A 144,179-nucleotide genomic window follows, 5' to 3' on the forward strand; every position below is an offset into this window, starting at 1 on the left:
CCACCCATCGGGGACGTCCGTTCCCACTTCTAAGCCGGAGAAGTGTCCAACTTCTTCGGCTTCTCACGCTCGCAAGGGGTCCCTTGGGTCCCTCCCTTCCCAGGTTTCCGCCAGCGAGAAGGCTGACGACCGACAGTGGCGTAAGTGCCCGCAATCAGCTGGTCGTAGGGCTTCACGATCCTCCTCCGTCCCGGAGACTGAATCGGTGAAGCCCTCCCAGTCGGTGCGCCCCAAGGAACGGCGTGAGAAACCCAAGAAGAGCTCTCAGCCCAAGGAACTCGCGGTGGCCGCCATCCCACTGCAACCTTCCAGCTCTGCGTCTGAGGATGCGGTGGAGATTCTGGCGTCCGCTGAGGACCTCGATCTCGACGGTCCATCAGACGCCATGGGAAGCACTATCACAGGAGCTAAATCGGAGACAGCAGGTGACCCAGCGGCGTAATCTCCCTTCCCAGTCCCATCACGCCTTTTTCAGCCATGGACAACACCATCCTCCAGTGGAACTGCAGCGGTTTCTTCCACCATCTAGCTGAGCTCCGCCAACTTATCAGCCTTCACCCTTTCCTCTGCATTGCTCTGCAGGAAACTTGGTTTCCAGCAATGCCGACCCCCGCCCTCCGTGGCTACCGGGGTTATTATAAGAACCGGGCAGCTTATGAAAGAGTATCTGGTGGCGTCTGCATATATGTCCTGAACTCTCTTCACAGTGAGTCTGTACCTCTCGGAACACCTTTAGAGGCTGTCGCTGTTCGGGTGTGGACGCCACAGGCTGTTACCGTCTGCAGTCTTTACCTTCCACCGGTTGGTGAAGTCGCACAGCATGTCACGGCTGCTCTGATAGCCCAATTGCCGCCACCTTTCTTGTTACTGGGCGACTTTAACGCCCATTACCATCTGTGGGGTGGGTCGGTGGCAACAGGTCGAGGCGCCATCGTTGAGCATTTATTGGCGCAGCTCGATCTCTCGATATTAAAGGATGGTGCCTTCACACACTTCAGTGTGGCGCATGGCACATACTCCGCCATTGACCTTTCGATCTGTAGCCCTAGCCTCTTACCGTCTGTCCAATGGAGAGTGCATGGCGACCTTTGTGATAGTGACCACTTTCCGATCTTTCTGTCACTACCACAGCGTCAGTCTTCTGGGCGCCCTAGCAGATGGGCTCTGAATAAGGCTGACTGGGACTTGTTCTCCTACACTGCCGCTATTGAGCCTCTGTCTAACGATGACATTGATGCAGTGGTTCAATCGGTCACCACGGGCATCGTTACTGCCGCCGAATCTGCCATTGCCCGTTCTTCTGGGTCCCCTCGGCGGCGGACTGTGCCTTGGTGGTCGCCTGAGATCGCTGAAGCGATTAAAGCTCGCCGGCGGGCGCTCCAGCGTTACAAGCGACATCCCTCAATCGAACACTTTATCGCCTTCAAACGGCTGTGTGCGCGAGCCAGCCGCATTATCCGCCAACGCAAGCAGGAGTGCTGGGAGCGGTATGTGTCCACCATTGGCCTCCATGTCACTCCATCGCAGGTCTGGGCCAAGATTCACCGCCTCTATGGCTATCGGATCCCTGTCAGCGTCCCTGCGCTCTCACTGAATGGAGCAGTTTGTACTGACCCCGACGTTATTGCAAACTGCTTGGCAGAGCACTTTGCTCTGAATTCCGCTTCTGCCAACTACCCCTTGGGCTTCCGCTCCATTAAAGAGCGGATAGAACGTCGGAGTCTTTCTTTTCGCACCCACCATCCTGAATTGTACAATGTTCCATTCAGTGAGTGGGAATTCAGCTCGCCGCTTGTCCTGATACCGCTCCTGGCCCAGATAGCATCCACTCTCAGATGCTGAAACACGTTTCAGTGGACTGCCAGCGACGCCTCCTCGACCTTTACAACCGCATTTGGGTAGAGGGTGAGTTTCCGTCGCAATGGCGGGAAAGTCTTGTTGTCCCCATTCTGAAACCGGGGAAGAACCCTTTGGAGGTGGACAGCTACCGTCCCATTAGCCTCACCAACGTTCTTTGCAAGTTGCTTGAACGGATGGTGAGCCGGCGCTTGAATTGGGTACTGGAGTCTCGGGGCCTTCTGGCTCCGTCTCAGGGTGGGTTCCGTAAAGGCCGATCCGCCGCCGACAATCTAGTGAGCCTGGAGTCGGCCATCCGTACTGCCTTTGCCCGCCGTCAGCATCTGGTGGCTGTCTTTTTCTACATGCGGAAGGCGTATGATACGACATGGCGTCATCACATCCTTTCTACGCTTCATGGATGGGGCCTTCGGGGCCCTCTGCCGATCTATATCCGTATTTTTTCTGTCGTATCGTACCTTCCGCGTGCACGTCGCGGCCTCATATAGTTCCTTCCAAGTCCAGGAGAACGGTGTGCCACAGGGTTCTGTTCTAAGTACTAAGTGTCTGTCTGTTTTTAATACCCATTAACGGTCTCGCTGCGGCCTTGGGAAATTCTGTCTCCGCTTTGCTGTATGCTGACGACTTCTGCCTTTACTACAGCTCTATTGGCATTGCAGCTGCTGAACGTCAGCTACAGGGCGTAATCCGCAAGGCGCAGTCTTGGGTTGTAGCGCATGGTTCTTAGTTTTCCGCAGCCAAGACCTGCGTTATGCATTTCTGCCGGCGACGCACTGTTCACCCGGAGCCGCGGCTTTATCTTGACGGCGAGCTTCTTAAAGTGGTGGAGTCACATAGGTTTTTGGGGGTGGTTTTTGATGCCCGGTTGACTTGGCTGCCTCATATTCGGCAGCTTAAACAGGCGTGTTGGCGGCATCTAACCGCTATACGATGCCTGAGCCACACCGGGTGGGGCGCCGACCGATCTACTCTCCTACGGCTCTACCAGGCGTTGATCCAGTCCCGTCTGGACTATGGGAGTCTGGCTTATGGCTCAGCATCCCCATCTGCGTTGCGGCTGCTGGACCCAATCCTCCACAGCGGGATACGCCTTGCCACTGGTGCCTTCCGGACCAGCCCTGTGGACAGCATACTTGAGGAGGCAGGTTTCCCTCCACTGCGGTTATGACGCCAACAAATACTGGCTGCTTATTCTGCCCATGTTTTTAGCTCGCCCGCGCATCCAAATTATCGTGTCCTGTTCCCGCAGTCAGTCGTCCGTCTGCTAGAACGTCGGCCCCGGTCGGGTTCTCCGATCGCCGTACGCGTCAAACAGCTTCTCTACGGGCTTGAGTGTTTCCCTGTACCACCTCCTTTCCGGGCCTCTCTGCGTACACCCCCATGGTGTGTGCCTCGCCCTTGCCTTCGGCTCGACTTGGCACAGGGCCCGAAGGACTCAGTCCCTCCGGTGGCCTTCCGGCGCCGCTTTTATTCCATCCTGGCCACGTATCAGGGATCTGGCGTTGTCTATACCGACGGTTCGATGGTTGCTGGTCGTGTCGGTTATGCACTAACTCTAGGGGACCATTCTGAACTACGTTCGTTGCCGGCTGGCTGCAGTGTTTACAGTGCTGAGCTGGTCGCCATCTTTCGTGCCCTAGAGTATATCCGCTCCTGCTCAGGTGAGTCCTTCGTTATCTGTAGCGATTCCCTGAGCGGTTTACGAGCTCTCGACCAGTGTTTCCCTCGTTCTCGTCTGGTGATGGCTATCCAGGTGTCCCTGCATACTCTTGCCCGTTGCGGCAGATCTGTGGTCTTCGTTTGGACCCCGGGCCATGTTGGGATACCCGGAAATGAAACTGTTGACCGCCTGGCGAAAGAGGCCACTAGTACACCATCTCTGGAGAATTGCCTCCCGGCGACTCATTTGCGGGCACTATTACGCCACAAAGTTTTCGATTTATGGGACACTGATTGGCGCAACCTGCCCGTGCCAAACAAACTCCGCCGTATCAAGGAGACGACTACTGTGTGGCGGTCATCCATGCGAGCCAACCGCAGGGACTCAGTCGTCCTTTGTCGGCTCCGCATTGGCCACACCCGACTCACGGACAGTTATTTACTGTGTCGTGAGGATCCCCCTCTTTGTCGTTGTGGGGTGTCATTGACGGTGGTCCATATTCTTTTGGAGTGCGCCCTTTTAACTGTGCTCAGTCAGACTTTTGCGCTGTCTGATACGCTCTCTGCGCTTTTATCTGCCGACTCTTCCATAGCGGACATAGTTCTGCGGTTTATTCGGGCAGGGGGATTTTATCGCTTAATGTAAGTATGAGTTTTTGTGTTGATTCTGGCCTATGGCCTAAGATTTGTCAGATTTTTTTTTTCATGTGTTTCTCGGTGGTTGGCTTTTCCCTTTTTGTTTGTATGGTCGGCCAACCACCGTCACACTCTGTGTGATTTTAGTTCGTCTTGTCTGGTCTTCGTCTACGTTTCTCTTGTTCTGTGTCGTCTGTCTTATCGTCTGTTGATCGTTTTTATCCTCTGTGAGTATTTTTAGTATTTGGAAAAAGGGACCGATGACCGTAGCAGTCTGGTCCCTTTAACCCCCACAAACCAACCAACCAACCTGTTAACGGCAAAGTTATACCATTCCAGCCCGATACCGGAGCTGCAGTTTCACTGCTCAATCAAGACACTTACAAACTGCTGGGCACACCTCCGTTGCGTGCAGCAAATGTTAAATTATCTAGCTATTCCGGTCAAGATATCCCTGTGTTAGGACAGTGCAGCCTTCTTGCAACATACAAAAGACAAACAAAACTTGTGTCATTTTACGCCCTTCGTTCTTCTTCTGCAGTGAACTTGTTTGGTTTCGATTTATTTCAGTTGTTTAACTAGTCTATAGTAAATCAGGTCCTATCAGTGAATCAGACTGTGCCTTCAGACAGTGTTTCTCGTCTATGTGAAGAATTTGCAGACATTTTTGCACCGGGCCTCGGTTGCACTAAGAACTATAAAGCACACTTGGAACTGGAAGTAAACGCGCAACCGAAATTTTTCAGAGCGCGCACTGTTCCCCTCGCATTGAGTGATGAGGTCGCGAAAACATTAAACGATTTGAAATCACAAGGTGTAATGGAACGTGTGCAGGCTTCTCTCTGGGCATCACCCTTAGTAATTTTGCCAAAACTGTCCGGAAATTTGAGACTTTGTGTGGACTTCAAGGCAACAGTGAATCCCCAACTAGTGATAGGCAACTTTTCCTTTACCCCGCCCGGAAGATCATTTTGACAAACTGTGCCCGGGTAAATATTTTTCGAAGTTGGACCTGGCAGATGCGTACTTGCAAATACCAGTGAACGAAGAATCTCAGCACGTTTTGGTGGTTAACACGCATCTTGGGTGGTATCAATTCAAACGACTGCCATTCGGGTGTGCATCCGCCCCTGCATTGTTTCAGCAATATCTACAAACTGTTTGTGCGTCGGTCCCTACTGCAGCAAATTATCTGGACGACATTGTGATCTCCGGAAAGACGGAACAAGAACATTTGGCCAATCTCCGAACATTATTTCAGGTCTTGCGACAAAATGGTCTTCGCTTGAGGAAGGAAAAATGTGTGTTTTTTGCTCGGGACTTGCCATACTTGGGACATGTAATCAATGCCCAAGGCATACATCCCAGTCCCACGCACCTTCATGCCATACAAGACTTGCCTTCGCCGCAGAATTTGAAGCAGCTACAGAGTGTGCTGGGAAAAATAAATTACTACCACCGCTATATTCCGCATGCCTCTTCCATTTCAGCTCCGCTTCATCGCTTACGCCGTAAGGGTGTTCTGTTCGTCTGGACGACGGAATGCGAACGCGCCTTTCGCCAGTTGAAATCGGCGTTGCTTTCCAATACTTGCCTTACGCCATTCGATCCCCAGAAGCCCCTCTTGTTGATAGTGGTTGCATCGGATTTCGGGATCGGTGCTGTGCTTGCGCACAAACATGGATCGCACGATCGTCCTATTGCCTTTGCGTCCAAATTGCTATCGTCGGCGCAAAGAAATTATTCACAGATCGAGAAAGAGGCATTGGCTCTCGTATTTGGTGTTACAAAGTTTGATGATTTCTTGCATGGTCATCACTTTACCACAATCACAGACCACAAACCTTTGACATCGCTTTTTCGTCCGACCAAGCCTGTACCTCCACGTACAGCGCAGAAATTTATTCGCCGGTCTCTTTTCCTCTCGCAGTACCGCTACGATATCTTGTATCGGACTACAGCTAAGCACGGAAACGCCGATGCGTTGTCCCGCTTGCCTGTTGCTGAGGATAGGGCATTCGATTCCTCTGAACTTGTTTGCATGTTCATTGATGCGGAAACCGATGACGTGGTCGAATCGTTTCCGATTGATTTTCGTCGTGTAGCTACAGCCACAGCTGCCGAACCTGTCCTTGCTCCCGATCTGCGTTTTGTTGCTACGCAATGGCCTTTGTCAAAGTCACGGATCGGGGACCCGTTGGTTCGCCGATCTTTTGCTCACAAGGAAAGACTTTTTGTACGACGTGGTGTTTTGCTGTTGCGTTCTGATAACTATCAGTCCAGGGTCGTGGTACCACGTTCGTTACAGTCCTCTGTCTTACAGCTTCTCCACCAAGGACATTGGGGTGTAATTAGAACGTAACAAGTTGCTCGTCAGCACTGTACTTGGTTCGGAATCGATGCCGCGATTACGAATATGTGCTCTTCTTTCATGATGCGTGCCGAACAACAATCAGCACCACCGCGGATATTCTTTGCATGGCCAAAAGCCGCTTCCCCTTGGCAACGCTTACACATCGATTTTGCTGGTCCATTCTGGAATGCTCGATGGTTGGTTGTGGTAGATTCATTCAGTAATTTTCCTTTTGTAGTCCCGATGTCTTCCACGACGTCATCTGCCACCATCCAAGCATTACCCGCTGTCTTTTGCATTGAAGGTCTTCCACAGACTATTGTTTCCGACAATGGCCCACAATTCACGTCCGCAGAATACCAGTCATTCTGCAAGGCCAATGGTATTCAACATCTGACGTCCACGCCGTTTTCGCTGCAGTCAAACGGTGTCGCTGAACGTTTGGTCAGGACTTTCAAGTCACAGATGTTGAAGTTGAAAGAGTCGCATTTTCGGGAGGACGCGTTATTGCTCTTTTTGTCCTCGTATCGCTCTCAGCCCAGAGATGGTCGCTCGCCGGCTGAATTGCTTCACGGTGGTCATCATCGAACCTTGATGTCTTTGCTACACCCGCCGCATCAGGTTCCTGTGCAGCGGCAGACAACTGTTTTTGCTCCAGGCGACGTTGTCTACTATCGCCACTATCGAGGTTCACGGCGTTGGCTCGAAGGGCGCATTCTTCGCTGCCTCGGACGCGCTATGTATCTGGTTTTGGGGGCCTCTGGTGAGGTGCGTCGGCATCTCACCCAGCTGCGCCTCTGTCGTCGCAAGGGATCTGCCGCTCGCCGTCTGCTTTCAGCAACGGTGCCGTCTGGTCAGCGCCCTGGGGACCCATCTACTGGCTCGCCTCATCCCCATCTGTTATCGACGCTGCCCCATGGCGACGCGCCGCCCTCGCCGCCGCCTGTTCTCCCGCCGGCGACGCCCGCAGTGGACGCGTCGCTGCCACCGCCGGGCGCCTCCCTGGGTAACGCGCCGCCAATCGCTTCCCGTGTCCATTTGTCCTCCGTCATGGAACTCTGGCCCGCTCCAGACCATATGTCGTCTTCGCCCGTCGGGTGCCCCGGTCCGATGGAGGTCGACCCTTTGGCCCCTCCTGTCTCTCTATGGGCGCATATACCTCCTGTTGGCCTGCACCCTGGAGCAGGTTTTCAGGCGCTTCCTAGCTCCCCGCGGTCCGAATGGCAGGGTGCGGGTGGCACAGCCTCGCCTGTTAGGCTCCCCACCTCGTCGCATACGTCAACATGGGGTCCTCCCCGCGGCGGGCGGAAGCCTTATGCCACAACCGTACGGAAGCCTTAAGCCACAACCGTACGGGAGGAATGTGGTGTCACCGCCAGACACCACACTTGCTAGGTGGTAGCCTTTAAATCGGCCGCGGTCCGTTAGTATACGTCGGACCCGCGTGTCGCCACTATCAATGACTGCAGACCGAGCGCCGCCACACGGCAGGTCTAGAGAGACTTCTAAGCACTCGCCCCCAGTTGTACAGCCGGCTTTGCTAGCGATGGTTCACTGACTTCTACGCTCTCATTTGCCGCGACGATAGTTAGCATAGCCTTCAGCTACGTTATTTGCTATGACCTAGCAAGGCGCCAGTATCCGTACCATTGATATTGCGAATCATGTACCATAAAGAGCGACGACCTCCATTAATGGATTAAAGTTAAGTATTACACCAGCTACGTCCGTTTTTCTCAATTCTAATTCTCTTGTCATGTTCCAGACCTCAAGCCGGCCTGCGTGAGCTAAAACGCGTGCATTTCGGCCTCCTTTAGGAACACGGTTGGCTCTCCTGCCAACCACAACATTACATCCCCAACAGAGACTTCAGGGTACTGTGACACGGTTTCTCAAGGAAACCACTTTAAACTGAGCACACATTCCTTCTATGGTTGGAAACATGTTCACCTTTAAGTTTTATGCATGGATTTATTCAAGTGGGGTGAAAAGCACAACATAGATAATCTCTTCACGTGTTAATCTCTGCCAGTCAGCCTGCATCAGAGGCGCTGCAGCCTGCAACAACTCACCTGCCACACCTCCAGTGCACCAGTTCTGGAGCTGCGCTCCTACTGGTAGCACGTGGGGGAACTTTGAAGGAAATGACTGGCCTTGAAAAGATTGCTTGACCAGAAAATAAGTATTCGCTACACGTCTGGTAGAAGCAGACGAAATTGTTTAGGCCCTGTGTCCTCCAATTACGTTGATATACATCAGTATCCTACTCAAATCAAAGACAGATGTGCATTACACCAGAATTTTTAGAAGCCATTGAGGTAGCTACTACTTCTGAATAATCCTCTCCTTAACACACTGAATAACAAACTAGTGACTCCACTGAGAAATCATTCAACCAGCGAGCATTTCCACACTCATACACACACATTCCAGGATGCCAGCACAAAATATGCTGCCACATGTGACTATACTCACAATTCCAAGACATCTGAGACCGTGATAGAAACCGTTCCTTCCACAAAATTCTCTCTTACTATTAACACGACCAACCCAACCGTGGCCAGAAGCCCATCCACTACTACCGGCCACAACACAGACAATATACACAGCAACATGGTGACCATAGATCTACTCGCCAAAAACGCGATGTGAAGTATGACACAGAAGCATAATGAAAGCTATGTTCAACTGATATAGCAGCGTCTAAATCTTTAGTTATTGTCACAGTTCAAAAGAAAACGTTCGAGCGCCAATGAAAGTCATTTCCATTGTCATTGTACATGGATTTACTTTGCCGCAGACGAACTATGAATAAAGTTTGTGGCACCGCTGAGACCGAGTACCTCCATGCACGCGCTTTGCTCTCACTCAGCCAACACCCGCCACGATCTGCTTTGAGTAAGGGGACGCTACCCTCTACTTGTAAATTTTTTCTCTGCGTGCAACGTCGGATACGCCTACTTCTCAATTGTCACTTAGGCTTGTGTGACGACATGCATTCCTTATATTCTTCCACCATTCATTTTGGTCCCTGGCTCTCGTGGCTCGTTGTCCTCGTCCTACTCGACCCGTATTCCTATTGGTACGATCCATATCGTCTCAGGTCTTCCTTGTCCCCTCCTGCCTTTCGTAGCTCCTGAGCGTGCTATTCGTGGTAGTCTTTCCTCTTCCCTCTCCTGCACGTATCAATCTTCTCTTCATCCCTCGGTCACTATGAGCTTGTGAGTGTTGGTTTGCACATTGCTGGTTTTTTAATATCCTCCATTCCTGTGACTAAGAGTCCCCTTTTGGGCAAAATATTTTCCTTAATATCTTTGTCTCTAAGACCAGTAGCTTCCTTCATCTGTTTTCATAATGTAAATGTTTCAGAGCCATATAGAGCTAACAGGGGAATTAGACTCTGGTACCGTTTTAAAATCAACCGACTCGACACTGCTCTGCTTCATAGACGGCTCGTAAAACCATTGGAGTACGTATATTGTCTGCTTCGCTCATGACAATGTACTCTGTAATTGGTCGTGAGCTGCATATCCTCTTTGCTATCACTTACTGCAACCACATTGTCTGCGCATGCAAGTCGATTTGTGTTACCCAATTTCTTCCATCTTGGATTAATTTTGTGTATTCTGTGCCCATCTTTTCTAAAATTAAAGAAGTATTTCAGATTATGCGTCTCCTTGTCTACGTTCAATATTCTCCGACATTCTTGTAGTGATCCTTACTCTGCAGTAGAATTCCTCCGAACGTAGTACCAGACGTGTTAACTTTTGTGCAAACAAACTTTTTCGAGTCAGTGACTGTGCTCGTAAGCAGACTGTCATAAGCGTTACTGAAGTCAATAAAAACCACGTGAATTTATGTTCCTACGCTTCTGGGTTACCTGTCTGAGCGTAGAAAGTTTGTCTGTAACTGACTTGTTCCTTCTCAAACCACACCGAGTCCCTACCATTTCTTCTGCAATTCGGAACATTTTCCTCCGTAAACTGCGACAAAATTTTGTACGTTGAATTGTGGAGTGCAGTCCCTTCCGTAATTGTCATATACCAAAAGGTCGTTCTTATAACATTTGTAATCAGGTGTGTGGCGTGTAAAAATTATACGAGTGTGTTAAAATATGGCGGTGGTTAACCGTTTGAGTTCCAGCGGTAGTCGTCATGACTAAACTGAATGTATTTCTATGAATTAAACTTTTTATATGGTCAAGTTTTATAATTAATGGTTTAACAATGCGAGGAATAAAATAAAGTTGGTATCTTTCGGATACGGAATCCAAGTCCATGAATGATCAATCTATGCGTAAGAGTCTTCACCCATGTCGGAGTCACGAAAACTGCACTGCAAAAATCCCTTATAGTCTACGCCTGCATAATATGCTACGTCCAATTTAAATGAGAAATACTGACCTTATGAATTCAGTACTTTTGTAACAAATAATTAACTTCAGTTCAAATATTCGTTCGAAGCATGATCTGCGTTTCCTAAAGTCACTTTGATGTACAGCAACATTACTCTGCTCTTTTTCTACCATGTATAGAGTAATCTTGGAAAATCTGTTACATGCAACTGGCTGCTAAGAAATTCCGTTGTTTTTGTTATTGACATGTGTAGTGGATGTACGAAAACCATCTTCCAAGTGCTCAGAGATTAATTTTGGTTCATTTTTAATTTTTTGCAGAGATCATTCAAAAAGTTCTGCTGTAGCAGTGTCTTTCCCGCTAGCTTTATAATGTTCCATTGACTTCAATTTGTTTTATAATTGGGGGTAAATATCTAGATTAGGGATTGGTGCTGGGCTATAAAGACGGTGATTAAATGTTTTCAGTGTGACGTAAGCCAAATCATGAGCCTCGTCCCACATCTGTTACATTTACATTATAAGTACACTTACCTAACTATCTCACTTTACCTCAGAACATTTACTGGAGAAGGGCCTCTTTAGGAAACAATCGACGGGAAACACTTTCATACTCAATTGTTTTATCACCATCTAGCCTATAGAGTTTCGTCTTATATGGGTAGTAACCGTAATTAAATCGAATATTAGTTTCACGTGTATAAAGTTAACTATTAAGTATTATGCTTAAAATTTTAACACAGTGAGCAATAAGAAACGTTGTCAGTGGGAATCGAACCTGGGTCTGCAAATTATCAATCTGTACTTTATGACACTAACCCACAACGTCGTTACAATAACTATTATTTAAAAAGTCCTAATTTCTACACTTCTATAATACACTGTACTCAGCATCGAAGAGAAATACAGGACTGATGCTGTGAATAACCTAGTGCTCTTAGAAGGGATGAGGTCACAAAGTATGCTCAGTAGGAGACAGTCAGCTGCGTCACTTCTGTATGTTGGCCATTGTGCGACTGACTCATTTCAGCGCTCGACACTGGTTTCTAGTTGTCCCTGAGAGCGCGCTACAAAAAATGGTTTCGTGCGTTTTGTGTGCGCACTAACACTCATTGAATGAAAAATTGTGTAATTTTAGTGTGATTATCGCCTTACATTCTAAAAGAACTGGCTTAATATAGACCAGAGAAGTTTACACAGCTAGGTGGTGGGTTGCAAGGGCTCCGCACATGAAGAGGGCTGCCACAGTCACCACAGATGGGAGTGGCATGGCATCGCATCGCATCGCAAGGACATGTGGCCAAACTTTAGGCAACGGAAGCAATGCACGGGAAGTGGAACGGATGACTTTACTGTCTGTATAACATTACAATCACCTCGAGCTGAGTATTCCCCTGAACGACCAGATGAAATCGCCAGTATATACACGATTGTCCATAGGACCTCTCTGGACATACCATATAAAAATTAAAGCCACATCGTTCCATATTACCGCTAAGTTCATCAGCGGACTGGAGCAAAAGGTCCCTATGAAAAATTATAACCTGTGTCGTTTTGAGAACTATTGAGAAGTGATATTCACTGGGATGACTCACAGGCAGTTGCAGACATGAAGGCAGGCTGACTAGCTAGCAGAGATAGGTTTTATGTGGTGGGAACCAGATCTCATCTTGCTGAAAGTCTCTGCTTCGCCTAAATTACCGTCAATGTGTTCCTATGGAAATAAAAAAAACAGGTATGGTGGCGGCAAACGTCTACCTGTCAGACCTGGTACAGACCAAAAACTTCGGAAATGGTTCTGCCCCAAGACAATGGGTTTGCCCCTCCTTCCCGGTGGTAGCCAAGGTTGGAAAGACTGGGAAGATAGAAACAGGAACTGAGAAAGAACTATTACTAGAAAGTGACCGCAGGAGAGAGCCCAGAGATTTTAAGAAGATTCATGGCCTAATGTCCGCTGTGGTACAGTCCCCTCTGATCAGGGGCTCGTCTCATGGGCGCCATCCAGGCACAGTAACGACCACCTGGTATGAAGGTCGTTGCCAGTAGTTCTGATGCCCCAAAAAGATAGGTAACCACTCTAGGCTTTCATGAGGCGCACCAGTTCAGGCATCAGAATGTGATCTGTGTGGTGTCAGGAGCGTCAGCCAGACAGGTACTGAACAGCCCCACAGCTGGTGACCCAGCTTGGAGGTGAAAGGGCTATGGAAGAGAGAGATGGCAAGGGATAAAAGGAAAGGAGGACGAAAGGAGGAAGAGGAGGAGAGGAATACATGCCAAATACTGTAGAGAGGGAGTTGATCTCCATGTCGATAACTCTACAGTCTTCAAATTGAGAGATGGAAGTCAAACCTCTAAATGGGACCGAAAAAGAGGAGCCGAGGAGGAGGAGGAGGAGGAGGAGGAGGAGGAGGAAAATCTAACAAACCTAAATCGCAAGAAAAAACTAAGTCAGGTGGATAGCTGAGCCTACATAAGTAATAACAAGAGGGGGAAAGAAAGTGGCAAGGGCAAAGGATGAAGGATTAAGGATATTGAAGGAACAGGAAATTAAAACAACCTGGAAAAGAAAGAAAGGCTCCAATAGCTCAGGGAATCATATGGTCCACACACTTATCCACAAAAGCGCTGTGGGCCTGCTGGAGGTGCGGTGAAGGATTCACACCCAGTGGGAACAGGACAAGTAGCATCAAGTTAAGTTGCTGGAACAGTATCTGAAAGCGAGGTCAGGAAAGTGAAGGAGAAGGGTGCGCCCCATACTGGCAGTCTAGGAAATTATCGATAAAGGGTTATAAAAATGGTTCAAATGCCTCTCAGCACTATGGGACTTAACATCTGAGGTCATCAGTCCCCTAGAACTTAGAACTCCTTAAACCTAACTAACCTAAGTACATCACACACATCCATGCCCGAGGCAATATTCGAACCTGCGACCGTAGCGGTTGTGCGATTCGAGACTGAAGCGCCTAGAACCGCTCGGCCACAGCGGCCGGCACTGGCATTATTCTGGCAGTCACAATTACGATCGTGTATTTGATGATTTTATTTCATTTATCAACTTCTAAGCACAGCGCAGGATGTAGCTATGTATCAGCAATGCATGGCCAGTGCGGAGCCGACAGAACTACAGAGTCCCTGTGAGAGGCCCACGTGGAGGCCTTCCACACATTTGTAGTCTCCTTAAAGGCACGAAGTTTGTTGGGCATACTGAGATTATGCCATTCGGTTGTAATGTCTCTTGCAGCGGTCTCTCCGCGATATTTTCAGAAATTTTATAAATTATATAACTCAGTACATATCTCGAAATATCTCTTCTTATCTTAACGATTCCTAAACTTTAATATACAATGATTATCAATGCAAAGTACTTTCAAGCCCTAGTATTCCTTGGAGCGTCCATTTACTCCATGGAATAGCTTCACTGCTATCTATGTTTTCTCTTATGAAAAGAATGAAGGAGATCTTGCCGATTAGCCTTGAAAGAATGAAGATGTATACGTATGTATTGTTGAGCTAGTCACCATATTGATGAGATTCTGTATGAGAAGGAATTTAATACATGAACTAAACTAAAGTAAGTTTGTTCGTGTATTATTTAACTGATTATTATTGATAGTATCTGCATACTACACTGTGTTGCAGGGGATCAATGGGGAACGTCTGATTTACACCGGACGAACCTGTCGTTTTGTATGTTCAAGATATCCAGTTTATTACTTCCAATAAATAGGCTAACACGGTCTTACCGGCCTATCTCCGGTCTTCCCCATGTGATCACCGAAAGTTAATAATTATTACAAATGTTTTCAGGAGATCGACTGACAATTTTCGTCGCACCGAGACTTCGAAACTGTTTCAAAGCTTTATAGAATTTAAGTGAAGCTAAATTTAATCAGGATAGAACAGTATTAAACTGTGTGAATGTTATAACCCTGCTTTGTGAATGAAAAGTCCCTTAAAATACGCACTTTATTTATTTTTTTGTTATGCTGGTCAGTGAAGCTAAATCGGGCCGGTGTAAGAGAGGTTTTTTATATTTTAGATCCTACAAAAAATATTAAACGGTATCCCAAATACTCAAAACCTTGCGGCATGACACTGAAAGGAGGCCAGTTGCACAGAAGCCGACCTCAATGAGCGCTATCCGTTCAGCCTGTTTGCAGAAGGCTGTTCGGATGGCAGACTCGAGGGACACAAGGTTAACAGTGGTAGAGCGATCCTGGCGGAAGCCTCCCTGACATGGAGGTAGTAAGCCGCGTGACTCCGGGACCCGACCCAACCCAGCCACCGACACAACATACGTTGCAGCAGGTTAAAAAGAACGTTTGTGAGGCTCATGGGCCGATAGCTATCCACATCAAGCTGCCTTTTACCGTGTTTGAGCAGCGGAATGATGGCTCTCCGGCCATTGCAATGGAAATACGCCATCGCACCAGATCCATTTAAAGATGAGATGTTTAATCATCTGACTCTGGATTCGATCTGGCCCAGGAGCAGTGTCGGGGAAACAGACAAGGGCACTGAGGAGTTTCCACTTCGTAAGTGGCGCGTTATAGGATTCGCTGTGGCGTGTAGTGAACTAGAGGACTGTCCCTTCCATCCGCGGTTTGAGAGCTCGAAAGGCTCAGGGGTAACTCTCCAATTTAGAGCCTCGAGCATTGTGCTCAGCAAAGTGCTTCGCAATCGCAATTGCATCAGTAGATAACACACCATTTATGTTAACGCTGGGACACCTGTTGATGTCTGGTACCCGAAAACACGTCTGATCCTTTCCCAGACTTGAGGAGTTGACGTATGGCATTCAATGGTCGAGGCGTATCTCTCCCAACACTCCTGCTTCCGTCGTTTGCTAAGTTACCGAATGTGGGCACAGAGCTGTTGAAAAGCTATGAGGTGCTCCATGGAGTGGTGCTCTTTTGCCTCTGTAGTGCTCTCGGACGATCCTTAATTGCTTCAGCGACTTCTGGTAGCCTACAAGGTAATTTCTTTCGCCGGAGGCGCCTGAATGAGCGAGGATCGCGTTTTCTGAAGCAGAAGGAATTATTGTTTTCACCTGCTTCACCAGCACATCGATGTTCCTTTTTAGGGGAGATTCAACTGTGACAGCAGAGGTGAAAGACTCGCAGTCCGCTTTGGGCCTGACGCTGGGGCAATTACAGGAAAATGGGGAAGTGGTCATAACCACACAGGTTGTGTTGTGTTCTCCAGTGGATAGATGGCAGAAGTCCTGGGTTGCAAATTGATAAATCAACAGCCGAGTTACTACCATGAGCCACACAGGAATGTGTGGCGGCCCCAGTATTTAAAGGGCAAGAGTCGAACTGAGATACTAAGGTTCCGACATTTCTACCTCGTCCATTAAGCACGGTGCCACCCCACAAGGGGTTATGGGCATTAAGATCTCCCCAAAGTGGTATAGGTTTAGGGAGTTCATCAATCAGTGCAGCTTATAAATTCAGGGTACTGCACCATGTGGAGGAAGATGTACATTGCCGACGGTTATTTCCTGCATCGTCTTCCTGACAGCCATAGCGTCAGGAGGCGTTTGAAAGGGCACAGTTTCACTAGATACCGAGTTTAGGACATAAACGAGAACTCCACCTGACACTCGACTGTAGTCGCTACAGTTCCTGTAATAACCCTTATAGCCACGGAGGGCTGGGATCCCCATTTCCACGAACCTGGTAGCCTGCAGGACAAGGCAGAAAGTAGGTGTAAAGCTTAACAGTTGACGTAACTGAGTCAGGCAGTGCATAAAACCGCCGCAATTCCACTGGACGATATATTCATCGTGAGACTGGGAAGGTATGGAACATTCAGTGTGGAAGTTTAAGCCTCAGGAGCACCTGCCGCCATTGAATTACTGTCTGAGCAGTCTTTATGCATTGTTTGAGTGTCTGGCGAGATCTATAGGCTCAGCTGATGCAAGTATGTCCACCTCATCTACAGATGCAGAGGTTGTAAGTAGTGGTGGTGGTGTGGGTGCCATCCCAATTCCCTCGGTTGGTGATCTTTTTGGATTCGCCTCACTGCTTCTTGGGTTTCTCTGGCTGGGAAGGCTTCACTGATGCAGTCTCGCAGTCTCGGGAACTGAGGGTTTCTCGGTTCCGCTTAATAGGTCAGGAGTCCACTACGCACACGAGGCGGCTACACGCGCAGCGGCGGCTGTGTGGAAAGGACTGGGCGGTTTTTAGGTTGAGGGTCTCAGAGAACCACAGAAGGGGCGTCCGTCTAAAAGTGGCCAAGGGAAGGACCGTAAGGCAGTTGTAGAAATGACTGGTAAATTGTCGTAGCTGCATTGAAAAAAACCAGAGCTCCAAGCCCTAATAGAAAGTACTGAAGCTGAAATAGTTGTAGGAACAGAAAGATGTCTACAGCCGGAAAGAAGTTCAGCCGAAATTTTTGTAATCGATCTAACAGTGTTCAGAAAGGATAGATTAAATACAGTTCGTGGTGAAGTATTTACTGCTGTCAGAGGTAGTTGGCCTTGGATCGATATTGAAGTAGATAGTTCATGGGAAATAGTGTGGGTAGAGCTTATACCTGACAATCGGACTAAGCTATTAATTGGGTCGTTTTACCGACCCCTCACTCTGCCCCCCCCCCCCCCCCCCCCCCCAGGCTCAGAAGACATAGCTGCTGAACAGTTGAAAGAATACTCGAGTCTCATTTGAAATAAGCACCCCACTCATACAATTATAGTCGGTGGTGACTTCAATCTACCCTCGATAAGATGGAATAATTATACGTTTAATGCCGGCGGCAAGCATAAAACATTCATCTGAAATTGTACTAAGTGATTTCTCAGAATATTATTATGAACAATTAGTTCCTGAACCCACTCTATGCGTAAATGCTTGTAAAAGTATACTTGACCTTTTAGCAACAAATAATCCTGGACAAATAGTGAATGTTTTGACGAATACAGGAATTAGCGACGACAAGGCAGTTGCTGCTAAACTGAATACCGTAACACCTAAAACCATAAAAAAGAAACGCAAAGTATCTGTATTAAAAAGCTGATAAAAACGCTATTAACGCCTTTTTAAGTGACAGTCTTCACTCCTCCTGATCTAATCATGTAAGAGTAGAGAAGTTGTGGCATGTTTTCAAAGAGAGTATCGACAACAATTGAGAAATACATGTACCACATAAGTAAATGATGGTACTGATCTCGAAACCTGGCAAAAAACCGAAAGAGATTCTGGTCATACATAACGCACACCAGTGGCAAGACGTAGTCAATACCTTCACTGCGCGATAACAACGGTGAAGTCACTGATGACAGTGCCACTAAAGCAGAGTTATTAAACATGGTTTTCCGAAACTTCTTTACCAAAGAAGACGAAGTAAATATTCCTGAATTCCAGTTAACAACAATTGCCAAGATGAGAAACATAGAGGTAGATATCCTCGGAGTAACGAAGCAGCTTAAATCACTTAATAAAGCCAAGTCCTCCGGTGCAGATAGTATACCAATCAGGTTCCTCTTAGAGTATGCTGATAAAATAGCTCCATATTTAGCAATTATATAGAACCATTCGCTCACAGAAAGATCCGTACCTAAAGACTGGAAAACTGCTCAAGTCGCACCAGTACTCAAAAAGGGAAGTAGAAGTAATCCATTCAATTACAGGACTTTATATATAGTCCATTTGCAGTAGGGTTTTAGGACATATACTGTATTCGAACATTATGAAGTACCTGCAAGAAAACGATTTGACATATAGTCAGTACAGATTGTGAAAATATCTTTCTTCTGAAACGTAACTAGGTCTTCATACTCAGGAAGTAATAAGTTCTATGGACAGGGATCTCAAACTGATTCCATGTTTTTAGATCTCCAGAAGGCTTTCGACACCGTTCCTCACAAACGTCTTCTAACCAAATTGCGTGCCTACTGGTTATCGCCTCAGTTGTGCGACTGGATTCGTGACTTCCTGTCAGAAAGGTCACAGTTCGTAGTAATAGACAGAAAGTCATCGAGTAGAACAGAAGTAATACCCGGCATTCCTCAAGGAAGTGTTATAGGCCCTCTATTGTTCCTGATCTATATCAGCAACATAGGAGACAATCTAAGTAGCCGTCATAGATTGTTTTCAAACGATGCTGTCATTTGCCGTCTTAGAAAGTCATCAGATGATCTAAATGATGTAGATAAGGTACTGGTATAGTTCGAAATGTGACAATTGACCCTGAATAAAGGGAAGTGTGAAGTTATTCACAAGAGTACTAAAAGAAATCAGCTAAATTTCGATTATGCTCTAAGTCACACAAATGTGAGGGCTGTAAATTCAACTAAATAATTCTGGATTACAGTTACAAAGTACCTAAATTGGAACGATCACATAGATAATATTGTGGGTACAACAACCTAAAGACTGCGAATCATTGGCACAGCACTTATAAGGTGCAACAGGTCTACTAAAGAAACTTCTTATACCACGCTTGTCAGCCCTATTCTGCAGTATTGCTGTGCGGTGTGGGATCCGCATCAGGTGGGACTGACGGATGACATCGAAAAAGCACAAAGAAGAGCAGCTCGTTTTGTATTGTCGCGCAATAGGGGAGACAGTGTCACAGACATGATACGTGAATTGGGGTGGCAATCATTAAAACAAAGCGTTTTTCGTTTCGACGGGATCTTCTCATGAAATTTCAATCACCAGTTTTCTCCTCCGATTGCGAAAACATTCTGCTGGCACCCACCTACATAAGGAGAAAAGATCATCACGATAATATAAGAGAAATCAGAGCTCGCACAGAAAAAATTAAGTGCTCGTTTTTCCCGCGTGCCGTTAAAGATTGTAACGGTAGAGAAACTGCATGAATGTGGTTCATTAAACCCTCTGCCATGCACTTTGTGTATAGCAGAGTAATCACGTAAATGTATGGGATGATCGTGATCCCTAGGACCAGCTGATTTCGGGCTCTTCAGCACTGGCGAGTGATAGCGTTTCCACTAGCAAAAACCTGGGAAGGGAGGGACCCCAGGGAGCCCTTGTTAGCGAGAGGAGCTGAAGACTTACCCTTCTTCAGCTCCGAAGTGGAGACTGATATCCCCAATGGTTGAGAAGTTTTGCTCCCGACGTAGGTGGTGCATAATCAACAGAGAGGGAAGCTCACGCCAGTATCAAGGCGTCAGGTTTAGTCTTCTGACAGAGATGACTGGGGTTCGGGAGCTGATGGGGCTGCACCTGTTGAAGCAGTGGCATAAGACGATATACGTACAGGAAGTAGGCGATCAAATTTCCTCTTAGCCTCAGTGTAGGTTAATCGGTCCAGGGTCTTGTACTCCATGATTTTCCTTTTCTGCAGAAGCCTGCAGTCTGGCTATCAAGGAAGATTATGCTCTCCGGAATTGACACAGATGGGATGTGTGCACATGAAGTACTGGAATGTGATGGAAATCTGCAATCTCGACATGTGACTCTGGAAGTACAGTGGGAAGACATATGGCCGAACGTCCAGCATTTAAAGCACCGCATAGGGCTTTACATCACAGTGGCAGGCCATCACCTTGACCTTCTCGGGTACTGTATCACCCTTGACAGCCAAGATGAAGGCACCGACGGCAATACGATTATCTCTCCGACCCTGGTGGACACGCTGAACGACATGTACACCTCGCCGCTCCAAATTGGCTCGCAGCTCATCGTCAGACTGCAGAGGAAGGTCACTGTGAAATAAGATACCATGTATCAGATTTAAGCTCTTATGGGGCGTGATGGAAACCAACATCTCCAGCTCATAGCATGGTAGTAACCCCACGATTAGGCAGAGGATGCTGTTTTGATCAAGACTGACCCAGATCTCATTTTGGACAAGCCCTTCACCTCCCGAAACTTTTCCTCTTAATGTTGAACAAAAAATTAGGCTTCATCATGAAAGACTCCATCAGCTCACACATACAAGGTACTGTGGCGAACAACAGCCGCTGCCATCCTTACCTTGACATTCCTCCAATGGTGTGGCCAGGGAGGGAACGATTTGGCTTCATATTTCTGGGTGTTGAATTGAGCCCGTGAATGGTTGGAGACTGCTGGTGTTTGACCACCAGCAAGAGATGATGTACTACACTTCATCACGTGTCATCAACCCTGATGCCACACACTCCAACCAGGGACCCTCCGCACAGGCGCTACCCAGTCGCAGTAAATGCCACCTGGCAGGATAGCCATTGCTGGGAGTCCCAATGCGCCTGAGTCATGGGCATCTACTCCTCGGCATACACAGGGAGTCAACGGCGCGTCAGCAGAGCGATCCCTGTGTGGTCAGGGGGCCACATGCAATACGTTACATGGTGACGCTACCACCATGGACTGGCTTCTGTGCTGGATATCAGGTGCAACCAAGCGAACCACTCCATTATCATCGTCAGCGTGGAAAACGATACTGCACAGTTGATGGAGGGAGACCTCGCCCAAGAGTTGGAGAATGAGCAGAAGAGCAGACGCGATGCATCATGTAAGGCACCCTTCCCCAACTGGCTCGCTCTTCGCGAAAATTTTGAAAAATGGAAGTTAAACCTACAGGGATCATCACAAAGGTTGAAACGTGAGAGACACCTTGTAGTGGCGTCTTTAGATAGGCAACTACACCGGCGAAATCTTTTTTCCATTAGTTGTGTTAATAAAATGTGTGTTCTCGATTCCCAGTGCACTACGGCATTATTTGTTTTTTAGAAGTGTTTTCACAATTTGAGCAGTGATGCGTTTCTGACAGTTGTAAACATACCGTCTTCCCTACAGCTCTGAGGTAAGTTCCTTCCGTCTCTCTTCTTACCACTTATTTGTTTTCAGGTTCCTCAGCAGCTGTATACTTCTCTATCAGTGGAAGCCGATTATTCCAGCATCAGCAACGGGGCAATACGCCGCTAATTTGAAGTGCACATAAGTTAGGGAGGAAACGTTTGGGAGTAGAAGGGTAGGTGAAGGCGGGGAGATGAACATGGGGGAGGAGAATGTGTTGGTGGTGACAATGATGTGATATTGTCTCCTGTACCGCCATGGTGAAGTGAAGGGATGGGATGGGGGGGGGGGAGGGGTGACCACCACCCAGGATAGCGCCCATCTTTAATAAATTTGGCAACAATGGAGACTGTGCTGATTCGAATTTATTCCGCCATTTCCTTAAGCCTCTAGTGGTCACAGACACATTCAATTTGGAAGGACGTATCTTTAATGAAACCATGTTTGTGTTTTTCAATGAAGTTTTGAAAATGTGAATAGCCTCACAGAGACGATCTATCTAGAAATTCTTTTAATTCAGGCATTGACAGCTGGTCACTGTCAAGTAAAATCTGTCGATCTTACGCTTTCCTGTATGAACCTTTATTGTATTTATGCATTGTGCTGAATGCAAGTTGTGTTACTGAATTTCAAATGTGAACTGAGTGTCATTGTTTCTCGTCTCAACTGCAATTTTTAAGTTAATGAAGTTTAGGCAAATGATGCTGCCCACCTCTCAGACACCACCACTCTTTACTACCACCAGACTTTTGGATTACAAGCGCCTTAATGTTCGCATTTTTCTTCTACCCCTCTAAATTGCTGAACTAATGGTCCACTTTCAGTTTTACAAAAACTAATACCGATTTAAGTGTGTTTAAGGTACCATATCAAACAAACAGTTCGTTCTCATGCATATAACGTGTATACTAGTTCGGTAAGCCTTCCAGAACAGAGTAATATAGTTAAGATAGAATTTTTTTTCTGATTACTTATGCTTTGTATAAAGTGTGTTTTGTTTGATACGTAATCTTTGATACGATGGAAAGATATAGAAAGATGTATAACATGCTCTCTCTTTTCACCGTTTAAAGACTGCCTCATTTGGGGGATTATTAATACGTAATTTTTTGTTGAATTGCTAATACATTGATATGGAAGGACTTCGCAAAAAATACGAATATGTAACTATGTACACACTGATCCACAGTTAAGGCTTTTGGTTTATGTCTAGTTAAAACCTGGTGTACTTCCCCTCTGCAACGAAAGTCAGATGGCGCGCGCAAAACGTTGTTGGTGGTAAGGAAAAGGTGGAAACGATGGTCAGGAGAGACCAGCAACCGTACAGTTGGCAGTTAGTAACTGGAAAGTACACAGCGCATATGCCGAATGGAGCTTTCAGTACTTTGAATTATTATCGAAAAGCCTTGGGTGGATAAATGGCTCTAAGATATTGCTCCGTCTCTGGAAAAAAAACCATGAAAGATGATGATCATCGCCAAGAAGGTAAGAGCAAATTACTTAAAACAGGAAGTCCACCTATTATGTATTCACCTCCAACGTTACTCTGTCACTTCAGCAGAAAGGAAAGTCAGATCTTTGTTAAGTGTAGGGATCAGCACGTTTACTGAAGTATGTGCAAATATAAAGTAATTCATGTTAAATCTGTGTACCAACCTTGATTTGTTTCCTATCGCTACACCTCTTAGAATCTATTCCTATTAAACAGTGATTCCTGAGTACCCTGAAGAGAACTGGTGAAAAACGAATTATTTAATTACTTTTGCTTAAATCTGAGTGCTACAAAGTTTCCCAAAATTACTGTGGATTTTATTGAAGTTGAGGAAGGAAGTAAATGTTGCTTTTATGAAAGCCTCCACAGTAACTGAAGATTTAGTTCATAGTGTCACTATTAAGAGAATTAACTGATTCAATTCTGTGTGAAAATATTAATGTTTGTGCTGTTAAGTAGGCCACACGATTTTGAGGTTGGTTAAAAGTAAATGACAAAGCCATGTTTGTAAATCCTGTTTACAAGATCTTCTGCATTGACAGTCATGAAATTCATACAAGATGAAAATTGTGAAAGATCATTTCCAAAGTTTGCTTTCTTTAGTTTGTTCATGAGGAGAGTTTAGATTGTTTGACGCAGAAAGGTCAAGAGAAAGTGTCCCCCATTTTAAGTTGCTCAAAATGCCTAAATTTACTTGGATACTGTATATACCAAATGCATTTGAACTCGATGTTTAGTTTTGTGCACATTGAGTGATAGGTTGTGTAATATCAGCTGTTGAGCCCCCGTTGACTGTTTTTCTTACTGAAAGTAAAGTTACTGTGAGTGCCCTTATTCATGAAAAGTTACAACATTGCTTATCAAAGAATGTGTAAATCTTACTGCAAGTGAATTTTAATTAAATTTATGCTGTTTTGAAATTAAAAGATGAAATAGGACTAGCACCATGTCCATATTTAGTTGACCACTGATCACTTTTATTGTTAATGAAAGAACTTATGTCAGGTAAAATATTTACTGTTGATGAGTGCCTAAAGTGTCAATTGTGTTAGTGAGAACTTGCATTTCCTTTTGAAACTGGTTATATCTACCATACTACTTTTCTGCTTGTAAAAAGGTTCGTTGCAGTTCTGCGAGAAAGAAGTATAGGTTGTGTTTTTCCCTCCGAACTGCTCACTATTTGAAGAAATGTTTCACATTTCTATGCCTAATTAGGCTGGCGACCGTGTTCTATTTCAGTTGAGAAAATGTGGTTAGCTGAAACTTTTTCTGAATTGGATCAGTTACTTTCTCTGTCCTGAAGTAACATTTGTATTAAGTTTGATAAGCCAAAAATATTAGATATTACTGTGCCACTTTTCTCAAGTCCTCTCAGAAGGTAACATTTACTCTAAGTTTAGGACAGATCCAGCAAATTTACTACCGCAGTAGTGTTGTAAGTAGCTGCCTTGTGACAAAAATAAATCTTGGCAATAGGTGAACAGCATACCGGCATAACAAGCGGAGCAGTAGTGTTATGAGAGCTCTCAAGACGTCCCACTATCTTGATTTTATAATTCGGAACTTGTGTTATCAGATGCACTACATGTATGTTATCCGGTCCTCGGTTCTAGTACCATTATCCTGTATAATATTTTTCGCAATTTATCAAATAACTGGTAATGTAGCTGTAATTTACTCTTTACAGATGTTTACGTGTAGATAAGTGGGTCACGGATCTTCGCTACTACATCTACCTCGTCACCGAAATAAATCTGAACTGCAATGGACAATACTTTTATTAAGTAATACATTCTCAATATGAAGAGTCGATAGCCTCGCGACAAGAACACCCGAATACAGGGAATGGTTGAACTATAAAACATTGCTACATTAGAGAGGACAGGACACATCCAACAATATAGAGATCGTTTAACATGCATAAATAGCGTACATGCACTAATTGTAAACTAAGTACTCAGCAAATATTGACATGCGGTAGGCTAGACCAATTCGTCTTCAAATTCTCGATGATGTACTATGAAACAAACCACGTGCTTGATGGGATACGATTGTCAGTCAGTATGTGAAACTGGTTGTAAGTGGAAGTTATTAGAACTAGAGCTAAAAACTGTTGATGCACTTCAGATATGTCTTGACTCTTCCATAGACAGTTGCAAGCAGTGACCAAACCCGACACTGTGTGGATGTTGCACTTAGCAGCGTCTTCGTACACAGCAGAACAGGCTACACACTCTCCAGACGATTGAGCGCTGCTTTCTTGACTGCTGAAGGTCAGCGATAGTGGAACGTCTGATCGAGGCTGCCTCCGAAGACGGCTCGCCAGGCCACACCTCAGCGCCGAACTTCTGGAGAGCTTCGGCGTGGAACGCCATCTGGAGCACGGCATCTCGCACCTCCCCCTCCACGCCGCACACTGCGTTCATCTGGTGCGCCACCATCAGCTGCGTCAGTCTGCGCCCGAGGAGGACCTCCTGCATCCGACCGCGCTCTTTCAGCTTGGCGCGCAGGTTCTTAGTATGGAAGAGGAGCGTTCTCCGCACGGCTGCGTGCAGCCGGCACAACTTTAGCACCGTACTGTAAAGTGACGACCCGTCCGATTCTTCATCATCGACTGTGATCTGGAAATAGAAAACAGGACAGGAGTTCCCTTCAGCATTACTTGGCTGATTAGTGACCTGTTTCATTAAATGATGTGAAATCAAAGGCGCACGCACGCACGCCTCCTGAATAATTCGTTCATCTTTAAAGATACAGCAGTTTCTAGAGGCGGCAGCGTGGTCGCCCACACAGTTGATGCAACGAGGGGATGGACACTGACAATCACCCTCATGGGCATCCCTGCAACCTGTAATGCATTTGGCCGTATTGAAACGAGACTGGCTGTTATGATTAAACCAGTGACACTGATAGCAACCCACAAAGTTCGGGTTGTAAAAGCGAACTGAAATGATTTCATATTCAGCTTTAATGCTATATGGAAACTGATCTCTGTCGAACATCAAGAAGAGTGTACAGGTTGGTACCAATTCTTTTTCAACCCATTTCATTACACGATGTGAGGTCCTTATCACCTCATCAGACATGTATTTTATAATGTTCTCATTGGGTAATGGGGGCGAGTGATCATGTATAAACTACCTCACACGATGAGTTTAACGCATGGTGCACTACCACCCAGACTGGAAAGGTGTGTAGCACTGTAGTTGGAAGCCCTGTCTGTCCCTGGAGGGCATTTTTTCTAACAAGGTGCCGTTTCGTAACGAAGAAAAAGACTCGACAGGTCCTGAAACTGCGTCGACACGTTTCTGAATAAAGAAAGGGTTGAGTGGAGACGTCTTCACATTCGTCAGACCGAGAAATAACTAGGAACTTCGATGGAAGCATTGTCCGTGGCTGAGACGGATCTAACCCTCCTGTCGGCGGAGTTTAAAGTAGAGGAAACCATTGCCGAAGTATCACCATGGGTACGGGCCCCTCCGATGAAGCTCTTTCCTAGTGGGGAGCCTGCGAGGGCACTACCGCCATAGCTGACTCTACACCTCTGGTCACACCTCCCAAGAAACGGATGGAGGGACCAACTGGAACGTTTGCAAGGTACCAGCTCGGGTAATTAATCCTCCCAGGTACTGGTCTTCACCAGTGGGGTATGTGTGTGTCCTATTTGTCTACATGGGGGCAGGGAATTATGCATTACCCGGTCACCACCTACACGTTGGAAGGTGTATGTTAAAGTGCAGAGCAGGGGGGGGGGGGGGGAGGGAGAGAAGTGAAGATCAGAGGTCCCAAACGCTGCAGTGGAGAATGTTAGGAAAATAATCAAGGAAAAGAGTAGAACGAAGTGAGATGTGGTTTCTCTACTTTTCTCTCTATACTGGAAACTCTGTCCTAACAGTCATAAGCATCGAACTCTAGACATAGGCAAAAGACATACTCCTAAAGAGGGGAAGGGTGGGGAGGGGAGGAGAGGGGAGGTAAGGCATTTGGCCCAGAAGGGAAAAAGCTGCACTAGCTGAGAGTTCTGCGCTCCCCACACACATCAATGAAAGTTGTGGACCCCTGTGGTGTTGTCTGACTTATTCAAGCCTGTCTGGTTGTCAGAGGAACACTCAGATTAAGGCTGGAGGAAGTCTTCATGTGAATATTGCAATTGACCCTTCTGGTTTGCTGGTTGTGTAGCTGGTGACTTCGACCCTTGAGGCGTAAATTAGGTGGCGTTTTCCACAGTTAGAGGAAGAGACAGGGACAGTACCATGACGCTGGGAGATTTCACAACCTCAGAGCTGAATTGGAGATCGCATGTCTGCGTGTCCATGTCCTTTGTGGAGCGAAATATAGCAGGAACAGAACTGTATGTGCCACGAGGCCGAACACAGTGTTTCCTACTATCCAACAACTTGCGAGCGACTGGCTAAGGCACTTTTTCCATCACTTGGTTCTCCCTGATAATCCACACGTGGGAGATACACGGGACAATCGCCAGAGGAGGCGACATGGTCGCCATTGAGGTTGCTGCAGCAGGGAGGCGGCGGCGGATGATCAGTAATGAAAACCCCTACCACAGGTTCCACATTTAGCTTGGTGTTGGGAGAACTCGAGTATGCTCATGAGGGTGACGCTGGTACCAATTATCACCCGGTCGACAGTAATTTCATAACCTACTCTGATGTTTGATGGAAGAACCACTATGAAAAGTAATAAAGAGTGTGTGTGGGCACTGAGGAGGCATCTCATTTTTCATCACCCAATGAATGGCAATGACACCCTGATCAGAGCTATGTTTGGATTTCTGCCTCATTCCAATAATCGAGCAGCTTAGTGTAATTAACACCACAGGAAGAATTTACCTTTTTATGAGCCTCGACATGAACAGGGTTTCCAGGGAGGAGCGAAAATGCAAGCACTTGTACTTGAGGATCTGAAGTAGTCTCCAAACGCGACGTGTTACTGCGTAAACAAAGGCAGGATTTCACAGGGCCAGCAATTGCAAGCACAATGGAAGGAAGAAGATGCTGCAAAGGCTGAGGCCCCATGGTAACCAAGCACGAACCAGCCAAACAGCAGTGTGCCCCCTATGGCCCATCTGAGACGGCGTTTAGACAGACGCTGAAGGAAAGGTAGGGCGATCAGGAAACAGTGTCATCCAAATCGTCATATACTTTCCACTGAATAGAGGTAAGGAAGCCAGGGCTACCGATTGTAGATTGGCGAGAGAGCAGAGTGCCACGCTGAAGTGGGTATGGGCTCCAGTGCTGAAGAGGGCAGATGAAGCCCTATAACCAGGTCTCCAACAACGCTGGTCCACCGTCTGTGGTCGCAAAACCACCCCACAGAGTGTTGGGTGTTAAAATCCGGAAGAAGGTAAAAGGTAAAGGGGGCTGTTTAAGGAGGGCAAAAATGTCAGGTAGCTTAGGAGGGTGGTCCAGGTGGATGTGAAGACTGCATATCGTTATCATAGACTCCACAAATTCTAACGGTCATCACTTCCAGCGCAGTATGGCAAGGATGGTTGGTTGGTTGATTGGGGTTGAAGGGACCAAACAGCAAGGTCATCAGTCCCTTGTTACAAAGACGGTCAGTTCCGACAGAGGGACAGCTCAGAAGAGTCAAAAACGATAAAGGTAAAAGGTAAAAGGTAAAAGGTAAAAGGCTAAAAAAGTGCAGTTGTGTCGTCAATGATAAAAACACAAGGAGGGAAGTCAGTAAATGGGCAAACTCAAGAGAGGAAATATCCCACCTGTGAAGCAGTACAAGCAAGACCACATGCTATTTAAAAGCGTTCATCCGCCAGAGTGTAAAAGGGCGGATTGTAAAAGGGATTAAACAAACCTAAAAGGCGATAAAAACAGTAAAAGGAAAAAAGAAGGAACATGGCCAGGGAGGGGAGTCAGGAATCTCCAAGCACAGCCTACAGTGGGAGACATCCCAACCCTCACCGCCCTGCCCCTACTCCAGAGGGAGATGAAAATCCTTAAAACTGAGAATAAAAACCACTTTCACGGAGGAAACTGAGAACCAGTTCAACCATCTGGGAATCGTCTGCTAATATTAAGGGTAAAGTGCAGGGAAGTCTGTACTTAGTACGCAGAGCTAAAAGAAGGGGGCATTCCACCAAAATGTGGGCCACTGACTGGAAAGCTCCACAACCACAAAGTGGGGGTGGCTCACCACGCAAAAGAAAACCATGGGTCAGCCTGGTATGTCCGATGCGAAGACGACAGAAGGTGGTTGAGTCCTTTCGCGAGAGGCGTAAGGAAGAACGCCATGGGACAGGTGTCACCTTAATCGTACGAAGTTTATTAGACAAGGAGGTAGCCTCCCAGGATGTGGCCCATGATTGCGCAAAGTGGGATTTGAGATGAAGCCGTAAATCCGCCACAGGACGGGTGACAGGGAATGGGGGGTAAGAGACTGCTCCCCCAGCCAAACGATCAGCAAGCTCATTTCCTTGGATGCCCACATGGTCAGGGACCCAAAGGAAGTAAACAGAACAAGCAGCATGGTGGAGTTCAGCGAGATGGTCATGGATGGAGGAGACCAAGGGATGACGGGAGAAACACTGGTCAAGTGCCTGAAGGCCACTCATTGAGTCTGTACATAACAAAACACGATTGAGCTTGGACTGTTTAATAAAGGCCAGGGCCCGGGAGACCGCCATCAATTCCGCAGTGAACACCCCACATGCATTTGGCAGGAGATGATTTTCCATGCCTACAGAGGAGGTGAAGGCATAGCCCACACGATCAGCAGATTTAGAGCCATCAGTGTAAAAAACAACAGCATCCCGAAACTCAGATAAAATGCGGCGGAAAAAACAACGGAACACCATCGGGGGAACGGAATCTTTCGGACCTCGGCAGAGATCCATCCGAACTCGGGGCCGAGGAACTAACCAAGGAGGTGTGTTGGGGAGGGAACGTGGGATACAGGAAAAGGAAGGAAGCTGAAAATCACGGCGAAGAGACGCTAGGCGGAGCCCAACCGGTAAACCCGGCCGAAGGCGGGAGTCAGGTGGGCGACTTCCTTGGGCGGGGAACAGGATAGAATAGGAAGGATGAGTGGGAGAGGAACGGACAGCGATTGCATACGAAACCAGAAGCTGGGAGCGCCGAACGGAAAGGGGGGGGATCCCAGCCTCAACCAGGAGACTATCTACAGGGCTAGTCGGGAAGGCACCGATGGCCAAACGGATACCACGATGGTGGACCGGATCCAAGAGGTGCAATGTAGAAGGGGCAGCTGAACCGTAAACTTGACAACCATAGTCCAAGCGAGACAACACTAAGGCCCGATAAAGGTGGAGGAGAGTGGAACGGTCAGCACCCCAAGAGGTGTGGGCAAGGAAGCGAAGGACGTTTAGCTTACGGAAACATCCTATCTTCAGGCGTCTGATATGAGGCAGCCAAGTGAGCTTGTTGTCGAAAAGAAGGCCAAGGAAACGAAACTGTGGAACCACAGGTAATCGTTGTGCATTGAGATAGAGCTCTGGATTGGGGTGGACTGTCACACGGCGACAAAAGTGGACCACTCGCGATTTTAAAGGAGAAAACTGAAATCCGTGTGAGATGGTCCATGCAGAGGCACGCCGTATAGCACCCTGGAGCTGACGCTCTGCAGCGGCCATCGAAGAGGAACTAACCCAAATGCAGAAATCATCCACATACAGAGCAGGAGTGACCAAAGGACCGACGGAGGCCACAAGTCCATCTATAGCAATGAGGAACAGAAGTACACTCAATACGGAACCCTGAGGGATGCCATTCTCCTGGGTTCGCGGAGAACTTAAAACTGTACCAACCCTAACCCTAAACGAACGATGAAACAAGAACTGGCGGATAAAAATCGGGAGTGGGCCCCGAAGACCCCACTCATGAAGTGTAAGTAAAATATGATGGCGCCAAGCCGTATCATAGGCCTTGCGAAGGTCGAAAAATACAGCAACCAAATGGCGGCGCTGGGAAAAGGCCTGCCGAACTGCGGATTCCAAGCGAAGTAAATGATCGATCGGAGACCGTCCCTCTCGGAAGCCACACTGGTAAGGGGACAACAGACGCCGAGATTCGAGGACCCAAGTGAGCCGACGGGCTACCATCCGTTCAAGTAACTTACAAACAACGTTCGTCAGACTAATTGGCCGATAGCTGTCGACGAACAGGGGGTTCTTACCGGGCTTAATGACGGGAACCACGATGCTATCCCTCCATTGAGAAGGGAAGTCACCCTGGAGCCAAATACGGTTAAATACCCGGAGAAGATGTCGCTGTTGTGGAGCACTGAGATGTTGAAGCAGTTGGTTATGAATGAAGTCTGGGCCAGGGGCCGTATCATGAGAAGAGGAGAGTGCGGAAAGAAGTTCCCATTCAGTAAAAGCGTCGTTGTATGATTCTGACTGGCTGGGGGTAAAACATAAGGCGGAAGCTTCGGCCCGCTGTTTCTGGGGAAGGAAAGCAGCCGGATAGGAGGCTGATGCCGACGCTGTTGCAAAATGGGTCGCAAGGTGTTCCGCGAGAATCAACGGGTCCGTGCAAAGGCCATCCGGGAGGTGAAGACCCGGGAGGGTAGACTGCCGATGGCAACCTTGGAGAGAGCGAAGTGTAGCCCATACCCGCGACAGAGGGACAGCAGAACCGAGGGAAGAAACAAAGCGTTCCCAACACATCCGTTTGCTCCGTTTGATTAAGTAACGGGCCCTTGCGCGAAGACGTTTAAAGGTAATAAGATTGGCAACGGATGGATGCCTCTTAAGGTGTTGCAAAGCTCGACGGCGATCACGGATGGCAACGGCAATGTCCGAACTCCACCAAGGGACCTGCCGGCGGCGAAATGGTCCAGATGAGCGCGGGATAGCAAGGCTAGCAGCGTGAACAATCGCGTCAGACATGTCACGTATGACATCATCAATACCATCCGACAATGAGGGAGAAAAAACGACCTGTGCAGTATACAGAGGCCAATTGGCACGTTGGAAGGACCAACGAGGTGATCTGTCCATAGGGGAGCGGGAAGGGAGCGAGAGAATCAACGGGAAGTGGTCACTATCGCAAAGGTCGTCGTGCGGTGACCATTGTAGGGAAGGGAGGAGGGAGGGAGAAGAGAGAGAAAGATCAATGGCAGAAAAGCCACCATGACCGGCACTGAAATGGGTAGGGGAGCCATCGTTAATAAGGCACAAGTCGTGGTCGGCAATAAACTGGTCAATGAGATGACCCCGTCTAGATGGAAATGCACTGCCCCACAAGGGATGATGTGCATTAAAATCGCCAAGTATAAGGAAGGGAGGAGGAAGTTGCTGAAGGAGGGCACTTAAGGAGGCAGGTGTAGGAGTTCTGTCAGGAGGGAGATACAGATTGCAAATTGTGACTCCAGAGTCCACGTGGATCCTAACAGCAACTGCTTCCAATGTAGTTTGGAGAGGAATCCACGTGCTGGCAATGTCCGTTCGGACCAACGTGCAAACTCCGCCAGACGCCCGTAGGGGGCCGACCCGATTTCGACAGAAAGCACGGAAGCCACGGAGGGTTGGTGAGTGACCAACAGTAAAATGAGTTTCTTGTAGAACCACACAAGCTGCAGAGTAAAACGAAAGAAGGGATTGCAACTCCGGTAGGTGACGGTAATAGCCATTACAGTTCCATTGGATAGCCAAAGTACGATGAGTCAATTGGGGGGTGAACATGCTAATGTCAGTCATGCCGGTGGGTCACCACCCGTCACCGACAAGGAGGGGGCGACATCCATGAATAACAGGTCAGAGTTAGGTTGTGAAGATGGGGACGAGACCTCTGGCGATACCAGAGACTCCTTGTCCCGGGACTTGTGCTTCTTCTTTCTTTCTGTTTGGGATCGTGGAGGGCTGTGCAACAAAATGGAGCCAGCCACAGCAAGATCGGGAACAGAAAGAGAGCGGGCGATCTGGCGGCCCGCAGACCGTGGTTCTCGTTGTGGCCGCGTGGCAGCAGGCCTTTGGCCTGGAAGGTGCCGGGAAGGAGGATCCCGCGAGGGGCGCCCATGACCGGCAGACGCCGAAGAAGCAGGACACTTCTCCAGCCGGGGAGAGGAAGCGGTGCCCGGGGGGGATGGTGTGGGAACCGCAGGGGGAGGGGGGAGGAAAGGGGTTCGGGACTGGGGTAAGGAATGAGGAGGAGGGGGTGAAGATACTGCTGAAGCATAACTAGTTGTCAGGGTCACTGGATGAAGGCGTGTATACTTTTTACGGGCCTCGGTATAGGTGAGACGATCAAGAGTCTTATACTCCTGTATCTTTTTCTCTTTCTGATACACTGGGCAATCCAGTGACCGTGAAGAATGATTTCCACGACAATTTACGCACACAGGAGGGGGAACACAGGAACTTCCCTCATGGAACGGATGTCCACAGTCACCACAGAGGGGGGCCTGCGAACAGCGCGAAGACATGTGGCCAAAACGCAAACACTTGAAACATCGCATAGGTGGTGGGATGTATGGCTTCACGTCACACCGATAGACCATAATCTTGACCTTCTCAGGGAGGGTGTCCCCTTCAAAGGCCAAGATAAAGGCACCAGTGTCAACGCGGTTGTCCTTCGGACCCCTCTGAACCCGCCGAACAAAGTGAACCCCCCGCCGGCTTAGATTGTCCCGAAGTTCCTCATCAGATTGAAGGAGGAGGTCTCTATGGAAAATTACACCTTGCACCATGTTCAAGGACTGGTGTGGGGTAATTGACACAGGAATCGTACCAAGATGGGTACAGGCACGGAGAGCTGCAGACTGGGTAGCTGAAGCGGTTTTAATCAACAGCGACCCAGACCGCATCTTGCTGATAGAGTCCACCTCGCCAAACTTGTCTTCGATGTGTTCAACAAAAAACATAGGTTTCGTATGAGTAAAAGTATCCCCATCAGTTCTGGCGCAAACCAGATAGCGAGGGAAAGGTTTCGCCCCCAGCCGACGAGCCTGGCCCTCCTCCCAGGGGGTAGCCACGGAAGGGAAGGCGGAAGGGGCAGAGGAAGCAGCACGTGAAGAATCTTTTCCAGTCAAAGAGACGGCCGGAGAACGGCCAGAGTTGTGGACTCTTATGCGTTTCATGAGCATAGTGTCCGCCCTGATACCACCCACTCCGATCAGGGGCTCTCCTCATGGGCGCCACCCAGCCACAGCAAGGGCCGTCTGGCACGGCGGCCATTGCTGGGAGTTCCGATGCTCCAGGACGACAAGCAACCACTCCTAGGCTTACATGAGGAGGTCACAGCTCAGGTATCAGACGTGTGATCCCTATGTTTTCAGGGGGCTCAACCAAAAGGGTACATAGCGACCCCACCACACGGGCTGGCTACCGTGCTGGCTATGGACCCTAGCGTCAAACAACGACGTAAAGGAAACGATGGAATCAATGATGATGGCACACGCCGGAGACACTAGGTAAGGTGCTCTTCCCCAAATGGCTCACACTACGGAAGAAAATTTAGTGATGGAGGTCAAACCCCAGAGGGGACCAGAGAATACCAAAAGGATGAAGGAATTACAGAACAAGGCCGAATTGCAAGGTCAACAGAACCAGGAGAATAGCAGGGCCAACATAAGGAAGGACACCATAAGTAGGGACACCAAGAGAGGGAGAGGAGAGGTCGGAGGGAAGGATGAAGGACAGGAAAGGAGGGGAAGGGAAAGGAAATGCAGCCCGGAAAAAGAAGGAAGGCTGCAATAGCTCGGGGCCCCGTGCTCGCCACGCACATACTCACGAAAGGACCGCGAGCCCCCTGGGGGGAGTATGGCAAGGAATTCAGGAATTAAGAAAGACTGGATACCACAAAGTGTAAGCGTATGGGTTTTCACAAAAAGAGATTCCTGTAAGACGGCAATCTACAGAGTGGAGAGAACGAAGACACTGCAGTTCATGGTAAATGTAGTAACCATGACAGCTCGAGGAGAATAGTACACGAAGGCTAGATGAACATGAAATGGACCAGAATTAGTCACTGATGAGTCAGTGTCCACCAAATAAGACAGTGACAGCCATCAATGTCTCGTCAGATCCTGATTGAGAGGGTTGGGCAACACCCTCAGGGTTGTTGGGGCTCTCTTCCCGATACTTCCGTATCTCTTTCAGAGGCGAGAGAGGGCGTTATCACGAAGAGATAAAGTCCGAGCAATATCACAATACGAAAGAGAACGAACAGTGTTAATGAATACAGACTGAGTCCTGAGGCTCAGTGTCCTGGAGACGCCATGGAGGGGAGTTCTTAAGTTCCTAGAGGGAGCCCTAGTCAGTGCATTTGCCAGGAAAGAGGCTTTAGCCGAGGACAAGAAGAAATTTATTGAGTGCAAGGAACAGGAACCACTAGGGAGGAGGAAAGGAAAGGGGGGAAGGAAGAGGGAAGGACGCAAGAAAAACAAAGGTATACACGTTATGGATACTGGATGGACATCGTCCAATTTCTATGAGGCCTAAGGGTAGGATGAACAGGAAATTTGTATTTTGAGCACGAAGCATCTATCATGCTCTGTACAATGGCTTCCTTTGTATTTGGCTTACTATGTATGTATGTATGTATGTATGTATGTATGTATGGACTGACTTTTGCCTCGTTCCACTGTGCGTTTCTTCCCGGGATACATTGAAGGAAATCCAGTAACATACGTCACACACATCGGAAAACCAGTGGTGTTAGGACCATACTTACTTCTGAGCTCTCCTTTCCGAGTCCATCCCCATCTCTCATTGTTTCAGTGTCTCCGCATACAACAGTAGCACCTGTAACAAGATAATCTGGACGACAATACAATCTTGTGATTCTTTTAGCTTTCGATACAGTGTCGACAGTCCTGCTATCGTACCTGCGTTGCCATTACTATTGTGGTGTCCTGCGGCGTTATTAGCAAATGGCTGCTCTTCCTCTTGCTCCGAATCTGATTGCAGTTCATCTGATATATCAAATGATGTTGTCTGAAGGAACGAAGCTTCAGTCTCACTGCTAGAAATTTACAGACATTTAATACCAACCATCTTGCTAAAATAGAGAAAGTATTGCAAGCAATGTTACTTCAAGTAATATTTGAAGTTTTGATAGTATTCAAGGTATTTAGCAAAGTAACATTTTGAACGATTGATAAAGCCAAGAGACAAGCGATCTCGAAAATGGAAATATACCACATGATAAGCTGGTACTATCTTAAAACTCAAGGTTGTTAAACACCAGCATGTGATTAAGCTGTTACAGAAATGGAACAGATTGAGTAATGGAAAGATATTTTAAACTTTCCATGGAAATGTAATAAACCGGGAGTACTGAAGAAAATCTTGAAAACTTTTAATCACCATAGCAAAAAACATGGAAAATTTGAGAGCGCTGCACTCTAACTGCTCTCTAATGTCGAGAATCTGAACAGAGTAATATGTAATCGAATGACGAATTTCAATAAAATTTAGCTGGAAACTGGTTAGGATTTTAGACAGACCGTAAGTACAAGTAATTATACTGCGATCTGCTATGGATTAAATGCTCATATCATTTATGGCAATTGTAGATTTAAAAATGGTTTGTCATGTTAACTGCTAGGCTTAATTGAAGAACATGTCTGCTATTGGTACAGACTCCTGAGAGACAAGTAGTATTTGAGCTGTACGGAAACCAGAGAGGCACGATGTAAATGGTGCAGTACTGGAGGCTTACTTTGGAACATGTGTACTTCAAGAATGTAACTTCTTTACAGTTTTGTTGAACTCTGGTACTGAGAAAGCCGATAAGGAGTGTGAAACCGATATTATATAGCTGAAGAGTGGAAACGAATATTCCTTAACATAGGTGTCGCGCAGATACTAATGAAAACTGCTGTAATCTTTAGGGGTTAGTAAGCTATATCTTGGAACTGTAACGAAAATTACGGTATGCAACCGCCAACTTACCTTAGTATACACAGTTAATGACATACTACCAAGGTAAATAAGTGCCCTTTACTACTTGGGATGTAAATTCGCCTCACATTACGAAAGTTCATCCGACGGATTATAATTACACAGGCAATATTATCTTATTGCAAGGATGTACTGCTTCAATTAAGAAACAAATGTGGAGACTAAAATATATTTGTTAATAGTTTTGTCTGGGACGGAGTTGTATGGTTGCGAACTTAGAACATTAATGCAAGCACAACAAGATACGTTTTGAGGCATCCGATATGTGGTACTGGTAGAGAATGTGGAAGATACGGTGGACGGCAAAGCTCACAAATGATTTTAGAAGAAATAATGAAAGTTCTACTACCAATACTACAGAAAAAATGAAATCAGTTAATTGTCCGCAACAACCGACAACAGCTTGTTAGCTATTGTTGAAGGAATAATTCGAGTCATAAGAGGAAGACCTCAACTGCAGAATCCTGGCGAGTCAGATCATGTAGGAGCATCAACTACTGGGTAATTCGATGACGGGGAACAGAAGAGTGGAGACGAACTGCTGCTGATCAATATGTGGGTTTATATTTAATGAGAACCGTGCAAAATGAATGCAGACGCGAATCCGTTAAGCTTTGCGGGAGTTATACGGAGCAGAAGGCACACAAATCGGGTTAATGTGTCTAAACAATTCTCTAACTCAAATGAAATTTAAGATGCCCAAGTAAAACTGTACTGTATTAAGAAACAGCCCCATCTGACAGATGGTCAGCATTATCGCCGAGGAAAAGCGAGTACGCAACCTTCCGTGATAAACGTTTACAGAGCAGCACAATGCAGCAGTAATGCCTACGGACCAACTGACAGAATGAGTCCACATGGCCTGAAAGCGAACGGAGGCTTCTGCGTAAGGCCAACCCACGGCCGCGAGACAACGCCACGAGAAATTCTCTTCACTGTAAGCTTTACTCATTCAGCCATGAATTACTCTGTAGCCAACCACAGACCAGCTTAAATAACCACATTCTCACAAGAAGGGAAGGGTATCAGCGCTGCTTCTGATCACTTCATGGATGGACCACACACCCACTTCGTCAGCTCACGGAACGAAATATTAGACCGATCCTTGAAAGGGTACTCGTCACTTTGAGGGGGGGTTGTAAGAGTATTGTCATATCGCTCGCTTGGTTGTGGAATATCTTTGTGGGCCGACGCGTCTGTCGAGTCGAACGCAGGACACGGAACTTATGTTGTGTAGCTCTGCATGTGAGAGGCATGGAAGTTTAAGTTTTGCTGCCAATGTTATTACAGTAAAGTGATAAAATAAGCAAATGATTCACAGGAAAGTGACGCAAGAAGTAATTTAAAAATTTGCAGTGCTATTGATAACATATTTGTATATCCTCTCGTTGCGTGTCATGCCGTGTGTCTGGTCTCCCAGAATGAACTAAGGTGAAACAGTATTTTTTTTTACAAAAGAGCATTTTAGTGCCAGCGTCTTGTAGCCAGCGTGAAAGCGTGCGTTCGATCATCGCGTTCCGCATCAACAATCAGCCGCGCCGCGACGGCTACGCGCAAGCTCGTACAACTGAAGAACTGTGAAGTGGAAATTTAACCTTGTCAACAGTGATAGAATTTATTACTAGTGTCGGGTACCAAATTTCTGTGTATGCGTGACGAGCGCAAGATCTTTCGTGCGACCATTCGACTTCCGCATCATCAACAATCATACGCTCCGTGTTCCATACGCGTACGCTCTTCCAAGTGAACAGATAATTATCAAGACTGTCAGTTGGGATGAACATTTACGACTTATATTGTAAACAGCGCAACCTGCGATTTTCCTTTAATCGTCTCAGAATATAGTTGTCCATACCAGCCGTAGAACAGTGTCGTGTTTTGACGTTAAGTGGCTCCCCTAAACCCGCTTGCATATTTCTGTAGATAATTCCACGCAAGCCAGCAGCAGTGTGGAGCAGAACAGTACGACCGCCGCGGGATTACCAGGTACGTGGTGTGGACAGAGTGCACGGTCACGAAACGAGAAACCAGTTTGAAGTACCCCACCCATTCACACTCCTGAGCGTCTTACAGGGTATCCAGTTTTTAATTTGTCTGATGCGGCCCGCTATGAATTCCACTACCGCGTCAAATTTATCATCTCTGAAAAGCATTTGAATCCAACACCATTATTTCTTCGATTTATTCCAATATCTGTCTTCCCCTACAGTTTTTACCTCTACAGCTCTAACTCCATAGACGTTATTCCTTCGTGACGTAACCTACATCCTATCATCCTCACCCTTCTCATGTCAGTCTTCCCCATCTGTTTCTTCGCTCTGTGGAGAACTTCATTCGAGATTAGTTCATCGTAGTTTCAATATTTTTAAGTACCTCATCGCAGATCTTTGATTCCGGTCGTCACTCCATGATTCACTTTCATTCATTGCTGTGCTCCGTACATACATTCTCCGAAATTTCTTGAAGGTATGAACCAGTAGCAGACTATTGGCCATAAATCTCCTCTTTGGTTGTGATAATCTGCTTTTTATTCCGTCCTTGCATCGTCCTTGTTTTATTTTGCTTCCAAGAGAACAATTTCTCAACTTCGTCTAGCTCAATTTTGATTAGTTCGTCACTAATTTCTCTTAGTCGTACTGTTCACCCTCAATCCATAGTCTATACACAATACATTCTTAATTTCCATTACAAAATCGCAGTCATTCTTTATTTTGATTAGTGATATTAATGTCATCAACTAATCTTCATACACTACTAGCGATTAAAATTGCTACACCAAGAAGAAATGCAGATAATCGGATATAAATTGGACAAATATACTAGAACTGACATATGATTACATTTTCACGCAATTTGGTGCATAGGTCCTGAGAAATGAGTACCCAGAACGACCACCCCTGGCCGTAATAATGACCTTGATACGCCTGCTCATTGAGTCGAACAGAGCTTTGATGGCGTGAACAGGTACAGCTGTCCTTGCAGCTCCAACACGACACCACAGTGCATCAAGAGTAGTGACTGGCGTATTGTGACGAGCCAGTCGCTCGGCCACCGTTGACCAGACGTTTTCAATTGGTGAGAGATCTGGAAAATGTGCTGGCCACGGCGGCACTCCAACATTTTCTGTATCCAGAAAGGCCCGTACAGGACCTGCAACATACGGTTGTGCATTATCCTGCTAAAATGTAGGGTTTCGCAGGGATCGAATGAAGGGTAGAGCTACGGGTCGTAACACATCTGAAATGTAACGACCACTGTTCAAAGTGCCGTCAATGCCAGCAAGAGGTGACCGAGACGTGTAACCAATGGCACCCCATTCCATCACGCCGGGAGATACGCCAGTAGGCGAAGACGAATACCTCGCTTCCAATGTGCGTTCACCGCGATGTCGCCAAACACTGATGCGACCATCATGAAGCTGTGAACAGAACCTCGATTCGTCCGAGAAATATGACGTTCTGCCATTCGTGCAACCAGGTTCGTTGTTGAGTACACAATCGCAGGCGCTCTCGTCTGTGATACAGCGTCAAGGGTAGCCGAAGCCATGTTCTCCGAACTGATAGTCTCTGCTGCTGCAAACGTCGAACTGTTCGTGCAGATGCTTGACTTGCAAACGTCCCGATATGTTGACTCAGAGATCGAGACGTGGCTGCACGATCCGTTACAGCCAGCAGATAAGATGCCCGTCATCTCCACTGCTAGTGATACGAGACCGTTGGGATCCAGCGTGGTGTTCCGTATTACCCTCTTGAATCCACCGATTCCATATTCTGCTAACAGTCATTGGATCTCGACCAGCGCGAGCAGCATTGTCGCGATACGATAAACCGCAATCGCGATAGGCTACAATCCGATCTCTATCAAAGTCGGAAGCTGCTTGTGTATAAGAAATCGGTTCGAAACTTTCCTCATGTCAGTATTGTGTGTGTCGCCACCGCCGCCAACCTTGTGTCAATGCTCTGAAAACATGATTATTTTCATATTACAGCATCATCTTCCAGTCGGTTAAATTTCGCGTCTGTAGCAAGTCATCTTCGGGTGTAGCAATTGTAATGGCCAGGAGTGTAATATTTCACCCTGAATTGTAATCCCACTCAAATCTCTAATCACTACTTTCTATGTAGAGATTGAACTGCAGGAACAATATTACTCCCCTGCAGTACACTCTTGTTGGTTAAAGTATTTCGTTCTCCGCCTTCCGTCCTATTTTTCGCAGGTTTTCGTGTATGTTGCAACTTTTACGTCGTGTAACTCATCCTCCGGGGGAACACATACTGTGGTGTGTGTCTTCTTTGGTTTTCATTATAAATCGGGACTTCACATTAGTCTGTTCTTTCCGAAATGTGACCATCTAATAATTCAATTTCCTTTTCCACTCTGTGTGTTGGTGTTGTCAGCAAATTGGATGCTTGAGTTAATCTGATTCTGCGATTAGCATATTCTGAATTCTGTTGATGTTATTGTTCCAAACTCTTGAATTTATGTCTTCAGACTAACACCGTAAAGTAATTTTAATAGCTAACATTTACCCAAATGACCAATTCCATAGGAATTTCATCTATTCCTTATGCCGCATTTCATCTCACATTTTGAAAAGCATTATTAAATTCTGATACTGGATCCCCATTTCTTGCGTATCGGCTCCATGTATTCTAATGTCACATCAGCCAATTCCTCTCTCTCGTACAGACCTTCAAATAGACTTTTACCACCTATGCGCTTTCTCCTCTGCTATTATCAATGGACTTCCCACTGTACGTTTAATGTCCTTGCTGTTGCTTTTAAATTAACAAAAGGTTATTTTGACTTTTCTGTATGCTGAGCTAGTCCTCCCAACATTCATTTATATTAAAATTTCTTCGTTTTCTTGCAGCCATTTGTTTGAATCCCTGAACTTCCAAGTTCCTTTCATTAATGACATTGCTGCATTCCTGAACTTTCGACAACATTTGTCTTTCACCAATCCATTAATCTGTTATTCAAGGTTGTCGTCCTAGCACATGTCTCTGCCTTTCATTTTTAGAGATATTTTTACCTCTATCTGAGCTGCCTGAAGTGGCATCCATTATCCCATATCCACATGTTAAGATAAATACAAACACGTCTCACCACTAAGAGGTTCAGTACCCCTGAAGAGAGATTAGATCAGTTTTTCGTTCCATAGATCCGTGCTGAGGACATCCTCATGGACGTGGAACATTTCAAGCTGAAATAATACTAGTAGTATGAATATATACAATACACCATTTGTTTCTATTAAAAAATTCGTCAATGGAGGAGTTGTCCACTAGTGAGTCTTCCTGAATAGTGGACCCCTTTTTGAACTAAAATAAGGGCTTTTAAGTCCTTCTGCAGATCATTTTATTTCCTGGTATTGTATGTATGAACTGAGCTGTTTGCTGGAAAAGATTATTTAGGACGAATTTCATTAAGGATTAAATATACTGAGAGGCAGTAATTAGTATACCCAATTCATTGAAAAGGTTTCTACAGGACGTCCGTGAATTTAGTCCACAAATAATACGTATTACACGCTTTTGTTTGACTAAGAGTTACCCCAAAATATTACAGCAAATGACATTAAGGAATGAGTAGACAAAGTGTGCAAGCTTTTTCATTTTTATGTCGCCTATGTCAGCTAAGACTCGAATTGCAATTACAGATTTGTTAAGGCGTTTCTGCAGTTCTAAGGTGTGCCTCTCCTAACTGAATTTACTATCAAGCTGGAATCCCAGGAATTTAAACTTAAGATCTCAACCTCTTCTATCTGCTCTTCTTCATACTTCCTGCATATTCTGGGTGGAAACCTCTTACAGGTTCTGAATTGCTTATAGTGAATTGGCTTTAAACCATTTATTAATATCCATGAAAATGTCATTAGCATATCTTTCTAGAACTCCACTTGATGTACTATTTATTGCAATACTTGAGTCATCTGCAAACAAAACGAACTCTGCTTCTGGCAGTGTAACTGATTAGAGATCAATAATGTACACCAGAAAAGCAATGGCCCAAAGATGGATCCTTGTGGAACACCACATGTCATTTCTTCCCATTCTGTTGACTGATGACTTAATTCACTAGTCCCTTGCACTGACACCATTTGTTTCCTGTTAGCGAGATATGACTAACCATTTTTCAGCACTGCCCACGACACCATAGAATTCTCATTTATTAAAAGGATGATGTGGTTCACACAATCAAATGTCTTTGCCAAATCACAGATAATTCCTGCTTGCAATTTATTATTTAATGAATTAAGTCAATTTTCACTGTAGGTGTAAATAGCCTTCTCAGTATCAGAACCCTTTAGAAATCCGAACTGTATTCTTGATAATGTTATTTGTGGTTACATGGTTCAGAAGCTGTGTGTATATTACTTTTTAAAAATTTTTGAAGAATGCTGGCAAATGTGAAATCGGTCTGTAGTTTGATGGTCTCTCTTTATCCTCTTTCTTGATTATAGGTTTAACATCTGCATATTTTAGCCAGGAAGGAAATGTCCCAGTTGTAACTAACTGGTTACGCAAGTAACTTAGAATTGTACTGAACTTACAAGAACATGCCTTAATTTGTTGATGTTTCATTGTAACCACTAGAATGCTCTTTTTTTAAACATTTTATTATGGAAGTGATTTATTTTGGTGGAGTGACATTCATGTACCTGTAGCTATTTGTAAAGGCTAGTTTCAGATATTCAATGGCATTATTTACTTATCCTGACAATTCCATTATATCAGTAACGGATACGAAGTACTTGTTAAATAGATTTGCCACACTATGCCCATCGGTTACTGATGTGTCATCTACCCTTAATGCTATTTGCTCCTGTTCCTTTCTGGTTCTACCAATCTCCTCTTTCACTATATCCCATATTGTTTTTATTTTGTTCCCTGACATTGCTATCTTTTCGTAGTGCATTTGTTTGGTTGTCTGAATTTTAATACTTCACAGTATCCCTTCTATTTAGCTAAATGATCAGCATCGGAGCTATTCTTGGTCGACAGATACATTTTCCATTTTGTCTTACAGGAAATCTTTGTTCCTTGTGTAATCAATAGTTTTATTATAGACTTCTGTTTAATTTGAGTAACTTTTAGAGGAAAACAGTTTTAAAACATGGTAGTGACATTGTTCATGAATGTGTTATATTTTTCATTCATGTCATGAGAACTATGAACATCTTTCCTGTTCGTATCATTGAGCAGTTTTATAAAAATTTTTGGTTGAGTGACTACTATCCTGTACTCAGATTTAGCAGCCTTTATTATATGCTTAGAATTTACATCTAAAACAAGGAGCTGCATGCCACTAGTTGAATCTATTGCGGCATTCAGCGTTTCTCCTCTCATTTCCATTACAAATGTCGTTCTCCGTAACTGTCTTTTGTATCTTACACCTATTACTACATTCCCGTCTCCCGTAACAGATCACATTACATATACTGAACTACCCGGTCAGTATCTTCGTACTTTAGCTGTATCTTCATCTTCTCCTAGGAATTTCGGCATCTCTACCTCAAATATTGTCATATGCGTTTGTTTCCCGTCGCTTCTGATGAGAAGAACTCTGCAGAATCTGTCACTGAGCTGTTAGCATTAACGCTCTGCCATACTTTTCTATTGATAACAGACCCAGTCCGATTTAGCCATTTTCTGCCGTTTTCCTGTATTTGTGTGTCAAGGAGAGTATCTTAGCACTTTCTCTCACTGACCACCACTACGTATTTAGACGTACCTTCTTCCAGATTCTTTACAATCAATAGCATTTTATTGAGCCCAACCTACATAGATAGGAATGATCATTAAAATAAAATAAGAGAAATCAGAGCTCGAACAGAAAGGTTTTGGTGTTCGTTTTTCCTGCTCGCTGTTCGGGAGTGGAATAGTAGAGAGATAGTATGATTGTGGTTCGATGAACCCTCTGCCAAGCACTTAAATGTGAATTGCAGAGTAGTCGTGTAGATGTTCAAACTTTTAGCTTTCCACTTTGGCATGTTGTATGTTATCCTTTTGCCGGATATTCAATCCCTTTCTCATAGTTACCTTGCCCTAGACCATATCATCCCGGAAATATGAATGAGGGACTACTGATGAATTTTTCCGGCGGAAACATGAGCAGGACATTTTTTAGTTACAGGCCACACATCCTGTGGATACACATTGCATGTTTTAGCTCAATACTTCCCGACACCTACATCTTTATGACAATGATTATTCTTCAGTCTCTTCGAAACTTTTTCCCACACCCAAAGGCAGGAGTGTGTCCAGAAAGTTCCCTCCTACGCTCTTTGAAAACTCCGTTACGTTTTTAATTCAAAGGCGTCTGAACTGTAATGCTTTCGAAATTTCTGTGTGAAAATTTGGAAAGCTTGTAAAATAAAACTAGTCATTAAGAATCTAGAACTTTATTCTTCGTGTCTGCTTATTTCAGAACATTGCCACAGTGGCGATGAAGGAACTTCTCCCAAAGAAACTCGTTTTCTGATACAGTCACTATCATGTTTGAAAGTGAAGTCCTCGAAGGTGTTAATTTTTTGGAACATGATTATCGGATTGTGCGAAGTCTACACTATATGGAGGATGATCGATGCACGTTAACCCAAGGCGCTGCATTATTGTAGATATCGCAGCGCTAGTGTATGGTCTGTCATCATGCGCTGTGTGTGGACGCAATCTTCCAATTCGAAATTTGATTAAGGCACGCTGTTATGCATTACAAGGTGACATGTTATGCATTGCAATTCGGAGCCCCCTAGGGGTGAAGGGTTACAGAAACGTACACGTGAAGAATTCACGTTTAGAAAGTTAATCCGAAAGCCTATCTCACCACGCGCGTTTAGTCAAAGGTGCGATCCCTAAATTACTGATCTATGTGGAATGCTTTAGACTTTAAATGCGGTTCCGTGTGGTCGTATGACGCTCAACTACTGAAATTATGGCACTGAATTGCCGTATATTTATTCGTCAGTTGTCTGGCATTAGCGCAGTAAGACCGACGTGTATACGTGACATTGGCAGAAAAGATGTACAGCATCTAGACGGTCGTAAGACCATACTGTGAATGAAGTTGCTCAAGTTAGTGGTTTGTCAACGATGGCTGTCTGGAGTGTATATAAGGAACGGTGTACCATTCGCAGATGTGCAACTTTCATAAGTGCTTGCAAGACGGCCAAGATTGAACGATGAAAATCTTGTTTCAGACCGGACAAGAATTCCTTCTAATTTTAAGCAGGTCCTTCACAACCAGTTTACGAGAAACACTGCTGTATGAAATGCGCGTTATGAATGATTGCATGTAGGTCATTCCTCAACGACCCAAGGCCACACACAAACGAGGAGGAGAATATCAGGATTACATTTGACAAACCCGATCTGGTGTCTTGTTCCTTGAGAGCCTCCTGACAGCGGGTGAAATTTAGCAACATATCCGCAGCTTCTTGAGCTTATGAGCCTACTCAGTGGTTTCACACTGTGTGTGTGTGTGTGTGTGTGTGTGTGTGTGTGTGTGTGTGTGTGTGTGTGTGTGTGTGTGTGTGTGTGTGTGTATGCGCGCGCGTGTGCGCGCGTGCCTATTTTCCTTAATGAAATTTAAATGGGAAATAGGGTACAGCGTCAACTTGGCTGTAAGAACGCCATAGAAAACCGTGCAGTCAATGATTAAGAATGAGTTAAGAGTAGTCTTTGAAATAGGTAGGTGTATCTGAGCTGAATGAGACATATCGATCGCAGCCGCGGTATGGTACATTTCTTAACAGGACACGGACCTTATCGCACGCACATAAACCGTGTGAGTGAGGCTGACAGCTACATGCACATGCGGGGAAGAAGGTTCCCCATAACACACTATCTTTTTCTGCGGGCAGTACGCGAACAATAGACATACACTACACTTAGACTACACAGATACAGACATAGACATATACACAGCAGTAAGAGACTAATTACAATGGGAACAAACGCACTGAAAAACAGTATTTCAAAAGCAACACATGAGTAGAACATGCGTACACGACATCAAAGACATGCCTATGTGCAACGTAACAACAATCTCCAGAGGATGGACAGCGATACCCACAGTGACAGCGAAAATAGTGGGAATGGGAAGGAACAGGAGGAGGAAGCTCAGACGTGACAGTAAATAAGCATAAGCTGCTGGCGATCTAGCGAAGCTATCACCAAATGCTGTACATGGATGAAAAACAAAGTTTCATTTATATTTCAGCCTTAAATTGTTATTTTAAAAAGTATCACTTTTAAAATGTTGCAGATAAAACGAAAGATAAGGGAACTGTAAACAGATGAAAAACGAAAGTTGTAAGATATACGACTCGTTTTACACGTCAGGTAACAGGTCTATAGTTTGGCAGTAAGTAAATAAAATAAATATATCTGAGCTGATCTCTTGTTGCGTTTGTTGAGCACAGGCAGTCTTCACGGATTGTCAGTCGTGAGCCGTCACTGAACGGGGCGGAATTGAGGTGGGAGGCAATATCGCCTCGTACTTTGTGTAATTGCAGTTGTGCCTTCTGTTCTGAAGCTAATGTTGAAAGCGTGTACTTCCATGAAGTGAAATAAGCGAGTTACAGAATAGAAAAATACGTGGCAAATTGTTTCAAATTAAGTACCAAAAGAGCCTTACCGAAAAACATTCTCCAACAAGAAAATGTTGTCTTAACTGCACGGCGACAGAACTTTTACACAAGATTTGAGGAATAATTCAGACGTCATGGCCTCAGCCAAGAGACAAAGTACTGTCTAAACTAATTAGCAAAGCTTTTAACGTTAGAGAACAGTTTTGTATAGAAAAGTATTCCGAAGGAAGTCTGTTTAACTACGCTACGACTGGGAACTAAGTGATGGTGTTTAACTATAACAAGAGCCACCAGAACAGTCATCAACTCATTTAAATTCACACGAACGCGCCGCTTCATGTAGTTCAAGATCTTTTTACTCATTTTTTTAAAGTAACATTTTTATTAGATGCTCAAACATCAACACATTTAAGGCTCAGTCTTTAGTACCCACCTGAGATGTTTCTGCCCCCAGGTTCCGCATAACAGCCACATCGTCTTACGTCCAACGCTGCGACTGCACCCGAGAGAAGCAGGACATCTCGGCAATGTAACCAGCACCTCGCCAGTTCGCTCGTACTCTCCTTCTGACACCTCGTCCAGTTCGCCACTCTCTAGAACGTAGACGATCTCTGCCTGCGCAGCTTCCAATTCTGACACAATCGTGAGGACAGACGAGATGTATTTCGTCGTCTTTTTTCGCAACACAGCATCCACCCGGCTCGCCTTTAACGTTGTATCTACGTGATACTTTTCAAGGTTTTCCTGAAACGGGGCAAATATAATGAGTATCTTTTACTCGACAAAGTTAAAAATTACAAATGGCGTAACGCAGGAATGGAACTTCACTACTGCTCAAGTTCTTTACACTAGATGCACTGGCGCAGGGAAAAAGATCCAAGAGGGATTACGGTAGGAGATGAGAGGATACCAATAAAATTCGTTGTTACTGCTGGTGTGAAAGAAGAATTAAAGGACCCAATCAATGGAATTAACCATCTGTTGCGCACAGAATGGGGATACACGGTGAAGATAAGGAAAATATAGTAAGTTGCATAAATGATTCGAGATACCAACTTAAACTGGAGACTATTATACGATGTGAATGAATTATGCTTCGTTGTATAATAAAATACAATGGACGAAGGAAGGATGACAGAAGCAGAGTAGTAAAGGAGAACTGAGCATTTACAGCTACATGAAGTACAGTTACATCAAACATAGGCTTTAATTCCAGGAAGAAATTTCTGAGAACTTACTTCTCGAGATCTGTTAGATGGTAGTGTATTATAGGATGAATAGAAACCATGAAGGCTAATCTAAGCCTTTTGGGTTTATGTCGGTTTGAGGCTGCAAGTGGAGTGGGCACATGAGAAACTGAAATTCTCCGTATAACGAGATTGGTTTTGTTTCGCCTTAGGGCGCAAAAAACAAATGGCGTCATGCACGCCCAACACAAATAAGAACAAGGAGACATGAGTTAATAAACGATCATACTTCAGTCCCAACTGACAACAGAAGAAAGCAAAATAGGCGCGTGGAAAAAGGGCTATAAGGACGCCATAAAGAAACGGAGATCCAGAACTAAAAAATGAGTCGCCATCACCATATTGCTAAAAAGTAAAACGTGGTCGACAGCCCATGCATCATTTGCTAAAACTGTCTAACAGACGGCAAATCCAAAAGGGAACGTAAAAGGTTAAAAATGGGCATTCCTTCAGGAAGTGTGACAGTTACAACTTGGGCGCAAATGACAATGGCTAAAAAGGCAGTGCTGAATACGCAGCCTAGTTAAAATGACCTCCTCCCAGTGGGAGGGCAGAGAGGTCGTCCAATCCGCTGGGAGAGGCTTAACACCCGGAACTTATTCCCGTGAAGGGAGGACCATTGACGATTCCCAAGGGACACCATCTCCTGACAGACAGCAATACAGAAATCATCGGAGGGAATAAACGTACTCACAGGCTGAGGTACGAGGACTGCAGATTTGGCAGCAGCGTGAGCAGCCTCGTTTCCTGGCATACCGACATGACCAGGGACCCACAGAAACATCACTCTCGCTCCACCAAGAGTTAGCAAGTGACAGTTTTCCTGGACCCACTACACTAAAGGATGTATGGTGTACAGCGCACAGACTTTGAAGGACGATGAATGAGTGAGCAGAGAACAACTGGATAGTCTGTGTCGCCGGATGTACTCTGTGGCATGATATAGGGCGAAGAGCTCAGCTGTAAATACTGAGCAATGTGCCAGAAGTAGATATCGAAAGCAGGTGCCAATGACAAAGGCACATCCGACCCCACAGTCAATCCGAAAACCATTAGTGTATACAAGGGTACCATCGCGAAGTTCCATGCTAAACACCACTGAACGACTGCGCCGTTTCAGGCCATAGATGGACTCCTGGATGGACGCTATCAAAGGATGATGGGGATAGCACTGGTCTTTTTTTGTGGTTTTAGGGTGCACAACTACAATGGTCATTAGCGCCCTGACTAATTTAGGAATGTACCGCGAGGCACAAGGTTAAAACAGCAACTAAAAGGGACAACACTATAAAAGACGCATTAACAGGCATAGGATTATAAAACTACAGCATAATCAAACGTCCTTAGACAGGTGTGTCAAGTTGATAGAACGAAGAACGTGAGCAGCAGCTCCTGGGTCATCCGCTAAAATGGCATCCAGAGTACATGGCAGGCCAAGATCAAGACGCAGCGTAGTGCAATCCGTACAGGACGTTAAAATGTGGCGGACCGTCAGCAATTGCCCACATGGACAGAACGGCGCCGGCGCTGCCGTCAGCAGATGGCGATGGCTGAACCGGCAGTGTCCAATTCGTAGCCGGGCCAAAACGACCTCCTCCCGCCGAGAAGGACGTGAGGAGGGCGTCCAAGCCGCGGGAAGAGGTTTCAAGGCCCGAAGCGTGTTATCCCTAAGTGCAGCCCAATCGGCATGCCACAGTGATAAAATGCGCCGACAAACGACCCTGCTACAATCTGATGAAGGGACACAACAAGGAGCCGTCCGAGGCTGGAGGACCGCAGCCTTGGCCGCGGCATCTGCAGCTTCGTTCCCAGTGATACCGACATGGCCAGGAACCCACATGAAGCTAACTGGAGACCCGTCGCCCACCAGCTGCTGAAGAGAGCGTTGGATCCGGTGCACGAAAGGGTGAACCGGATACGGATCACTGAGGCTCTGGAGGGCGCTCAGAGAATCGGAGCAGATGACATAAGCAGAATGTCGGTGGCAATAGAAGTAAAGAACAGCCTGGTAGAGGGCAAAGAGCTCAGCTGTGAAGACCGAACAATGGCCATGTAGCCGGTATTTGAAACTTTGTGCCCCGACAATAAAAGAACAGCCGGCCCCATCATTGGTCGTAGAGCCATCTGTATAAATGAAGGTCATATTAATGAACTTCGAAGTTCGACAAAACGGGAGTGGTATACCGAACCGGGGGTAACCTCCTTTGGGAGCGAGCGGAGATCAAGGTGAACGCGAACCTGAGCCTGGAGCCAAGGTGGCGTGTGGCTCTCGCCCACTCTAAAGGTTGCAGGGAGTGAAAAATCAAGGTGTTTAAGGAGGCGACGAAAGCGAACTCTAGGCGGTAGCAGGGCAGAGACATACAACGCGTATTGACGGTCGAGAGAGTCGTCAAAAAAGGAACGATACGATAGGTGGTCGGGCATTGACAGTAGCCGACAGGCTTAACGACAGAGCAGCATATCGCGCCGGTAGGTGAGTGACAATTCACCGGCTTCAGTATGAAGACTCTCGACGGGACTAGTATAAAACGCTCCGATCGCAAGCCGTAAACCCCGATGTTGTATGGAGTTGTATGGAGTTGAGTCGGCGTAAGATGGACGGCCGTGCAGAGGAGTATACAAAGCACCCACAATCCAGCTTGGAGCGGACGATCGACCTATATAGGCGAAGTAGGACGGTTCGATCCGCTCCCCACGACGTGCCACGGAGGACATTTAGAGGACAGGTACAACGGGCAGCCAAATATGACATGTGGAGACCAACTAAGTTTCCTGTCAAATGTAAGACCTAAAAATTGTCTCAACGAATGGGAGAGCAACAGGGCCGAGTCGTAAGGACGGTGGGAGAAACTCTTTGTAGCGCCAGAAGTTAATACAGACCGTTTTCTCGACAGAAAAACGGAAGCCATTGGCGACACTCCAGGAGTAAAGACGGTCAAGAGAACGCTCAAGACAGCGCTCCAGGAAACATGTACGCTACGCGCTGCAATAGATGGTAACATCGCCCACGAAAAGGGAGCCTGATACATCATCTGGGAGGCAATCCATTATTGGATTGATCGCTATGGCGAAGAGAGCGACGCTCAAAACGGAGCCCTGTGGCACCCCATTCTCCTGGCGAAAGGTGTGACAAGACAGAACCCACACGTACCCTGAACTGTCGATCCATTAAAAAGGAACGAATAAAAAGGAGGCGACCGCGAAAGCCCCTTGTATGTATGGTGCGGAGAATGCCCGCCCTCCAACAGGTGTCTTAAGCCTTTTCCAAATCAAAGAACACAGCCGCGGTCGGGCGCTTCCGCAAGAAGTTATTCATAATGAAGGTCGACAAGGTAACCACATGGTCAACAGCAGAGCGGCGCCTACGAAATCTACATTGTACATTGGTAAGTAGGCGTCGAGATTCGAGTAGCCAAACCAAACGAGAGTTAACCATTCGCTCCAGCACCTTACAGACACAGCTAGTAAGCGAGATGGGTCGATAACTGGAAGGCAAGTGCTTGTCCTTCCCCGGCTTAGGAATCAGTACAACAATAGACTCGCTCGAGCATGCCGGAACATGTCCCTCAATCCAGATGCGATTGTAAGTACGAAGAAGGAAACCATTACCCGCAGGAGAAAGATTCAGCATCTGAATATGAATAGAATCAGGCCCCGGAGCGGAGGACCGTGACTGGGCAACTGCATTTTCGAGTTCCCGCATGGTGAATGGGGCATTATAGTTTTCACAATTCGAGGAGTGGAAATTAGGTGGCCGAGCCTCCTCTGCCTGTTTTCGGGGGAGGAAGGCAGGGGGGTAATGAGCAGAGCTCGAAACCCCTGCGAAAAAGCGGCCGAAGCCATTGGAGACATCCTCAGGGGCCACAAGGACGTCATTCGCGACCGTCAAGCCAGAAACTGGTGAGTGGACCTTAGTGCCAGATAGCCGTCGCACGCTACCCCAGACAACAGAAGGAGTACAACTGTTGAAGGTGCTTGTGATAGCAGCCCAGCTGGCTTTCTTGCTTTCTTTAAAAATACGACACTGCGCATGTAATCGTTTATAATGCAAACAATTCGCCACTGTAGGGTGGAGTTTAAAGGTGCGTAAAGCACGTCGACGAGCACGTAAGGCGTCTCTACATGCTGCGGTCCACCACGGGACCGGCACGCGACTTTGAGAAGTAGTGTGAGGGATGGAATATTCAGCAGCAGTGAGAATGACTTCCGTGAGGTGTGTGGCCGGACTATCGCAGCTTGTGAAGGTCTGATACTGAAAGGTCGCCCTGGAAGAGAAGAGCCCCAGTCTGCTTTGGAGATGTTCCAACTAGTAGAGCATGGAGAGGGGGTATGATGCAGGAGATGGATAACACACGGGAAGTGGTCGCTCGAATATGTATCAGAAAGCGCACACCACTCAAACCGGCGTGCAAATTGGGTAGTACATATAGAGAGGCCTAAATAGGAATAGGTGTGAGAGGTGTCTGAAAGGAAAGTAGGGGCGTCAGTATTGAGGAAGACAAGATTGAGCTGGTTGAAAACGTCTGCTAACAGGGAGCCCCTCGGACAGGATGCTAGGGAGCCCCAAAGAGGATGGTGAGCACTGAAGTCTCCAGTTAACAAAAATGGTGCAATGAGCTGAGCAATAATTTACAGCATGTCTGCCCTGGTAACTGCAGACGACGATGGAGTGTAAACAGTACGAATGGAAAATGTAAAAGTGGGGAGAGTAATGCGGACGGCAAGTGCCTGCAGGCCGGTGTGCAATGTAATGGGATCATAGTAGATATCATCCCGGACCAGCAACATAACCCCTCCATGAGCCGGAATACCTGCCACAGGGGGTAAGTCAAAACGCACAGAGGTGTAGTGTGCCAAGGCAATTTGATCGCATGGGCGTAGCTTAGTTTCCTGGAGAGCTACGACGAGAGGACGGTGCGAGCGGAGCAGCAATTTCAAGTCCTCTCGGTTGGAGCGAATGCTGCGAATATTCCAGTGAATAAGTGCCATCGTGAGAAGGAGAAGGTGCAGGTGCAAGAAGGGGTCATCGAGAAGGACGCTGAGGGCCCGGCTTCGAGCGAGCACTGCCGCCGCTAGCAGGAGGCGGACAGTCATCGTCCATTTGTTCTGTAGGTTCATCGGCCATCTTATTAAGATGACCGGGAGGGGGAGCTTCCTCCGCTGGTGAACGGCCAGATGTTCGGCTACCAGCGGTGCGGCGAGGCGAAACGGATGACGGCCTGGGGCCGCTGGGTGGCGCAGGAGGAGAAATGCGCCGTGGTGGGGAAGGAGAACTGTTTCTTCCTATGAGCCTTCTTGGAAGGCCGTTTTGTGGAAGGATTGGTCGATGGCTGAGGGTTAGAGGTACATAGGTCTGCACGAGACGGTTCTTTCTTGAAGGCCCGTGCTTCTGACTTCTGTGTCTTCGTCCTGGCAGAAGCTGATAAAAGTGCTTGTGTCGGAGGGGTGACGGGAGGAAGAGGAGACGTCGACCGGGCGATCTTAGCACTGGCCGACGGACGACCGTAGTGCTGAAGGTCAGATCGCATGTCTGCGTCGCCACCTCCCTGGTAGTCCGAGGAAGGCGAGGACAGTACTGTACTTCCCCGCTGGGAGCAACGAGGGCTTCCTACTAGCGAATAGCTTGCGAGCAGCCGAGGTGGAGACTCTCTCTTTGACTCGAATTTCTTGGATACAGCATTCTTCCTTGCAGATGGGACAGTCGCGGGAGGACGCTGCATGGTCACCGTGACAGTTCACACAACGAGGAGACGGAGGCGGACAGTCACCCTCATGGGCAGCCCTGCCATAAGTCACACATGTAGCCGCATTGGAACAAGACTGGCGAGTGTGATTAAAACGCTGACACTGGTAGCAGCGCGTAGGTGTCGGGACATAGGGGCGAACAAATAACCTTGTAGCCCGCTTTGATGCGCGACGGCAGCTGAACACTATCAAAGGTCAAGAAAAGTGTCCGGGTTGGCACAAGGTCATTGTTGACCTTTTTTATGACCCTATGGACAGCCGTCACGCCCTGCTCAGCGAGGAAAGACTGAATCTTTTCGTCAGTCAATCCGTCGAATGATCTAGTATATACCACACCACGAGACGAATTCAAAGTGTGGTGAGCCCTCACCTGGACAGGGAACGTGTACAGGAGTGTGGCCCAAAGCGGTTTTTGTGCCTGAAAGGCGCTCTCAGTTTCTAGGAACAAGGTACCATTACGGAACCTGGTACAAGACTTGACAGATCCGGCTATGGCATCTACGCCCTTCTGGATAACGAAAGGGTTGAGAGGAAAAATCCTTTCCGTCCTCAGATCGAGAAACTACGAGGAACTGTGGGGCACGCGGTAGTACTTTTGTCACTGGTGGCTGGTCAAGTTTCCGTTCGTGCGCACAAGTCGAGGGAGAAGAAGAGAAATCCATTGCGGAGGAATCCCCATGATTGGAAGCGTCTCTGATGGCGCGCTCCTTCCTTGTGGGGACCCTCTCAGAGGGCACTCCCGCCTTATGTGATTGTTCACACCTCCCAGGAAACGGACGGAGGGACCAATCGGCATGGTCGGAAGGTGTCAGACAATCACCCCTCCCTGGTCTTGGTCTTTACCAGGGGGTATGTGTGTGCCTTACGTATTTACCCAGGGTGGGGAATTACGAGTTATCCCGTCGCCGCGAACGTGTAGGTCGACCTTAAGGAGGGCTGAGGCAAGGAGGGCTGAGGCAAGGAGGGCTGAGGCAAGGAGGGCTGAGGCAAGGAGGGCTGAGGCAAGGAGGGCTGAGGCAAGGAGGGCTGAGGCAAGGAGGGCTGAGGCAAGGAGGGCTGAGGCAAGGAGGGCTGAGGCAAGGAGGGCTGAGGCAAGGAGGGCTGAGGCAAGGAGGGCTGAGGCAAGGAGGGCTGAGGCAAGGAGGGCTGAGGCAAGGAGGGCTGAGGCAAGGAGGGCTGAGGCAAGGAGGGCTGAGGCAAGGAGGGCTGAGGCAAGGAGGGCTGAGGCAAGGAGGGCTGAGGCAAGGAGGGCTGAGGCAAGGAGGGCTGAGGCAAGGAGGGCTGAGGCAAGGAGGGCTGAGGCAAGGAGGGCTGAGGCAAGGAGGGCTGAGGCAAGGAGGGCTGAGGCAAGGAGGGCTGAGGCAAGGAGGGCTGAGGCAAGGAGGGCTGAGGCAAGGAGGGCTGAGGCAAGGAGACGAGTAAGTAAGACAGTGAGATGGAGAAAAACCAAAAAGGAACCAACCAAAGGAAGGAAGAAACCAGAAGAAGTGAAAAACCAAAATAAACGCAAATATAAGCGCTAACTACCCCTTGAGGGGAGGGACTCCTTTTAGCCGCCTTTTACGACTGGCAGGAATACCGCGGGTCTATTCTAACCCCCAAACCAGCAGGGGATAGATCCAGTTGATGACCAATAGGTGTCGCTTGTAGTCAGATGAAATTTTTATCATCTAACTACATCCGATCTGGCCCAAGAGCTGTGTTGGGACAATGTGCAAGCATTAGGGCTTCCACTCTGTAAATGGGGCGTTACAGGATTCACTGTGGAGTGTAGTAAACAAGAAGACTCCTTTCCATCCGCCGTTTGAGAGTTCGGAAGGCTGGGGAGTAATTCTCCGATGCAGAGGCTCGAGCATACTGTTCAGCGAAGTGCTCGGTAATCGCGTTTTCGTCGATACGTAACTCGCCATTTATGGTAACACAAGGGATAGTTGTTAGGGCTTCGTCGTTTAATCTTTGCGTAGACTTGGGAAGGTGACATGCGGCACCCAATGGTTGAGACTTATCTCTCCCAATACTTCTTCCATTGTCTGAGAAGGTAGCGAATATGGGCACGGAGCCGTTTAAAGGCTATGAGGTGCTCTAGGGAAGGGTGTAGCTTATGCCACTGTAGAGCTCGCTGACGCTTCTTAACTGCTTCAGCGACTTCTGGCGATCATTAAGGAACTGCCTTACGCCTCAGGCACTCTAAAGAACGAGGTATCGCGTTATCCGCTGCAGAAACAATTGTGCTAGTCACGTGCTCAACATTCACATCGATGTTCCCGTGGAAGGGGGGGGGGGGGGGGTATTCAGATGTGACAGGAGGTGAAAGTTCCCCAGTCCGCCTTGTTCAAAGCCCATCTGGGCAGGCATCCATAAGCCTGACGCTGGGGCACTGACAGGAAGATGGGGAAGGTCGTCATGTGCTCTCAAGTGGATAGATGGGAGAAGTCCTGGGCTGCAAATTGATAAAACAATGGCCGAGTAACTACCATGTGCCACACTAAAATGTGTGGTGGCCCCAGTGTTTAAGAGGCAGAGGTTTAGACATCTCTGCGTCTGCCAGTAAGTATGGTGCCACCCCACAAAGGGTTATGGTCATTAAAATCTCCCAGAAGTAGCAAAGGTTTAGGGCGTTGATCAATTGGTGCAGCTAATACATTCAGCAGTACTGCACCATCTGGAGGAAGATACACATTGCAAACAGTTATTTCCTGCACTATAATTATGAAAGCCACAGCTTCAAGAGGGGTTTGATGGGGCCAAAGTTCACTACATACCGAATTTAGGGTATAAACGCAAACTTCACCTGAGACTCGATTATAGTCGCTACAGTTCCTGTAATTTCCCTTATAGCTGCAGAGAGCAGAGGTTTTCATTTCTGGGAACCATGTTTCCGGGAGGGCAATGCAGAAAGCAGGTGTAAAGCTTATCAGTTGCCATAGGTCAGCCAGATGATGGAAAAAACCACAATTCCACTGGAGGATGCAACGTAAAACTGGGATTGCATGGAATGTTCAATGAGGCAGTTTACGCCTCAGTCACCTGCTGCCACCGAGTTATTACCTGAGCTTTCTATATCCATTGTGTCTGAGGGTCTGGCGAGATCTAGGTCCTCAGCAGATTCCAAAATATCCACCCCATCCTCAGCTGCAGAGCTGGTCAGTAGCGGTGGAGTGGTTATCACTACAATCCCCTTGGTCTTGGGAAACTATCTCGCTGCTCCTCAGGTCCCCATGGCTTTGAGGACTTCACTGATTCAGTCTCTGGGACTGAGGATGAGCATAGAGCCCCAAGACCAGCTCCTTTTTGGCTCTTCAGCCATTGGCAGGTATCATCTTTCCCACTAACAGAAACCTGAAAAGGGAGTGACCCAAGGGACCGCTTCCTAGCGAGAGGAGCTGAATAAGACCTATCGTTTCTCTGGGTCAGAAGTGGGGACTATTATCCCCATTGATTGGGAGGTTGTTGCTCCCGAAGTAGGTGGTGCAGGAGCAACAGGGAGAGAGGTGACTGTCACCATTAAGGGGGCTCTGAGGAGTTGACAGGGGCTGGTGGACCTGATGGCGCTGTAACTGTTTAAGCAGTGGCGTAAGATCATGTCATACATACAGGCCTGTTAGCCTCAGTATAGGTCAGTCGGTCCATGGTCTTTTACTCCATGATTTTTCCTTTCTTTCTGGAGAATCCTGCAGTCAGGCGAGCAAGGTAAATGGTGCTCTCTGTACTTGACACATTGGGTATTGGGATGTGATTGGCATCCACCATCTGGACATGTGACTAAGTACAGTAGGGAAGAAATATGGCCGAACTTCCAGCATTTAAAGCACCACATCGGGGGAGTGATTTAGGGCTTCACATCACAGCAGTAAACCATTACCTTGACCGTCTCAAGTAATTTATCACCCTCAAGGGCCAAGATCAAGGCACGAGTGGCAACTTTATTATCCCTCAAACCCTGGTGGACACGTCAAACAATGTACACCTCACCACTCTGAACTGGCTTGCAGCAAAGACTGCAAAAGAAGGACCCTGGACCATATTGAAGCTCGTATGGGGCATGAAGGTTACAGAAACATCCCCCATCTTGTCACAAGCGAGTACCTCCCATGACTGGGCAGAGGTTGCTGTTTTGAAGAAGACTGACCCAGATCTCAGTTTTGTCAAGCACTCACCTCCTCAAACTTGTTCTCCAAGTTCTCAACAAAAAATGAGTCTTCATCGTCTTGAAAGATTCCCCATCAGCTCTCCACATAGTACAAGGCACTGGGGTGAATAAGAGCTGCTGCAATCCTTAGGCTGACATTCCCATATTGTGGCCAGGGAGGGGGACGATTTGGAGTCTTACATCTGTGTATTGGACTGAGCCCGTGAATGTTTAGAGACTGCTGCTGTTTGACCACCAGCAAGTGATGTACTAAACTTCATGGCGTGTCATCCGCCCTGATGCTACCCACTCCGACCAGGGGCTTTCCACACGAGCGCCACCCAGCTGCAGCAAAGGCCACCTGTAAGGATGGCCATTTCTGGGAGTCCTCATGCCCCAGGGTGACTGGCGTCTACTCCTCAGCATTGCGGACATCAGCAGAGCGATCGCTGTGTGGTCAGGGGGCTACAACCAACAGGGTACATGGTGACCACCACAATGGCTACCGTGCTGAGTATCAGGTGCAACCAAGCAAACAAGTCCGTTATCGTCAGCGTAGAAAGCGATACTGCAGAGCTGCTGGAAAAATACGCACCCAGGAGGGTGACTACGCCCAACAGTTTGAGAATGATAAGTGCACATCCAAATTGAAGTATGCGATAGGTCTCAGCACATGATGGACACGATGCACCATGTAAGGTGTCCTTCCCTAACTGGGTAGCTCTTCGGGAAAATTTTGAAAAATTAAGGTCAAACCCCACAGGGGGACAGAAGCCGAAATGTGAGCGACTTCTTTTAGTAGCCTCTTACGACAGGCAGACATACCTCAGGCCTATTCTAATCCCCCGACCCGCAGCAGGGCGAATCATCCATGCGTAAATATGAGTGAAATAGGTGCTGAACAAATAGCAAATTAGACAAACCAATAAAACCTTAGCCAAACTACCTACAAGGAATCCAGTAACAAGACAAGTGTTTAGCTGGAAACGCGCACTCGATACGAATTGTTTTGTAGTTATTTTTAAATAATCTATGTATAAAATTAACTTTGAATTTAATCTTTTGATAACATCTTTAGTTTTTTTTTTTTTTACAACTGAAGTCTCTACATATAGGTCTCATTGAGCACTAGGTGACTTTTACAGTAGATCTTTTAAAACTTTATTTTTTATTTCTGGCTCGCGTATGCACCCAGCGTGTCGAAAACTGAAGTCTCACAAAAATGATGAAAACACTAGAATTAGTGGGAGGAGAAGTAGATAGGAATTACGAATGTAGTTAGTTCTTATTTTTTACCAGTGACAAAAGTAGTGTGTACCTGGATAACATATCTGAATAAATATAAAGCGAAGAAATTACTACGTACATAAACAAACCTGAGCAAGTTTACATTCAGATTTATATGTGGTACATTTATGTTTGGCTACTGAGAAACCGAGACTTGCCCGCGTACTTATTTGTTCCTGTCTTATCTTAGTCCATCTCTTCTGCGACCCCCCCCCCCCTCCCACCCTCACCCCCGTCTCTGTCTATGAACATCACTTACAGGTGCATATCTCATTCCTCCTCGCTTCCTGTCCATCTCTTCGCCGTCCCGTCTCTTTCCATGCTATCTCCCTTATGCCAATAGGAACCTTTATTTTTGCCCTATCGTTCTTGCGTCCTGCTAAGGATTCAATGAATTTTGATTTCAAATCAACGATTAATTTAAAATTAACCTTTTAGCCAAGGCTTCGCTCGCATAACCCCATTTCGATTATATTTCACACATGTTTCATCTTTCACTCCATTTGTGCACGGTTCACCTGTATGCGTAACAAGTTCCGTGCTGCAGTTTTATTTTCACGCAGATTAATTTTTGTAGCTTATTTGCTGAAATATTCTCAGTACAATGACAATTTCGAAGGTACAACACATGCTATGTATGTCCACTGTCAGCGGAATGCCTTTTGAGTAAACTTAGTAGAAAAGTAATAATTTTAACTATCATGCTTCCTGTGGAAGTTTTAATGTATCAACAGTGAAAATTTACAATAAAGTCAATTTTTTTCGTTTCACCATTTTGCAGGGTTTGAAATCATGTGTAAGCTATGCCGCAAGTGACTCAGTGCTCTCCTCCTCAAATACTGGATGACTTAAGATGGGAATTCTCGCATTGTTCTTACCCCCAATAAGCTTCTTCCCAGACAGCGACGTGTACCAAGCTAGTTTGAAATCGGTCCTGTGGTTTAGAGGAGAAAAAAGTGGCTGAGCACTATGGGACTTCTGAGGCCATCAGTCCCCTAGAACTTTTAACTACTTAAACTGAACTAACCAAGGACATCACAAACATCCATGCCCGAGGCAGGATTCGAGCCTGCGACCGTAGCGGTCACGCGGTTCCAGACTGTAGCGCCTAGAACCGCTCGGCAACTCCGGCCGGCGGTTTAGAGGAGATGCAGAATATTCATACATATATTTTTATAATTTGTATGGATTAAATTTATAGTTTTAAATATGCTGCGGAAGTGTGAAATTTGTGTGCTTGACTAACGTTGCTGCAAGAGCGCAAATAGGAGGCAGTCATTTTGCAAGGGGCATTAGTTTGGGACTTGGGTTTGAGATATGCGGAAGGGACAATACGAGCAGCAGTAGGTCGCCCCAGGTGCCTCGAAACTATTCTGTGTTACATCGCGGACATGCGATATTTGCATTTGTCGCTGGTGAATACTCGAATATTTTGGAACTAGGCGACCTAGTCTGAACTCTGACTTTACTGCGGCTGTCCATGTGAGAGGTGCACTCCTAGTTTAGTGAGTTCACTAGTTTGTAACTAGTTTAAACCTGCACTGAAGTAACTTAATTTCTATCATCTTGTGCGAACTGGAGATACTGTCATTTAACCACTCTTTCATATTAGTTCAGTGAAATCATTAAAGTGTTAATGTAACAGTTATCGAATGAACTGTTTTATTAAACTTTGAAACACTCACTGGTGAACATCAGTTTGATCGAAAACTCCTGTCTGCACATAGTCGGCCGAATTTTGTTTGGGGTAATGCGGCAGACGCAATAGTTGTACCATATACTATAGCGTACCCAACGCTTCAAAATCCGACCACGCATTCGGAGGCGCTATAAAGTGTGACTAATTTGCAGTCTCTTATTCATGCAGATGCGCTTGGGGACTCCGCTACATTGAGTCACGTTACACATACTTGTCCGTGATCAGCCAGTGTATCTGCATAGTCACCGGTTACACCTCATGCAAATACCTTTAGGAAAGACTAACAAACGTTCATTGAATTCAATTTTTCTTTTTCATCTATGTTTCTTGTTCTACATAACCTGCATTTCGTATCTTCTACTTCGGCCATCTTCAGTAGTTTTGTTACCCCAATAGCGAAACTGATCGACAAATTTTAGTACCTCATTTCCTAATCTAATATCCTGAGGATCAGTTGACTGACTTTTACTACTGTATATTCAACTTTTTTCTACTTTCAATGAAGTTCATCATGTAATCTCTTCAAGAAACTACAATCAACAGCTCCGAAGACTTATCTAGCAGAATTACAATGTCTTTGATAAACCTCAAAGTTCTGATTCCTCCACCCTGAACTAATTCCCTTACCTAATCTCTCCGTTTCCTAACCGCGTGCTCAATGTACAGGCAACATGAAATCGTGGAGAAGCTACAACGCTGTCATGCAACCTACTTAACTACTGATTCACTTTCCTTCGACTCGTAACTGCTGTCTTGTTTCTGGGCAAGATGTACAAACCTTTCGCTTCCTATTGTTGATCTTTGCCACTGTCACAAATTCGAATATTAGTCTAATGTACATAGTTAAAATTGAAACTCCCTGGCAGATTAAAACTGTGTGCCAGACCGAGACTCGAACTCTGGACCTTGCCTTTCGCGGGCAAGTGCTCTACCAACTGAGCTACCCGAGCACGACTCACGCCCCATCCTCACAGCTTTACTTCTGCCAGCCAAGTTATGCCTCCATACACGCGTTTTTTTCCTACCTCGTATTTCTTCTATGGGTCGGATTGAAACATCACGGATCGAATGCGGCCCGCGGGTCGTAGTGCCAGACCTGCTTACCATGCCCCATTTCTCCATAACCCTAACTGGTATTACCCAAGATCAGATTCTACTTATTATCCATTCTTCTGTAAATAATTTTGATTCTTTCGTAAAATTCAAGGTCTTGTGTTATCGAAGGATTTCTATTAGTCCTTTTTTTTACCTATTTTCTCCTCTTCTGCCTTCAGTATTTCATCTCTCAAAGCCGCCACATTCATCTGCTACTGAATTCCTTTCATTGTTTCGATTATTTGTCTAATGCTCCCGTTGAAATTTTCAGTAACCTAGGGTTCTTTCAACTTATGCTGAACCCATCATAATTTCCTACCTTTCTCTTTCTTCAGGTTTAATCTACCATTATTATACAATCAAGCTGAAATCTTCCAGTGTTCCCAGTCTCTTCCGCGTATTCAGCATCCCTTCATCGTCTTATGGCAAGTGGTAGCGATCATTTCCTTATCCTCTGTCCGTAACTGTCAGGTAGCTTTCTCTTTCGGTCTTCTCCTCCAGTCCTTGCTTCATTTTTCCTTTTCGTACTGTCTAATTTGAGTCACCAACAACAAACTTTCATTTTCGTTAATTACCTCAATTTACTTTACATCATTAGACATCCTTGTAACCTTTGTATCTGCAGAGCCAGTTGGCTAAACTTTCACTACTGCGATGTGTGTTCGTTTCCTTTTTATCTTTGCTACAGTAATGAGTTCATTGAGCTATTCATTGTAGCATACTCTTATTCCTATTTCGTAACTAGACATACTCCATTATCCTGCTATGGTGTTTGGTAACCCTGCACTGACCTTACCGGAAGTACTATACCTGCTACAGCACTCCAATAGTTCACACTACCTTAAAATCTTTTTCCTCCGGAATATTTTATCCAGGAAGATGCCGTCATTAAATTGTACAATAAAGCTTCATGCCCCTTGGAAAAATTAACGGCTGAAGTTTCTCCTTGCTTTAAGGTGTGTACAATACGTGCACAGTACAGCATGTGGGCTTATGGTTGGTTGCTTGTTTGAGGTTTGACACCAAACAGCAAGGTCATCAGTCCCTTGTTTCAAATATGGTCCATTCCGCAAAGGGAACATCTCAGGGAAGTCATAACAATAAAAGGGAAAAGGAAAAACGAAAAAGCGCAGTCATGTGTCAATGGTAAAAACAAAATGAGGGAAGTCGGCAATAGAACGATCCCAACGCTATGCTGAAGCCGCGTAGGCAAGACCACCTGTGACTTAAAAGGTGCAACCGCTAGAATGTAGAAGTATGTATTGGAAAAGGAGACTAACCTATCCTTAAAATAGGTCAAAAAGTAAAACGGGAAGAAAAGAGGATCTCGGTCAGGGAAGTGAATCGGAAACCTCCAAACACGGCTTACAGTGGGAGACACCCAAACACTCACCGCCATGCCCCAACACCAGAGAGATTAAAAACCTTGAAACTGAGAATAAAAATCACTTTCTCGGAGGAAATCGAGAACCAGACACCATCCGGGAATCGTCAGCCAACATCAAAGGTAAAGTGTGGGGGAGTCTGTACTTAGCACGCAGAGCCAAAAGAAAGGGGCATTCAACAAAAATGTAGGCTACTGACTGGAACGCTCCAGAACCATAAAGTGGGGGTGGCTCATCACGCAAAAGACAACTATGGGTCAGTCTGGTGTGGCCAATGCGGAGACGACACAGTGTGGTCGAGTCCTTTCTGGAGGGCGAAAGGAAGAACGCCATGGGCCTGGTGTCACTTTAATCGAAGTTTATTAGACAGGGGAGTAGCCTCCCAAGAATTGGCCAATGGCTGTGCGAAGTGGGATTTGATGTGCAGCCGTAAATGCGCTGCAGGAGGGGTTACAGAAAACGGTGGGGTAAGAGACTGCTCCCCATCCAAACGATCAGCGAGCTCATTACCCGGGATACCCACATGGCCCGGGACCAAATGGAAGTCAATGGAACAAGCAGCACGGTGAATATCAGCGAGATGGTCATCGATGGCAGAGACCAAGTGATTGCCCGAAAAACACCGGTCAATAGCAAGAAGACCACTCATAGAGTCCGTACATAACAAAACGCGTTTGTGTTGGGACTGTTTAATAAAGATAAGGTCCTGGGAAATTGTCATCAATTCAGCAGTAAACACCCCACATGTAGGTGGCAGCAGATTTTCCGTTCCAACAGAGGACGTGAAGGCATACCCAACATGATCAGCAGATTTAGAGCCATCAGTGTAAAAAACAACAGCATCCCGAAACTTCCATAAAATTTGGCGGAAAAAGGAACGGAACACCACCGGGGGGATGGAATCTTTCGGACATCGGCAGAGATCCATCCGAATTCGAGGCCGAGGAACTAAGAGGGGGTGGAGGGGAGGGAGCGAGGAAGACAGGACAAAGAAGGAAGCTGAAAATCGCGGCGAAGAGACGCAAGGCGGAGCCCAACCGGTAAACCCGCCCGTGTGCGGGAGTCGGGAGGGCGACGTCCATGGTCTGAGAATAGGATAGAATAGGAAGGATGAATAGGAGAGGAACGGTTAGCGAGTGCATAAAACACCAGAAGCTGTGACCGCCCAACAGAAAGGGGGTGGGGGGGGAGGGATCCCAGCTTCAACCAGGAGACTATCAACAGGGCTAGTAGGGAAGACACCGGTGGCCAAACATACCACGATGGTGGACGGGATCCAGCAGGTGCAGTGTGGAAGGAGCAGCTGAACCATAAACTTCACAACCATAGTCCAAGCGAGACAGAACTAGAGCACGATAAAGACTGAGGAGGAGGGAACGGTCCGCACCCCAAAAGGAGTGGGCAAGGAAGCGAAGGACATTAAGTTTACGGAAACATCCTACCTTCAGGAGTCTGATATGGGGCAGCCACGTGAGCTTGTTGTCGAAAAGACCACCCAGGACACGAAACTGTGGGACCACAGGCAATCGTTGTGCAGCGAGATAGAGCTCTGGATCAGGGTGGATCGTAGTACGGCGACAGAAGTGGACCACCCGCGATTTTGAAGGAGAGAATTGATACCAATGTGGGGGTCCATGCAGAGGCACGCCTTATTGCTCCCTAGAGCTGCCGTTCTGCAGATGCCATCGAGGAGGAACTAACCCAAATGCAGAAATTATCGATATACAGGGCAGGGGGCGACCATGGGACCGACAGAGGCCACAAGTCCATTGATAGCAATGAGGAAAAGGACTATCAAGACAGAACCCTGTGGGATGCCCATCTCCAGGGTCCGTGGAGAACTAAAAACAGTACCAACTCGAACTCTGAATGACCGATGGAACAGGAACTGGCGGATAAAAATCAGGAGAGGGCCCCGAAGACCCCACTAATGAAGGGTAAGTAAGATGTGATGGCGTCAGGCCGTGTCATAGGCCTTGTGAAGGTCAAAAAACACTGCAACCAAATGGCGGCGCTTGGAAAAATCCTGCCGAACTGCGGATTCCCAGCGAAGTAAATGATAGATTGAAAACCGTCCCTCTCGAAAGCCAAACTGGTAAGGGTACAAAAGACCCGAGATTCGAGGACCCAATTGAGCCGACGGGCTACCACCTGTTCAAGTAACTTACAAACAGCATTGGTCAAACTAATTGGCCGATAGCTGTCAATAGATAGGGGTTCTTACCAGGCTTAAGGACAGGAACCACGATGCTATCCCTCCACTGAGAAGGGAAGTCACCCTGGAGCCAGATACGGTTAAACACCCAAAGAAGATGTTGCCGTTGTGGAGCACTGAGATGTTGAAGCAGTTGGTTGGTTGGTTGGTTGATTGGGGTTGAAGGGACCAAACAGCAAGGTCATCAGTCCCTTGTTACAAAGACGGTCAGTTCCGACAGAGGGACAGCTCAGAAGAGTCAAAAACGATAAAGGTAAAAAGTAAAAGGCTAAAAAAAAAGTGCAGTTGTGTCGTCAATGATAAAAACACAAGGAGGGAAGTCAGTAAATGGGCAAACTCAAGAGAGGAAATATCCCACCTGTGAAGCAGTACAAGCAAGACCACATGCTATTTAAAAGCGTTCAACCGCCAGAGTGTAAAAGGGCGGATTGTAAAAGGGATTAAACAAACCTAAAAGGCGATAAAAACAGTAAAAGGGAAAAAAGATAGAACATGGCCAGGGAGGGGAGTCAGGAATCTCCAAGCACAGCCTACAGTGGGAGACATCCCAACCCTCACCGCCCTGCCCCTACTCCAGAGGGAGATGAAAATCCTTAAAACTGAGAATAAAAACCACTTTCACGGAGGAAACTGAGAACCAGTTCAACCATCCGGGAATCGTCTGCTAATATTAAGGGTAAAGTGCAGGGAAGTCTGTACTTAGTACGCAGAGCTAAAAGAAGGGGGCATTCCACCAAAATGTGGGCCACTGACTGGAAAGCTCCACAACCACAAAGTGGGGGTGGCTCACCACGCAAAAGAAAACCATGGGTCAGCCTGGTATGGCCGATGCGAAGACGACAGAGGGTGGTTGAGTCCTTTCGCGAGAGGCGTAAGGAAGAACGCCATGGGACAGGTGTCACCTTAATCGCACGAAGTTTATTAGACAAGGAGGTAGCCTCCCAGGATGTGGCCCATGATTGCGCAAAGTGGGATTTGAGATGAAGCCGTAAATCCGCCACAGGAGGGGTGACAGGGAATGGGGGGTAAGTGACTGCTCCCCCAGCCAAACGATCAGCAAGCTCATTTCCTTGGATGCCCACATGGCCAGGGACCCAAAGGAAGCTAACAGAGCAAGCAGCATGGTGGAGATCAGCGAGATGGTCATGGATGGAGGAGACCAAGGGATGACGGGAGAAACACTGGTCAAGTGCCTGAAGGCCACTCATTGAGTCTGTACATAACAAAACGCGATTGAGCTTGGACTGTTTAATAAAGGCCAGGGCCCGGGAGACCGCCATCAATTCCGCAGTGAACACCCCACATGCATTTGGCAGGAGATGATTTTCCATGCCTACAGAGGAGGTGAAGGCATAGCCCACACGATCAGCAGATTTAGAGCCATCAGTGTAAAACACAACAGCATCCCGAAACTCAGATAAAATGCGGCGGAAAAAACAACGGAACACCATCGGGGGAACGGAATCTTTCGGACCTCGGCAGAGATCCATCCGAACTCGGGGCCGAGGAACTAACCAAGGAGGTGTGTTGGGGAGGGAACGTGAGATACAGGAAAAGGAAGGAAGCTGAAAATCACGGCGAAGAGACGCTAGGCGGAGCCCAACCGGTAAACCCGCCCGAGGGCGGGAGTCAGGTGGGCGACTTCCTTGGGCAGGGAACAGGATAGAATAGGAAGGATGAGTGGGAGAGGAACGGACAGCGATTGCATACGAAACCAGAAGCTGGGAGCGCCGAACGGAAAGGGGGGGGATCCCAGCCTCAACCAGGAGACTATCTACAGGGCTAGTCGGGAAGGCACCGATGGCCAAACGGATACCACGATGGTGGACCGGATCCAAGAGGTGCAATGTAGAAGGGGCAGCTGAACCGTAAACTTGACAACCATAGTCCAAGCGAGACAACACTAAGGCCCGATAAAGGTGGAGGAGAGTGGAACGGTCAGCACCCCAAGAGGTGTGGGCAAGGAAGCGAAGGACATTTAGTTTACGGAAACATCCTATCTTCAGGCGTCTGATATGAGGCAGCCAAGTGAGCTTGTTGTCGAAAAGAAGGCCAAGGAAACGAAACTGTGGGACCACAGGTAATCGTTGTGCATTGAGATAGAGCTCTGGATTGGGGTGGACTGTCACACGGCGACAAAAGTGGACCACTCGCGATTTTAAAGGAGAAAACTGAAATCCGTGTGAGATGGTCCATGCAGAGGCACGCCGTATAGCACCCTGGAGCTGACGCTCTGCAGCGGCCATCGAAGAGGAACTAACCCAAATGCAGAAATCATCCACATACAGAGCAGGAGTGACCAAAGGACCGACGGAGGCCACAAGTCCATCTATAGCAATGAGGAACAGAAGTACACTCAATACGGAACCCTGAGGGATGCCATTCTCCTGGGTTCGCGGAGAACTTAAAACTGTACCAACCCTAACCCTAAACGAACGATGAAACAAGAACTGGCGGATAAAAATCGGGAGTGGGCCCCGAAGACCCCACTCATGAAGTGTAAGTAAAATATGATGGCGCCAAGCCGTATCATAGGCCTTGCGAAGGTCGAAAAATACAGCAACCAAATGGCGGCGCTGGGAAAAGGCCTGCCGAACTGCGGATTCCAAGCGAAGTAAATGATCGATCGGAGACCGTCCCTCTCGGAAGCCACACTGGTAAGGGGACAACAGACGCCGAGATTCGAGGACCCAAGTGAGCCGACGGGCTACCATCCGTTCAAGTAACTTACAAACAACGTTCGTCAGACTAATTGGCCGATAGCTGTCGACGAACAGGGGGTTCTTACCGGGCTTAATGACGGGAACCACGATGCTATCCCTCCATTGAGAAGGGAAGTCACCCTGGAGCCAAATACGGTTAAATACCCGGAGAAGATGTCGCTGTTGTGGAGCACTGAGATGTTGAAGCAGTTGGTTATGAATGAAGTCTGGGCCAGGGGCCGTATCATGAGAAGAGGAGAGTGCGGAAAGAAGTTCCCATTCAGTAAAAGCGTCGTTGTATGATTCTGACTGGCTGGGGGTAAAACATAAGTTGTTGTTGTTGGGATGTTTAAGGGGGACTAAACAGCTAAGGTCATCAGTCCCCCATTCCAAAAAACCGGCGAAACAAAATTTACGGAACAGGTAAAACCCCAAGGGGGGAGGAGACGCCCCTCCCCCCAGTCACTGAAAGAACACCAATGTGTCAGCGAACACTAGAGACAAGAAGAGTACAGACGAACACTGGACAGAAAGAAACGGAAGAAAATAAGAGGGTCGGAGACTGGTTGACTGACCATGGGTACAAAAATTGGGAAAGAGTCAACCATCCGAATACACACATTAAAATCTGCAACCAATGAGACACTCGAGGACAAGATACACAGAAAGGGAAAGGGACAGGTCCCCCCTAAATGGAACCATAAAAAGGACTACCACGGATAAAATTTAAAACGTCGTCAGCCATGGAGGCATCGTCGCATAAAACCAAAGGCAACGTGCCCGGGAGATTAAAAGTCTGCCGGAGGATGCGCAGGCAGGGACACTCCAACAAAATGTGGGCGACCGTCAACCGGGACCCACACTGACACAGGGGGGGATCCTCCTGACGCAAAAGATGTCCGTGCGTCAGGTAGGTATGGCCGATGCGGAGCCGACACAGGACGACAGAGTCCCTGCGAGAAGCCCGCAGGGAGGACTGCCACACATCGGTCGTCTCCTTGACAGCCCGCAGTTTATTCGGAGAAGTCAGGCTACGCCACTCGTCACGCCACATCTGAAGCACCTTACGGCGCAACGCCAGCTGCAAATCACGAGCCGGGAGGCCGATCGCCAAAGTGGGGGCGTCGACCGCCCCTTTGGCCAGCCTGTCGACACGTTCATTCCCCGGGATGCCAACGTGACCTGGCGTCCAAACAAAGACCACCGAACGACCAGAGCGGGTAATGGCAAAAACAGACTCCTGAATAAAGGATACCAGAGGACAAGAGGTATAGCAGCGGTCGATAGCCTGGAGGCTGCTCAGGGAGTCACTGCAGATGACGATGGACGTACCTGAGCAGGAACGCATATGCTCAAGAGCGCGCAATATGGCCACCAGCTCTGCAGTAAAAATACTGCAGCCAGCCGGCAAGGAGCGCTGTTCAACATGGGCAGCGTGAGCAAAAGCGTAGGCAGGACGACCATCCACCAGGGAACCATCAGTGTAGACAGGCTCACAGCCTGAAAACGAGGCGACGAGCGCAAGAAAACGGTGACGGAGGGCCACATGCGGAACCGAGTCCTTGGGTTCCCGTGCCAAGTCCAGGCGGACGGACGGACGGGTCATACACCAGGGAGGCGTGGGTGCACAGGCCCGGAAAGGCGGCAGAAGAGGGAACGACCCCAGTTCCGACAGCAGGGACTGGACACGGACAGCAATGGAAAGCCCAGACCTAGGTCGCCGGTCGGGCAGAGGGAGGACCCTGGCAGGGAAAAGCAGGCGATGATTGGGATGGCCCGGTGAGCAATGCACATGGACAGCATAGTCGGCGAGCAGTCGGTGGCGGCGAAACCGCAGCGGGGGAACCCCGGCCTCCACCAGCAGACTATCCACGGGGCTCGTACGGAAAGCACCAGTTGCAAGCCGAACCCCACAGTGGTGTATGGGGTCCAACAACGTCAACACTGAGGGCGATGCAGACCCATAGGCCAGGCTCCCATAATCAAGCCTGGACTGCACAAGGGCTCTGTACAATCGCAACAGCGTGCTGCGATCTGCACCCCAAGACGCATGGCTCAGGCAGCGGAGGGCGTTGAGGTGCTGCCAGCACTTTTGCTTCAGCTGAGTAATATGAGGAACCCATGTGAGCCGGGCATCAAAGACGAGTCCTAAGAAGCGGCTAGTGTCCACCACTTCAAGTAGGTGACCGTCGAGGTAAAGTTCCGGATGAGGGTGGACCGTCCGACGCCTGCAGAAGTGCATAACTCGAGTCTTGGCCGCAGAGAACTGAAATCCATGAGTCAGAGCCCATGATGCCGCCTTGCGAACGGCTGCTTGCAGCCTGCGTTCGGCGACTCCCGTAGTCGTTGAGCTAAATGAGATGCAGAAGTCGTCGGCATACAAAGAAGGAGACACCGACGACCCCACAGCTGCAGCCAGACCATTAATGGCCACTAGAAATAAGGAAACGCTCAATACCGAGCCCTGCGGGACCCCATTTTCCTGTATATAAGATGAACTAGAGGCGGCACCGACTTGCACCCGGAAAGAGCGGCGCAATAAAAAGTTTTGAAGAAAAGCTGGAAGCTGACCACGAAGACCCCACTCGCGCAACGTAGCAAGGATGTGATGCCTCCATGTTGAGTCATATGCCTTCCGCAGATCAAAAAATACAGCAACGAGATGCTGACGGCGGGAAAAGGCCGTACGGATAGCAGATTCCAGCCGCACCAAATTGTCCGCAGCAGACCGGCCCTGACGGAAGCCACCCTGGGATGGAGCGAGGAGACCGCGCGACTCAAGGACCCAACACAAACGCCGCTCCACCATACGTTCGAGCAATTTGCACAAAACGTTGGTTAGTGTAATGGGGCGATAGCCGTCCACCGCCAGAGGGTCCGCACCGGGCTTCAAGATGGGAACGATAACACCCTCTCGCCATTGCGACGGGAACACGCCCTCGCTCCAAATGCGGTTAAAGATGGTGAGGATGTGTCTCCGGCAGTCCCTGGAGAGATGCTTCAGCATCTGCGCGTGGATGCAGTCCGGTCCTGGCGCTGTATCAGGGCAATTGGCGAGGGCAGCAAGGAATTCCCTCTCGCTGAAAGGAGCATTGTATTTTTCAGAACGACGTGTGTGGAACGATAACGGCGTCCGCTCGGCGCGATCCTTTAGAGATCGAAAGGCAGGAGGGTAAGTTGCAGTCGCAGAGCTCGTAGCAAAGTGCGTGGCAAGGTGGTCAGCAATGGTGGCGGCGTCCGTGCAGACAGCGCCATCCAGGGAGATTCCAGGGACACCCATAGGGGTCTGGTATCCATAAATCCGCCGGATGCGGGACCACACGAGCGACGGGGAGACACGGGAGCCCAAGGATGAAATGTACCTCTCCCAGCATTCCTGCTTACGCCGTGCAATAAGACGACGGGCCAAGGCACGGAGCTTCTTAAAGGCGATGAGGGTCTCCAGAGACGGGTGCCGCTTATGACGCTGGAGAGCCCGCCTACGGTCGCGAATAGCCTCAGCAATCTCCGGCGACCACCAGGGGACAGACTTCCTCCGAGGGAGTCCAGAAGAGCGAGGGATGGCAGTCTCGGCCGCAGAAATAATTGACGAGGTCAAGACACGGACCACCTCGTCAATGTCACCCTGTGGGAGAGAAGCAATGGTGGCAGCGGAAGTAAAAGCCGGCCAGTCAGCCCTGTTGAGAGCCCAGCGGGGCAGGCGACCAGAAGAATGACACTGGGGCAGTGACAAATAGATGGGAAAATGGTCACTACCACACAGGTCAGGATGCACTCTCCAGTGAAGGGATGGGAGAAGTCCGGGGCTGCAAAGAGAGAGATCGATGGCCGAGAACGAGCCATGGGCCACACTGAAATGCGTGGGAGCACCGGTGTTCAATAGGCTAAGGTCGAGCTGAGCCAACACATGCTCCACAGCGCGACCACGGTCATCGGAGACAGTCCCACCTCAGAGGGTTGTGGGCATTTAAATCGCCCAGAAGCAGCAATGGCGGCGGGAGTTGAGCCAGCAGCGCAGCCAAGACATGTCGGGGGAGTTGCCCATACGGAGGAATGTAAACAGAGCAAACAGTAATAGCCGGCGAGAGCTCAATCCTGACAGCGACTGCCTCTAAAGGCGTCAGAAGGGGTACTGGTGAGCTACAGACAGAGTGGTGAACAAAGAGGCAAACTCCACCTGAAGCTCGTTGACAGTCAGCGCGGTTCTTATAGTATCCCCGATAACCGCGAAGGGCAGGGGTCCGCATTGCTGGAAACCAAGTTTCCTGAAGAGCAATGCACAGAACAGGGGAAACAAAAGCATCCGGAGCTCAGGCAGGTGGCGGAAATAACCGCCGCAATTCCACTGGAGAATGGAAGCAGGAAGGGACTGGGAGGGCGTTAAGTCCACTAAGAGGCAGACGGCGCCGCAGAGTCAACGGCCGCCACCGAGCGAGAGTCAGCTGTGTCCATAGGAGACGTCCCCGAGGGTTCCGTGAGGGCGAGATCCGCGGCAGAGGCGAGGATCTCCACCGCATCCCCAGAGCCAGAGCTATTGACAGCAGGCGGTACTGAAACTGCCGGAGCGTCCTTCTTCTTGGACACGTTCCGGTCCTTCTTCTCGCGTCTGTCCTTTGGCTTAGAGGGCTGGGAGAGTTTCTCTGAAGGAGCGTCGGAGGCTGACGACGACGCAGAAGCCCTACGACCAGCAGGTGGATGAACCTTCAGCCACTGGCTGACATCCGGCGGGGTAGCAGAAGAAACGGAAGAAGGGAGGGCCCCGAGGGACCCCTTCCGCGAGAGAGGAGCCGGCAGAGACGACGCCGGCGGAGACGACGCCGGCAGAGAAGGGGGAGGGGGAGGGGGAGGGATCGAGCCCCCTGGTTTTGGAGCAGATGTCACTCCTGAAGCATGTGCGGGGGGAGTGACAGAAGGGGGTTTGCCCCCAACTGCTAAGGGGGCAACAGAGGAAGGCTTGCCCCCAGACACAAGGGGGGCAGACAGAGATGGACGGCCCCGAGGGCCAACTGAAGGCGGCACAGAGGAGGCGACAACTGCCGCCCGCGAGGGCGACGATAACGTAGCTGCAGCATAAGAAGTTTGAAGAGGGACAGGATGCAACCTTTCAAATTTCAGTTTTGCCTCGCGATAAGTAAGCCGGTCCAGGGTCTTAAATTCCATAATCTTCCGCTCCTTATGAAGAACGGGGCAGTCCGGCGAGCATGGAGAGTGGTGTTCCCCACAGTTGACACAGACAGGCGGAGGCGCACATGGAGAATCGGGATGGGAGGGGCGTCCGCAATCTCGACATGTGGCACTGGATGGGCAACGGGAGGACATATGCCCAAACTTCCAGCACTGGAAGCACCGCATCGGGGGAGGGACGTATGGCTTGACGTCACAACGGTAAACCATTACCTTGACCTTCTCAGGCAATACAGCACCCTCGAAGGCCAAGATAAAGGCACCGGTGGCCACCCTGTTGGTCTTGGGTCCTCTGTGCACACGACGGACAAAATGCACACCACGTCGTTCCAAGTCAGCTCTCAGCTCGTCATCGGACTGTAACAAGAGGTCGCGATGGTAAATAATCCCCTGGACCATATTTAAGCTACTGTGGGGAGTGACGGTAACAGGGACATCTCCCAGCTTATCACACAAGAGCAACGCCCGTGACTGGGCTGGGGAGGCCGTCTTGAGGAGGATGGACCCATTCCTCATTTTAGACAAACCCGCCACTTCCCCAAACTTATCCTCCAGGTGTTCCACAAAAAACATAGGCTTTGTCGAAAGAAAGGAGTCACCATCACTTCTGCTGCAGACAAGGTATTGTGGTACATAAGGCTCCTGCTTGGCAAAAGATCTGCGTCCCTCCCATGGCGCAGCCAACGAGGGGAACGACTGAGGATCATATTGTGCAGCATCGAATTCAATTTTACCTCGCTTAGAGACGCTGGTGGCAGTGCGGCCACCAGCTTGCTGAGATTTATTGCGCTTCATTGCGCCACATCCGCCCAGATGCCACCTACTCCGAACGAGGGCTCTCCCCAAGGGCGCCACCCAGCCAAAGCAACGGGTACCTGGCCGATATCCCATTGCCCGGAGTCCCCGTGCCACAGACAAGATGGGCACATACTCCTTGGCATGCATGGGGAGGAAACAGCTCTGGCATCTGTAGTGCGATCCCTGCGTGGTCAGGGGGCTACCACCAAGAGGGTACATGACGACCCCACCACAACGGACTGGCTACCGTGCTGGATTTTAGGTGTTGAAAGGGTCCACAATTGCCGTGGGCGCTAAGAAGGGGATTGCGCACAAGACGAGGAGGCAACCCAGAAGACATGGGGTGTAAATCCCTCCACACGACAATAGATAGCATGCAATATGGAGGTGCACGATGGACCAATAGAAAAACACCACGTAAGGCGTCCTTCCCCAAATGGCACGCACTAACAACGGAAATTTTGAAAATGGCAGGTCAAACCCAAGTGGGGACCATCACATAAGGCCGAAACTTTGAAGACTCCTTTTAGTCGCCTCTTACGACAGGCAGGAATACCGCGGGCCTATTCGTACCCCAGAACCCGCAGGGGGGGGGGTGTAAAACATAAGGCGGAAGCTTCGGCCCGCTGTTTCTGGGGAAGGAAAGCAGCCGGATAGGAGGCTGATGCCGACGCTGTTGCAAAATGGGTCGCAAGGTGTTCCGCGAGAATCAACGGGTCCGTGCAAAGGCCATCCGGGAGGTGAAGACCCGGGAGGGTAGACTGCCGATGGCAACCTTGGAGAGAGCGAAGTGTAGCCCATACCCGCGACAGAGGGACAGCAGAACCGAGGGAAGAAACAAAGCGTTCCCAACACATCCGTTTGCTCCGTTTGATTAAGTAACGGGCCCTTGCGCGAAGACGTTTAAAGGTAATAAGATTGGCAACGGATGGATGCCTCTTAAGGTGTTGCAAAGCTCGACGGCGATCACGGATGGCAACGGCAATGTCCGAACTCCACCAAGGGACCTGCCGGCGGCGAAATGGTCCAGATGAGCGCGGGATAGCAAGGCTAGCAGCGTGAACAATCGCGTCAGACATGTCACGTATGACATCATCAATACCATCCGACAATGAGGGAGAAAAAACGACCTGTGCAGTATACAGAGGCCAATTGGCACGTTGGAAGGACCAACGAGGTGATCTGTCCATGGGGGAGCGGGAAGGGAGCGAGAGAATCAACGGGAAGTGGTCACTATCGCAAAGGTCGTCGTGCGGTGACCATTTTAGGGAAGGGAGGAGGGAGGGAGAAGAGAGAGAAAGATCAATGGCAGAAAAGCTACCATGACCGGCACTGAAATGGGTTGGGGAGCCATCGTTAAGAAGGCACAAGTCGTGGTCGGTAATAAACTGGTCAATGAGATGACCCCGACTAGATGGAAATGCACTGCCCCACAAGGGATGATGTGCATTAAAATCGCCAAGTATAAGGAAGGGAGGAGGAAGTTGCTGAAGGAGGGCACTTAAGGAGGCAGGTGTAGGAGTTCTGTCAGGAGGGAGATACAGATTGCAAATTGTGACTCCAGAGTCCAGGTGGATCCTAACAGCAACTGCTTCCAATGTAGTTTGGAGAGGAATCCACGTGCTGGCAATGTCCGTTCGGACCAACGTGCAAACTCCACCAGACGCCCGTAGGGGGCCGACCCGATTTCGACAGAAAGCACGGAAGCCACGGAGGGTTGGTGAGTGACCACCAGTAAAATGAGTTTCTTGTAGAACCACACAAGCTGCAGAGTAAAACGAAAGAAGGGATTGCAACTCCGGTAGGTGACGGTAATAGCCATTACAGTTCCACTGGATAGCCAAAGAACGATGAGTCAATTGGGGGGTGAACAGGCTAATGTCAGTCATGCCGGTGGGTCACCACCCGTCACCGACAAGGAGGGGGCGACATCCATGAATAACAGGTCAGAGTTAGGTTGTGAAGATGGGGACGAGACCTCTGGCGATACCAGAGACTCCTTGTCCCGGGACTTGTGCTTCTTCTTTCTTTCTGTTTGGGATCGTGGAGGGCTGTGCAACAAAATGGAGCCAGCCACAGCAAGATCGGGAACAGAAAGAGAGCGGGCGATCTGAGGGCCCGCAGACCGTGGTTCTCGTGGTGGCCGTGTGGCAGCAGACCTTTGGCCTGGAAGGTGCCGGGAAGGGGGATCCCGCGAGGGGCGCCCATGACCGGCAGACGCCGAAGAAGCAGGACACTTCTCCAGCCGGGGAGAGGAAGCGGTGCCCGGGGGGGATGGTGTGGGAACCGAAGGGGGAGGGCGGAGGAAAGGGGTTTGGGACTGGGGTAAGGAATGAGGAGGAGGGGGTGAAGATACTGCTGAAGCATAACTAGTTGTCAGGGTCACTGGATGAAGGCGTGTATACTTTTTACGGGCCTCGGTATAGGTGAGACGATCAAGAGTCTTATACTCCTGTATCTTTTTCTCTTTCTGATACACTGGGCAATCCAGTGACCGTGAAGAATGATTTCCACGACAATTTACGCACACAGGAGGGGGAACACAGGAACTTCCCTCATGGAACGGATGTCCACAGTCACCACAGAGGGGGGCCTGCGAACAGCGCGAAGACATGTGGCCAAAACGCAAACACTTGAAACATCGCATAGGTGGTGGGATGTATGGCTTCACGTCACACCGATAGACCATAATCTTGACCTTCTCAGGGAGGGTGTCCCCTTCAAAGGCCAAGATAAAGGCACCAGTGTCAACGCGGTTGTCCTTCGGACCCCTCTGAACCCGCCGAACAAAGTGAACCCCCCGCCGGCTTAGATTGTCCCGAAGTTCCTCATCAGATTGAAGGAGGAGGTCTCTATGGAAAATTACACCTTGCACCATGTTCAAGGACTGGTGTGGGGTAATTGACACAGGAATCGTACCAAGATGGGTACAGGCACGGAGAGCTGCAGACTGGGTAGCTGAAGCGGTTTTAATCAACAGCGACCCAGACCGCATCTTGCTGATAGAGTCCACCTCGCCAAACTTGTCTTCGATGTGTTCAACAAAAAACATAGGTTTCGTATGAGTAAAAGTATCCCCATCAGTTCTGGCGCAAACCAGATAGCGAGGGAAAGGTTTCGCCCCCAGCCGACGAGCCTGGCCCTCCTCCCAGGGGGTAGCCACGGAAGGGAAGGCGGAAGGGGCAGAGGAAGCAGCACGTGAAGAATCTTTTCCAGTCAAAGAGACGGCCGGAGAACGGCCAGAGTTGTGGACTCTTATGCGTTTCATGAGCATAGTGTCCGCCCTGATACCACCCACTCCGATCAGGGGCTCTCCTCATGGGCGCCACCCAGCCACAGCAAGGGCCGTCTGGCACGGCGGCCATTGCTGGGAGTTCCGATGCTCCAGGACGACAAGCAACCACTCCTAGGCTTACATGAGGAGGTCACAGCTCAGGTATCAGACGTGTGATCCCTGTGTTTTCAGGGGGCTCAACCAAAAGGGTACATAGCGACCCCACCACACGGGCTGGCTACCGTGCTGGCTATGGACCCTAGCGTCAAACAACGACGTAAAGGAAACGATGGAATCAATGATGATGGCACACGCCGGAGACACTAGGTAAGGTGCTCTTCCCCAAATGGCTCACACTACGGAAGAAAATTTAGTGATGGAGGTCAAACCCCAGAGGGGACCAGAGAATACCAAAAGGATGAAGGAATTACAGAACAAGGCCGAATTGCAAGGTCAACAGAACCAGGAGAATAGCAGGGCCAACATAAGGAAGGACACCATAAGTAGGGACACCAAGAGAGGGAGAGGAGAGGTCGGAGGGAAGGATGAAGGACAGGAAAGGAGGGGAAGGGAAAGGAAATGCAGCCCGGAAAAAGAAGGAAGGCTGCAATAGCTCGGGGCCCCGTGCTCGCCACGCACGTACTCACGAAAGGACCGCGAGCCCCCTGGGGGGGTGAAGCAGTTGGTTATGAATGGAATCTGGGCCTAGGGCCGTATCATGAGAAGAAGATAGAGCAGAAAGAAATTCCCATGCAGTAAAAGGTTGTAACAATCTGACTCAAGGGGTGGAACATAAAGTGGAAGCTTCAGCCCGCTGCTTTTGGTGAAGGAAAGCAGCTGGATAGGAGGCTGATGCCACTGTAAAATGGGTCGCAAGATGTTCTGCAAGAACTAATGGGTCTGTACAAAGGCCATATGGGAGGTGAAGGCGTGGGAGGATGGAACTGCCGATGGCAGCCTTTGAGAGAGCGAAGTGTAGCCCATACCTGTGACAGAGGGACAGTAGAACCAAGGGAAGAAACGAATCGTTCCCAACATATCCGCTTGCTCTGTCTGATTAAGTAATGGGCTTAAGCGCGGAGGCGTTTAAAGGTAGTAAGGCTGGCTATGGATGGGTGTCCCAAAGTGTTGCAAAGCTCGACAGCGATCACAGATGGCAATGGCAATGGCCGTACTCCACCATGGGACTTGCCGGCGACAAAATGGCCTAGAGGAGCGCGGGACAGCAAGGCTAGCACCGCGAACAATCGCGTCAGACACGTTACGAAGGACGTCCTCAATACAACCCGACAAAGAGGGAGAAAACCCGACCTGTGCTGTGTATAGAGGCCAATCGGCACATTGGAAAGACCAACGAGGTAACCTGTCCACCGGGGAGCGGGAAGGGAGCGAGATAATCAACGAAAATGGTCACTATCACAAAGGTCGTCGTGTGGCGACCAGTGTAATGAAGGGAGGAGAGAGGGAGAAGAAAGAGAAAGATCAGTGGCAGGAAAGGTACCATAACCAGCACTGAAATTAGTAGGGGAGCCATCATTAAGAAGGTACAGGTCGTGGTCTGCAATAAAGTGGTCTATAAGAAGACCTCGTCTAGATGGAAAGGCACTGCCCCACAAGTTATGATGAGCATTTAAATCCCAGAGGAGGAGGAAACTACTGAAGAAGGGCAGTTAAGGCAGCAGGTGTAAGAGTCTTGTCAGGAGGGAGATAAAGATTTCAAACTTTGACTGCAGAGTCTAAGTGGACCCTAACAGAAACCACTTCCAATGTAGTTTGAAGAGGAATCCCTGTGCTAGCAACGTCTGTACGGGCCAACGTACAAACGCCACCAGAAGGCCGCAGGGGTCCGACCCGATTTCGACAGAAAACACGGAACCCACGGAGGGTCGCTGAGTGAGCATTAGTAAAATAAGATTCCTGGGGAACCAAACAAGCTGCAGAGTAGGACGAAAGAACGGATTTCAATTCAGGAAGGTGACCATAGTATCCATTACAATTCCATTGGAGAACCACAGAACGATGGTTTAAATGGGGGCTGAACTTCACTGAATCCTGTCATACCTCCAGGTCCTCACCCGTCACCGACAAGGAGGGGGGCGACATCCATCAACAAGTCAGAATCCGGTTGTGAAGGCGGCGAAGGGACCTCCGGTGACACCAGATGCTCTTTGTCCTGGGACTTACGTTTATTCTTCTTTTCAGGCTGAGATCGAGGAGGGCTGTGTGGCATAAAGGAGCCAGCTGCAGCAAGGTCAGGAACAGAAAGAGACCGGGCGACCTGGGAGCCGAGAGACGGCGGCTCTCGGGGTCGTCGCGCGGCAGCAGATCTTTGGCCTGGAAGGTGCCAGGAAGCGGCATCCCAGGAGAGGCGCCCTTGACTGGCAGACGCCGAAGGAGTGGGACACTTCTCCAGCTGGAGAGGGGGAGCAGCGGCCAGAGGAGAAGGTATGGGAGCCGCAGGGGAGGGGTGGAAGAGGGGGGGTACGGGATGGGGGAGGAAGGGGTGAAGATGTAACCAAGGCGTAACTAGATGTCATGGACACAGGGTGAAGTTGTGTGTATTTCTTATGGGCCTCTGTAGGTTAAACGATCGAGGGACTTTTACTCCTCTATCTTTTTTTTTCCTTCTTATATACTGGACAATCTGGTGAACAAACACAGGAGGGGTAACACAGGGACTCCCCTCATGGAGTGGACGTCCCGAGTCACCACAGAGAGGGGCCTGTGGACAGCAGGAAGACGTGTCCAATACGCAAGCACTTAGAACACCTCATAAGAGGTAGGATGTATGGCTTCACATCGCATCGATACACCATAATCTTAACTTTCTAAGGGAGGGTATCCCCTTCAAAAGACAGGATAAAGGCATCAGTATCAATATGATTGCCTTTAGGACCCTTCTGAACACTCCAAAGAAAGTTAACACCCCGCCATCCGGTATTGTCCCGAAGTTTCTCATCAGTTTGAAGGATGAGGTCCCAGTGGAAAATCACACCTTGTACCATATTTAGAGATTGGTGGGGGGGGGGGAGGGGGGGTAATGGACACAGAAATTGTGCCAAGATGGGTACAGGCACGAAGGGCCGCAGATTGGGCAGCTGAAGCAGTTTTCATCAACGAACCCGACCGCATCTTGCCCAGGGAGTCCACTTCGCCAAACTTGTCTTCAATGTGTTCCACAAAGAATAAAGGTTTGGTATTGGTGAAAGTATCTCCATCAGTCCTAGTGCAAAGTAGACAACGGGGAAACGTTTTGCCCCTAGCCGACAGGCCTGACCCTCTCCCCAGGGTGTAGCCACGGAAGGGAAGGGGGCAAGAGAAACAGCACTTTAATTACGTAGTTCCGCGCAGAGAGACGGCCGCAGAAGAACGGCCAGAGTTCTGGACCCGTGTGCATTTCATTTGCATAGCGTCCTCACCCACTCATCAGGGGCTCCCCTCTCTGGCGCCACCCAGCCACAGCAAGGGCCGTCTGTCACGCCGGCTATTGCCGGGTGTTCCGATGCTCCAGGATTATGAGCAACCACTCTGAGGCATGCATGAGGTGGTCACAGCTCAGGTATCAGAAGTGTGATCCCAGTGTGTTCAGGGGCTCAACCAAAAGGGTACATACCGACCCCACCACACGGGCTGGCTACTGTGTTGGCAATGCACCCTAGCATCATACAACAACATCAAAGAAAAGGTGGAATGTACTAGGAGGGCCCACGTCAGAGACACTAGGTAAGGTGCTCTTCCCCAGATGCCTCACACTACGAAGGAGAAATTTTGTAATTGAGTTATAACCCCAGAGTGGGGACCAAGGAATGCCAAAAAGATGAGATTTTGCAACAAAGCCGAATTGTAAAATAAACAGAACCAGGAGGCTAGTGGGGGTCAACATAAGGGAGAACACCAAGAAAGGGCGAGTGGGAGAGGAGCAAGGAGGAGGAGGGAGGGAGGAGGGAGAGGCAAGGAGGGAGGAGGGGCGAGGAGGGATGAGGGGGGAAGGGGGCCAAGGAGGGATGAGGGGGGAAGGGGGCCAGGAGGGATGAGGGGGGAAGGGGGCAAGGAGGGATGAGGGGGGAAGGGGGCCAGGAGGGATGAGGGGGGAAGGGGGCAAGGAGGGATGAGGGGGGAAGGGGGCAAGGAGGGATGAGGGGGGAAGGGGGCAAGGAGGGAGGAGGGGGTAAGGGGGCAAGGAGGGAGGAGGGGGTAAGGGGGCAAGGAGGGAGGAGGGGGTAAGGGGGCAAGGAGGGAGGAGGGGGTAAGGGGGCAAGGAGGGAGGAGGGGGTAAGGGGGCAAGGAGGGAGGAGGGGGTAAGGGGGCAAGGAGGGAGGAGGGGGTAAGGGGGCAAGGAGGGAGGAGGGGGTAAGGGGGCAAGGAGGGAGGAGGGGGTAAGGGGGCAAGGAGGGAGGAGGGGGTAAGGGGGCAAGGAGGGAGGAGGGGGTAAGGGGGCAAGGAGGGAGGAGGGGGTAAGGGGGCAAGGAGGGAGGAGGGGGTAAGGGGGCAAGGAGGGAGGAGGGGGTAAGGGGGCAAGGAGGGAGGAGGGGGTAAGGGGGCAAGGAGGGAGGAGGGGGTAAGGGGGCAAGGAGGGAGGAGGGGGTAAGGGGGCAAGGAGGGAGGAGGGGGTAAGGGGGCAAGGAGGGAGGAGGGGGTAAGGGGGCAAGGAGGGAGGAGGGGGTAAGGGGGCAAGGAGGGAGGAGGGGGGAAGGGGGCAAGGAGGGAGGAGGGGGGAAGGGGGCAAGGAGGGAGGAGGGGGGAAGGGGGCAAGGAGGGAGGAGGGGGGAAGGGGGCAAGGAGGGAGGAGGGGGGAAGGGGGCAAGGAGGGAGGAGGGGGGAAGGGGGCAAGGAGGGAGGAGGGGGGAAGGGGGCAAGGAGGGAGGAGGGGGGAAGGGGGCAAGTAGGGAGGAGGGGGGAAGGGGGCAAGTAGGGAGGAGGGGGGAAGGGGGCAAGTAGGGAGGAGGGGGGAAGGGGGCAAGTAGGGAGGAGGGGGGAAGGGGGCAAGTAGGGAGGAGGGGGGAAGGGGGCAAGTAGGGAGGAGGGGGGAAGGGGGCAAGTAGGGAGGAGGGGGGAAGGGGGCAAGTAGGGAGGAGGGGGGAAGGGGGCAAGTAGGGAGGAGGGGGGAAGGGGGCAAGTAGGGAGGAGGGGGGAAGGGGGCAAGGAGGGAGGAGGGGGGAATGGGGCAAGGAGGGAGGAGGGGGGAATGGGGCAAGGAGGGAGGAGGGGGGAAGGGGGCAAGGAGGGAGGAGGGGGGAAGGGGGCAAGGAGGGAGGAGGGGGGAAGGGGGCAAGGAGGGAGGAGGGGGGAAGGGGGCAAGGAGGGAGGAGGGGGGAAGGGGGCAAGGAGGGAGGAGGGGGGAAGGGGCAAGGAGGGAGGAGGGGGGAAGGGGCAAGGAGGGAGGAGGGGGGAAGGGGCAAGGAGGGAGGAGGGGGGAAGGGGCAAGGAGGGAGGAGGGGGGAAGGGGCAAGGAGGGAGGAGGGGGGAAGGGGCAAGGAGGGAGGAGGGGGGAAGGGGCAAGGAGGGAGGAGGGGGGAAGGGGCAAGGAGGGAGGAGGGGGGAAGGGGCAAGGAGGGAGGAGGGGGGAAGGGGCAAGGAGGGAGGAGGGGGGAAGGGGCAAGGAGGGAGGAGGGGGGAAGGGGCAAGGAGGGAGGAGGGGGGAAGGGGCAAGGAGGGAGGAGGGGGGAAGGGGCAAGGAGGGAGGAGGGGGGAAGGGGCAAGGAGGGAGGAGGGGGGAAGGGGCAAGGAGGGAGGAGGGGGGAAGGGGCAAGGAGGGAGGAGGGGGGAAGGGGCAAGGAGGGAGGAGGGGGGAAGGGGCAAGGAGGGAGGAGGGGGGAAGGGGCAAGGAGGGAGGAGGGGGGAAGGGGCAAGGAGGGAGGAGGGGGGAAGGGGCAAGGAGGGAGGAGGGGGAAGGGGCAAGGAGCGAGGAGGGGGGAAGGGGCAAGGAGCGAGGAGGGGGGAAGGGGCAAGGAGCGAGGAGGGGGGAAGGGGCAAGGAGCGAGGAGGGGGGAAGGGGCAAGGAGGGGAAAGGAAATGTAGCCCTGGAGAGAAAGAAAGCTGCAATGGTTCGGGGCCCGTGCTTGCCACGCACGTATGCACAGAAGAGTTGGCTTATGTTACAATATCAGTTAATTATTCAAAATATTGCCTTACATTTCCGCTGGAGGCTACAGTTTTTGAATTAGTCTCTGCTCTTTACGCATAACAATGCCCTTTTAGGTTTGTTGTGCTAGGGAAGCGTCAAAAATCATAGGAGGATCTGATATCGTGAGCAGGATTGGTGCGAAGTAGTCATTTCACTGCTGGCAGAGATGTATCTGCAAGTTATAGGAAGGGTGAGCCAGAAGCAAAGGTACATGCATTGAGGAATGGAAGTAACTTAACGAAAAGCATAATACGGATATATGCCCTATTCCGAATGGTTTCCGAGCTAGAACATTTTATGTGAGTTTTCTATATTACTCAAACCTTTTCATTGTTTACAACGTATCACAGTTGTGTAGACGAAGTTGAGGCAATTGTGGTCCATCAAGCTGGGAAGCTATCTACAATTGCCTTACAAGAAATACCTAAGCTACAGCGCAGGCGCCTCGCGCGAGTTTATCAATATTATCGCTTTCTCTTCATACGAACTTTTTTTTGTTGTTTTAGGGCGCACAACTACAATGGTCATTAGCGCCCTGACTAATTTAGGAATGTACCGCGAGGCACAAGGTTAAAACAGCAACTAAAAGGGACAACACTATAAAAGACGCATTAACAGGCATAGGATTATAAAACTACAGCATAATCAAACGTCCTTAGACAGGTGTGTCAAGTTGGTAGAACGAAGAACGTGAGCAGCAGCTCCTGGGTCATCCGCTAAAATGGCATCCAGAGTACATGGTAGGCCAAGATCAAGACGCAGCGTAGTAAAATCCGGACAGGATGTTACAATATGGCGGGCCGTCAGCCGAGAAGGAGGTGAGGAGGACGTCCAAGCTCCGGGAAGATTCATGCGAACTATTAGTCCTAGAGCAACATCGATATGACTCTTTACAGCAAATTTAATGTTTGATTTTATATCGCGGCACATTCTTGCTGGAGGATTTGGTTTTCTAGCTGGTCAAGAAAATCATACCAAAAGTTCTACCTCGGAAATCATTCGAAATAGGTCTGTGTCCATATGCAGTTACCGTTCAGAATGATATTTTCTTGTTCCCCTACAAGTTGGAGAGTTGGCCTGGTCGAACTTCCCTGTGTCACCAAAACTCAAATACTTTTTGCGTCATTGCCTCTACCATTTGTGTTAACACTGATGTACTGCTGTTTATTTCCAGAGCCGCAGATTATAATTAGGGTGATTAAATAACCGCATCTGGACGACTGCTGCCATAATTGTGTATCTCTGCTAAGACTTTACGTCCTATCGCATGTAACTACTTACCAGAACTTTATGTCACAACGTTCTGCCATCCCAACAAGAAACCCGCCGAAACTGATACAGATTTCTTGGTAAAAATTGCACCTATCTGATCACGATGTCTGATAACGGACTAAACTTCGCAGTTTGTAACTAGCAGGTGTGATCACTACCATCTGCCCACTCTAAGGAATATACTGTGTCGCTCTCATGTACACTGAGCATTCTATAGTTAAGCTAGGAAAGTTCTAGTTGTGGCTCTCTCGTGGTAAGTATTTTTGTCGTTTAACCTAGTGAGTTGATGGAAATCAAGAATGGGGAAGACCTGGGTTACGAGGCACTGTGCACGCTAATCTTCAAGCTTACGTTAGCAACGTCTGCCACAAGCCAATATGATCTTCATACACATTGAGGGAGAGTATGTTTTCGTTTCGATCGCCGCACACCACCACCACCACCACCGTTCTTGCTCTCATGTATTTGCTTTGCTCCCTTACTTCATCTTCGTGTATCATTGGTGATTAGATTGCAACGACTGAACACGGTCCGAAGAATCCTTTAATTTCTCACAACGGAATGACGTCTTAAGCCAAGAGGTGGTGTGAAATTACTTAACATAGCGCGTACAATAATCAGATCTATTTCACATAATTCAATTTCATCGCGCACAGAACCCGAAAGGACATTACTATCAAGGCCATCTTATTTTTTAAGAGACTAGTTGTAATTTTATGTGATTTTCCGTGACTATTTCCCTTTCTTAGGGCAAGGATTAGTGGTTTAACAAGTCTTTATATTAAGTATCAGAACATTTACAAAAACATTAAGTGATCTTTAACACAATTGTTAAGATTTACTGGTACAGGTATTAAAATCAAGAACTACAGGATACTTAATGGTGGAATGAGAATCGTTTGAGATGAAGGAAAATGGTCTTATTTTCTGAAGTTCAAAGCAAGTCCGCAAGTTTTGTATTATCGTGAAATATGGGAGAGAGTCACAGAAATGGTACAGGATTTGGGCTGGACGTCATTAAAAGAAAGGCGTCTTTCGTTGCTACGGAATCTTCCCACGAAATTCCAATCGCTAACTTTCTACTCAGTGCTAAAATATTTTGTTGAGACCGATCTACATAGGGAGGAACTATCACTAAGATTAAATAAGTGAAATCAGAGCTAGTACGGAAAGATATAGATGTTCATTCTTTCCGCCCGCAGTACGAGATTGGAATAATGGATTATGAAGGAGGTTCGATGAACCCTCTGCCAGGCACTTGAATGTAATTTGTGAAGTATCCATGTAGATGAAGATACACCTTGAAAGTACCCTCTTTTAGAAAGTAGTGTTCGCTACAGCAATCCAGTGGCAAAAGTGGCGAGGGAGCGCTGCCCAGGGGCAGTACTGAGGTTCCACGAAACGTAAAATACTGAAAATCTGTTGCCGAAATCCTCCCAGCACGTAGCCACCCACACTGCTTGGTACCACGAGCTCCACACCGTCTCACGACAGACAGCAGCAGCAGGAGAAACACCAACGTGCACCAGTTACTGCCAAGATCGTTACAGCGAACAACGGAAACCATCGGCGGATACCAGCTTAAGCATTTCGCACGCAGGACTGGTTAATCTTAAGAGAAGATACGATGAGGAATCTCTGACGGTAATAAATTGCGGGCAGTTACCCACTTAACCGACTACCGCGACGATCCAAATTCGCTTTACTACGTATTCCTAAACAAGCCAAAATACGATCAACATGCAGTAACACCGAACACTTCCCTATCTTAAGTAAAAGTGAAAATATAGAGTAACATTCCGATGACTGTCTACCAAGACCAGACAGAACTTCCACGAAAAATCAGTCCTGTCCACAAAGCCTGCGAGTAAGTGTCAAATCCACCCCCGCAAGCGAATCACGTCCTCAAAAATGTGGTGGTGAGATTTGTTGAATTTAAAATGCCTAGCCAGCTCTCACTTGTTGGATTCTGTTCATACTTGTTTCAAACACATCATCCAATGGAAATCGTTCACGGAATACAGGATAAAGGGAGAAATATCCTTTGGAACATGCGAAAACAAGTAGCTTGGACCAACAGTTCTCGAGAGATTTATTACGATCTTGCCAGGATGTTAACTGGCGTCGCACATTCTACGAAGAAGCAACAACTCTGACATTCGGGTGGCATCGAGTTACATGAAACTAACCGATGGACTCTCTTCATTGCGTCAGTCGTATTGTGGTAAAGTGCTTTTGCCTTATTGTCTAGAGAGGCGCCAGGCTAAATACTCTGATTTCACTAACCCTGTTTTTCCTCTGCCATTTCCAGGCGTGGGTGGACTAAGGAGTTTCATCTCCAGCTGCTGTATGTGTAGCAGCAGAGATTTGATACGAACGAGAAAAACGGGACCCACGACTTATTTCATTCGAACTATCTGCAGAACTCTACTGACGACCTAGCTTAAGTTTCATATATATAATATTGTTTTTTTGGGTATTAGATGGGCACTTTCTTCAAAAGCACAATACTAAAAATTCAGATGCTCCACGGAGATTCCTAATGCGTTTACTTATTGGACAGAAAATCACGCCTAATTATTGTGAAGCCGAGGAGCCAAATAAGTTTTTAGTCTAGTAACCAGGACGACGATCTTCACATAAACCATATTTTATTATATAGACATTAGTTAACGATGCGGTACCGTGTCCATGTATCATTTAATGAACATGGTGGAGATATGATCATGAGTAATTCATCAATGGCTCATATTAGAAACAGGGAAAACGTTACCAAAAAATAATGTACACCAACGGGGTCCCTAGTGGAATAGGCGGTTTTAAGAAAGGAGTCTTGTTAAGACTTAAGATATCAAGAAGTTTCAAATAGTAGACGTAGGCTGCTAAACTGGGTTTCTGAGAAGGGACTAAATATAACTATGAAGTACGCAATGGTTATTAAGGCACTGGCATGACCTTTTGCTTCACCAACTTAGTCGACTGTCAACGTAGACTTCGGGTTACGCAACGGTTCATTCTATGACTACAGCCTTTGCTTAGAACATAGAAATCTGAACAATCGTTGCTGTAAAGGCTCGCCAAACTGCTCCATACCAAGAGAAAAAATTCCCTACGACTAGGTGCGAAAATTTAGCGTCACATCTTTCAGTCTTTCGCACAGTGACAGACGAAAACTCATTGAAAATTCCATAGAGACCCAGTGTTATGTTACTACAATCAGAACAGACGTCATAACCAATTAATTGGTATCTCAGCTCGTGCCCAAATCTCCACCCCATAATATTAAGTATGTAGCATAAGTAGCGTATTTCAAGTAATTGCTCTTGTACGACTGGATACATATTCCCGTTTCGCCTACATTTACATTTCAGTGCGTCTCGTATTAAACACCTAGAAGCACAAAACACAAAGGGTGTGAAATTTCAGTGAGTAATTTTCAGATATAAGTTATATGGTGTTTTTGGGACTCACGAAAACTTTGAAGCTACGTAAAACATTTGAATTTCAACCAGCATGTGGTGGTAAAGACTTCAGTTAATTTCTCAAGATCAGTTATTTAAATATAAAGCAGTGCTTTGTGACATTTGCACCATGTAAAAGTGAAGAGAGTAATATAGCATTTAGCACAAACTTACTCGTCAACAAGTAAATGAAGCTTGTAATGCCGTCTATACCTGCAACAGTCACGTCAATAGCGTTATGCTTCACTTCTCGTTTGTATTTCTTGCGTAAAAATCAAGGCCAGTGTTTAAAAATAACCGCTCTTCTCATGCAGGGAAACTGGAAATACGGAAGCGTCCGACCCCGCCCGTCTGCTTTGACCCATGACACAAATATGGCGGAAACGACCATAAACCACGATTCTAATATGGCGCATATAAAGGGGCTACGTACACATTATGAGGACTAAAATACATCGAAAAACAAACACGCATACACGTTCCACAAAATGCCTAATGACACTAAAGGGACAAGCATGTGAATAGGGTTTTTTTGGGTCGGGACAAACTAAATATAAACAAATTTAGACACCCGCACCCATACCCATACAAAACGGCGAAAAAACCGACATCACAAAATTCCCCAAATACCACTAAACAATATCATCTGGAATCCGACACTTCCCTTGACCTCATCTCTCGATACCAAGATTCTTAGCCACACATTTGGATCGAACACTTACCTTGACCTGTTATCCTTACGAGATCTCCACATACAGCCGTCCCAGCTCCGAGACGCCGGAACTTTAAGTAATCCTCAATTCTTCACGACATACTGAGCACTTCACGACTTCATCCAAAAATCCGAATAGTTGAAGAAATTTTATTAGAGACAACGCATTGTCCCCCCATCATAGCCGACAGCCGAAAACTTGACCCTGTCAGTCATATCCATACCTACCAAAGACAAAAAAAAGCAATTTACCAAAATTCACACGACGCCACACTCACAAACTAAACCAAAAACATCACCTAACACCACCAGAGAGCACCACCGATCGCATCAAAACGACACCTACAAACACGCCACTCACAAATTAAATTCCGCGCCGTCGAGACGTCGCACCACAACAGCCTTACGTCACGCGTCAAAGCCGACGGGTGGGATCGGACGCTTCGGTCGACCCGGGGAGCTTTCATCATCGAGCTAGTATCGGGACGACTATTACGTAATGGTCATCTAGCTCTCTCTCCCGGATCTCGTTTCTATTATAAGTTACGGTTTCCTTTAATTGACAATTCTCTCCACTTGCGAACATCGCACATTGACCATCAGTTGTACATTAATGCAAACTCAAAAATCCCACGCTGAGACGTCCACCACGTAAATATTTACTTATCTATGCCGAGTGGACGAAAAACGTAGCTGTTATGCTTTGACTACTTAAAGGGCAAGAGATCTTAGTCGCTTACAAAAGACTTACCACCCCTCAATTCAGAAAATCTCTTCCAGTCAATCCTAAATGACACACCCGTAATTTTCTTCTTGAAACAATTGGACAATTTTGGAGCATCGCTTACACTCGAATGAGTACGCAACTGCAGTCAGTAACCACATGCTATTCATGATTATGGTGCTCCCTCCTCCATGGACTCTTCGTATGAAAACTCATGCTAGTTAGAACTGGCGATTAACTCTGTGTTCGACAAATTTGTTTCGTACGCTGTTTGATTCCTGCCTACGAACAATTACCAGGGCTCTGAGCCGATAAGCGTAAAATATCATGCTTTGTGTTTACACTATCTTCCTAGTTATTTCACAGCCTCTTATTCAACTGTAAGGCACGGACGTGCTCGTTCTCAACAAAATAAAATCCAATCTTTACTGCTAGTTAACACAGCTGTCTTAAAATCGTTTTCCTTTGAGCAACACGAATTTCGAAGGAACTTAAATGTCAAATGAACTTCGTTCCTAACTTCAGAAGACAACTGATCTCCATACGACATCGCTGCCGCCCCCCCCCCCCTCCCCTCTCATTTACTAGTCTGCAGCTAACTCTCGTAAAGTACCTTTTCCTTACTTACACAGTCATCTATTTAATGTCTGCTCTTTCGTAACTATTACAGTGACTCTCCAATCTATTTAATAATCCCGTCTTTATGATACTACACAGGAGTATTAATAACAATCATTATCAATATTGGTAATTATAATTACTCTATTTCCCTGATGTACATAAATGAACCCGACGTATGTATAGAAACTAAGAACGCTATGTGTTTTCTTGAGTGTGTGTTGTCCCTGATCCGATGTGGAGTAAGTGACGGTCTCAATAGCCACATGTTTTCTATCCAAATATATTAATGCAAATAGTAATGCCGGTTAGTTCAGTATCAGAACGGGGGCTGTAAGACATAAAATGAATGACAGACGTACCGCAATCTTTTTCACTTTCTCACGAAACTCTCCTAATCTTCTGCAGGCCACTTCGATGAACCACGCCAGCCTAAGGTAGTGGCTTCTGGCCCACCGGGATCTGACGGCATCCCCGCGGCTGTGCTGGCCCGGGAGACGATGCTGCGGTACGTACTGTGCGAAACCCAGCCCCGCGGCCCATCCTTCAGCTGGAAGCGGTTGGGGTCTCCAAACCGAGGGGCCGGGCTGCGTTTCATCCATTGCAAAACAAGGCTTTGCCTCCAGCCGCCGACTAAGTGAGGAATGCCGGCGGCGCACTCTTCTCTGCGGCCGCAGTATCTCCGCCAGGTGGCGCAATCTGTGGACCGCCGTACGGCGAGCACCGCTCCGCTCAACAGCCACCGACCCTCTATGACATGGGTGGAATTGACGTAAGAACCTTAGACAGGAACCAACCGACCGATCGACCATTTTCGTATGCAGCCTACACACGCTCCGACGGACTTGTCTCATAGAATACAGCGGAGCCCTGTTCACATCGCTCTTTCGAGGCATTTAACTGTCACGCTTTGGTATGAATCAGCTGCACAACGATTGGAATTCACGATATCCTGTTTTATGGAGCCATACGATAAGTTTGTTGATCTGAAAAAAGCGTGTCGGGCATGAAGATGGGAAAACGAATTTCCGAAACTGGTTGCTTTCAGAATGAAATAAAATATGTTAATGTGTACGGCTGCTGGTAAAGTTTGTTGAATTGAAAAGTACGCTCTTCTGGGTTACCTCTTGCACCGCCGAACCATTCAGTTAACCTTACGAAATAAGAATAGTGCATCAAGTAACCAACTGAAATGTTTTTGCTTTGCGTCACTGCTGCAACTAGAATTGTGAGCGAATCTTAAGAATGAAAGTAACTTTTGTATGAAATGTCACTGCCAAGTAGTAGAGCTCCATGGCAGTAGGACCATACATGAAAAGAAATGCAAATGCATAGTGCAGAAGGTAACTGAAAGAAATACGCAATGACACCAAACTGCTTGGTTCAAATGGCTCTGAGCACTATGGGACAACTGCTGAGCTCATCAGTCCCCTAGAACGTAGAACTACTTAAACCTATCTAACCTAAGTACATTACACACGTCCATGGCCAAGGCAGGGTTCGAACGTGCAACCGTAGCGGTCGCGCAGTTCCAGACTGTAGCGCCTAGAACCGCACGGCACAAAAAAAAAACGGGACTGTTGTTCAAAGACAAATTAAAAGTATTGAAGTTGTAAGACGTGTATATTTCTATTGTTTATTGTCAAATCACAATTTATGAAAGATGTTTATATTTTATTAATAGGATTAAGTAGGAATAATTAATATTTGTCATGTTGGAAATAATTGTGGTAGCAGGGAATGTTTGCACCAAAGTATTGTTGACAAGAGAGACTGCAAATTGATACAATTTTAAAAAGGGCGGGAGAGATCGTGTATGGATACATTTTAAGAAAAGAGCGGGAAAGACCGCGTATTGATCCATTTTGTAATGGTAGCACGGATTGTCTGCACCAGAAAGCATTGCTGGCAGGAGAGACCGCGGTTTAGCGTTCGTAGGAAGTCAGTAGTAAGCGAGAAGTGAAGCGAGTCGGTAGCAGGTCTGAAGCGAGAAGTTGAGAGGGGCGGTGTGCCTGCCAGCCACTAGCTATGATTTACAAGAGATTATAAACGGATGTACAGAGACATTAGCTAACTGTTATAATAAGAGGAACTAATATTATTGAATTAATTTTTTGAGAAATTCAAGACTATTGAAGGTGTGTTTGCGCATTGCTAGTTTGAGATTATTGTAAAAAGTAAGTCCCATTTGAATGTTTGTGAAATCATTTCATTCAGAATATTATTAACTTTTGCCAGAAATATTGCATTTCTAATTATAATCCATCGCAAAAACCATCAACGTAAAACTTTGCAAAATTTTATTGTTCTCAAGAAAAAGTTTAACTATGAATTACGTCATTTCAGTCAAATTAATTATAGAATAACGTGAGCTTTGGTAATAAATACAGCCACTTATTATGAAAGCCCACCAGCAGCTAATAGAGTACAGTAAAACAGAGTAAGTATATTCATGTCGCAGTTAGCTGTAGCAGTCAGATGGCGATCCAGTAACAGTAATAAAGGCAAGGAACAGTATTGGGTTATTGCAGATAACGACTGAGGGCCACGACGACGACACAGTCTATGTTTCGTCTAAATTATCAGAAAATCACTTTTAATAAGCAGCAATTAAATTTGTATGCGGAGATAGAGAAAGAGAATAAATTTCAAAAGGAAGATTTCATTTGTTATTATTAAGCAAGAGATGGAAATCCTAAGAAAAGGTTACATAGTTTGTTGCAAAAGGGAAGGTTATCAATAACACAAGAGGTATAGAGGAGACGGGAAGGTTTCAAAGTCAACGCGACTTTTGATGGTCCCCTGGAATTTACAGAGAGCGGTAGACAGTCCTTATCGGGGCGCCAGATGACCATGGAGAGCATGCTCCGATGCCCACAAGGCTCGCGAGGTGTTGTCGTGGCAGGCCGTCCCATTAGTCCACCGTTGCAGCCGACAGCCACTGAACGTGCTGTAGTAGCTCTCCCCAGCCCGTCCCACCCACGGTCGACGAGATTTAAGTCAGGAGCAACAGGCAGGCCACTTCGCTCGTTCCCAAGAGCTCCTGCGCCTGGCCATTGTCATCCATAAAAAAAAAGAAGATAGGGATGAATGTGTCCTTGAAAATACGCACGTGGGGCAGGAGTAACTCACAATAAGGTTGACCGGTGATTGTCCCCCATTCGTGGATTTGGAAGTTAGTAACATTGCTCCTCCCCATGCAGAACACACGGAAGCTCGAAACGGTCACGTTAGATTACTTTCCTGAGTCCGTTACACGTTCCCACGTCACGTCATATGAGGGCACCTCCAGCGTTGTCAAACATGCTCGTTTTTGTGCTCCGGTTCTACATCCACATCCATACGCCGCAAGCCACCTGACGGTGTGTGGCGGAGGGTACCCTGAGTACCTCTATCGGTTCTCCCTTGAATTCCAGTCTCGTATTGTTCGTGGAAAGAAAGACTGTCGATATGCCTCTGTGTGGGCTCTAATCTCTCTGACTGTATCCTCATGGTCTCTTCGCGAGGTATACGTAGGCGGAAGCAATATACTGCCTGACTCCTCGGTGAAGTTATGTTTTCGAAACTTCAACAAAAGCTCGTACCGAGCTACTGAGCGTCTCTCTTGCAGAGTCTTCCACTGGAGTTTATCTATCATCGCCGTAACGCTTTGGCGATTACTAAATGATCCTGTAACGAAACGCACTGCTCTAAGTTAGATCTTCTCTATCTCTTCTGTCAAACCTGTCTGGTACGCATTCACACTGCTGAGCAGTATTCAAGCAGTGGTCGAACAAGTGTACTGTAACCTACTTCCTTTGTTCTCGGATTGCATTTCCTTAGGATTCTTCCCATGAATCTCAGTCTGGCATCTGCTTTACTGACGATTAATGTTTATGGGCATTTCATTTTAAATCACTCCTAATGCCTACTCCCAGATAATTTATGGAATTAACTGCTTCCAGTTGCTGAACTGTTATATTGTAGCTAAATGATAAAGGATCTTTCTTTCTATGTATTCTCAGCACATTACACTTGTCTGCATTGAGATTCAATTGCCATTCCCTGCACCATCCGTCAATTCGTTGCAGATCCTCCTACATTTCAGCACAGTTTTCCATTGTTACAACCTCTCGATAAACTACAGCATCATCCACAAAAAGCCTCAATGAACTTCTGATGCTATCCACAAGGTCATTTATATACACTCCTGGAAATGGAAAAAAGAACACATTGACACCGGTGTGTCAGACCCACCATACTTGCTCCGGACACTGCGAGAGGGCTGTACAAGCAATGATCACACGCACGGCACAGCGGACACACCAGGAACCGCGGTGTTGGCCGTCGAATGGCGCTGATACTATAGCTCCCTACTTAGCACTCATATACAACCGCTCGCTCACCGATAGATCTGTACCTAAAGATTGGAAAATTGCGCAGGTCGCACCAGTGTTCAAGAAGGGTAGTAGGAGTAATCCATTTAACTACAGACCTATATCATTGACGTCGGTTTGCAGTAGGGTTTTGGAGCATATACTGTATTCGAACATTATGAATCACCTCGAAGGGAACGATCTATTGACACGTAATCAGCATGGCTTCAGAAAACATCGCTCTTGTGCAACGCAGCTAGCTCTTTATTCGCACGAAGTAATGGCCGCTATCGACAGGGGATCTCAAGTTGATTCCGTATTTCTAGATTTCCGGAAAGCTTTTGACACCGTTCCTCACAAGCGATTTCTAATCAAGCTGCGGAGCTATGGGGTATCGTCTCAGTTGTGGGACTGGATTCGTGATTTCCTGTCAGGAAGGTCGCAGTTCGTAGTAATAGACGGCAAATCATCGAGTAAAACTGAAGTGATATCAGGTGTTCCCCAGGGAAGCGTCCTGGGACCTCTACTGTTCCTGATCTATATAAATGACCTGGGTGACAATCTGAGCAGTTCTATTAGACTGTTCGCAGATGATGCTGTAATTTACCGTCTAGTAAGGTCATCCGAAGACCAGTATCAGCTGCAAAGCGATTTAGAAAAGATTGCTGCATGGTGTGTCAGGTGGCAGTTGACGCTAAATAACGAAAAGTGTGAGATGATCCACATGAGTTCCAAAAGAAATCCGTTGGAATTCGATTACTCGATAAATAGTACAATTCTCAAGGCTGTCAATTCAACTAAGTACTTGGGTGTTAAAATTACGAACAACTTCAGTTGGAAGGACCACATAGATAATATTGTCGGGAAGGCGAGCCAAAGGTTGCGTTTCATTAGCGGGACACTTAGAAGATGCAACAAGTCCACTAAAGAGACAGCTTACACTACACTCGTTCGTCCTCTGTTAGAATATTGCTGCGCGGTGTGGGATCCTTACCAGGTGGGATTGACGGAGGACATCGAAAGGGTGCAAAAAAGGGCAGCTCGTTTTGTATTCTCGCGTTATAGGGGAGAGAGTGTGGCAGATATGATACACGAGTTGGGATTGAAGTCATTACAGCATAGACGTTTTTCGTCGCGGCGAAACCTTTTTACGAAATTTCAGTCACCAACTTTCTCTTCCGAATGCGAAAATATTTTGTTGAGCCCAACCTACATAGGTAGGAATGATCATCAAAATAAAATAAGAGAAATCAGAGCTCGAACAGAAAGGTTTAGGTGTTCGTTTTTCCCGCTCGCTGTTCGGGAGTGGAATAGTAGAGAGATAGTATGATTGTGGTTCGATGAACCCTCTGCCAAGCACTTAAATGTGAATTGCAGAGTAGTCATGTAGATGTAGATGTAGACGTAGATGTAGATGAGGGCGTATAGTGGGCATGCGGGAGGCCGGGTGGACGTACCGCCGAATTGCTCAACACGTGGGGCGTGAGGTCTCCACAGTACATCGATGTTGTCGCCAGTGGTCGGCGGAAGGTGCACGTGCCCGTCGACCTGGGACCGGACCGCAGCGACGCACGGATGCACGCCAAGACCGTAGGCTCCTACGCAGTGCCGTAGGAGACCGCACCGCCACTTCCCAGCAAATTAGGGACACTGTTGCTCCTGGGGTATCGGTGAGGACCATTCGCAACCGTCTCCATGAAGCTGGGCTACGGTCCCGCACACCGTAAGGCCGTCTTCCGCTCACGCCCCAACATCGTGCAGCCCGCGTCCAGTGGTGTCGCGACAGGCGTGAATGGAGGGACGAATGGAGACGTGTCGTCTTCAGCGATGAGAGTCGCTTCTGCCTTGGTGCCAATGATGGTCGTATGCGTGTTTGGCGCCGTGCAGGTGAGCGCCACAATCAGGACTGCATACGACCGAGGCACACAGGGCCAACACCCGTCATCATGGTGTAGGGAGCGATCTCCTACACTGGCCGTACACCTCTGGTGATCGTCGAGAGGACACTGAATAGTGCACGGTACATCCAAACCGTCATCGAACCCATCGTTCTACCATTCCTAGGCCGGCAAGGGAACTTGCTGTTCCAACAGGACAATGCACGTCCGCATGTATCCCGTGCCACCCAACGTGCTCTAGAAGGTGTAAGTCAACTACCCTGGTCAGCAAGATCTCCGGATCTTTCCCCCATTGAGCATGTTTGGGACTGGATGAAGCGTCGTCTCACGCGGTCTGCACGTCCAGCACGAACGGTGGTCCAACTAAGGCGCCAGGTGGAAATGGCATGGCAAACCGTTCCACAGGACTACATCCAGCATCTCTACGATCGTCTCCATGGGAGAATAGCAGCCTGCATTGTTGCGAAAGGTGGATATACACTGTACTAGTGCCGACATTGTGCATGCTCTGTTGCCTGTGTCTATGTGCCTGTGGTTCTGTCAGTGTGATCATGTGATGTATCTGACCCCAGGAATGTGTCAATAAAGTTTCCCCTTCCAGGGACAATGAATTCACGGTGTTCTTATTTCAATTTCCAGGAGTGTATATTGTGAACAGCAACGGTCCTACGACACTCCTCTGCGGCACACCTGAAATCACTCGTACTTCGGAAGGCTTCTCTCCGCTGAGAATGACATGATGCGTTCTGTTATCTAGGAACTCTTCACTCACACAATTGGTCTGATAATCCATATGCTGTTACTTTGTTCGTTAAACGACTGTGGGGAACTGTATCAAACGCCTTGTGGAAGTCAAAAAACACAGCATCTACCTGGGAACCCGTGTCTATGGCCCTCTGAGTCTCGTGGACGAAAAGCGCGAGCTGGGCTTCTGTTCGACGTCCCTACTTGAAAACGGAGATGACCTGTGCCCTTTTCCAATCTTTTGGAACGCTAAGGTACATCGCTGCAAGAAGGGGGGCAAGTTCCTTCGCGTACTCTGTAGTATCCCATCAGGTTGCTGCGGTTTGCGGCGGCATAACGTTGCACGAGCGTACTTTCTTCCAAATTTTTTAACACGGTACGCTCACTGATCACCATAATTGTGACACTGTACTCCTTCTCCATGTGTTTCTCTCCAGGCTATTGTATTCGGGCCTGATTTAATTATTATGGCTGACGATGCGTGAACGCATCGAACAGCGCAGCTGGAGCAGCTCTTAGTAGGAGGGGATATTCAGCAAATGGACTAGCATGGTTCCCTCAACTCAGATCCAACCACGTACAGCGCGGCCTTAGGCACCAGCGACCAGTAGTTGGCTCACCACGCTGGTGGAGTAATGGAACGCCCTGCCATAAGAACACTGTTCGCCTTGTGGCCAGCATGGGAGCTCCGTGATTAAGAACCAAGTCTCGCGTTTTGTAACATGCAGGGGACCATCATAAACTGCATCGACTTCAGTGCAATTATTCTCTTTGAAGAAAAGTGTCATTTCTGTTCGAGTTATTGATTTTTTCTTTCGTTTACTTTTTTTAATATACTGTACCAGTTCGTTCTATGTATCGTCTAAGTCTCTTAGAAACTATCGTGTTTGGCAGTTACACATAACGCGGAAGTTCATTCTTCCTTGTTTCGCATACCATTCTAATTATTACAGGATAGACCTGCTAGTTACCGAACTATCACTTTAATAAGTCAAAGCGGTAAAATACTAACGCGAATTATGTACAGACGAATGGAAAAACTGGTAGAAGCCGACCTCGGCGAAGATCAGTTTGTTTTCCGCAGAAATATTGGAACACGTGAGGCAATACTGACCTCACAACTTATCTTAGAAGAAAGATTAAGGAAAGGGAAACCTACGTTTCTAGCATTTGTAGACTTAGAGAAAGTTTTTGACAATGTTAACTAGAATACTCTCCTTCAAATTCTAAAGGTGGCACGGGTAAAAGACAGGGAGCGAAAGTCTATTTACAATTTGTACAGAAACCACATGCCAGTTATAATAGTCGAGAGGCACCAAAGGGAAGCACTGGTTGGGAAGGGAGTGAGACAGGGTTGTAGTCTCTCACCGATGTTATTCAATCTGTATAATGAGCAAGCAGTAAAGCAAACAAAAGAAATGCTACAGTCGCAGGTTCGAAACCGGCCTCGGGCATGGATGTGTGTGATGCCCTTAGGTTAGTTAGGTTTAAGTAGTTCTACGTTCTAGAGGACTGATGACCACAGATATTAAGTCCCATAGTACTCAGAGCCAGCCGGCTGGGGTGGCCGAGCGCTTCTAGGCGCTACAGTTGGAACCGTGCGACCGCTACGGTCGCAGGTCTGAATCCTGCCTCAGGCATGGATGTGTGTTATGTTCTTAGGTTAGTTACGTTTAAGCAGTTCTAAGTTCTAGGGGACTGATGACCTCAGATGTTAAGTCCCATAGTGCTCAGAGCCATTTGAACCAAACAAACAAAATTCGGAGTAGGTATTAAAGTCCATGGAGAATAAACAAAAACTTTGAGGTTCGCCGATGACATTGTAATTCTGTCAGAGACAGCAAAGGCCTTGGATGAGCAGTTGAATGGAATGGACAGTGTCTTGAAAGGAGAATATAAGATGAACATCAGCAAAAGCAAAACGACGATAATGGAATATACTCGAATTAAGTCGGGTGATGCTGAGGGAATTAGATTAGGAAATGAGACACTTATTTTCTATTTAGGGGAGCAAAATAACTGATGATGGTCGAAGTAGAGAGAATATAAAATATAGACGGGCGATGTCAAGGAAAGCGTTTCTGAAGAAGAGAAATTTGTTAACATCGAGTATTGATTTAAACGTCAGGAAGTCGTTTCTGAAGGTATTTGTACGAAGTGTAGCCATGTATGGAAGTGAAACATGGACGATAAATAGTTTGGACAAGAAGAGAATTGAAGCTTTCGAAATGTGGTGTTACAGAAGAATGCTGAAGATAAGGTGGACAGATCACGTAACTAATGAGGAGATATTGAATAGGATTGGGGAGAAGAGAAGTTTGTGGCACAACTTGACAAGAAGAAGGGATCGGTTGGTAGGACATTTTCTGAGGCATCAAGGGATCACCAATTTAATATTGGAGGGCAGTGTGGAGGGTAAAAATCGTAGAGGGAGACCAAGAGATGAATACACTAAGCAGATTCAGAAGGATGTGGGTTGCAGTAAGTACTTGGAGATGAAGAAACTTGCACAGGATAGAGTAGCATGGGGAGCTGCATCCAACCAGTCTCAGGACTGAAGACCACAACAACAATAACAACAGACCTGCTTCTAGTACTGTCATAGAGGTATTGGAAATCCATGGTGTTGCTCTGTCCTGCATTAAATGACCGTAGGTCTCTAGCTTTGTTCATAAATATTTGAAAATAGGTTACGGTATGTTTTTCACATACCTATCAGACTTATTGGGTTGGCGGAAACAGGTAAATCCAGCAATTCAATTTGCACTAATTCCACATAACGCTCCTGTTTTTCTGTCACGCAGAGGCTGTCGATGCACCTGATGTGCATTTTTAGAACTCCATCGTCGGTTGTTCTGACTGCTGACGTGTCCTGATAAATGCAGCCATGTTTAAAAAAAAATCATTTCAGGATCGACCTCAACTTTGTGCTCAAAGTGCAAAATCCAGTCGCAGTACTGACGTCTAACAATATATCTGAGTCATCATCATCATCATTATCATCATTTAAGACTGATTATGCCTTTCGCAGTTCAGTCTGGAGCATAGCCCCCTTATAAAATTCCTTCATGATCCCCTATTCAGTGCTAATATTGGTGCCTCTTCTGATGTTAAACCGATTACTTCAAAATCTGAGCTGGTAGATTTATTTCTTGGGGATTAAGGGACTTTCTCAGTTGGTCCGTCGGTACAATATAATTGATCTACAAGATTTCATTTTGATCCTGTACGCAAATCTTTGAGTAGACGCTGCTAAATGGCGCAACGATTTTGTCGAAACATTTTCCAAGGTTGAAACCATGTCCCTAAGCCTAAGAGGGAAAGGAAAGTGGACGTTGGCGGGAGTGTGCGGGGAGTGGTTGATCATGGTCGTGATGATGATGGTAATGATGAGATAAGATAAGGAAAGATAACATTTCTGTCGTCTAAAACGGATATGCCACTGGCCAAAGTCCGACAAACTGGCCGCTGTGTATGCGGTTGTCGTAACCTTCATGATCAATATTGGTTTCTGCGTAATTTTCATAAATTAGGATCTTTACATCTACATCTACATGGATACTCTGCAAATCACATTTAAGTGCCTGGCTGAGGGTTGATCGAACCATCTTCACAATTCTGTATTATTGCAATCTCGTATAGCGCACGGAAAAAACGAACACCTATACCTTTCCGTACAAGTTCTGACATCCTTTATTTTATCGCTGTGATCGTTCCTCCCAATATAGGCCGTTGTCAAATTTTTTTCGCATTCGGAAGAGAAAGTTGGTGATTGGAGTTTCGTGAGAAGGTTCCCTCGCAACGAAGAACGCCTTTCTTTTAATGATGTCCCGGCCAAATGCTGTATCATTTCTGTGACACTCTCTCCCATATTTCTCGATACTACTAAACGTAGTTCTTTCTTTGAACTAATTCTATGTACCCCGTCAGTCCTATCTGGTAAGGATCCCACACAGCGCAGCAGTATTTTAAAAGAGGACGGACAAGCGTAGTGTAGGCGGTCTCCTTAGAAGATCTGTTACATTTTCCAAGTGTCCTGCCTATAAAACGCAGTCTTTGATTAGCCTTCCCCACAACATTTTCTGTGTGTTCATTCCAATTTATGTTGTTTGTAATTGTAATACATAGGTATTTGGTTGTGTTTACGGCTTTTATATTTGACTGATTTATAGTGTAACCGAAGTTTAACGAGTTCCTTTTAGCACTCATGTGGATGACGTCACACTTTTTGTTATTTAGAGTCAACTGCCACTTTTCGCACCATTCAGATGTTTTTTCTAAATCGTTTTGCAGTTTGCTTTGATCTTCTGATGACATTATTAGTCGATAAACGAGAACGTCATCTGCAAACAACCGAAGACGGCTGCTCAGATTGTCTCCCAAATCTTTTATATAGATAAGGAGCAGCAAAGGGCCTGTAACACAAACTTGGGAAACGCCTGAAATCATTTATGTTTTACTCGATGACTTTCCGTCAATTACTACGGACCGCGACCTCTCTGACAGGTAACTACTACTGCAGTTGTCCAGTAAAATGTCACCCTTAGCACGGGACTGAACTTTGGAGGCAGAGAGGCCAAGTGCAGCAAAACCAGTGGGCAGCCTTACGTTTGGTGATGCTCTGCGTGTTATTTTCGACAAGTGGCTGTCTGCGTCACTGGGAAGCTTGCAGCAAATTGCTGACACGTTCCCAGAGCCCCGCTGGAAGTCGGCGTGCTGAGTCACCCACAGGTGCAACTGGGTCACCACCTGAGGTCGTTCAACCTGCTCTCCACAAGTACCAACAGTCGACGTGTAGACACGCAATCCTATGAAACAATTTTTGCAACTATACGTAGAAACTTTTCCGTAATCTTAAGCTGTGATTGGTTGTAATGAACATTATACAGTTTTTAAGCACGGAATCTGAGGCGACGGAAATTGAGGGCCTTAAAATTACTGATAAATCGTACTCTAAAATTATAATATTTGAGCAGGCATCCAAAACAAACGTCTTACCACGCAAATTTCTGACATGTTGCCGAATGTTCGAGATTAATGATTTATCATAGCTGGTTGCTTCATCTGCCGGCCACTGTGGCCGAGCGGTTCTAGGCGCTTCAGTCTGGAACCGCGCGACCGCTACGGTCGCAGGTTCGAATCCTGCCTCGGGCATGGATGTGTGTGATGTCTTTAGATTAGTTAGGTTTAAGTAGTTCTAAGTTCTAGGGGACTGATGACCTCAGAAGTTAAGTCCCATACCGCTCAAATCCATTTGTTGCTACATCTGAAGAACAGTGCCAAAGTATTGCTTCCTTGTGCACATTTATAGTGTGTAGACTCTCGTTACAAAGTAAAATTTAAAGTTATTTACAAAGTACGACATTTTCACACTGTTTGAATTAACCAAATGAATAACATTAGCCAGGTGATATCGTGTTTCACGGTATGGAGTTGCGGTTCCATTTAATTAATACCTTTCTCGTTTACAGCATAGGTGAACTTTGGCAAATTGATCGAGTATATTGAAATACCAGAGGTTGGAAATACCGCTTCAGTTGTAAATTTGTTTTATTATCACCGCCAGTTTCGAGCTCTCATAAGGCCATCATCAGGTGACGCACTGGAAATAGCTTGAGGCGGGAGATAATTTTCACACATCCCAACACATACCAAAAACAAAAAAATTCATAAAAAGAAGTATTACAAAATTTTGAAAAACATTTCGAAACCGCCGGTCGGGCTAGGTGCTGTGAAAGCTATGTCAATGCGAAAGTGACACCACACAGTACTACGGACAACTCCCTGGGTAGGGAAATATACAATTAATAGCAGGCCACTTACACCGTGTTGTGGCCCCCGAGCGCCGCTGTGGACGCTTACTGGGCGCGGTGTGCTGGTTATGAGCGTGGAACAGGAAGCAGCGGATGCGAACGAGGTAGCAAATTGGTAAACCGAAATGGCTAAGCACGAATGGCTAGAGGACAAATGTAAGGATGTAGAGGCGTGTATCACTAGGGGTAAGATAGATACTGCCTACAGGAAAATTAAAGAGACCTTTGGAGAAAACAGAACCACTTGCATGAATATCAAGAGCTCAGATGGAAACGCAGTTCTAAGCAAAGAAGGGAAAGCAGAAATGTGGAACGAGTATATAGAGGGTCTATACAAGGGCGATGTTCTTGAGGACAGTATTATGGAAATGGAAGAGAATTTAGATGAAGATGAAATGGGAGAAATGATACTGCGTGAAGAGTTTGACAGGGCACTGAAATATCTAAGTCGAAACTGGGCCCCTGGAGTAGACAACATTCCATTAGAACTACTGGTGGCCTTGGGAGAGCCAGTCCTGACAAAACTCTACCACCTGGGGAGCAAGATGTATGAGACAGGAGAAATACTCTCAGACTTCAAGAAGAATATAATAATTCCAATCCCAAAGAAAGCAGGTGTTGGCAGATGTGAGAATTATCGAATTATCAGTTTAATAAGCCACGGCTGCAAAATACTGACACGAATTTTTTACAGACGAATGGAAAAACTGGTAGAAGCCCACCTCGCGGTAGATCACTTTGGATTCCGTAGAAATGTTGGAACACGGGAGGCAATACTGACCCTACGACTTATCTCAGTAAAAAGATTGAGGAAAGGCAAACTTAAGTTTCTAGCATTTGTAGACTTAGAGAAAGCTTTTGACAACATTGACTGGAATACTCTCTTTCAAATTCTGAAGGTGGCAGGGGTAAAATACAGGGAGCGAAAGGCAATTTACAACTTCTACAGAAACCAGATGGCAGTTATAAGAGTCGAGGGGCATGAAAGGGAGCAGTGATTGGGAAGGAAGTGAGACAGGGTTGTAGCCTAACCCCGATGTTATTCAATCTGTATATTGAGAAAGCAGTAAAGGAAACAAAAGAATAGTTTGGAGTAGGTATTAAAATCCATGGAGAAGAAATAAAAACTTTGAGGTTCACCGATGACATTGTAGTTCTTTCAGAAACAGCAAAGGACTTGGAAGAGAGCGTCTTGAAGGGAGGATATGAGATGAAAATCAACAAAAGCAAAACGACGATAATGGAATGTAGCCGAATTAAATAGGATGATGCTTAGGGATTTAAATTAGAAAATGAGAGTCTTAAAGTAGTAAAAGAGTTTTGCTGTTGGAGGAGCAAAATAACTAATGATGGTCGAAGTACAGAGGATATAAAAGTAGACTGGCAATGGTTAAGAAAGCGTTTCCGAAGAAAAGAAATTTGTTAAAATCGAGTATAGATTTAAGTGTCAGGAAGTCCTTGCTGAAAGTACTTGTATGGAGTGTGGCCATGTATGGAAGTGAAACGTGGATGATAAATGGTTTAGACAAGAAGAGAATAGAAGTTTTCGAAATGTGGTGCTATAGAAGAATGCTGAAGATTAGATGGGTAGATCACATAACTAATGAAGAGGTACTGAATAGAATTGGAGAGAAGAGAAATTTGTGGCACAACTTGACTAGAAGAAGGGATCGGTTGGTAGGGCATATTCTGTGGCATCTAGGGCAGCGTGGAGGGTAAAAGTCGTAGAGGGAGACCAAGAGATGAATACACTAAGCAGATTCAGAAGGATGTAGATTGCAGTAGGTACTGGGAGATGAAGAAGCTTGCGCAGGATAGAGTAGCAAGCAGAGCTGCATCAAAACAGTTTCTGGACTGAAGACCACCACAACAACAACAATATAAGTGGCAACGTGAAACAACGCGCCATAGTCATCAGTTAAAAAAGCACACACACGTGCCGCCCCCACAGCACATTGTAAGTGTCCTGCTATTATTTGTATATTTCTCCACCCAGACAGTTGTCCGTAGTACTGTATGGTGTCACTTTCGCTTTGGCAAAGGTTTCACAGCACGTAGCCCAACCGGCGGTTTCGAAACGTTTCTTAAAACTTTTTTCAAACATTTTTATGATTAGTTTTTGTTTTTTATATGTGCTGTGGCGTATGAAAATCATCTCCCGCTTGTTGCTGTTTCTAGTGCGTCCTGAGGATGGCCTTATGAGAGTCCGAAACCGGTCGTGATAATAAAAGAAATTTACAACTGAAGCTGTCGTATAATGCTCAGCTGCGGATGTTCTTTCAACAGTATTGTTTGTGTATTGAATTAGTTAGAACCTACGTTCTACTAAACGCTTTCATAACTGGCTGTCTTAGATGCAGGTGGATCTTCCGTAGTCATCGTCCACGAAACTTGTTCGTCTTTTAATACGTCGCTCAGAGCCGCATTTGACACCTTAATGGTGCTCCAGTTGTCTGGTCGAACGTCGGAGAGTGACATAAATAGCACGAAAGAGAGCCTTCTTGCCACGGTAGTTAAGTCGCTCTTCCTCATCTGATCCTTCATTCGACAAGACTCAGGGGAACCAGAAACACTTCAGAAGATGTTGAACCAGATATGAACGAAACGTCAGCAACGAAAAAAGGTATGAGTGTCGGGGCCCAGATTGCATGTATAAGAACGGAACAAGTGTCGTAATTTGGATTATCTCAAATAAAACTGAAACTGCCGCGCTAATTGTTTTCATGACCTCCTTCGGTCTGAGAAACTAGATAATTCAGACGTCTATGTCGTACCACATAGCAAGTAACCAAAGTGGAACCCCTCTGTACGTTGCGCCTACTAACCCATTATGTTACAGCTGGGAAAGCCGAAGGTAGTTACCGTCACAGGAAGACATAGTGTTATTTCCAGCGGAAGCTTTCCATCTCCCTTTAGACGAAAGAATTTGACGCTCTCATCTTTGTTTATGACATGTCCGTTATTCTATGAAGAATAATGTCGTAGAGGTCAACGTGGAACTTTGTTTTCGCCATCCATCCCCGCGTGGAAAGTGTTTTGAAGCTTTCGGCTTCTCCATTTTTAGTTGGCAAGCACGCTGACTCGTGAATTAGGATTACTGCCCGCGTACCTTCAATTTACGTCGTGCGTCAAGCGTTATTTTGCGCAGATATTTATGGAGTCGTGAGCTCCGTTGAGCAGGAGTGTAATGTATAGGCTGGAGCGGCGGCAGAGAATCGCCACGTAGGCGGGAGTTTAGTTTATCTCAATTTCCTGCAGATGCGCTGCATCCGTGGCCGAGACGAGGTTCAAGGTGGTGAAGAAGGAAGTGCTATAAATTATTTTTGTAGGTCATAAGCAGGACAAAAGTGCAGGGAATTGCAGGGCTTTTCAAAAAGGAAGAACAGATTTCAACGGTTTATTACAGACAAACTGAAAAAAATAGAAACACATTGCGCATGTCAATGGATAGAAGAAGGTTCAAAGTTTTTTTGTACTATACCATATATTCAAAATAAGGACCATGTATTACTCGAGAAACTTCAAGACTCAAATGGCTCTGAGCACTATGGGACTTAACATCTAAGGTCATCAGTCCCCTAGAACGTAGAACAACTTAAACATAACCAACCTAAGGACATCACACACATCCATGCCCGAGGCAGGAACCTGCGACCGTAGCGGTCCCACGGTTCCAGACTGAAGCGACTAGAACCGCTCGACCACACCCGCCGGCAAACATCAAGACCGTAGTCCGTTTCATTCCACACACGAATCGACAGGTCCTTGGTTACTGAATCGACCGCTTCAACAATTTGATTTCTTAGATCTTGAAGAGTAGCTTCCACATGTAACATAGAGTCTCTGTCTTTTACGTGCTACCACAGAAAAAAATCGAAAAGTGTGAGGTCTAGTGACCTTGCAAGCCCAAAAAAAAAAGGGAACAGGGTCTTGTTGTTCACGTCTTCTAGTCCACCTTCGTGGGATGGTCTTATAAAGATAATGTCGGTCCTCAAGGTGAAAGCAAGGCGCCATGCATAAAAAATGAAATCGTTGGGGAAACAACCAATTTTGCAGCACGTTCAGGTTTCCTACGCAGAAAAGGAAGGTCCGTAAACTTTGTAAACAAAAAAGGCACAAAACACATCCAGTTTCAGTTTGTCTCTCACATGTTCGATAACGACGCCAGTATTTTGTGATCTGAAAATTCCTAAATTGTGGAGTTTACTTTACCCAACAGATGAAACGTCGATTCGTCCTAAAAGATGAGTCGTCCGGAGAAGTGTCTTCTGTCACATCCTGAAGAACTTAAACGCAAAATTCGTACCTTCTGTTATGGTCGCCGGTACGTAATTGGTGCAGAAATTGCGACTTGTAGTGCTTTATATGCAGGAGTTGTTTCAGAACACGCAAGACCGTTGACTGAGGAAGCTGAAGTTTCTAGCCTGTCCAGCTTGTGAGTTTCTGAGGGCTCTGTGTGAACCCATCTGGGATACTCTCGACATCTAAATCGTGCCAGAGTGGGCGACCAGTGCTCTTCCCTTCGAATATGCAACCAATTTCCGAGAATATTACACCCCAGTCACAAATCTACTTGTGCGGCGGCGGCTTCCTGCTCAATGGAAGGTAAGACGCACGTTGCACTTGAACAAAGGATTGACTTCGCGAAAATTCCAACTCAAAACGTGATATCCCTTGCAGTGTAGTCGCCATACTGCTACAAACACACAACAGTGCAGTTGTGGCAGAACTCTATCCAATGACACGCGCTATGTGTTTCTACCTCACGTTGCTTCTCTATAATAATCAACTCAAATCAGTTCTTCGTTTCTGAATCAACCAATATTTATTTAATAGTCCGTTTTGAACCGGCTGCCAGCTTTCTCGGCCGTCGTCAGACAATACTAAACAGACAGTCAACGCAACATTAGCAAGAGTTTGCAGCCGTGCTAAGACCGTTTTTCACAGATGTGTAACACTTAACGTCCATATCTAGACACGAACTTCTATGTGCTACCAGTTTCGGCACTACATTGATGCCATCTTCAGGCACCACTCGTCATAGTAGTAAAATCGCTATACACGGAAGGAGCCATATAACTGGATACGTGAATCAAATCGTCCTGCAACAGCTCTTGGTGGCCAGGCGACACAGACTGGTAGCACATAGAAGTTTCGTAAAATAAAATAAATTTCTACAATACATACGGCTGTTGGTAAGTTATTGCAACAAGAAATTATTTATATGGGTTCGCCCCGGTGTTGTTATGACAAAGCACTGTTTCTGAGCACATACGGAGCCCAAGCAGGAAGCGTTAGGACCCAGCGTGAGGTATCCATGCTTTCTGTATATCCGGAGTGGAGGCTTTCGCCACGCTGACCCAGCGCTTTTCAGTCCCACACACCAGCATTACGCAGGCAGCAAGCTGTTCCATTTGCCCACAGATTCTGGAGTCCAGTCAATTGCTGTCGTAACAGTGATAGTTAAAGATGCACAATTGGCCAACATGACCCAAGAAAATGATTATTCCTAAGTGTAAAACAAAGCTATGTGTTGAAGTTAAATCCTTGGCTGACTACAGAGTGGGGTGGCACAGTGGTTAGCACACTGGACCTGCGTTCGGTACGGCGACGGTTCAAATCCGCAACCGGGAATCTCTATTTAGGTTTTCCGTGATTTCCTTAAATCGCTTCAGGCACATTATGGGATGGTTACTTTGATGGGGCACGGCCGACTTCGTTCCCTAATCCGATAGGGCCGATGGTCTCGCTGTTTGGTCTCGTCCCACAAATCAACGGAATGAGATGTGAGAGCATCCACACATTCTTGTAAGGAATGAAAGAGATTCTGATTGAGTTTGTGAGTACCAGCGGTTACGGACAGTTTCTTTCAGTAAGCAAGAGTCGCCCCATCTCATAACCGGTAGATATCGCTCGCCGTCCAGTGCCAAGCTACTAGAATACACAGGGCCGAAAATTATTGGTAGCTATAGAACAGACAAAAAGCACTATCATTTATAAAGTCAAGAAGAGCCCAGTAAGATTTGAACATTATTTCAGAAATCCGTTCAAAGAAGGTTAACATTTCCTACCTGACAATGTTTCCAGCGTCATAACCTCTGTTGGTTACATATGGTCAGCATCATATTGTACTGCTTGATAAGTATGTAAGGCGTTTCTCTTGGGTACAGGTCCACATGTAGTGATTTTCTAGCAAATACCACGCTGCTTCTAATTATGTGTGAAAAATGTTGGACATCGTCAATAGTTAATTCAGGCAATTTGAGAAAAACTGGTTAGCGATAATGCTTCTCTGATGTTGAGCTAAATTGACATTGTGGTAGCCACCCTTACAGTTGTCCTTCGAGTTGAAATACTGGCTTATCCAGCATATGCGAGTAGCCATCACTTGCAGATTAAAAGAAAGCTGCTATGTTTTCATATACCGTGTTCTACATTTACATGTTATCTCTGTAAGTCAGCGTATTATGTGTATAACTATAATTTACTACATTCCATTTGTACTGTGATGAACAGTGCATGGTGCCTGCTTCTTTTCTGCTTATCTTCTATCAATTCTACTTAGCGTAACGGCACCAGTAAAAGCCAGGGCTCAGTATGCATGGTGTTAGTTGCAACTAGACAACCATCATTTCTTCTTCGACTGTGCCCCAGTTCTTTGGGAAATGACTGGCATGTAGAGAGTGTCAATGGCCCTGAAGAATGCAGCATTACTCGTCTTCCACTTTGGTAAGGGAATTCTACGGAACTGAAAATATGCATCAGAGCTTGACTTCTGCTTTGACAAGTTCAGAGTGTCCGTATATAAATTCCCAGGCTAGCAGAGCATATCACACCACAACAAGGCTATGCTTCAGCACAAGGCCTGTGTCAGTCTCAGTCACGAGGTCGACGACGTCCTCCTGAAGCAGCTGCCATTTTCACAGCCACGCTGCGAAACTACAACCACTGCCTCAGGCCTGCCGCATCATAGTCCGAGGCACGGAGTGCCTGCTACAGATACACTAACACTCAATTCGTTCATGATTGCTATCATCATCAGCCTCTACACTCACATCCAGCAGAAAAGCACTCGGCCACTCCGTTTCGTCTCAACACCGATTACATCTGGTGCCAGAAGTGGGATGTTGGAGGGTGAAGTGGAGGGCAACAATGACAGTGATTCAGCAGTGGACTTATTCAGAACACGAATACAAGTAAATACCATCTTTAGCCTTCTCCTTTTCTTTCTTTTGCACTTGAGTATTTAGTAAGCATTGCGGTGGCAACAGTTAAGTAAATTGCTTACCGCTGCAAAAGTGTCAAACCAGTAAGTGAAACTTCCTGGCAGATTAAAAATGTGCCACGAAGTTTCATATCAGCGCACACTCCGCTGCAGAGTGAAAATCTCATTCTGGAAACATCCCTCAGGCTTTAGCTAAGCCATGTCTCCGCAGTATCCTTTCTTTCAGGAGTGCTAGTTCTGCAAGGTTCGCAGGAGAGCTTCTGTAAAGTTTGGAAGGTAGGAGACGAGATACTGACAGAAGCAAAGCTGTGAGGATCGGGCATGAGTCGTGCTTCGGTAGCTCAGATGGTAGAGCACTTGCCCGCGAAAGGCAAAGGTCCCGAGTTCGAGTCTCGGTCGGGCACACAGTTTTAATCTGCCAGGAAGCTTCATATCAGCGCACACTCCGCTGCAGAGAGAAAATCTCACTCTGAAACCAGTAAGTGGTTCAGAATTTACTGGATCAGGTAGCTACGGTCAAAGCGGAGATTGAAGAGTTACATATCGAGAGAGAACTGTTGAACGGTCACAGAAGGAAATAGTCGATTCCTAGTGCCCCCCTCACCCACCCTTGTTGCTAGTATTGCCTCACCGGTAGCCCCATTTCCTTGTAAATCTGCAGAGCTACAATGGCATTGGTTGCTACCGAACATTCGACATGGCGACTTCATTGAGAACGATGCAATACCAATCCTACTGCCTTTGGCTTTCCCATCGTACTTCGGAACTCATGGAAATCCGCTCTTTTGATTCATTCCGGTTAAACAATTCTCGCTCTCTCTAGGGATTCGACGTATTCCTGTTTCGTCTACATTGTGTATCTTGATATACTTTCTGTTTCATTACTTGCCTTACAGTTGGATGGCAGTTTGCAAAGACACCCGGAATTGTCAGTAGACTCGATAGAACACAGTTTGAGGAATACTTTGCAATTGCGTCTTATTTTTGAATACACTCGTGGTTAATTTCGATTTATAACTATTAGTGATGCGCAGCTTCCCCACGACCTCATTTTCTTTAATTATATCGTCAGTTCTGGCGATAAAACGCCTGCAGTAAGTGGAGAAGAGGGATGTCTCCGCGGTCTAGAGACAGAACGTTAGCAGGTGAGCGCAGATCCCTGACTGTTGGGGAAACAATGACTCGCCGAACATTTTCAGTGTCTGTCCACTGTCACTTAGGACTTGACGACAGGTAAAGAGCCACATCTGCACCAGCCGCTACACGTGATCCATTCTCGATGATCCATGCCCAATGGTATCGTGGTTAATAGCATCGTTCGGTCAACGTCGAAGGACGTAGGAGTCGTCTTCCACTGACCCCATTTTCAACAATGTACGCATGCTTGCATGTCCAAGGGACCATTGCATCTTATTCAGAACAACACGGGCCCCGCAATATTGAATTTTTCCACCGGCACCGTGGAAGCGACTTTCAAGTGAAATGTCTCACCTGTGCTGGAATATACATAATGCATGTACGAGTACAGGTTGTAGACTGTAAGTCAGAACAATGATGGGACTAATAATAATCCTAGGAATGTTCTAGTTCAATTTAATGACGTTTAGAGGAAAAAACATAAACAGCAGCAAAATATACCAATAAAGAAGTAAAAATAGAGAATATAAACAGTATTTTTGCATGGTTTGACGACAAATAGAGATCTGGCCATGGTCCGTGCACGGATAGCCAAATGGTAAGGCGACCGTTCGCGGTGAGTGGGAAAACTGGATGCGAGTACTGATCCAGCATGAATTTTCAATGTCATCATTCCATTCTACAACTGTTGGTTATACGTATATTGCGAATACGTTTAAACCGTTGCATTCTGCCGTGTGATCTGCCACGGATAGCCGGCTATCCTGTTTTACAGAGCGGACGAGCCTACGACCCCCAAGTTCTGCGATGACGATTGAACTTGCGGCTCTTATCGTCACTAATATTATTCCCCATCTCTCAGAATCTACTCCACTTACGCATAGTTATTCAACTGTCGTTATCCATGTTGTTTCGTGCAACCTGCAATGCTGTAGCTGGCCTTCATAAACCACGCTTGAGATTTTCATATTCTTTCGCTAGCTACCCACAAAGCATAGCCCTACAGAGAAAAATGAGCAAGCCCATTTTGTAGGAAATTTAATACAATTAAATTCTGTACTGGAGAACGTTTCCGGTAGAGGCCACAATTTTCAATTTATCCAAGAACCACGTAAAATGTTAACCTCCAAACGCACCTCCACCTTAGACTCATCCCTTGCCAGACGCGGTTTCCAGTACGCTGTTCATTGCATTCTCTCCTGCTACCATACGAACATTTCCGACTAAAGAACTATTTCCGATGTCGAACTTTATTGGTCTTTATTGACTGGTCTATTGCGCCACCAATGTAGTCGGGTATTTCATTAACATTATTAGGTTACACGTGCCTGTGAGGGTAGTGAATTGAAAAACAGCTTTTGTAAACGATACGCCAAAACTAATTAGGTTGACAATTCGATCCAGACTTAATCCTTAAAAGCACAATAGTTTCGTAGTCAGAAAGCCTCACAAATTCAACTACACTACTGGCCATTAAAATAGCTACACCACGAAGATGACGAGTTACAGACGCGAAATTTAACCGACAGTAAGAAGATGCTGTGATATGCAAATGATTAGCTTTTCAGAGCATTCACACAAGGTTGGCGCCGGTGGTGACACCTACAACGTGCTGACACGAGGAACGTTTCCGACTGATTTGTCATACACATACAGCAGTTGACCGGCGTTGCCTGGTGAAACGTTGTTGTGATATCTCGTGTAAGGAGGACAAATATGTACCATTACGTTTCCGACTTTGATAAAGGTCGGATTGTAGCCTATCGCGATTGCGATTTATAGTATCGCGACATTGCTGCTAGCGTCGGTCGAGATCCAATGACTGTTAGCAGAATATGCAATCACTAGGTTCAGGAGGGTAATACGGAACGCCGTGCTGGATCCCAACGGCCTCGTATCACTAGCAGTCGAGACGACAGGCATCTTATCCGCATGGCTGTAACCGATCGTGAAGCCACGGCTCGATCCGTCGATACATTTGAGATGTGTGGCTCTACCCTTCATTGGATCCTTGCGAAATCCTACATTTCAGCAGGATAATGCACGACCGCATGTTGCAGATCCTGTACGGGCCTTTCTGGATACAGAAAATGTTCGACTGCTGCCCTGTCCAGCACATTCTCCAGATCTCTCACCAGCTGATAACGTCTGGTCAATGGTGGCCGAGCAACTGGCTCGTCATAATACGCCACTCACTACTCTTGATGAACTGTGGTATCGTGTTGAAGCTGCATGGGCAGCTGTACCTGTACACGACTTCCAAGCTCTGTTTGACTCAATGCCCAGGCGTATCAAGGCCGTTACGGCCAGAGGTGGTTGTTCTGGCTACTGATTTCTCAGGATCTATGCACCCAAATTGCGTGAAAATGTAATCACATGTCAGTTCTAGTATAATATATTTGTCCAATGAATACCCGTTTATCATCTGCATTTCTTCTTGGTGTAGCAATTGTAATGGACAGTAGTGAAGGTAATTACTTACTTTATGCTGTTAGAATTCACAAATTGTTAGGTAAAATTTAAACAAAGGTCTATTTTACGATTTATAAGTGCTCTACTAAGGCGGTGGCGTGACAAGGGCAGTCAGTGAAGACCAAAAACATTTGAATACGGGAAATAATTCGTGCAGTTGCATATATTTGTACAGTGTTAGGAGAGAGTACCATCAACAACATATTAGAAATCCTGATCGGTGGGGGCTGAGTGCTAGGGCGGTTGCGTATTTGAAGATAACGATTGTACTCTCTTATCGAGTGAACTGGTGCAGTGCTTAGCACAGTGGACTAGCGTTCGGAAGGACAACGGTTCAAGCCCGCGTCTGACCATCCTGAGTTTGGTTTTCCGTGATTTTCCTAAGTCGCTTTAGGCAAATGGCGGGATGATTCCTTTGAAAGGAGATGGCCAATCTCCTTCCCCGTAATTCCCTAATCCTAGCTTGTACTCCGTCTCAAATGACCTCGTTGTCGACAGGACGTTAAGCACTAATCTCCCTCCTTCCTCTTGTATTTTCTTCTTGAATAACTCGATAACCACGGTCTCTAGCGAAAACGCATCTCAGTACAAAATTTAGTCATATTAAGCTTCCTACGAAAAGGACCTGTCAACTTTTTCTGTAGAACGAATAGTTCGTGCATAGCGAGCGAGAGAATATGAACACCTCGCTCGTGGTTTATGAAGGCCACCTATAACATTACAGGTTGCATAAAACGACGTTGGTAGGGACAGCCAAATTACCCTGTGAATTTACATTTGTTCACAACGTCACCAGGAGGCATTCCGTGGCGCCATAGCTAGTGGTTATTATGGTGTAACCGCCAGACACCACACTTGCTAGGTGGTAGCCTTTAAATCGGCCGCGGTCCGGTAGTATACGTCGGACCCGCATGTCGCCACTATCAGTGATTGCAGACCGAGCGCCGCCACACGGCAGGTCTAGAGAGACTTCCTAGCACTCGCCCCAGTTGTACACCCGACTTTGCTAGCGATGGTTCACTGACTTCTACGCTCTCATTTGCCGAGACGATAGTCACCATAGCCTTCAGCTACGTTATTTGCTACGACTTAGCAAGGCGGCATGACGAGTTTCTATTGATATTGTGAATCATGTACCATAAAGAGCGACGTTCTCCACTAATGGATTAAAGTTAAGTATTCCACCAGCTACGTCCGTTTTACTCAATTCTAATTCCCTTGTCATGTTCCACACCTCACGCCAGCCTGGGTGAGCTTAAACGTGTGCATTTCAGCCTCCTTTAGCAATTCTGTTGGCTCTCCTGCTAACCACAACAGTTATAATCTTTTTCTCGTCATTGCTTATAGACTGCAGATATCGGAACAGGTTGAAGGGCGAATTCATTTCGCATTTAAATGAAAGCACCAAGGCTGGGAGCAACAACAGCCACAGGAAGCAGCACGACAGAAGATTTGAAATGTCAGCCTTATCACCTCATTAGCTATCTATGGCTTGGTAATCTGTACTGGGGAAATTTCATTATTCACAATTTAGGCAAACAGGGTTATTTGGTAAGCGTGATAGCGTTACGGACATGTTTAACAAATTCAGGTGGCAGTTTCTGCAAGAGAGGCGCTCTGCTACGCCGTGTACCTTGCTCCCCAGGTTTCGAGAGGGTGCGTTTCTAGATGAGGTATCGAATATATTGCTTCCCGCTACTTACACCTCCCGGGGAGATCACGAATGTAAAATTACAGAGATTAGAGCGCGCACGGAGGCTTTGCGGCAGTCGTTCTTCTTCCCGCGAACCATACGAGACTGGAACAGGAAAGAGAGGTAATGACAGTGGCACGTAAAGTGCCCTCCGCCACACACTGTTGGGTGGCTTGCGGAGTATAAATGTAGATGTAGATAGATGTAGATTCTCAGTCAAAGCTGGATGCTAATTGACCTTTTAAATAATTAACTTGTTCCTTAATGCCAAGCGCCGAATTTCTACACTGCTTCGTATATTTCGCAATGTACACTGACGGAAGGAAAAATCGTAACACCAAACATATTCAATGTCGAGTAATGAAATTTAGGGAACGTATTTCTCTGGGTAACACATTTCAGTGATCAACATTGCAAGATCATCGGTTAATGTACGTGCGAGATAAGTCATTGCAAATGTGAAACGCCCGCATCTCGTGGTCGTGCGGTAGCGTTCTCGCTTCCCACGCCCGGGTTCCCGGGTTCGATTACCGGCGGGGTCAGGGATTTTCTCTGCCTCGTGATGGCTGGGTGTTGTGTGATGTCCTTAGGTTAAGTTCTAAGTTCTAAGTTCCAGAGGACTGATGACCATAGCTGTTAAGTCCCATAGTGCTCAGAGCCATTTGAATCAAACGTGAAACGCTGGTACATTAATAACCAGGGTACCCGCCAGAACGCTGAATACAAGCATGCAAACGGGCATATATCGTGTTGTACAAGGTGCGGGATGTCAGTTTGTGGGACAGAGTTCCATGCCTATTACACCTGGTCTATCAACACATGGACAGTTAACGCTGTTTGTGGATGGCGCTGAGGTTGTCGTCTGATGACATCCTATATATATGTGCTCGACTGGAGAGAGGTGTGGTGATAGAGCAGGGCAAGGGGACCTGCCGACAGTCTGGAGGGCATGTTGGGTTACAACACTGGTATATGGGCAAGCGTTATCCTGTTGGAAAACACGCATTGGAATCTTGTTCATGAAAGGCAACGGAACAGGTAGAATCACCAGACTGACTTACAAATTTGCAGTCATGGTGCGTGGGATAACCACGAGAGTGATCCCGCTGTAGTACGAAACCGCACACCAGTCCATAACTCCAGGTGTAGGCCCATAGTGTCCAGCAAGCAGACAGGTTGGTTGCGGGCCCTCAACTGGCCTCAAGCTAACCAATACACGGCCATCATTGGCATCGAGTCACAGCCAGCCTCCACCAGGAAACAACCAACCTCTACTGTAACCTGCAAGAAATCTCGCTTGACACCGCTGAAGTCGCAAACGGCGATGATTTGAGGTCAGTGGGATGCCTGCTACAGGGCCTCTAGCTCTGAGCTGTCCTTTAAGTAACTGATAAGTAACGGTTCGTCGTGTCACTGCACAGCCAGCTGCTGTTCAGATTCCTGCTGCAGATGCAGTGTGACGCGACAGAGCCATACGCCAAACATGTCGATCTTCCTCCTCGGTATTGCCACTTGACGATTCGGGGCCGGTTTTTTTGCGACAGCACATCCTCGTGACCTGCGCTGCCAGCCATCTTATACTGTGGCTATATTCTCTTAGCCTCATTATACGACCTTGTTCCAATTCAGTGAGGTGTTGACACGGCGCCTTTGTCACCTTAAAGGCATTCTTCACTGGCGTCAACTCACCACGTGCAATATCAAAGTTAGGTAACGCTCAGACCGCTACAGCGTGTATTTAAAGCGAATCTTAATTTGCTTGCTCATGGTTGCACTGCTACCACCAGTCTTAAACAGCTGGAGCAAAAATTGAATAGACGTCTTCTTTCAGATATAAAAAACACGACTACCAAACTTTCGTTTATGTCGCACAACTCCTTCTTGGTGTTGCAGTTTTTTTCAGCCAGTGTAATTCTTGCGTTGCGAGTTCCTTATCTACAGCAGTTTCATCCACTAACTGCCTCGGGGTGCCTCCGAGTGCGCGGAGATCGCTGCTTTCATACACGACGATTTCACCCTGTTAAGAATGTTGTGCTGAGTTTTATCTCTTAGGAAGCCTCCAATCAAATCTCAAACCTTCTCCGATGTCCCACAAACTCGTATTTTGTTCCCTAGGCAGCATTACGGACCTGTATCCAATGGCCTCCTTAAGGAACACTGGAACCGTTCGTTACAGTGTGATTATTTTTACCGTGAAAAATATGGTTCAAGTGGCTCTGAGCACTATGGGACTTAACTTCTGTAGTCATCAGTCCCCTAGATCTTAGAACTACTTAAACCTAACTAACCTATGGACGTCACACACATCCATGCCCGAGGCTGGATTCGATCCTGCGATAGTAGAGGTCGCTCGGTTCCAGACTGTAGTGTCTAGAACCGCTCGGCCATCCCGGCTTAGAATGTAGATTGTACAACTCCTGCTTCCAGTGTGGATGGTGCCACAAAATTTCTTTCTCGCAGGCAGACAAATTCACAACCAGGGTAAAAGGAGAATGACGAAATACTTGGTCAGTTATTCTTAGAGTAGTGAAAATTATTTTTAAATATATTTTAAATATATTGTTCTAGTTCGCAAGTAGTGGCAGGGGCCTGTAGTGACAAATAATTTCTAACACCATTAGCTGGGAAGACGTTACTGACAAACAGGACAATGGCACAGCATGTGACCTCTGACATCAATACAGTGAATGCCATTACCACTCCTGATTTTGCACACAGCCACGGGCAACCTATCGACTCAAACTATCAAGCGCTGTTTACCGGCTATTAACGTGTAGCTTCCTTGCAGTCTTCTTTCACTGGTTGCGACTATTCAAGAATTTAGTACCTGATTTGCATAGACTGTCAGCTACGAGTTCCAAGATAAAAACGCTATCTATTTCTATATCATAAATGTCATTGGCTGCAGAAGCCTATTACCTCACAGCGCCGCATAAGGAGGAATATAGAAATATTTTGGCGTCGCAATTCCTTCAGCACAGTGCTCTTAACAACGAAGACGACTCTTTCCTAATACTGCCAGAGTCTTGCTCAACAAAGTTAGACTGTACATACATACACAAATATATAGCCACTGTTTAAATGAAAAGACTCAACCATTAAATTGTATAGTCCTTTCTATATAAAAATTATAGGAGAAAGGCTCCTCGTGAATGTACAGCAATAAACCGTCATTACACTACAGATACGTTAACATTATTTACACCTGTTCAATAGAATTAACAGTAAAGTAATGGTTGTATTATCTGTGTAACGTACGAAATAAACCACCTTCATCAGCTACAAATCGTTAATTTATTGAACATACGCAATACACTTCAAGTTCTGAAACCCTCCTTCGCGGTTTTATGTTAATTTCCATTAACGACTACATGCAAGTGTGTTGGTCCTGTCACATATAAACAGAGTACCCGAAGGACGGTAAAAGAGACTCTAAATAACTTCGGTTGTTTTGCAAATACTATCATTGTAGTTCCTCTAGAGAGTACACTAAACTGAAAGACAGACAATTTACATAACGGGCATGACGGTGTTTTACTAAAGGATGTCACTTTCAACTACTGTTCACGTTTATGAAACATAAATGAGGACCAAGAACTCTTTGCGTGTGTGTGGAAGGGGGGGGGGGGGGGGGGTGAGACTGAGTGAGAGGGAGTGAGGACGTGTATCAGTCTTCTGTCTCCTTTGATGTGTCCAGTCACAACTTCGTTTCATGCGTAACCATTTCATCTCTGCATAACATCTGCTCACAACGTCCTCAATTATTTGTTGGATACATACCAATCTCTGTCTTCCCCTAGGGTTTTGCTCTCTACGGCTTCCTCTAGTACCATGTAAGTCATTACTAACACACCCGCCCCTTCTTCTAGTTGGCGTTTCCAATCTAGGTTTCCAATCTACATTGGTATATTGAAGGCCTCAGTGGGATAGTGAGCAATCCGGAATCGGGTGATAAGTCAGACAAAGATATTTTATTCCGGAATAACTTCTCTCAGCAGTCCTGGAGGAAGGTTCTAAATCACTAAATTAGTAACTCTGTTACGTTGGGAGTACACCGTGTTTACATTCCGACTGGCGCTCCAGCTCAGTGCTATCTTTCTCTTATGAGCTGGCCCGGAAGAATTTTTAGAAAATTTAAGTACAGTAAAATTATTCTCCAGCACAAAAATATCGATCATTCCCCCGGGGATATTCCTCTCGAAAAACTGTACATTTTAACCAGGAAAAGGATCAAATAGCTTTATATCTAACATATAACAAAATAGGCTATTTTTAAGCAGTGAAGGAAAGCTTACAACAAGACAATGAGTATGATTACCACAGGAAGCTACAAACCCCGAAAAAACTTTTGATTCACTTTCAAAAAATATAAAGTAATGGGCTTGAAAAACAAAGTCTTCAATCAGCCTATATCAGTATGTTGGAAACTTCAGTAGAGTAGTGAGAAATTCAGAATTGAGAGAGAAGTTAGGCAAATACATTTTATTTCAGAATAACTTCTCTCAGTAGCTCTAGAGGAAGAATCTGGATCGCTAAACTAGAAAAATGTAGAAGTAATGTGTGCTTAAGCAACGTATTTGAAAAACCTTCGTTTTAGAGACGACAATGTTATGTTTGTCTCAAATGCAAATAATCTGGCTGGCAGAACAGTTCGGAACCAACTCTGCCATTTTTAATTATATTAAAACTATGTATCGTCAACACGTCTATAGGAAAACTGTATACAAATAGCAAGGCTAGATTGTGATCTTTTACATTTATGGCACAGCAAGACAGTGATTTGTGCAGCAAACCAAATGCATACATCACGATTCATTCTTCGTTAGGTTTCGATCTCTTGACTACACAACAAAACATAAACAGAAGAGAGAAATCATTGAAGAGTAGTTGCTAACATCTATATCTATGCTCTACTAACCACTGTGAACAGTACTTAGAACTATATTATATACTGAATACAGCGACGGAAAAAGAATCCACAACACCAAAAAGGAGATGTACAACATAAACGAAAGTTGGTAGGCGTGTTTTTACATCTGAAAGGTGATTTCTATTCAGATGTCAAGCCAGGCGCGTAAGAGTGCTCTAGTAGCACCACTATGAGGACAAAAATCAGCTTTATTTAAATACACTCTATAACATTTGTGACAGTTAACTACTTTTGAGACCGGACGTGGTAACTTGGTATTATACACCACTGGCCATTAAAATTGCTACACCATGAAGATGACGTGCTACAGCCTCGAAATTTGCCCGACAGGAAGAAGATGCTGTGCTATGCAGATTAATAGTTTTTCAGAGCATTCACACAAGATTGGAGCCGGTGGCTACACCTACAACGTGACGACATATACAAACAGCAGTTGACCAGCGGTGACTGGTGAAACGATGTTTAGATGCCTCGTGTAAGGAGGAGAAATGTGTACCATCACGTTTCCGGCTTTGATAAAGGTCGGATGGCAGCCTATCGCGATTGCGGTTCATCGTATCGCGACATTGCTGGTCGCGTTGGTCGAGATCCAATGACTGTTAGCAGAATATGGAATCGGTGAGTTCAGGAGGATAATACGGAACGCTGTGCTGGAACCCAACGGCCTCGTATCACTAGCAGTCGAGATGAGTGGCATCTTATACGCATGGCTGTAACGGATCGTGCAGCCACGTCTCGATCTCTGAGTCAACAGATGGGGACGTTTGCAAGACAACAATCATCTGCAACGAACAGTTCGACGACGTTTGCAGCAGCACGGACTATCAGCTCGTAGACCATGGCTGCGGTTACCCTTGACGCTGCATCACAGACAGGAGCGCCTACGATGCTGTACTCAATGACGAACCTGGGTGCACGTATGGCAAAACATCATTTCTTCGGATGAATCCAGGTTCTGTTTACAGCATCATGATGGTCGCATCCGTGTTTGGCGACATCGCGGTGAACGCACATTGGAAGCGTGTATTCGTCATCGCCATACTGGCGTATCATCCGGCATGATGGTGTGAGGTGCCATTGGTTACACGTCTCGGTCACCTCTTGTTCGCAATGACGGCACTTTGAACAGTGAACGTTACATTTCAGATGTGTTACAACCAGTGGCTCTACCCTTCATTCGCTCCCTGCCAAACCCTACATTTTAGCAGGATAATCCACGACCGCATGTTGCAGGTCCTGTACGGACCTTTGTGGATACAAAAAATGTTCGACTGTTGCCCTGGCCAGCACATTCTCCATATCTCCCACCAACTGAAAACGTCTGGTCAATGGTGGCCGAGCAACTGGCTCGCCACAATACGCCAGTCGCTACTCTTTATGAACTGTGGTACCGTGTTGAAGCTGCATGGGCAGCGACGTAGCGAGTTATTTAGAGAACTTTTATTCCATTAGTTGCACGTTGTCACTGCTGATGGTGATAGTAAGCAACAAATTCTGTATAAGCAAGGGAGAGACACAATTTGCAGTATAAACGCTTTCTTCAAGAGCATAGGAGTCGTATGCGCTTATCGCAGCCGCCGCTTGCAGGCGGCAACAATGCAGTCTCCGTCCGTGTCTCGAGCTGCTCGAACCGCCGTTGTTCGTGGATCGGAGTATAGTCAAGAATGCCTTTAAGGTGACAAAGATGCCACTATCAGCACCTCACTAAGTTTGAACGATGTCATCTATTACGACTAAGAGAGACTGGATGTTCCTTCAGACATGTTGCAGAAATCTGTAATGTAGCCTCTGTACATCATTGCTGCCAGTAGTGGTCACGAGAATGTTCGACAGCAAGAAGGATGGGCTTCGGCAGGCCACGTGGCACTGTCGAGACGGAAGGCCAATACGTTTGGAGCATGGCCCTGTCGCATCATACAGCAACTGCAGCAGATAATTGAGCAGCAGTTAGCACCACCGTCAGACAGCCGACTGTTGCAAATCGGTTACTGCAAGGACAGCTCCAAGCTAGACGCCCTGTACCTTAAAGTCAACTGATCCAGCCACCGCAATTTGGGACTTCAGTGACGACAAGTGAAATCTCACTGGAGGACAGGATGGAGGTCTGCTGTGTTTTCTGATGAAAGCTGGCTCTACCACGGTGCCAGTAATGGTCGAGATTGGTCACAGGGACGCTAGCTGATGGTCTGCAACCAACGTGTCTGGGACTACATCGGCATCTACATGGATACTTTGCAAATCACATTTAAGTGCCTGGCAGAGGGTTCATCGAACCAGCTTACAGTCCTCTACTATTCCAGTCTCGTATAGCGAGCGGGAAGAATGAACAACTATATCTTTCCATACGAGCTCTGATTTCCCTTGCTTTATCGTGATGATCGTTCCCCCCTATGTAGGTCGGTGTCAAAAAAATATTTTCGCATTCGGAGGAGAAAGTTGGTGATTGGAATTTCGTGAGAAGATTCCGTCGCAACGAGAAACGCCTACCTTTTAATGATTTCCAGCCCAAATCCTGTATCATTTCTGAGACACTCTGTCCCATATTTCGCGATAATACAAAACGTGCTGCCTTTCCTTGAACTTTTTCGATGTACTCCGTCAGTCCTGTCTGGTAAGGATCCAACACTCCGCAGCAGTATTCTAAAAGAGGACGGACAAGCGTAATGTAGGCAGTCTCCTTAGTAGGTCTGTTATATTTTCTAAGTGTCCTGCCAATAAAACGCAACCTTTCGTTAGCCATCCCCACAACATTTTCTATGTGTTCTTTCCAATTTAAGTTGTTGGTAATTGTAATACCTAGGTATTTAGTAGAATTTATGGGTTTTAGATTAGACTGATTTATCGTGTAACCGAAGTTTAACAAGTTCCTTTTAGCACTCATGTGGATGACCTCACACTTTTCGTTATTTAGGATCAACTGACACTTTTCGCACCATTCAGATATTTTTTCTAAATCGTTTTGCAGTTTGTTCTGATCTTCTGATGACTTTATTAGTAGATAAACGACAGCGTCATCTACAAACAACCGAAGAGGGCTGCTCAGATTGTCTCCCAAATCATTTATATAGATAAGGAACAGCAAGGGCCCTATAACACTACCTTGGGGAAGCCTGAAATCACTTCTTTTCTACTCGATCACTTTCCGTCAACTACTACGAACTGTGACCTCTCTGACAGGAAATCGCAAATCCAGTCACATAACTGAGACGATATTCCATAAGCACGCAATTTCACTACGAGCCGCTTGTGTGGGAAACGCCTGCCTGAAATTCAGGAATAGGGAATCGATCTGAAGTCCCTTGTCAATATCACTCAGCACTCAGCGTGGTAGACACACTGGACCTACACCTTGAGTAATGGTCTGGGGTATAATTTCGTGTGACAGCGGGATCACACTCGTTTTTCCATGCACACTGCAGATTTGTACTTCAGTCTGGTAATTCGACCAGTCGTGCTGCAATTCATGAACAGCATTCCAGGGGGTGTTTTCCAACAGGATAACGCTTGCACATACGCCGCTGTAACGTGCTCTACAGAGTGTTGACATGTTCACTTGCCCTGCTCCACCTCCATACTGTCTCCAGACGAGCTCATAACGGACACCATCGGACGACAGCTCGAGCGTCACCAACAAAAAGCAGTAACTGGCATGAAACTCCACCTCACAAACTGACATCCGGCTTCTGTACAGCACGATGCATGCACATTTGCATGCTGTTATTCGACATTCTGGCGGTTACACGGGTCATCAATGTAATAGAACTTCAGATTTGCAGTTGCTTAAAGGGACCACATCCTGCCTATCTAACCCATGTTAATTTAGGCAAGTATTTTACCCATTTATGAAAACAACTATTTGATGCAGGACCTTAATATTTCTACTGTATGTTACTTGATCGTAACAGAGTCAACTGTACTAAAATCTATTTTATCTATTTCATAGTTTTCAAGAAATACTTTTTTTAATTTATTAACAAAAATATTTACTTTTTCTGCAGAAAAATATTTTTTGTGAACTTCCTAATGGGAGAATATTAATAAATGTAGTACCAGAGGTGGATTTTTATTTTATGCAGAGTCTCTGGTAATTTCATTCATTTATCTATGATACTTTCTGATACAATGGGGCATATGTACTGAAAATTTTAGTTTGCGGGAAATTGACTTTAAAGAAAAAACTTTTGAAATTTGTTACTTACAGTTAATTAAAACTGTCCTGCTGCAAATGATGGCCCTTCTTTGGCCTCTAGCAGCTCTTCCAGTTTCTTTTTCACCTTCCTGCATGTTTGTCTTGCTTTCTTAGCCATATTAGATGCAGACCTGTCTGCATCGGCTATATCCTCATTTTATCGCTATGTTGCAGCTCAGTGATCATGGTTTCACCAGGATTAATTCCCAGCTTTTTCAGTACCCAACACTTTCCAATATTACTACAATTGAATGTAATAACAGCTTCATTAACTCCTAGTTTCATTGTGTGCATGCGTACAAATACAGTTTTAGGAACGTGGTTCCAAATTATGCTGTTGAAACATTCATCTGGTTTCTGCGTCTGCTCATGCAGACATTTCCTTAGAAGGTCAGGTTGAGCCAAGTCTCTGAAAATAGGTTTAATTGCTGTAATAACAGCAGCAGGAAGAGAATGCTGGTGAGAATAGAATTCTCCAGTTGCCTGAGCCCACCACAAATTTTCTCCTGACAGATACAATCCATGACATGGCTTATCATCAGTAGAGGACTTATGGAAGAATATGGCCCAAACATCTCTCTTCATTGCCTCCAGATTTTCTTTATTTCTCCTGATCGCCTGCCTATAGTATACACTTGAACGAAGTTAACCGCGTGTTGGAAAGCGTGTTCTTTACAAACAGCAGAAACAAAAGAATACCGACCGTTCCATTGCAAGGATAGCCAACACATTCGGGAGCAAAAAAAAAAAAAAAAATCCCTAATGTGCAATTTAGGGGATATAAAGATCTAAAATATATGCCGAAAAGTGGGTGACAGAAAAGTGGGCATGGCACATAAACACACATGCTAGGAAAACGCTCTTTAAATGATAGAAAAAAATTTTTTTCAGCAGAACCCCTTTCAGAGGACTTAAATAAAACCTTATTCCTTCGAAATATGATGAAAACCGAAAATCGATTTTTCTCGACCTGAACCACGGTGTGGGTCACCTTAATACGAGCTTACATCAACCTGTGATCTTTCATTGTTAATGATTTAAATATGTAATTTAGACAAGTGTATTTCAAAAATTCGTTACTTTACATTAACTAGTTTTTGCTTTAGCGCTTCCTTGCCGTCAGTGTATTCTTGGCCTTCCCATTTACGGATTAAGCTAGGGAATAAACACAATCTATATATCTCTGCGCCGCCTATACTTATTTAATTTCGTGTACACACTCTCTGACAGACATATACATAGGGGTCTGAACAATTTGTGTAGTTTCTGACTTGAAAGACGGTAACTCAATGTATCTATGCTGTTTCTCCTTATATCTACGGCATCTCTCTTCGATTGTCTTCCATTTAAGATTTTTCAACATTTCGATTACAATTTCTTTCTAATCGGAAACATGACTAAGGGGATCGGCGAACCACTGGTCTGGCCGCAGTCTTCATATAGCTACATTTTCCCAGTTGCGGAGATCTCTCTCAATGTGCTGAGCAAAATGCGTGCGACTCTCGCTTCGCTAGCACGGGGTCCCGGGTTCGATTCCCAGTGGGGTCAGGGGTTTTCACCTGCCTCGAGATGACTGGTTGTTTGTGTTGCCCTCATCGTTTCAGCAGCATTCGTGAAAGTGGCGAGATAGGAGTAAGTAAAGGTTGGGTATTTTTATATGGGCTCCGATAACCGCGCAGTAGACCTTCCCACAATCCGCAACATCATCGTCATCAAAACGCCTGCGAGACCGCGCTCCATACTCACACAGTGCCGACACACCGGACCGTTTTCCAAGGGTGCGGAAGACGCCGTGCCGCTGTTGGGCTCTCTCTACTTGCGGGAAAGGGTTGCGTGCTTCTGCAGGAGTCTGTCCCGCGCGTTGCAGCGATTCACTTGGCTGGAGAAGAACCTGACAGCTCTGTTACGCTTGTCTGTAGACCTACAGCAAGTAAATGTCAGGCGTGAATCAGAGTTTACTACAGGAACACGTCAAAGAAATACTAGCAGAGCGACAGGCTTTTTCGAAATTTATCGACAAGCTAGTGGAGCCTGAAATTGAGGCTGAAACTGATTTGTTCTTCACAGCTGTGGTAACAACAGCAAAAAACTTAGACTCGACCTTATATGCGAAGCCAAAACACAAATCTGCAGTATTACGAAGGACTTGGAAACCGTACACCGGAGAGATCAAAGGTATGTCAACGAACCGGGTCCTACAGTTTGAAACGCCGGAAATGCATATCCTCCTATTTCCATCTATTGTACTATAATTCTTTTCCCTTATTTTGTCCCTGATTAAATGACATTTCTGTGTCTTTATACACTGTATTTGTTTTACAATCGGTGTATAATTGGTTTGTTTTGTAAGTATTATTAGCATTTTTAAGCTGGGATTTGCCTAGGGTAAACTATGCTATCGAACGATTACATCGATAGGTCGTGTGGAGAACCAAAGTGTTTAGGATCTTGGGTAGAGGTTAACAGTGTAACAGAGCAGAGTCTGGCTGGAGTAGGGCGGTGGAGCAGGTGTGTTGAGTGACTCTCCCGCGAGTCGCCGAGCTTTCGGGGTTTGGCAGCATGTAACTGCGCTCGACTTGGTATGATTGTTTCTGGCACGGTGTCGCGGACGGGAAGCATTAGCTGCCACACATCAAGAGAACGTTTCGCCTGCTGTCCGTGTCCGTGTCCAGCTTCTGCAACAGCGACGGCCGACAATGAGTGACTGTCGCCACCTCCTCGACCGACGACTTCAAACCTTCAATCAACCAACAAGGAAGACTGGTAGCACGTAAAGTTTTAAAACTGTATGGCAGACCTCAACTTTTCAAACTGTTCCATTTGCATCGCTAAAACACAGCAACTTAGCATGAACCTTTGTTGCTCATTGTCGCAACTGAATTACCAAGCAGGGTTCCTACCTTTCCCGAAATAAATCAGTGTGTCGTTGAAATACAAACGCCAGCATTAAAGTAATATCATTCCATTTCACTGCTTTAAGTTCAAAGTTCAGTTAAAGTATTCATACCTGGTTACAATAACCAAACAGAACTATATTTAGATTACACAAGCACAAATCAAGAGTGCGAGTCTTGTTACCATATTTTACCTTACCTGTGACTGCAGCTCAGCTTGGTACGTACTAAATTTTACTATTGTTAATTGTTCAAAATCATTATATAAAGTTCAAAGTTAGATATCTTATTTCTAAATTGAGTAGAATCAAGTTACTTTTGAGATGATTGTTGAGGTAGCCCAAGACTAACCTTATTTTATCTAATTTCATAGTGCTTCCGAAAGAAAGTTCACTATTAATTTCAGTCACTAAATTAACTTACAATTTTCCGGTTTTATACATTCTTTTGCTAAATTAACACAGAGTGTTGTTATTATAGTAGTTGTCCATACGACTGGCGACCGTAATTTACCCCAAATCTCAAATATGTAATTAACGCCAGTTAATTCTTAACGTAACGACTGCACATTTACTTTCTTTATTAAGTTTCCCCTTTTTAAAAATTAATTTCCACTAATTTCATTTGCATTTTTCCTTTCATTTAGATGTAGCCCTACCTCCCTTTTTACCGACAGATTAACTTCGCTGACGATTGATTTTCCCAAATTTCCATTAGGTACACTAGGTTTAATTTTCACTGTCATTAAGGTCCATAAGTGAGGGGGAGGTTACAAGTTTACTTACTACGTCAGTGATGTCATTACTGCAGACTTCACGTCCTACAATAAGCGAACATGCTCTCTGTTGTATGCCGTATAGTATTATTTTATTTCTTCTTGCTGCAATATATTTCATCAAATTACATAATTTTTGGCCCATCAGTCTCAATCTCTGCCTCTGGAAAAATTAAAAATGGCCCATACATGTATCTTAATTAGTGTGCAAGGAAAGTAATCCAATAAAATCAATGCATTAGTAGAAAGCAGAAGAAGTTCGACAAATTAGTGATAATTTTACTGGAAGAATTACACGGCTTTCCATTCCACCTCTAAAGGAGATGGCGGACTCTAGTGGAGCATAGCCCTTTTCAGCCAATACTCGTAGTGTGTGCTGTTGTGACACCGTATGTTTAGGACAACTGGGTGCTTATTTCACTTTGTACGACTTTTAATTCCATAGAGATGAACAGTCGAGAGGAAGATGTTGTTCATTAAGTGTCCTTCATTCTAAATTCCGGCATCTGACTTATGGGTGAAGGGAAAAACCTCGCGCTCGAAAAAACCTCAGCTGGGATTGATTGACTCGTATTTCATCATATTATCTCAGTGGTCTTGATAATGTTATACTCTGATCTCAGAATTATGTTGCTGTAACAAATGTCCGTCTAACGCTGTACAAGATGAGAAGCCTGAAAATCAAGTCGATGTGGAGAATATTATCTTCTTCTGTAGGAGTTGAATGAAATAATTTTCCTCATAATTTGTTCTTTCTATATCAGGCTGCTGCATCATCCCAGATCCTTGTAGGTGTTCTTGGTCTGTTGATAATTTCATCGATTTCTTTGTCTTCCAGAGCGTTCTGTTGAAGTGAATTCCATGCTGCTTCAAGAATAATGTAGAGAGAAAATGCATATTTGAATTTCGGAAAACTAATCATTGTAGGGTTGTGCTGCGAGAGTTACTTTGTAAGTTCACTGTTACGTAATCTGTTGAGCCCTAATTGGTGATTTGTTTTTTTATTCTGTCTAGCTTGGTTTTAAGTGTTCCGTGAAGGGAGTTGTCGGAACGTCACAAAATACATTTCCAGCCATTCGAAGCATCCTCCGGTTAGCAGATACCTTTTTTGTCGTTTTCTTGTATCACATAATCCACGCTCGAGAGCCATATTCGAGATTCTCTCTCCGTGCGAATAGGCCTCAGAAGGCCGTATGGTACCAACCGGCCGCCGTGTCATCCTCAGCCCACGGGTATCACCAGATGCTGTTATGGAGGGGCATATTGTCAGCACACCGCTCTTCCGGCCGTATGTCAGTTTATGAGACCGCAGCTGCTACTTCTCAGTCAAGTAGCCTCTCCGTTTGCCTCACAATGGCTGAGTGTACCCCGCTTGGCAACAGAGGTCGGCAGACCGGTCACCCATCCAAGTGCTAGCGCAGCCCGACAGCGCTTAACTTCAGTGATGTGACGAGAACCGGTGTTACCATTGCGGCAAGGCCGTTAGCATATTCGAGAGTGGGTAGGAGAAATATTTTCTGTGTAACAAGGGCAACTAGTTGCTCCACGCCTTGTGTTGGGTGTTTCGTGAGATGTACTAAATTAAGTCGACTTTCAGCTTGTTCAGTCTTTTCAGTCGTGTTTTTCTGCGAGTTTAAGAGTTCATCTGGATATATTCCTAGATATCTGACGTTCGGTTGTGGAGTAATTTCTTGTTCTCAGAGTCGAATTTAGAGTTTGTGGGGGTCCTGTTGCTAGCGATTAGCAAAATTCCTATGTCTGAATAGGATAAGTTAATTTTCGATTGGATTAGGTCGGAGTCTCGATTTATTGAGCCAGGTTTCAGGTTTGCTGATGTAGGTGTTGGTTTGTACATTGAATGTATTGTAGGTGGGTGCATGACACCAATAAAAGAGCTCATCCACGTACAGAGCTATGGCTCGATTCAGCCAAATGGGTCTTGGGATGGGAGATGACGGACCCTGAGGTACCTCCGCTGTGGGTGAGAAGTAGTACGACGCTTGATCCCCAACTCGTACTTTTGTATTTCCGATGAGATTAGCTATTAACTGTACTACTTCAGTTGGGAAGTTGTACTGTAGGACTTCCTGAAGAAGTGGCGGATGCCAAACCTTATCAAAGTGCGTTCTGCATCCTGAAACAGGGCAGCAGTCACATCTATTAAGTTGCAGGCTGCTTCTACTTTACTAGTTAGTCTTAATTATGGACCAGTGGTACGGAGTTTCTGAAACCAGCTTGTCCGTGTGGTATAATGCTGTTGTCTTCTGCAAACTGCTATAATCGGTTGTTAATTATTGCTTCGAAGGTTTTGCCAGTTATTGGAAGTAACGTGATTAGTCTGCATGAGTTGAGACGCTTTTTAGTTTTTCCAGGTTTCGGAATCATTCTAATATGTGCATGTTTCCATTGGGGTGGTACAGTTAAGGCTGTATTAAATAAAGGTTTTAGTGTTCGAGCAAGTCCCTGTGGTAGAAGCAGTTTGAGATCTATTCGTCCAACTGCGTCTTTTCCAGGAGCTGTATTTTTGCCACTTAGGCTATCTCATATTTGTTATTTCTTTCAATAGTGGGTCATCGGCTCGTTTAGTATTTTTGTATAGAAGTGAATGAAGTTCCCTACTAAAAGTTACCTAATGGCTGTTGTCAAATTTGGGGTCCTCTGGATGATCGTGCGTGTTTCTTTCTTTCTTTTTTTCCTTCAAGTAAATCGGGAAATATTTTGGCCTTCTGCCTTACGGCCGCCGAGATGCAGTCATTGATTTGTAAAGCCGGTCCTTCCGTGACGGTCTTGCTCATGATTCACTTGAATTTATTCCAGAAGAGATTGGGATTATGTGGCTCAAGTCCTGGCACTTCCTATTTCCACCTTTTTGCTCAGAATTGGCGAATCTCTGACCTAACTTGATTGTTAAGACGGCTCCATTCCGTTTTCGTCCTTTCATTAGGTTGTCGTTTAATTTGTGTATGTAATTTTCTTTTTTCTTTGATTAGGTTAAGAATACGTGTAGAAGCCTTCCCTTATGTTCTATCATGGCTTTCTTTGGTGCATTCTTAGTGACAGCAGATTCTATCGTGTGGAAGATAAGCTGTTTATAGTTGTCAAGATCCTCTGTAGTATTAATGCCTGTCGTGTTGGGCTTTCTGCATAAAATTCTGTTCTGAAGTTTTCTGTATTAAAGTTTTTGGAGTCGATGAAAGTTTTCCCACTGTGGTTGTCATTTTTGATGTGTTGTTTCTATGATGATGGGAAGGTGGTTGCTGGAAATACTACCACCTATTTCCGCTTCACTGGAGTTACTAGCAATCTGCAAAGTTTAGATAACGTGATCAACTGTGGTGGTAGCAGTGTGATTGATGTATAGGTGAACTATTTTCTATGTGGATCAGACTGCCGTTTAGAGCTGCAGTGCGAAGATAGCCACTTCTGTTGTTGGTTATGTAGCTAAGAACAGCAGATCTGGCATTGGAAAAGAGCACAGGTAGCCCCACTGTACAAGAAGGATCGTCGAGCAGATGCGCAAAACTATTGACCTATATCTCTGACATAGATCTGTTTTAGAACTTTAGAACATGCTTTTTGCTCGCGTATCATGTCATATCTGAAATCCCAGAATCTGCTCTGTAGGAATCAACATGGATGCCGGAAACAGCGATCGTGTGAGACCCAATTCGCTTTATTTGTTCATGAGACCCAGAAAATATTAGATACAGGCGCGCAAGTAGATGCCATTTTCCTTGACTTCCGGAAGGCGTTCGATACAGTTCCGCACTGTCGCCTGATAAAGAAAGTAAGAGCCTACGGAATAGCAGACCAGCTGTGTGGCTGGAATGCAGAGTTTTTAGCAAACAGAACACAGCATATTGTTATCAATGGAGATACGTCTAAAGTCGTTAAAGTAACCTCTGGCGTGCCACAGGGGAGTGTTATGGGACCATTGCTTTTCACAATATATATGAATGATCTCGTAGATAGTGTGGGAAGTTCCATACGGCTTTCCGCAGATGATGCTGTAGTATACCGAGAAGTTGCAGCATTAGAGAAATGCAGCGAAATGCCGGAGGGTCTGCAGCGGATAACCACTTCGTGCAGGGAGTGGCAACTGACCCTTAACATAGACAAATGTAATGTATTGCGAAAACACAGAAATAAGGATCCTTTATTGTATGATTATATGATAGCGGAACAAACACTGGTAGCAATTACTTCCGTAAAATATCTGGGAGTATGCGTGAGGAACGATTTGAAGTGGAATGATCAAATAAAATTAACTGTTGGTAAGGCGAGTGCCAATTTGAGATTCATCGGGAGAGTCCTTAGAAAATGTGGTCCATCAACAAAGGAGGTGGCTTAGAAAACACTCGTATTGCTCATCAGTGTGGGATCCGTACGAGGTCGGGTTGACAGAGGAGATAGAGAAGATCCAAAGAAGAGCGGCGCATTTCGTCACAGGGTTATTTGGTAAGCGTGATAGCGTTATGGAGATGTTTAGCAAACTCAAGTGGCAGACTCTGCAAGAGAGGCGGCCTGCATCGAGCTTTAGCTTGCTGTCCAGGTTTCGAGAAGGTGCGTTTCTGGATGAGGTATCGAATATATTGCTTCCCCCTACTTATACCTGCCGAGGAGATCACAAATGTAAAATTAGAGAGATTCGAGCGCGCACGGAGGCTTTCCGGCAGTCGTTGTTCTTCTCGCGAACCATACGCTAGTCGAACAGCAAAGGGAGGTAATGACAGTGGCACGTAAAGTGCCCTGTGCCACTCACCGTTGGGTGGCTTGCGGAGTATAAATGTAGATGTAGATGTACAAGATCTGTGATGTTTGCTGGACCAAGTGTAGAAATGCAATCAAAGAGATCTATTGGTAAATCCTCAGTGGGAGCGATGTATGGGAGCTACGACGACATCATACAATGGATGTGGAAGTGTTTTGGAGCACACGGTTCAGAGTACAGTGTTGAACAGGGGCTCTGCAGCAGAAGATTTCTACAGTTTGTTATGTTGGCCCAACTGTAAAGCCAATCACACTGTATCATCAAGGCTGCACCACAAACCTATGAAAAGTGTCGCTTGTATGGAAAAATCATGTTTCTTGTTAACACCATGTCTATGGCGATGTGCAGACACATCACCCAGGGGGAGGGCTGTTGGATACATGTGCCACGCCAGGGCTTCAGGCCGTTCGGAGCGGAGTTACGCTAGGAAGGACACTTACGTGGGCTTCCATGAGACCTGCGGTAATAACTGAAGGAATCATGACAGCTGGGGACTACACCAATATTATTGCAGTTTCTCGTATCCTTAAAGGGTGATATCTTCCGCGATGAGGATGGCATCTTCCAGCAGGGTAACTGTGCATGTCACATGGTCAGAATCGTGCTACAGTGATTTGAGTATCATGACAGGTAACTCGTGCTGACACCTTGCCCATCGAATTAGCTCGATATGAAACCAAAAGAAAAAATCCGGGGTGTTACCTGGCGTCACCTGCGCACCGACAAATGAGCAGGCCGTAATGTAGAGGAACTGCATTGCCTGGACATTGACATACGCTGCCACATACATTCGGAAACCTACTAAGGAGTTGTCAAATCCATGTCACGCAGAAGCGCTGCTGTATTGCGTTCCAAAGGTGGACCAATACGCTTCGAAAATGTTGGTCATAACGTTACGAAGGGTACTGTGGCTGCACTCATTTCAGAGCTATACTTCGGCTGAAGCACGTGGGGGAGGACATACTGGACTTCGTTCAGCTCGTATTTGGTGTGCATTACGTTACAACCACTTTATAACTTGATCCTATAAATAAATGCTTCTCCAAAACAGTAGGACATCGAGGGTCTCTCGACAAGGTACATTTTATTGATATTAAATGTCATATAGAGGGTTAGCGGCATTTAAAAGTTTCAGGAGACGCATGACGTTGGAAAAATTTACGAGTAGCGCCTTGTCACTGTGGTACAGTCTGTAACGACTTCGGTAAGTGATGGAGAGTTGGAATCTCGAATACAATAATTCTTCTTATCGCCATGTAATCAACGAAAATTCTGTTATTCATTTTAACGTTTCTGAGAGTTTCTGGGACTGTTCATTGTCAATAACTTGCAAACTAAGTACTAAACACGGAAATGCGAGCGATTATACACAACCAATTATCACTCAGAACAAAAACCAAATTAAAGGTGACTTAAACTTACTATCAGCCACCTGTAAAGTATAAAAAGAATTTACAAGCTAGTTATTTTAGGAGCCTTATTTTCATCTGGAGACAAAATGTGTTCTGGTACTGGTACAGGTATATTCCTGTTGTTGCTTTTCTCGTGGCTTCATATACTTTCAAGAGCAAAGGCACAATATTACTTTCTTAGCAGTGAATTATAATTTTTTGCACAAATCAGATCACACTTCACAGAACCATCACATTTATTTAGCATTAGGGGAGCTTCTTAAGTACTTTTCGTGCTATATACCGCGGTGAAAATGATGTGAATGAAGTTGGCAGTCTCTCACATTCAAAGAAAGAAAAGATAGAAATAGTTTCCAAATTCTCCATGAATAAACGAGCTTAACATATAAAGAGCTGCAGCTTTAATGCGTGTGCTAGAAAAGCTTGCACAGTTACGACGATACCTTCATAACAGAGACCAAATTGGTTCAAATGGCTCTAAGCACTATGGGACTTAACATCTGAGGTCATCAGTCCCCTAGACTTAGAACTTCTTAAACCTAACTGACCTAAGGACATCATACATACGCATTCCCAAGGCAGGATTCGGACCTGTGACCGCAGCAGCAGCACGGTTCCGCACTGAAGCGCCTAGAACAGCTCGGCCACAGCGGCCGGCACAACAGAGACATCTACCGAGGATAAGGTCTTGGTGCACGCAACTCTTTGTTCCTAACGATACGTCCAGAACTGCGGCGGACATCTTCAGAGGAGTTGGTCCTCCGCCGGTAATGCTCATCTGACAAAACGTCAGTTACAGAAGAGTTTCATGGATCACGACCTTATACCCCGAAACGTTAACCAGCAGTAGTGCCATAGAGCCGTGAAAGTGTTCGTTATATCATCAGATATATCCACAGATTTCTTTGAAAGAACTAAAGTATATCTTTGAAAGGACTGCAGCCACAGTACCTCTCACGAAGTACATACGAAAAAAGGCTCGTATCGCACGTGGCCGCTTTCTGGCAGCACCAGTACCACGTAGCCAAGAACAAGATCGTTGGACCAAATAACGCTCAGCGGTTCTGTAATGACTTCTTGGATTTACTTCTGCAGGAGGCAGAGTTGATACTGCAACGGATACAAAACAGTAGAACACTTAACTGTAACTCGAACAAGATGAAATACGTAACTTCGAGACAGTCCATTGCCAAGGGAATGTCATGTAGCGGGTGATCAAAAAGTCAGTATAAATTTGAAAACTTAATAAACCATGGAATAGTGTAGATGGCGAGGTAAAAATTGACACACATGCTTGGAATGACATGGGGTTTTATTAGAACAAAAGAAAAGAACAAATTCACAATATGTCCGACAGATGGCGCTGGACAGCAAAACTGCTACCGTGACGGGCGAGAGGTACGCCGATATGTTACAGAATCGCATCATCTCCAGCCTGGCTGATAACAACCTGCTGGAACGTACGATGTTTATGCAGGATGGCGCTCCAACCCATATTGCTAGACGCGTGAAAGATCTCTAGTGTGCGTCGTTTGGTGATGATCATGTGCTCAGACGCCACTTTCGTCATGCTTGGCCTCCCAGGTCCCCAAACCTCAGTCCGTGCGATTATTGGCTTTGGGTTTACCTGAAGTAGCAAGTCTATCGTGATCGACCGACATCTGTAGGGATTCTGAAAGACAACATCCGACGCCAATGCCGCACCATAATTCTGGACGTGCTTTACAGCGCTTTTCACAACATTATTCCTCGACTACAGCTATTGACGAGGAATGATGGTGGATATATTGTGCATTTCCTGTAAAGAACATCATATTTGCTTTGTATTACTTTGTTATGCTAATTATTGCTATTCTGATCAGATGAAGCGCCATCTGTCGGACATTGTTTGAACTTCTGTATTTTTTTTGTTCTAATAAAGCCCCATGTCATTCCAAGCACTTGTGTCAATTTGTACCTCTCTATCTACATTATTCCGTGATTTATTCAGTTTTCATATTTACACTGACTTTTTGATCACCCGGTATATCTGTTATTGTAACTGAACACGGACGTGTCACATGATACAGTGCAAGACCACAGTCTCTTCTGTCTAAGTATTACAGACTATAGACATTACTGAGTGGTCTGCGTAACACAAGCCTCGCGCTGCTGGCTGTAGAGCCCTGGCGATGAATGCAGACTTGGGCTGAGCGCTCTGCCGTAAGCGAGTCTGCTCCATCGGTGGAACTATTGAGGGTGTGTCTGTCTGTGCCAACGTCTCTCATTTGTCGTTGGTTCTGGAAGCGAATGTGCTTACCTGTGGTACCGTCGCAACGTACCGACTTTTTAAATATTTCTTCTCCAGCTCAGAGTAAAACATTAAACATGTTTACTGACGATAATGACGAGACCAGCAATTATTATAAGGAAAGGCGAACCGGTCTGATGGATGAAATTAAATGAATAAAGGTTTAACTTTAAAATAGGCATAGCTGGTTTCGTCGTTAGTCATTAATATGATGGAGTAAGTAGACTGTTTAGGTTTCTATGTTGGTAACGCCACGTAGCGCGCTTGCATGAAAATCACAGACTGTGCTGTGTGCAATCTGTGGCTGGCTGGCATTGTTGGAATATTCGCTATTGTAGTGTTGGACAGTTGGATGTGAACAGCGCGTAGCGGTGCGCAGTTGGAGGTGAGCCGCCAGCAGTGGTGGATGTGGGGAGAGAGATGGCAGAGTTTTGAGAGCGGACGATCTGGACGTGTGTCCGTCAGAAAAAAGAAATTTGTAAGACTTGATGCCATGAACTGGTATATATATATATATATATATATATATATATATATATATATATATATATATATATAATGACTTTTGAATACTATTAAGGTAAATACATTGTTTGATCTCCATGAAAATCTTTCATTTGCGAACTATGCCTATCAGTAGTTAGTGCCTTCAGTATCTAGAATCTTTTGTTTAGCTGGCAGTAGTGGCGCTCGCTGTAATGCAGTAGTTAGAGTAACTACTATTGTGTGTCAGTTTAGTGTTGATCAGAATAAGTAAAGAGAGAAAAGTCTGAGTACATTCAATTTTGCTTAGCTGTTTGAAAATCAAATAACGTGGAGGTTTACCAGCACAGTCATATATAAATTTTCCAAAGGTGACGTTTCATAATGGTACTAGACCGTCTATTAATAATAAAGGTTTGAACCACTAACACTGGCGTGCATAAAATTGTGTACCCAGCTGTAATAGGACTTTGTAAATCATGAAAAGATAACGAAGGTAGATTCTATGACATCATACAAATTTACGCATTGGCTGCTACAATGGCGACCGATCACCTAGTGAAGACGTCCATATCGTATGGTCTCAGATTAATGTTGAAACGGATAAATACAGTTTATGATGCAGTAATTCACTTTAAATAAGAACATTTCATAGTTTACGTGATATATTCACATAAAATACGCAGACATTAAAAATACTGCACCTCCTGTCTAAGGGTGCGTCTACATTGGAAGCTAAGACAGAAGAAGAATGAGGAGACGAAATCCCTCGCCAAATAGACTAGAATCATTTGTTTGAACATACCTTATTTCACATCTGAAGAGTCACGGATAACTTTTACACAGTTTTGTTGTTACTTCGTGTTTTCCGCCCTAGGCGTGGTCGGTTATGCAAATGATGTAGAAAAAGCGACATCACACCTTGCCACAGCTGGCACCGGGGAATATACCCGTGCCATTCGACACAGCACGAAAGCAGGTGTTTACGGACTGAATTTTTTAAGCGAATGGTAAGCAGCGTTGATGGCATTGTTTAAGGATAGGAAAGGTCTAAGTTTTCACTCTGAACACAAACTGTGTGTCTCTAGCTCTTTCACGGTGATTGTCAATATGTACGGCGTCTCTTAATTGTCAAGTCTATTCATCTAGTAAAGGTATCGACATGCATCTGAATAAACTAAAGTACTCTGAAACAGGGATCGATGCATACACTACTGGCCATTAAAATTGCTACACCATGAAGAAACGCAGATGATAAAGGGATAAACAGGTATTCCTTGGACAGATATATTATACTAGAACTGAGAAGTGATTACATTTTCAAGCAGTTTGGGTGCATAGATCCTGAGAAATCAGTACCCAAAACAACCACCTCAGGCCGTAATAACGGCCTTCATACGCCTGGGCATTAAGTCAAACAGAGCTTGGATGGCGTGTACAGGTACAGCTACCCATGCGGCTTCAACAAGATACCACAGTTCATGAAGAGTAGTGACTGGCGTATTGTGCCGAGCCAGTTGCTGGTCCACCATTCACCAGACGTTTTCAATTGGTGAGAGAGCTGGAGAATGTGCTGGCCAGGGCAGCAGTCGAACATTTTCTGCATCTAGAAAGGCCCGTACAGGACCTGCAACATGCGGTCGTGCATTATCCTGCTGAAATATACGGTTTGGCAGGGATCGAATGAAGGGTACAGCCACGGATCGTAACAAATCTGAAATGTAACGTCCACTGTTCAAAATGCTGTCATTGCGAACAAGAGGTGACCGAGACGTGTAACCTATGGCACCCCATACCATCACGCCGGGTGATACGCCAGTATGGCGATGACGAATACACGCTTCCAATGTGCGTTCACCGCGATGTCGCCAAATACGGATGCGACCATCATGATGCTGTAAACAGAACCTGGATTCATCGAAAAAAATGACGTTTTGCCATTCGTGCACCCAGGTTCGTCATTGTGTATACCATCGCAGGCGCTCTTCTAAGTGATGCAGCCTCAAGGGTAAACGCAGCCACGGTCTCCGATAGTCCATGCTGCTGCAAACGGCGTCGAACTGTTCGTGCAGATGGTTGTTGTCTTGCAAAGGACCCCATCTGTTGACAAAGGGATCAAGACGTGGCTGCACGATCCGTTACAGCCAAGCTGATAAGATGCCTGTCACCTCGACTGCTAGTGATACGAGGCTGTTGGGAACCAGCACGGCGTTCCGTATTACATCCTGAACCCACCGATTCCATATTCTGCTAACAGTCATTGGATCTCGACAAGCGCGATCAGCAATGTCGCGATATGATAAACCGCAATCGCGATAGGCTACAATCCGACATTTATCAAAGTCGGAAACGTGATGGTACGCATTTCTCCTCCTTACACGAGGCATCACAACAACGTTTCACCAGGCAATGCCGGCCAACTGCTGTTTGTGTATGAGAAATCGGGTGGAAACTTTCCTCGTGTCAGCACGTTGCAGCTGTCGCCACCGGCGCCAACCTTGTATGAATGCTCTGAAAGTCTAATCATTTGCGTACCACAGCATCTTCTTCCTGTCGGTTAAATTTCGTGTCTGTAGCACGTCATCTTAGTGGTGTAGCAATTTTAATGGCAGTAGTGTACATGTTGACCGTAATTAAAGCTCCAGTTTCGAAACGCCCGAGAAACAGAACCATGGTGAGAATGACGTCAGATTTGAACAGCATATTGCTGACATAGAGGAAAACGTCATGGACCAAAAAAAAAAAAACATAAGCAAGCAAAACTCTACCACTAGATGGCACTGTAAGCGTCTTAATGTAAATGGGGTCAACCACAAGTGGCAGATGAATGGCAATATTAAGGCTAAGGTATGAGTAGCTGTGCGGTCTTGGGCGTCTTGTCACTCGGATCGCCCCATCGGAGGTTGGAGTCCTCCCCCGGGCATGTGTGTGTGTGTGTGGGTGTGTGAGTGTTGTCCTTAGTGTAAGTTAGTTTAATTAGTATGTAAGCCTAGGGACCGATAACCTCAGCAGTTTGGTCCCATTGTCCTTACCACAAATTTTCCACAATTTCGCCAGTCAATATCTGTGCGACTGTTACTTAGGTAAGCCCATCCACCACGGTAATATCTTACCACATCGGATGGTAAAAATCAGTTTTTAATTGTCCGATACCGAAAACTGCATAAGAAGCAAAATAACGCCGGTTTTTAATTCTCCTGGGCCCAAAAATTGTATAAAAACCAAAATAACACCGGTTTCTAATTTTCGTGAGACTGGCGCAAGACATGTTCAGTATCATGCCCACCGTTTTCTGCCACAAGCTGAAATTGAGAAATTATGTGTTACGGCGGTCGTAGTGACTCGGGGAACATCTTCAAAATGTGTTGCGCAGGGCGTGGCTTCAGTTCAGCCATTTTCGTAATTGGAGTACTGGATACAACGTCTTTCAGATACCCCCACAGACAGAAGTTACTCGGATTAAGATCAGGTGATCAGTAGGGCCAGTCTGTAGGGAAATGACGGCTGATAAACCTAGAATTTCCGAAATGCCTCTGCGGCAGCCGCTTCAGTGGTTGTGTAATGCGCGGAGGAGCGACATCTTGCATGAAAATTATCCTACCCACGAATTCACCCTATTGGAGGGTTGGAACGGCGTTGGGGCCCAAAAAACTCTCATAGCATTTACCAGTGACAAGACAGGTAATAAAGTCCTGAGGGCTCATCTCCTCGAAAAAATACGGCCCAACGAAAAGTTACGCCGATGCACCACATACTTTTGCAGAATGAAATAGTACCAGTTGATGTGCGAACTGATTCTCCGTTGCTCACATTCTCCAATTCTGCTCACTGGCGAGTTCTTGGAAATGGAAATGTTTTTCAGCTGTCCACAGAATGTTCTATGCAAGCAAGAAATTCCAGACCGAAGGTTTGTCAGGTCGGGAGGAAGCAACTCCTAAATATGATAAATTCTGTATGGATAGCAGTGTAGGACGTTTTGTAAGATTTTATACACCTCGCTCGCAGCCATTTCCAACTTTCATTGCACGTTTTCATGCCACTATACGACCCTTCTTGCAATGCTGTGGCCACGTCTTACACAGACGTCGGATCAACGGCTTTCCTCCGTCTGCCACACTGCCCTTTAAAAGAATGTGCCTTTTTGAATTTTCTCAAGACGTTTAACAGACATCCTATCAGTACCGTTTTTCATACCCTTAAGTGTCCGGAGCATCTGCAGGGCTACTGGCGTACGGTCACCGTTCTTGTAAAAGAGCTTTACCAGTATCGAGCGATGCTTCACGGAGACATTTCTTAACAGCCGTGTACGGCGCGTCTGTTGGTGTCCACATTCTGATGCTTACAGTGCCATATATTGGTCAAATTTTGCTTAATTTATGTTGTTTCTCTTGACGTTTCCCCCTGCGTTACTAATACGCTACTCAAATCAGACGCCTTTCTGAGCAGTGGTTCTCTTTCTACAGCGTTTTGATACTGGAAGTTTCGTTATGGGTACGGTGTATATTAATTGCCCAGAGGTACAATCTGTCAGTACTCTGAAAGACGTTCTGGAGTGGCTCAACCAATAAGCAACCTCTGTATGCCACTAAACGACAGTTCCTATCTACATCTACATCTATATCTACATCTACATCTACATCTACATGATTACTCTGTAATTCACATTTAAGTGCTTGGCAGAGGGTTCATCGACCCACAGTCATACTATCTCTCTACCATTCCACTCCCGAACAGCGCGCGGGAAAAACGAACACCTAAACCTTTCTGTTCGAGCTCTGATTTCTCTTATTTTATTTTGATGATCATTGCTACCTATGTAGGTTGGGCTCAACAAAATATTTTCGCATTCGGAAGAGAAAGTTGGTGACTGAAATTTCGTAAATAGATCTCGCCGCGACGAAAGACGTCTTTGCTTTAATGACTTCTATCCAAACTCGCGTATCATCCCTGCCACACTCTCTCCCCTATTACGTGATAATACAAAACGAGCTGCCCTTTTTTGCACCCTTTCGATGTCCTCCGTCAATCCCACCTGGTAAGGATCCCACACCGCGCAGCAATATTCTAACAGAGGACGAACGAGTGTAGTGTAAGCTGTCTCTTTAGTGGACTTGTTGCATCTTCTAAGTGTCCTGCCAATGAAACCTTTGGCTCGCCTTCCCCACATTATTATCTACGTGGTCTTTCCAACTGAAGTTGTTCGTAATTTTAACACCCATGTACTTAGTTGAATTGACAGCCTTGAGAATTGTACTATTTATCGAGTAATCGAATTCCAACGGATTTCTTTTGTAACTCATGTGGATCACCTCACACTTTTCGTTATTTATCGTCAACTGCCACCTGCCACACCATACAGCAATCTTTTTCTAAATCGCTTTGCTGCTGATACTGGTCTTCGGATGACCTTACTAGACGGTAAATTACAGCATCATTGCCGGTCGCGGTGGTCTCGCGGTTCTAGGCGCGCAGTCCGGAACCGTGCGACTGCTACGGTCGCAGGTTCGAGTCCTGCCTCGGGCATGGATGTGTGTGATGTCGTTAGGTTAGTTAGGTTTAAGTAGTTCTAAGTTCTAGGGGACTAATGACCACAGCAGTTGAGTCCCATAGTGCTCAGAGCCATTTGAACCACTTTTTGAACAGCATCATCTGCGAACAACCTAAGAGAACTGCTCAGATTGTCACCCAGATCATTTATGTAGATCAGGAACAGCAGAGGTCCCAGGATGCTTCTCTGGGGAACACCTGATATCACTTCAGTTTTACTCGATGATTTGCCGTCTGTTACTACGAACTGCGACCTTCCTGACAGGAAATCACGAATCCAGTCTTACAAC

The 144,179-nt window shown here is 46.5% G+C and overlaps 1 protein-coding gene across 2 annotated transcripts; it reads right to left on the bottom strand.

The window, feature by feature from the left end:
• Positions 1 to 24,859: 24,859 nt before the first annotated feature.
• LOC126336821 (uncharacterized) lies at positions 24,860 to 92,005 on the bottom strand. Of its 2 annotated transcripts, none has more exons than XM_050000883.1 (5): positions 91,624 to 92,005; positions 48,024 to 48,334; positions 35,919 to 36,055; positions 35,765 to 35,835; positions 24,860 to 25,720 (listed from the first exon to the last, which is right to left on the bottom strand). In XM_050000883.1, exons 1-5 carry the CDS (start codon positions 91,861 to 91,863, stop codon positions 25,295 to 25,297), a joined length of 1,185 nt encoding a protein of 394 aa, XP_049856840.1. In that variant the 5' UTR covers positions 91,864 to 92,005; the 3' UTR covers positions 24,860 to 25,294. The 2 variants fall into 2 exon arrangements, with proteins under 2 accessions (XP_049856840.1, XP_049856839.1); XM_050000882.1 differs by having other exon boundaries at positions 35,765 to 35,850; positions 91,624 to 91,894.
• Between the last annotated feature and the right edge of the window lie 52,174 nt (positions 92,006 to 144,179).

Source organism: Schistocerca gregaria, chromosome 2 (assembly GCF_023897955.1).
Source record: "Schistocerca gregaria isolate iqSchGreg1 chromosome 2, iqSchGreg1.2, whole genome shotgun sequence".
Lineage (NCBI taxonomy): Eukaryota > Metazoa > Arthropoda > Insecta > Orthoptera > Acrididae > Schistocerca > Schistocerca gregaria.

Bases quoted from the DNA above. Each gene is read 5' to 3' on its own strand.
- LOC126336821 (XM_050000882.1), bottom strand. From the start codon at position 91,863: ATGGATGAAACGCAGCCCGGCCCCTCGGTTTGGAGACCCCAACCGCTT. The intron at 48,335-91,623 runs GTACGTCTGTCA...GCCCCGTTTCAG, and splicing joins AGAAAGTGAAAAAGATTGCG to GAAAACCTTGAAAAGTATCA. The intron at 35,851-35,918 runs GTACGATAGCAG...ATTGTCGTCCAG, and splicing joins CAATAGTAATGGCAACGCAG to ATTATCTTGTTACAGGTGCT.